The sequence below is a fragment of the Mastacembelus armatus genome, chromosome 12 (assembly GCF_900324485.2).
Source record: "Mastacembelus armatus chromosome 12, fMasArm1.2, whole genome shotgun sequence".
NCBI classification, from domain to species: Eukaryota; Metazoa; Chordata; class Actinopteri; order Synbranchiformes; family Mastacembelidae; genus Mastacembelus; species Mastacembelus armatus.
The window spans coordinates 2,888,269-2,996,817 of NC_046644.1; the positions used below are offsets into that span (position 1 = coordinate 2,888,269).

A 108,549-nucleotide genomic window follows, 5' to 3' on the forward strand; every position below is an offset into this window, starting at 1 on the left:
ACGGAGATCTGCTGGAGCCTATCCTAGCTCTCTTTGGGTGAAAGGCAGGGGTACACCCTGGACAGGTCACCAGTCCATCACAGGGCCCCTCGAGGCAGCCCCGGGGTCCGAGGCAGCCCCGGGGTCCGACGCGCCCGCGTGCCCGGTCCGGTGCCGTCTGGGTACGTTGCGCAGCTGTAGATTGGTCCAGTTTTGTAATTTATTACTTAATTACGTATCTGCATGTCAGTGTTCATAGTGACACAACACACTGACATTTAGAGTCGCAGTATTGTTGGAGTGTGACTCATTCCACAGATGAAAGAACTGGATCTGCTGCAGTTTTCATCATTTATTTTAATGACTTTTTTGAGTCTGATTCTCTATGGGAGTACATTACATCATTTTTTTTACCATATTTTCAATTTTCTTTTATTTGACCACCATTAAAACACTCAGTCATGGTTGTAAGTACAGTAGTATCAACATACAGTAATGTGCAAAGTTTGGGGCACATTAAATGTTTTAGAATATTATCACACAACACCATCATCGGGTGTCTGATTGATCCCAGGTTCATTGTGCAGCCCATTGTGCAGACTAAAGTGCTGCAAAATATCAGGACAAACTGTGTGCAGGTCAAACCAGAGAACTGCTGCTGGATTAAGGACAAAGGGAAGTGCTGCAAGTACTGATTAGATATAGTTTTGGTTCCCTTTACTGCACTTAACAGTTAACATGAAAAAATATTTATGTAATTTATATTCAAAGAATCCTCTGTGTTTTACTGCTTAAACCTTTTGCACAGTATTGTACATTCTTAAAAGCCTTGTTTTTGAAATGTAAATTTGTCTCTAGAGCACCCTGACAACTGTTCTGCCAGAGAAAAAGAAAAATCAGATATTTTCTGATCATGTTTGACTTGGCTGCAGGTTAGCTATGACTGAGCATCAAGAATGAAGGTAAATATGGTTAGATAATTTGTTTAGTCAGATGAAAGCACAAAGCACTGTTAACATCCTGGTGTCACATTAGTGTTTTTCAGTGATGGAAAAAACAGCCAACATCACCACATTTAAAGACGTATATTTTGTAGATAATAAAACAAACAGTAACTGGAAAATTAATTTAAATTTTGAACTTCAATTTGTATAATGGAGTTATAGGAGCATGTGTCACAAAATAATTAGCTTTTGGAAAGACATCATTATTTACTTTACATAAAAACTAAGGAAATCAATGAGAAAAAAGATGCTGTGCAACAAAACAAAATGTTTCTCCTTTCAGTGCATTCACAATGTGTGGCCACATGCTAAAAAGCTCAAAAATGAGGGGGACCCTGGAGCTCATCTGGAAAATATCCCAGAGAGACACAAAACAAGCAAAATGAGACACTACACACCTGTAAGGAGAGGCAAAATAAGCAAAAAGAGATGCATAATGTCTACAATCAACTGAAAAATGTCCTCAAAGAGACACAATTGTTGGTAAAGAGACAACAAATTACAATTACATACTTTGACATATCCTCACCTTTAAAGCTGAAAATGTTTTGTAATTATGGAGCAACATCAGCATTCATTATTTGCATGTAAGTCTATTATCTTGAGGAAGTTTGCACATCATCATCTTGAGCAAGGTCCTAATCTCCATGCCTTGCATCAGCAGGGAGGGATAACAGGAGGCAGAATCCTAAATTGCAGAACTGTATGCTATGGGCATGACTCACATGCATTCATCCCTGCCCCATTGGTGTTTAGCTGAATGGCAATGGAGATGGAACTTTTTGCTAAGTTTGATCCTGTAATGCTGCAACATATTGCAAGAGTACAATGTGCTGCTGGAAACCAGCCACATTACCTGGGGAAGACTAATTCAGAATGAGCTAATTGCAGTAATGAGTGGCAAAGTAATAGAAATAGTGACAGAAATTAAAGCTGCCAAATACTATTCAGTCATTCTGGATTGCACCCCTGATGTAAGCCACCAAGAGCAAATGTCTGTTGTCATAAGAACAGTCACTTTCAATGACATGTCTGAAATCAAAGAACATTTCATCAGATTCCTTGTAGCTGAAGCAACCACTGGTGAAAGATTGTCAGCGCTAATACTTGAAAAGCTGGAAGAACACAATCTTTCATTTGATGATTGCAGAGGTCAAGGTTATGACAACGGTGCAAATATGAGAGGCTCAAAGGTGTCCAGGCTAGGCTGCTGGATAAGAATCCATGTGCCATTTTTGTGCCATGTGGTGCACATACACTAAATTTAGTTCTGGCTGATTCAGCCAAAGCCTCTTTGGATACAAGTAATTATTTTGGATACCTCCAAAAAGTCTACTGCCTTTTTTCAGCAGCATCTCAAAGAAAACTTAAAAAACATGGAGATCCGTGTAAAGGGCTGGACAGAAACAAGGTGGTAGAGCAGGATTAAAAGTGTAGAGGCTCTACGTTATCAGGTTGCAGAATTAAGAGAGGCTCTCCTGGAAGTGAGGGACAAGACCAGTGATGGAAACATCAGATTTGAAGTTCAGTCTTTGACAGAGAAATTGGGCTTGTTTCACTTCTTCATTTGCTCTGTGGTGTGGTCTGACATTCTTTTGTCCAGTATATAAGCAAGCTTATGCAGTCCCCTGATATGCAGTTAGACGTAGCTGTTGATCTGCTCAACAAGAGACAATTGATCAAAACCTACCTGCAATCCCCCATGGCCCAGGAGCGCTTAACTGGACTCAGCATAAACTATGGAACATGTGAGGAGCTAAAATATGATGATGTCATCAATGACTTAAAAAAAAAGTCACGCAAAGTGAAAATTTAAGGTTGTGCTGCATTTTTGTTTAAATTTAATTTTTTTTATTTTTTGCATTCAGTTTTGTTATTCATTATATTTTATTTATATTTTAAATTTTATCTTTTTGCCTTTTGTTTAAATCTGTTTACATAGATATTTTAGTTCTGTTATGGTTGTTGCACTATATCAAAATTATGTTGGATATGTTGCACTTAAACATTTCTACACTTAAATATGTCTCAAATAAATATCTCTCAAAAAAAAAAAAAAAAAAACCGATCAAAAAGAAAGAACATAACTGCGTGCCTGAAGTTTGCACCTTAACTCTTCACAGTGTTCCTGGGAAAGTGTTTACTATTTCATAAATGAAAGTATAGTTGGCTGTTAATGGAAAAAACATACAGCACTGGGGTATGAATGTGATGTGCAGCAATCGCAGCTGCAAGTCTGTGGGTATCTCTCTATGAGCTTAACACATCTAGCCACCGGGATTTTTGCCCATTCCTCCAGGCTAAACTGCTCCAGCTCCTTCAAGTTGGATGGGTTCTGCTGGTGTACAGCAGTCTTTTAGTGTCTATTGGGTTGAGGACGGGGCTTTGACTGGGCCACTCCAACACTTTTTAATGTCCCTAAACCAACTGAGTGTTGCTTTACCACTGTGTTTAGGGTCATTGTACTGCTGGAAGGTGAACCTCTTTCCCACGCTCAACTATCGGGCAGACTGAAACAGGTTTTCTTTAAGAATTGCCCTATATTTAGCACCATCCATCACTCTTTCAATTCTGACCAGTTTCCCAGTACCTGCTGATGAAAGACATCCTCATAGCATGATACTGCCACCACCATGCGTCACTGTGGGGATGGTGTCCTGGGCATGATGAGAGGTGTTGGATTTGCGATAGACCAGGGGTGTCCTACTCTGGTCCTCGAGCGCTCCTGCCATGCAGGTTTTCCAACTATACCTGCCCTCTTTCTGATTGGCTGATCACACCTGATCCAGTTAATCAGCAGTGGGTATGGCAGGGATATCAGGAAAACAAGCAGGACAGTAGCACTCAAGGACCAGGGTTGGAGACCCCTGCGCTAGACATAGTGTTTTCATTGATGGCTAAAAAGTTAAATTTTAGTTTCATCTGACCACAGACTTCCAGACGTTTGGGGAGTCTCCCACGTGCCTTTTGGCAAATTCAAGATGTTCTTTCCTGTTTTTTTCTTTAAGCAAGGCTAAGCTTTCTTCTTCTGGCCACTCTTCCATAAAGCCCAGCTCTGTGGAGTGTACAGCTAATAGGGGACCTATGGATAGACACTCCAATCTTTGCTGTGAAGCTTTCAAACTCCTTCAGGTTTATTGCTGGTCTTTGAGGATGTTTCTCCAATTAATGACCTCCATGTCTGGTTTGTGAGTTTTAATGGGTGGCCCCCTCTTGGCTCTCTCTCTTAGTGTACTGTGGTGCCCTGTTCCTTCCAGTTTGCAATGATGGATTTTATGGTGGAATACAGATTCAAAGTTTTAGATATTTTTTGTAACACAACAATGATTTACATTTGCCTAAAATGTTGTCCCTTACCTGTTTGGAGAGCTCCTTGGTCTTCACCGTGATGCTTGCTAGATGCTGACTTTTTCTCAGTGGTGTTGCAGACTCTGGGGCTTTTCAGAGAATGTATATATGTTTGCTGAGATGATGTGACACTTAGACTGCAGACTGGTGTACTTAATTTAACTAATTATGTAAATTCTTAAGGGAATTGGTAGCACCAGAATTTATTTAGAAGCTAAATTGCAAAGGGGGTGAATGCACACGTCAATTTTAAGTTTTTTCATTTTGTATAGATCCACCACAGAAAGGTCAAATAAAATCTATTTAAATTCCAGGTTAAATGCAAAGTAACTTTACTGACAATAAATTCTACAACGTGCATAACGCATTATTTTGAAGAGTAAATAGCACAGACACATTGTGGCACAGTAAAAAGTATGTATTGGTACAGTATTTTCTATAACCAGAAGATGGTGTTGTTGCATTAGGCAGCATTGTCTTTTTTTAAGTCAGGGCAATAGAGCAAAAATAATATCCAGTTATTTTATACATGACAGTAGATACATTATCAGGAAACATGGAGACAGAGTGGAGGCATGAGAGAGAGGAATAACATGAAACAAATGCTCCCATGCTCCCAGAATCAAACCATCACTACTAGTTTTTTGGTCATCATTATGGTTCACATACATCTATGAATCAATTGCTCCCTGTTAAAGTTGTATCCTCCATATTGTTTTCTAGTAACTTATCATTGTCTCCTATATTAAGAATGTTTACCCTCCTGTGACCTGATCCACCTTACTTTAGTATAACTGAAACACTTCTGAATAGGGCCTATTGTGTATTGTGGAAATATAATTGTTGCTCTCAGTGAGAACAGTTAGCTCTAACCTTGACTATTTGATAAGGGCCCACATGTCTTTCTGTGAGAAATCACCTGCCTTTTGTGTTACCACGAAAGTTGATGTGTTGGGCTGCAAGCAGCCAGTGACTCTCATGCTGTACCAAGGTGCTGTGTGACTGTTACTCCTTGCAAGTAAAACTTCTATATCTTACCGAAGTTTGTTCTCTGAGTCTATTTGGTAAAAGAATTTACCTAACAAACTTGGGGGCTCGTTCGGGACAACATGTCCTCATCCTTCCAGGTTTGGACTTACGTGCACAGGGCAGTCTAAAACTCCTGACTGAAAGCCCTCCGCCACGGTCCTATAATTGAACGGTATGGCGCACTGAGAGGGTAGGATCTGCTGTGAGGGGAGAGGGGTGATGCGATTGAATTTTGAAAAAAGAGACCAGAGACGGACTCCTGTAAGGTAAGAGGAATTTTATGAGTAAACTGAGTAGAGATTTAAAGCAAAACTGTTAATTAGGTAAAACTGAGTGAGTCTCAGTGGGTCTAATTCGAACAAAACCGTCACCTGAGCAGAGTCTCAGGGAATTAGGGCCCAAATAAAGCCATGAGTGGTCTATGGGAGACCCAAAGTAAAATAACCCCGCGGTTTGTGGGAGACTCGAAACAAAAAGAACTCCGGTGAAAGTGCTTTTGAGCATAAGGCCAAGTGAGAGTAAGACTAAGGGAAATCAGAAGGTTCAGAGAAAAGAAGGGCTGTTTGCAGCACAAGAATGGTTAAAGGAGGCAGAGAGTAGATAGAGAGGGGAAGAGAGAAAGGAAGGAGAAGAGAGACAGAAGCAAATAGAAAACCAGTTAAAAGCCTCTTCACCAACATTGTATTTAGGGCAAACTGTTGAATTTACAGATGAACAAACAATGTCATGCTGTAGACCACCTCCTCGTCCTAACAATCCACGACCGGCTCGGCCTCCTCCGTACGCCCAGGGAGAAGAGGGTGCTGTTGGTGGAGCAATATTACCTCCCACAGCTCCTTCTGATCCTGTGAGCCTCAATCTCCTTATGCAGAAGATAGTGAGGGAGTGCTGGCTCATTTTAACAGACTGAAAGAGGTGTTCAACACTCATAGTGGAATACCAGTACCTGAAGGTGCTGCACAGAATGGGGATGAGCTTTATGCACAGCAGTTAAAAAATGCCTTCTTAAATGGCATCAAACCTGAAATTTCAGGATTTATTTGAAAGCATCAAATTGGCTGGCGAACTTGTGTCCTGACAAAGACTAAAAATTATGCTGTGCATGCGTCCACTGTTCTCCAACAAAGAGCAAAAGCACAAAAGAAAATTAGAAAAACAGTTGAAGTGTTTTTCACTGACTGTGATAATGAAATGGTTTCTGAGTGTTATTTTCAGGGGGACAAGCTATGGCTTGATGGCCGGGGCAGGGGGCGGGGACGAGGTCATGGCCGAAGACCTGGCACACAGCAGATAGTTGATCATGACTACTGCTACGTCTGTGGAAAAGCAGGACACTGGGCTAAGAGCTGCCCACAGAGAAAGACACGCCCTGAGCAGCAGGAGGGAGGAGCAGGCTACTCTGCATGACTAGACAGAAAAAAAAGGTCAGATGCAAAATACACACACTGAACAGAATAAAGAGATACGAGACACACATCTGACTGAAGCTAACATTTTGAGCCATGAAGGACTAACTTAAATTATGCTTTATGAAGAAAAGCTATAGTAACATTGCTGGTGCAAGTCTCGAAGATAAGATTCCTTTTTGGTACAAAAGCTTGTAAATCAATTCTTAGCTAAGTTTTCTCCTCCTACAGGAAGTCTAATACCTTTGTATGTAGATGATATTTTGATATGCTCTGAAACACAAGAACAATGTAAAACAGACCCCATAGCTCTGCTTAAGTTTCTAGCAGAATAGGGACACAGAGTGAGTAAGAACAAACTACAGTTATGGAAAAAGGTTAGTTAAATACCTAGGTACCTGAGTTAAATACCTAGGTCACAACCTCTCACAGCAATGGAGATCACAAGACTCACACAGAAAGGAAGCTATCTTAAAGTGCTAAGACCACAAATTAAAAGACAGGTGATGTCTTTTTTAGGTATGGCAAACTTCTGCAGGGCATTATGGCAAGCCGTTTGAGCATAAATTAGATAACTATTCAGAGTTGTCTAGTCCATTGTTGAAATTGATTTATGACACAACTATGGCAACTTATGATAAAATAAAATGACTAAAATTGTAGAAAAAGCCTTTAATGATCTTAAAAAGACCCTGACCAGCAATCATCTCAAGGCACTTTACAAAAACAAAAAACCCAACAATTCCCTTATGATCAAGCACTTAGCGACAGTGGAGAGGAAAAACTCCCTTTAACGGAAGAAAAAACCTCCAGCAGAACCGGGCTCAGTTTGGGCGGCCATCTGCCTCGACCGGTTGGGGTGAGTGGATAGAGCAGAGAGAAAAGAACAGCAACAATAAACAACAAATAGACACTGCAGGTTGGTGGGACCAGTAACTGCACATCAGCGATAAACAGCTCCAGGACCAGGGACACCTGCAGAAGGTACAGAGAGAGAGAGAGAGAGAGAGAGAGGGAGGGAGAGAGCACAAACTAGGGGAGAGAGAGAGCACAAGGTTAGTGACATTCAATGGTGGAATATACATGTGAGGTGGGAGGAGAGGAAGAGAGGGGAGGGGAAGGGGAAGGGGGGGGGGTTAGGGTAGGGGAGCTCAGTGCACCGATGGTCCTCGGGCAGTCTAGGCCTATAGCAGCATAACTAAGGGATGGTTCAGGGTTACCTGAAGCCAGCCCTAACTATATGCTTTGTCAAAGAGGAAGGTTTTAAGTCTAGCCTTAAAAGTACAGAGAGTGTCTGCCTCCTGAACCCAGGCTGAGAGCTGGTTCCACAGGAGAGGAGCTTGATAGCTAAAGGCTCTGCCTCCCAGTCTGCTTCTGGAAACTCTGGGAACCACAAGTAGACCTGCACTCTGAGAGCGAAGTGGTCTATTGGGATAATATGGTACTATGAGGTCTTTAAGGTATGAAGGAGCTTGATTATGAAGGGATTTGTATGTGAGAAGAAGGATTTTAAATTCTATTCTATATTTTACAGGGAGCCAATGAAGAGAAGCCAATATAGGAGAAATATGATCTCTCTTGCTAGTTCCTGTCAGGACTCTGGCTGCAGCATTCTGGATTAATTGGAGGCTTTTTATGGAGATATTAGGACATCCAGATAGTAATGAGTTACAGTAATCTAGCCTTGAGGAAACAAATGCATGGACTAGTTTTTCTGCATCATTTTGAGACAGGATGTTCCTAATTTTGGAAATGTTGCGCAGGTGAAAGAATGCAGTTCTAGAGATTTGTTTTATGTGTGAGTTAAAGGACATGTCCTGGTCAAAAATAACTCCAAGGTTTTTCACAGTAGTGCTGGAGGCCAGGGTTATGTCATCTAAAGTAGTAGTAGTAGTATAATTTTAGAAAAGGTATTTCTGAGGTTTTTAGACCCAAATTCAATAACATCTGTTTTCTCTGAATTTAAAAGTAGTGATCCAGGCCTTTATGTCAGTTAGATATCATGGACATGAACAAACTGGAATCTGTTCTATAAATAGGATTGGAACCACTTTAACGCTGTTCCTCTGATACCAATCACATGCTCCAGTCTCTGTAATAAGATGCTGTGGTCAGTGGTGTCGAATGCTGCACTAAGGTCTAGGAGGACAAGTATCGAAACAAGTCCATTATCTGAGGCTAAGAGAAGATCGTTGGTAACTTTCAACAGTGCTGTTTCTGTACTATGATGTGCTCTAAATCCTGATTGGAAATCTTCAAATAGTTCATTCCTGTGTAAGTGGTCTGATAGCTGCTTAGCAACAGCTTTTTCTAGGATTTTAGAAATAAATGGCAGGTTGGATATTGGTCTATAATTAGCCAAGACTCCTGGATCAAGACTAGGCTTTTTGAGTAAAGGTTTGATTACTGCAGTCTTAAAGGCCTGTGGTACGTAGCCTGATACTAGAGATAAATTTACTAAGTCCAATAAAGATGAGTTCATTAATGGCAGGGTGCCTTTAAGCAGTCTAGTCGGGATGGGGTCTAAGAGACACGTTGATGATTTCGATGAATTTTTATTTTAATAATAAGTCCATACTAACTAAATAAATTGCTAAAAAGTGCAATAAACCACAAAAAAAGAAAATTGTTTTTTAACACATATTTTTCTAAATACAGAAATGTCATAGATATAGCTTTCAAAATTGTAAATATAAAAAAGTCATTTTGCACCACAGAAATTTTTTGTGTGTCCATAACTTAGTTTTTGAGATACACAAATTTTTCTAAACTATAATAAAAATGAAAATAAAATGCACATTGTGTACAATGTGCAAAAAGACATGTACATCAAAGTACAGCACAAGAATAACTAAATACAGAAAGGCAGAATTTGCAAAAAAAAACAACTAAAAAACATGTACATGTCTGGTGTGTGTGGACCATGTGTGTCTAAGTGTTTTTGTGAAATAGCTAAATACAAAGCGACCGCGAGAGTACCAGGCGAGTGCATGCGAGAGACATCTTTACCGCAGAAAAACTACATTTCCTGGGGAAAGATGATACTTCCTGTTGTTGTGGGTGGTGACCACATGATCTACCGTTCTGGTGTCCACATGATAGTTCATGCGTCATGCAACATGGTCACGTGTATTCCAACGTAAGAAGTGTTGTGACAAGACCCGTGGTCTGAATTATAATGATTTAAGATACAGTGTGCTTTCTTTTTTCAAGGAGTTTAGGAATCATTTGTCCGTCTCTTGCATGTTCCAAGTCAGTGTCCTCTGAACGTAGGACTAAGTCTGTTAAGCACCAGCCTGCTCCATTCATTTTCCCCTCTCAATAAAAGTTCTAACAGTCTGCCAGTCCTGCAGCAATCTTAAGGACTCCCTTTTTTATTCATTGGAGTAGAGACCCATCTTCACAGCACAAACCAGCTTGACAGCTACAGCCCACATCCCAGCCTTTCCAGCTTCTCAGCCACAGTCCACTTCAGTGCCAGCACAACCCTCTTGAGCTCCAGCACCACAGTATGCTGTAACCAGTATGCGATTTAGCCAAGCCTCTTTGCCAGAACCACAAGTCTCACTAATGTCAATCTCAATCAATGCCTTCCCCAGAGTCTCAATCCCAGTTTTCTCCATTGCACAAACCACAACCCAGTCTTTGAGCCCAAGACCATTAAAATCTCAAGCCATGAAGAATCATGTTAACCTGGCCCTCACCCCTAAAATGCCCATACTGTGTGTCTTACCACATCTAATAATACTGATAAATGAGAGTGACTAATAATTAATGGACTGCTAACACTTGAATTGGTTGCTTAGAGTGTGATTTTCTCTGACAAGAAGAAGAACTGGCCCTGAATGGAACCCTGATCTCAACATCAGAGTCAGTCTGGTTTAACATGAAGAGACAACTGAAATGCACGTACCTGTGGCAGGTTCTCCTGGCACAACCTACCTGCCAAGTACCTTAAAAAACTGAGTACTGAAAATAACTGGTGCTATTGTAAAGGTTATGCAAAAATTTTATTGGCTTTGTTTTTTTATTTTTAATACAACTTTTAGTTGTATTATTTTTTAAAAAAAAGCATTCTCATCCTCACAACATTCTTCCACAAGTAAACCTTTGCACACTACTGTGCAGGTGTTACATTATTATTAATATTAGATAGCTGTTGATAGCACAGTGAGGAGTGCTGTGTGCATGATTTGTCACCTGGGAAATGTTTGCTGTAACACTGAGGCCAACTGTTGTTGGGCTGCAGGTTTCATTGTGCAGGAAGACATTGACATCTGTCTCACTCTTCATCTTCCACCTGACTGAACTCTAACCATGAGCTGTCTTTGTGAGCTGCTGTGTGTATGCACCTCTTTTTTCTGATCCGTTGTTTAGCAAAGCGGCAGCTGTTTGTCTTTCAGCCAGCAGCTTGATGGAGCAGAACAAATATCGTTATTCCACTCATGTTCATTCACAGCTCACATAGGGAAGATGAAGGGGTTTGTTGCATGGTGGGTAAATATTGCGGCTGTCAGTCAGGAACCCAAGTTGAGAGGTAGGTGAACTACATGTACTCTTTAGTGACCCAGATACAACATGTGCATCTGTCAAATTTAAGCTTAATAGTCTAAAGGACACTGCAGGGAATTTGGACTCAAAGTGAAGTGTGAGTGCTTGCTGGTCTTTCTTAGCTATGTGTATTTTTGTTGTTTAAGAGTCAGAGTGCAGGAGACTAAGGATTTATATGATTTAACTTTGGTTCAATTAGATTTGTGCAGCTAAAATAGTGATGTTACACCTGCACATACACACTAAAATTACACGTAAAATGAATATGCATATATGTGTAACTTAAAAATCTCTCACCATTTATTTATTTTTTATCAAATCATTCTCAAACTTCTACAAGTCTTTTTTTATACATTTGCATAGTTGCAAAGTTGAATCAGTTTTTCAGTGGTTTATATAAATAACACTATAGGAGCAAAAGTAAAATTTTGCAGAAAACAGGTGTAATTCCTCATGTAGATATTTTGGTTGTAGTAATTCATATGTAGATCCATTCAATATCACCACCTCTTTATGCTCTTTAAGTGTTTGGTTGAATGGCACAGAATGACAATACTGAGTCTAAATAACCTGTTTCTTACAACAGATGACTACAAATAATTTCTATATATGACACTTTCATGTTCCATGATGTTTGTTCTACTGGGTGTCATAGCCCTTGTCTGGTGTCTCTTATTTTGAAGTGTTTCTTGCACCTAGTGTGTTTTTGTTTCATGTCTGCTTTACCTATGTAATCAGTGTCCAATTGTTTGCAGTTGTGTCTTGTTAGCATCTCTCGATTTTGGTATTTAAGTCCTGGTCCTTGTGCTCTTTGTTGCTGGTTTGCCTTGTCTTCTGGGCATCTTGTTGCTTTGTTGTTGATCATGTCCTGGTTGTGCTATGTGTCTTAGATTATCACTGCATTCGTGGTTTTCTGAATTTTTCCTGTTGTCAGGTGCTTTTTACCTGGTGTGTTTTCCCTGTCTGTATTCACCCTGATTATTTAAAATAAACTTAGTTTGAACTGACCTGCTCTCAGTGTCTCTCTGCAGATGGGTCCTTGTCTTGCTCCGTTCCAGACACTGGACCTGACGTTGTCTGGAGGTTTTACCTGTGCTGTGACTTCAATGTACAGGATTTCTTTGAATTCTCACATGCTACACTGATGTCACAGGGAAAAAAGCTTCCATCCAAATTCCTCTGGGCAGAATATTTATTTCAGTTTTATTATAAATTCTGTCTACTGTCCGTATGGGTTCAGGTTTTGGCCCTGATTTTCCTGATCTATACATGGATTTTTCTGGAACAAAACACTGTTCTACACAGTTGTTATTGTACAGCAAATACTGGTTTGTATTGGTTTTGTATTGTTGGTTTTTCTTGTGGAAAGCTTCACCTGATGCTGTTGTTGGGTTCATATGATATTTGTACATCATCAGGTTTAATGTTACATAGTAACATAGCACAGCTGGATTCAGTGTCATCCTGCAACACCTATATCACAGCAACACCTCCAGAAAGGCTGGAGGCTCCTTCCAGTGGAACCAGTTATCAGGAAGAGATAAATAATCTCTTACACTGGTTATCTAGTCAATGAGCTATTAAACATGGAGCACACCACCATGAGTTAGTAAAATAGTAAACACTATCTACAGTTTGCTAGAATTAAAATATCTTTTTGAACACTTATTTTTGATATATCACAACTGTTGTCACAACCAAATGTTGTCTTTAATTTTATGAGGATAAATATTGTCAACTGGGCTTCATTAAAACACATTATAGCTGACCACAGGGGTTTAACAGTGTACCACTGCACACACTAATCTATCATGAATTACTATTTTATAGCCAACTTTTTCAGTCACATGTGATTACTGTTACTTTTCCTTTTCACACATTATGTGTCAGCCTCCTCTCTGTAATGGAGAATGTCTGCCTTGGAAAAACCACTGCATAAACTGAGAAAATGTGGAGGCAGATAAATACTCATAATGAAGTTATGCCATGTGCACTGCTGCCATTTCTCACTCTACGGGACTGTTTCTGTTCTGTTGTCTGTAAAAATAATGAAGTTAGAGAACTTAAAATCTGAAACATAGACCCCAGCCTTACTGCCAGAGCAGAGCTCAAGCTGGAATCAAACTTCCCTTGTTGATGTGACAGTGCTGCACTTTGTACCGTTGTCATCCTTCCTGACAAGCTGCTGTTTCTTAGGAATCAGAATATACACAATACAAATAAAATAAAAAATATATTATAGTCAGTGTATAGATGCTGAAAAATAAATGGAAACATTGTATCCAAATTGCGCATAGAAATTTTGTTACATTGCACATTCACATATGAAACATAATGAATTTATATTGGTCATTTCCATTCGGTGAGCTCAACATTTTAGACAGTTTAGTTATCAGTTTTACAGTCAGTTGATGTGTGTGTGTGCAAAAGGGATGTGAGGTTTAATAAAATCTTTACACTATACAGAAAATGATCATTTACATATTTTTTTGAAGTCTGCAGGTGGAGGTCCTATTGAATGACTGAATAAATAGGCTACAGAATAAACAAGCCAGATAAGAATATACAGTATATATAACATTATAACAATTACTGGTCAATAAAAAATTAGCTGCTCTCTCAGTTGCAGAACCTTTCTTGCATCACTGGAGGGAGGATGAGTAATCTGATGCCGTACATGAAGACGCACAAGGTATTTCCATGGTAGCAGATGTGGGTACACAGGCAGAAAAAGTTCCAGAGGACATATGTAAATTATCCCACTCCTACAATATATTTGTATTTATATGTTTTCACTGTTCACATATAGGCCTAAACACATTTTAGTGTTGATTTAACAGTGGTAATTTTGCTGTGTGTACATGTAGAAACTGCAAATATATCTGATCCTGTCGCAAAAAAGTCAGTTTTCTGACTATAACTTAAAATAACTTTAAATTTTATATACTTAAAGTTTTATTATGTTAGGAGTCTATCTTCCTTAAAGTGGAGAATCTATCTTCCTTAAAGTACAGCTTGAAATGGGACTGAACTCCGGTCTCCTGCATGAAAGTTCAGCATTCTTCACCTCTGCCAAACCTTCCCTATCATACCAGAGTCACTGTAGTAAAAGGCAGGTGTCATTCATTCAAAAAATACGTATATAATCAAATAAAATCAACCAATCTGCGTATCTGCATTTGCAGTTTAGTTGTACAAGGAAAGAGAGTCGGTTGATTGTCCTCATGAATTTATGCTACTACAGCAGGCAAATAGAAAAGGTGTTATTCCCAGGGTATCATTTATTAATGCTTTGTCAAGTATCTTGCATCAGATATCAGGTGACTTTGTCTTCAGTATAACCAGAGAGATTTCAAGGGAAAACAGTGTCTGTGCCTAAATTTAATCATGTAGCTGGTGTGTCTAAACCTACCCATGTAGTTTGCATTCCTAAGCCTAAGTATATATCTGTTGTTCCTAAACCTAACCACTAAAGGATTCCCAGGAGAAAACCCATGCAAGCACAGGGAGAACATGCAAATTCCACACAGAAAGGCCCCTACCAGATTATGAACCCAGGACCTTCTTGCTGCGAGGCAACAGTGCTAACCACTAAGCCACCATGCTGCCCCCTTACTAACCATTGTCATGGAAATTTTGAGAAACTTCAATATTCTATGAAGAATCTGAATTGAAAAGGAATGAGACTTAAATGTAGGATATTGTCATTAGTTGAAAGGAGAGAATGGTTCACCATCTGATATCAAGTAGATTTGTTAATGACAAGTTCCCTCACACACTGAATGATATAGTGAATGATACAGCAAGACTTAACACTATCATAGTAATGATGAACGGCTCTTAGCTCTCTAAATGCCACTAACATTCTATATGTAAGTGCTTTATTTGTTACATTATAATAACTGCCTTACCTGCCTAGTCTTTCTGCTAATAATGGGGTGTTTTTATATATGTGTATATATATATATATATAGCAACAGGTGTAATATGTTTTACCTGTGTCTTTAGTCTTCCCAAACATTTATTTATTTATTACTTTTAAAGTGGCAATATGAATTTCATTGTATTTAATATGTTGTACTTCTTGTGATGAAAGTGAAGCTGGATTGATTGATTGATGTTTGATGGATGGATTGACTGATTGATTAATGCTTGATGGATGGATTGACTGATTGATTGATGCTTGATGGCTGGTGGCTTATGATGGTGCACACTGACAAGTTCAAACCTTCTCACCACAAAACCAAATGCCCTAAAGTTGGTCAACTGCTGGAGGTCATAGTATGGGTATGCTCAATCAGATCTTGTTCCTCACAGTTAAGATACTTAGCTTGGGTGAGATGTTTGCGCTTTAACTGCTGATCGTTGGGGCAGAGAGCTTTACTTCACCTTCTGCTCTTGTTGGTCAGCAGGGGGTGCTGAATCTCATCTATAGTGGCTAGTGTGTACCCAGGTGACTTTCTCAGTGACCTTTACTGTGATGTGACAAGAATTGGATTGTTCCACTATCTGGACACCATGTGGTCACCTGGTCTGAGGTCATACAGCTGATGGTTTGTTGGTGTGGGTAGAGTGTCCATGACTTACTTTTGAGACAAAAGACAAGGTTTCACTATATGTTAGCATTGAATCCTTCATTGATGTGGTAGGGGTAACTGCCTGTTTATAGGTCCAGTTTCCATTTCAGGTCTTCCGAACAAGATCTGTACTTGATTTGAGTTAGATTGTGTGTATATTCTCATACAGATGTACAACATTGCCAAGACTTTCATTCGTCACAACATTTGGCCAATTTAGGTTTTACTGTGACCTTTTTCTCTCTTTCCACTGCAGTGTTTCATGTTGTGTGTAACAACTGCAAACTAGTGTGATTTCTACCAGTGGCTGGACTGCGAGATCCTGATCTGTCTACAGAAAGACTGAGATCAGGGTTAGTTAAGAAATTATGTATGTATTATGATTAAGTATGTGAAACCAAAAGAGTTAAATATAATAACCAATAAGAAAACCAACAGCGTGTAAAAATCAATGGTGCTATATTAGCTCTTCATGAATAGAATACGGGCATACCACAAGGATCTATCTTGGGTCCACTGCTTTTGTCTTTATATTACTGAACTCCCAAACATCTGTACAGAGGCTGAGTGCTAGCTTTATGCTGATAATGTGGCCATCTATGTCTCAGCAAAAACTCCAGATCAGGCTGCATAGCTGTTGAACAGGCAACCTGTCAGTCTCTCTCAGTGGCTTCAGGATAACTGTTTAATAGTAATTGCTCAAAAATGGTCTTGATGTGTTTTTCATTATGACATTTATCCCCAAGCAATTTTCTGATAGAAATCAACAAAAAACAAATTCATAAAGTTGATGGATTAAAGTATGAGGGCCATTTTAGCAAAATAAAAACTGTTGGGACTAATTTGAATTGTTTCCATTTCCATCTGCTTAGTGCTGCAAAAGTTTATTTATTATGCAATGATTCTGTCTCATATTTCCTACTGTATCACTCTCTAGGGCCAGGCCAACCAGTAAGCCAGCAATAAAAAATGCACTTTACACATCTTTCACCTGCCAAACTGAAACAAATCAGATATCTGAACATCTTTATATTATAAAACAACTGTGATCACATGACCCAAAAACATTACATACTGTTGAACAAATAATTTAGACAGACTGCCTTTTTGTCTTTCTGCAGCAAGATATGTTAATAGTGTGACTGTGTCTATTTCACATTGTTATTTTTGTTAGATTTCTGGGATTTTGGACTTCCTCTGGTGGCTTTTATATTTGGACACTTACTTCCTGCCAACTCTTAGATTCTTCCAGTAACTTGACCTAATTATTTGATTAATTTCACCTGCGACCCTCACCATTTAAGAAGGACCACGACCATTCATTCCTTGCCTAATTGTGGTTAACACTCCAGTTGACACTCCAGCCATTCGCTCAGACGTTCTGCCTGAATCGTCTTGAAACCTTGCCTTGTGAAAATAGCATGCTGTTTGTTTTTCTGTGTTCTTACCAGATACCCTGAGACCTCAAGGAAGCCGACTCAACCTGAATTACTGGATTTGACCAACAGCAGATGAACCCATCTGTACTTTGTTAATGGACTGACAGTTTTTTCTTTGGATACGGCTTAAGTACATAGAGAGAGAGAAGTAAAACCTTTCTGTTGTTTTTTGGAAAAGACTCATCAGTTTTGGAGTTATATGACTCCCAAGTTAAGGACCATTAAGAAGCAAGTTGGCATTTATGTTTTCACTTTAGACACAACATATCAAAAGGAGAAAACTCAAACAACAGGGATTTGTCCCCTCCTTGAACCGCCACTTTATCGTGGTTTGAGTGCCCGTATGATCCTAGGAGCTATGTTGTCCGGGGCTATATGCCCCTGGCAGGGTCTCCCAAGGCAAACAGGTCCTAGGTGACGGACCAGACTAAGAGCGGTTCAGTGACCCCTTATGGAGCGACAATTGAGGACCGTGACGTCGCCCGGCATGGTGAAGCCGGGGCCCCACCCTGGAGCCAGGCCTGGGGTTCGGGCTCGTAGGCGAGCACCTGGTGGCTGGGTCTCCCCCCATGGGGCCCAGCCGGGCAAAGCCCGAAAGAGTGACGTGGTGCCGCCCTTCTGTGGACCCACCACCCGCAGGAGGATCCATAAGGGGCCGGTGCATAGTGGATCGGGCAGTGGTCGAGGACGGGGACCTCGGCAACCCGATCCCTGGATGCTGAAACTGGCTCTAGGGACATGGAATGTCACCTCACTGGGGGGGAAGGAGCCTGAGCTTGTGCTCCATAATTGACTCCATAATTCTGTTGGGGGACTTCAACGCTCACGTGGGCAGCGACAGTGAAACCTGGAGGGGCGTGATTGGGAGGAACGGTCTCCCCGATACGAACCCGAGCGGTGTTCTGTTGCTGGACTTCTGTGCTAGTCACAGTTTGTCCATAACAAACACCATGTTCAAACATAAGGGTGTCCATCAGTGCACATGGCACCAGGACACCCTATGCCGGAGGTCAATGATCGACTTTGTAGTCGTGTCATCTGACCTTCGGCCATATGTCTTGGACACTCGGGTGAAGAGAGGGGCAGAGCTGTCAACTGATCACCACCTGGTGGTGAGTTGGATCCGCTGGCGGAGGAGGAAGCGGGACAGACTTGGCAGGCCCAAACGTATTGTGAGGGTCTGTTGGGAATGTTTGGCCGAACCCACTGTCAGGGAGGTCTTTAACTCACACCTCCGAGAGAGCTTCTACCAGATCCCGCGGGAGGCTGGGGACATTGAGTCCGAATGGACCATGTTTTCCACCTCCATTGTCGACGCGGCGGCTAGGAGCTGTGGCCGTAAGGTTTCGGGGGCCTGTCGTGGCGGCAATCCCCAGTGGTGGACACCGGAGGTAAGGGATGCCGTCAAGCTGAAGAAGGAGTCCTACCGCGCTTGGCTGGCTTGTGGGACTTCCGAAGCAGCTGACAGGTACCGCAGGGCCAAGCGTGTTGCAGCCCAGGCGGTGACGGCGGCAAAAACTCGGGTATGGGAGGACTTCGGTGAGGCCATGGAGAAGGACTACCTGTCGGCCCCGAAGAAATTCTGGCAAACCGTCCGGCGCCTCAGGAGGGGGAAACAGTGCTCTACCAACACTGTTTATAGTGGAAGTGGGGAGCTGCTGACCTTGACTGGGAATATTGTCGGACGGTGGAAGTAATACTTCGAGGATCTCCTCAATCCCGTCAACACGTCTTCCATAAGGGAAGCAGGGGCTGGGGATTCGGGGGCTGATCCATCCATCACCCAAGCCGAAGTCACTGAGGTAGTTCGGCAGCTCCTCGGTGGCAAAGCACCGGGGGTGGATGAGGTCCGTCCCGAGTACCTCAAGTCTCTGGATGTTGTTGGGCTGGGGACAGTACCCCTGGATTGGCAGACCGGGGTGGTGGTTCCTCTTTTTAAGAAGGGGGACCGGAGGGTGTGTTCCAACTACAGAGGGATCACACTCCTCAGCCTCCCTGGGAAGGTCTATGCCAGGGTGCTGGAGAGGAGGATCCGGCCGGTGGTCGAACCTCGGATTCAGGAGGAACAATGCGGTTTCCGTCCTGGGCGTGGAACACTGGACCAGCTCTACACACTCTCGAGGGTGCTCGAGGGTTCATGGGAGTTTGCCCAACCAGTCCACATGTGCTTTGTGGACTTGGAGAAGGCATTCGACCGGGTCCCTCGTGACATCCTGTGGGAGGTGCTCCAGGAGTATGGAGTCCGGGACCCTTTGCTGAGGGCTATCCGGTCTCTGTACAAACGGAGCAGGAGCTTGTTTCGCATTGCCGGTAGTAAGTCAGACCTGTTCCCAGTGCACGTTGGACTCCGGCAGGGCTGCCCTTTGTCACCGGTTCTGTTCATTACTTTTATGGACAGAATTTCTAGGCGCAGCCAGGGGCCGGAGGAAGTCCAGTTCGGGGACCACAGGATTTCATCTCTGCTTTTTGCGGATGATGTTGTCCTGTTGGCTCCATCGAGCCAGGATCTCCAGCGTGCGCTGGGGCAGTTTGCAACCGAGTGTGAAGCGGCTGGGATGAGAATCAGCACCTCCAAGTCCGAGGCCATGGTACTCAACCGGAAAAAGGTGGCTTGCCATCTCCAGGCCAGGGGAGAGATCCTGCCTCAAGTGGAGGAGTTTAAGTATCTCGGGGTCTTGTTCACGAGTGAGGGAAGGACGGAACGCGAGATTGACAGACGGATCGGGGCATCGGCAGCAGTAATGCGGTCGGTGTACCGGTCCGTTGTGGTGAAGAAGGAGCTAAGCCGGAAGGCGAAGCTCTCGATTTACTGGTCAATCTACGTTCCTACTCTGACCTATGGTCATGAGCTCTGGGTCATGACCGAAAGAACAAGATCGCGGATACAAGCGGCTGAAATGAGCTTCCTCCGCAGGGTGGCCGGGCGCTCCCTTAGAGATAGGGTGAGGAGCTCGGTCACCCGGGAGGAGCTCGGAGTAGAGCCGCTGCTCCTCCACATCGAGAGGAGTCAGTTGAGGTTGCTCGGGCATCTGTTTCGGATGCCTCCTGGGCGCCTTCCTGGGGAGGTTTTCCGGGCATGTCCCACCGGGAGGAGGCCCTGGGGAAGACCCAGGACACGCTGGAGGGACTATGTCTCCCGGCTGGCCTGGGAATGCCTCGGTGTCCCCCCGGAAGAGCTGGAGGAAGTGTCCAGGGAGAAGGAAGTCTGGGTATCCCTGATTCGGCTACTGCCCCCGCGACCCGGCTCCGGATAAGCGGAAGAAGATGGATGGTTGAACTGGGATTTGTTTATTGAAGGACTCGTTACCTGCTTTGGAGTTTTCACAGGATTAATAGGAAATTCCTGTATTGCTGCAACAAAGGACCTAAAACATTAGGAATCATCAGTACCGAGAAGGAATTAAGTATCTACATTCACTCACCTACCTGCAGATCCGGAATAAGACATCCCAAGTAACACATCCTCTGAAGTATTCATCCTTTGTTACCAGCTGGAATTACTTCTCCACCCAAAACTTAGTTCCCCACTCTCGGGTGATGAGTAACGTTGTTTCCCAAATCCAGTTGATCTCGACACTCAGGACCTTCCACCAAATCCATCCAGATTGCTAATAAAATTTGTTAACCTCATTACCTCTGTGTGTCAGTCTTTTTTTTTAGCTCACATCAAAATTCCTGCTAAATCCTAACAATTTTGTTGGATTGCAAATCATTAAATCAGCACACTTTTAAAGTGCTGTCCTCTGTGTGAGCTGAAGTGGTTCTAAGACTTTTCTAAATGCATCATTATAGAATGTAGAAAAGTCAGAGCAGCCTGGAGTGTCACTGAAAATAAATGCAAATCAAATTGCCTAGATAGAGCCAAAAACTAAAGAATGCATTTGAAAGACGAACTTCTGAAAATTATTTAGCCCCTGGAGGAAGAAAATAATGAAACAACTGTATTTCAACAGGTCCCTGCTTGCAGATCTCAAACAAAACATTATTCAGTAGATTATTTATCATCTTATCAGGATTTTCTTGATGGTTTGCATACTGGAGGCTCATAACATGGGACAATAACTCTTGTTTTTTTAAATAATTTAAACGCTGCAGTGATTCTGTCAATAGCTTCCTGTTTTAATGGATATTGGTGTTGACAAGGCCTGTAATTAAATTTTGTGGTGATCACAACTGGTTTTGCTTTTATAGTTATTACACTAACTTAGGCAACCAGCATTTATCTTATGCCCTCAGAGTCTCAGAAATTTTCTGTAGTTCTTTTGTTTGTGCACAGTTACAGATAAAAGTTTCTTATAAGCATCAAACTGAGGGCAACACAATAGAGACATGTCTGGTATGTTGCCAATCAGTATTATCTTTGCATGCATTTTAAAAAGGGCCCAAATCCTCCCATCTGTCACTGTCATTTTTAAGAATGACATATGAGAAGTAGATGTAAAAACACTGATTCTGTGTTAGTTAAACTAATTGTGTTTAGATATAAACAAATGTGATAACATGACATTCATTTTTAAAATCGTCTTTCTACCATTGTTTTTCATAAAACTCCTCATCACCCATAGAATGCCTTTAGAGGTTGAAATTTAGGCCACTAGCTAAACACGTTGGATCATGCCCCAATAAATTTATTGGGCAACAATTAGACAACAGGAATGCATGTTTAAAGCATTTTCCTGGTTCCTTAATACCTTTAATGCAATAGTAAAGTGTTCTTGTTCAATTTTCCCATATGCCCTGACAGGGTTGACATAATTGACACTAATTTTTGGAGGGGTTAATAATTCCCCACTTTTAACAATTGTGTGTACCACCTGAATCTACAAAGAAAGAAATACTGAGGCTTTTTCTGACAAGCATCTGCACTATATTTAACATATGTGCCAACAGAGATGCCTTTTTACCCCAATATACAGTATGAAATAGCTCTTGTTATCAATGTGTGTGCATCTTGTGTCTTACAATCAGTGTATGTGAGTGTGTGGTCATTAGTGTGCCTGTAGTGTAAGCTGTTGTACACTGCCAGGTTGTGTAATCTCTAATTCAGAGCATTGTACCTGTGTGAGTGATGCATGTGTGGTACCTGTAACTCCAGGTGACAGTGAGTCAGTGTAGCAACCAGTCTGTCTGGCCCCACTCAGTTTCCTCAGTCAGCATTAATCTCTGTGTAGTTCTCAACATTTTTTCACAGTCCCCAGCCCAATGTCCTCTCTGATTGTACTTAAAACACACAACAGGACCATAGGTTCTGGAAATAAATCCTCTGCTTCCACTAACTCTAAATACAGGGCTGTTACAGCCTCCCTGTATTCCCAATTTTAAATAGGGTTCCAGTGCGTGTCCTGCAGTTATTGTCCTGTAGAAACCTGCTGGGTTTCCGATGGTCCTCGGGCAGTCTAGGCCTATAGCAGCATAACTAAGGGATGGTTCAGGGTTGCCTGAAGCCAGCCTTAACCATATGCTTTGTCAAAGAGGAAGGTTTTAAGTCTAGCCTTAAAAGTACAGAGTGTCTGCCTCTTGAACCCAGACTGGGAGCTGGTTCCACAGGAGAGGAGCTTGATAACTAAAGGCTCTGCCTCCCAGTCTGCTTTTGGAAACTCTGGGAACCACAAGTAGACCTGCACTCTGAGAGCGAAGTGGTCTATTGGGATAATATGGTACTATGAGGTCTTTAAGGTATGAAGGAGCTTGATTATGAAGGGATTTGTATGTGAGAAGAATGATTTTAAATTCTATTCTGTATTTTACAGGGAGCCAATGAAGAGAAGCCAATATAGGAGAAATATGATCTCTCTTGCTAGTTCCTGTCAGGACTCTGGCTGCGGCATTCTGGATTAACTGGAGGCTTTTTATGGAGATATTGGGACATCCAGATAGTAATGAGTTACAGTAATCTAGCCTTGAGGTAACAAATGCATGGACTAGTTTTTCTGCATCATTTTGAGACAGGATGTTCCTAATTTTGGAAATGTTGCGCAGGTGAAAGAATGCAGTTCTAGAGATTTGTTTTATGTGTGAGTTAAAGGACATGTCCTGGTCAAAAATAACTCCAAGGTTTTTTACAGTAGTGCTGGAGGCCAGGGTTATGCCATCTAGAGTAGCTATAATTTGAGAAAAGTTATTTCTGAGATTTTTTGGCCCAAATATAATGACTTCTGTTTTCTCTGAGTTTAAAAGTAAAAAGTTACTGGTCATCCAGGCCTTTATGTCAGTTAGACAGGCTTGAAGTCTGGTTAACTGGTTTGTGTTAACAGGTTTAATAGATAGATATAACTGAGTGTCATCTGCATAGCAGTGGTAATTAATAGAGTGCTTCCTAATGACATATCCTAAAGGAAGCATGTACAGGGTGAACAGAATCGGTCCTAGCACCTTGTGGAACTCCATAACTAACTTTTGTTCGTGTGGAAGGTTCATCATGGACATGAACAAACTGGAATCTGTCCGATAAATAGGATTGGAACCATTTTAACGCTGTTCCTCTGATACCAGTCACATGCTCCAGTCTCTGTAATAAGATGTTGTGGTCAATGGTGTCAAATGCAGCACTAAGGTCTAGGAGGACAAGTATAGAAACAAGTCTATTATCTAAGGCTAAGAGAAGATCGTTGGTAACTTTTAACAGTGCTGTTTCTGTACTATGATGTGCTCTAAATCCTGATTGAAAATCTTCAAATAGTTACTCAAATACTCACCCAGTATTGGCCGCTATTGTTCGGAATTTACCACCCTCCTGGTCCCCTGCTGGAGAGCCAGGAGGTGTATGGTCTGGTATGGTCTGGGTGGTCAAACACATGGTGAAACAGGTTCAGGAAACTTCCCAGCATGAGGCTGGCTAGTGGTCTGGAGGACTATTCTGCCTCCACCCATATGACAGCCCTTGCCCTGTAACAATATCACAATGAATAAAATTTTCAACTTATCTGTCGGGTACATCTGGGGGTGTAACTCGAAGATGTTTGTGCACTGATGCAGGAATCCCCGGCATCCTCCTGGGTCTCTACAGTTCTGGGTCTGATATGTGGGAATCAGAAGGCGCAGGGATGGATGACAGGACTGCCAGACTGGAGGCTTGGGGTAGGGGCACAGACATGGGGGAGGGAGCCTGTAGAAAGAAGCTGTTTAGCAAGGATTCGCACCTGTTCCATCAATTGTGTCATCTGAATCACCAGCTCATGATTCATTTTGATGAGTGAGTGGAGCTCCCCGAGTAAAATCCCTTGTCGGGAAGAGCCTCCTACAGGGATGGGGTACTGGGGTTGGTCTCCAATTTCGAATCCACTGGGTCCATGGCTGGCCAGGGAGTTCCGAGGATTCAAAAACACAGTGTATCATTTTTTCGTCATCTTTATGGTACTCCATAGCCAGAGACATACTGTATATATTTCATAAAAACGTGTGAGTTGGACTTTACATGCAAAACTGAGCTATTAAACATTTTCCTCTAAAATATCTGCTACAAGAAGGGACAGAGGACCCAAATGCAGTTCAGAGGATTCAAAAACACAGTTCGGTTTTTATTAGATTTTAGCAAACACATAGCATCTCGATCTGAGATATAATCCAGAAACTATACCAGGAACTTCCAGGGAGTCAGAACAGCAGGTGACCACAGGGCTGGGCTACCTACAGGGCAAGACAGAAGAAAGTTAGTTCTCTTTAATAGGGCGAAACAAGCGAGTTAGTCTAATCATGCATCTCCACTACCGCAGAGGATTAGCAGACGAACTGGCAAAGGTACAGAGAGAGAGAGACTGCGGGGAGAGTGAGGACACAAAGTTAGTGACATTCAATGCTGGCATATACATGTGTGAGGGGAGATGAGAGGAGAGGGAAGAGAAGAGGAGAGGAAAGGAGGAAAGGAAAAGAGAGAAGATAACAGAAAGAAGACCAAAGAGGGAGGGAGGGAAGAGGAGAGAGGAGCTTGCTGCATGATGGGAAGTCCTCAGGTAGTCTAGGCCTATAGCAGCATAACTAAGGGGTGGTTCAGGGTCACCCCCACCACAATCACAACTAGTGTTATATACTTAATGATTTTAGTATTAGTAGTACTACTAGGTGTGGTTGTATAAAATTAAATAAAATTCTAAAAATAAAACAAAAATTTGGGAAAATGCAGTTTTTATTTGGAGTAACAATGTTTTGGCAATTAACAAATTTAAACTTCACTCCAGATGATCTTTGTGGAAAAATAAATAGTCAAGCAATAGCAATTTAAACAATGATTAAAACAACACAGAACACAATATGATAAATATCAGAATCAAATTATTACTGAATTTGGATATTTGTTTTTCATACTGTGCAATGTCATATTGTCTCTGTACATAGATTTTTTTTTTTATGTATAGAGCATATTGTGACAAATAAATTGCCATTCTTACATGCAAAACTGGATGTTTCTCAAGAACAGTATTTACATATAGAACAGTATATACACACACACAACAAAAGATATTCAGTAGGCTCACTGACCAGAATCTTGGTTATAGTTATATCACAAAAACTATATTTGCTTAGTTGGCACATTGAAAACAACTTGTAACATTAATAAGATCTAAACCAACAATAGCCACTGTCCTGCTTGTTTTCCAACTATCTCTACCCTACCCACTACTGATTACCTGAATCAGGTATGTATCTCACAATCAGAAGCTGGAAGTTACCATTTCACTTCGTCTTCTCCGACTCCACCTTCTGAGGTGGTTCCTTCCAGCTTCTGATTGACTAAACACAACTGATCCAGGTAACCAGCAGTGGGGTTAGTTGGAAAATAAGCAGGGCAGTGGCCCTTGAGAAACATGGGCACTGTGTTAACTACTGAGAAACATGTAGCCCAGTGTTTTTGCAACGTTTGATTTAGACTTTATCCCTAACAAATTTTAAAATTTTACTTCTTTCCCACTTTTCATACAGCTAATAAACACTTCCACTACGATATCTGTATAATACCAGATATTGACAGCCACCTGACAATTACAAAAAGAAAAGCCAAATCTACTGCATCAAACCCCATACAGATAAGAGCAGGCTATAAAAATGTCAGTTTCAATTCTTCCTTTTCCTTTGCGTGGTGGAGGTCTCCCAGTTATATTCAGTCCTGCAGTCATATTTCCGCGCATACAAATTCATGTCTTGAAGGATAACCCTGTGGCTGCTGTATCTTGTGTCTGCACTGCTGTGTGCTCACTGTTCATGAGCTGTAAAGTGGTATGGTGAGTAGGGTGGGACTGGTGAGTAACAGCGGGGTCTCAGGAAGCAAAGTAGGAGCTCTGCATTGAGTACCGGTGGTCAATGGGATTCCCTGCCAGAGCGTGCAAAGAGCCTACATCTGGAGTGGACATTAAGCAGTCACTTAGGTCTGTCAAAGAAGCATCACTGTCAGTGTCATGTAAAAAGGAGTCAGTACCTGGTAAGAGTAGAGAGGACATATACTGTAAACTGTAAACAGTAGTGTGAGGAATGAGATAAGACCCGTTGCGATAGTCCAGAGGGCTGTCCCCAATTCACAGAATGTTGGTTTACAATACATAACTAATGTTTTTGGAATGTCTCACATTTTTTAAATCCACAACCAACCTAAAGACCTCCATAAAAATGTTTTTAAAAAGTCAGTACCAAGTATTGACAAGTAAATAGCAACCATAGGCAGGGCCACTGTGTGTTGCTCATGCCCAGGACAAGATGCCCTCCAAAAGACCTCCCCCCACCTTCCCCAGATGGTGCAAAACTCACTGACTGGCCATAACACACACACAGCACATTTGCACAAGTCAAAAAAGCTCTCGTCTTACAGACACTAAAACAACAACAAAATTTAATCATAGAGATATAGAAAATTCATAAATCATTGAATGGAACATGCTTTACATCAAATTACAAAGACAAAATAGACCCCCACACATAGCTGTCACAAACACATTATGAAGAAATATATTTAATACTGTCAGTAACCCACAGTTGTTTTTCATCAGTCTATTAAGTTTAAATGTATAAAACAGCTACTGGTTGTATTACATATGTCCATACCCTTCCCACACAGTCTTATTGTTGTATGCATGTGTTGAATTAATGAATGACTCACTGTAGTAACTTCTTCTTTACTGCACCAAAAAAACATGTCCAAATAATTTCATTAGTTCCAGTATCTTAAGCTACTGTGCTGTGCAGCTTATTTAGTCAAGAGCTGAACTTTCCTTGTAGCAAAACATCCTGAGATACATGTTAATAACTGGACGTTAAAGCTAAAGGTGAGTGGTATCTAGGCTATTAGAAACTATGTCGGCCAGATGTTTAATCTAACATTAGCTATATGGATGCTCACCTTGCTCTTGATTAATACTATTGAGTTGTGTCACTTCCATCTCTGCTGTGTATATTTTTAGTTTTTTGGGTACTGGCCATTTTTAAAGTTTACTGGTGCTGGCTAGAGGTAAAGTTGTGACTTTATAGTAGTATGACAGACCAAACCATGTTTTGCATTATAGGGAGGGAAAGGAAAATAGTTTGCAACACTCTCTCAAGGAAAATCAGAAAGCTTTTATGTAACTCACAACTAGTAACAACAATATAAAAATATAGTCACAACTATATAACATTTTAAACAATATTTTTTGATGGATTATTAAATCAGATTATTTAAAATTTAGTGAGCACTGTTGGGCTTTCTGTTGACCCATAGCCCAGGGCAACTAACTTGGTGTTCCAGTGTTATTTGTCTGACTTGTTTTTTACATAATTTCTACTCCATACATAAAATGAATCAAATAGTGCCCAATTCTATTTAAATCTACAATTTTAGTTGGTAATGCAAGATTTTTGTTGGACATGCATAGCCTTTAACCCTAGGCTGAGATAACTCATGAAATTGTCAGGATGAGTAAATCATTCTGATGTGTAAAATCAGCTAAATGCCCTTTTAACAGTCAACTGTGAGGCTACTGTGATATCTAGGGAGCACTTTTGGATATTAGATAATATTTGGAGTGACCATCACCTTTTATATGTTTTAATATGCTTACTACAAATGACAATTTTCATTTCCAAATCAAAGCATTTTAGATTTTTGTATTCATATTTATGTTGGATTATTGCGTAATATTTGGGGCTTAATGTGTAATAAATAGCAGGTCCTGTATCTTGATTTGATTCTGCTTTGTTTCCCCACAACTGAGAATTTTGAATTTTTCGTCACAGAGGGCCAAAGACGTTTGCGGATTTTTCCTTAGAACCTAACTAACTTTTTCGCAGAAACCCCCGCAATTTCGCGGAAACCACAAATATCCTCCGCAATTTTTTATGTCTTTTTTCGTGGCAATATAAAATTTTCCATGCATTTTAATGCTAAATTATTAAGAACAATATCATTTACTAACTTATTTAGTAATGTATTAAACTGAGCTTGAAATGAAATTAAAGTGTTTTGTGGGCACATTTGGGGGCATATTTAGGGTTTAAACTATAAAAAAAATAGGCATTTGGCGGGTGCTCTAGGAACGTGAACCCCCGTGAATTTCAGGCCTTTCCTGTAAACAGAGAAGTATAAACTGCGAGAGGCCTGCAACAAATATCAGTGACCTGACTCAAACTGCAGACATTAGGCACACTCTACTATTAGGTGCCCCAAAAATCTGTACATTGAAAAATGTTTGCATGAATTTCTGCTGCAAAATGGCACGAATATTATGATGGGTATTAAAGGGTTGGTTTATTGGGTGCACTGTGCTTCTTTGCAATTGTCATCAACAACAGTTTTTATGTGACTATGGCCAATACAAATTTGTTTCAGGTGAGACTGGACTCCAGAATATTTAGATAAATTTCTCATCAGTTGCTAGAGGCGCTAGTGCGACTCATCCTGTTATCTCGCAACAATGTGAACGAAGGATGCCTGGTTGCAAACAGGAGCAGGGGTGGAAAGTAACTCACATTACTGTAATTGAGTAGGTTTTTGTGTACTTGTACTTTTTAAAATCTGTAATTTTGCTTAAGTATATATATTTTTAAGTATTGTACTTCGGTACATTTCAAATCACATCCTTTACTGAGTATAAAAGAAATAAACAAAATGCAGAATGCAGATGTCTTACTCCTGAATAAGTGTTATCAGTATATATCAGTCCTCCTAATAGGAGCCTACTACACCTACTGGAGACAATGCAAGCCAGTGTTATTAGCATTGGCATCCATAACCTAACTAACATGTTTTAATGAATAAATATAATTGAGTAGTTGTTGTGTTTAAACATAAGGATGTAACTTACGTAATGTACGTAATGATGACAATGAAGATCTGTAGGAAAAAAATGACCTTCTGACCCTACCAATAGGTTCCAGTAGGTGATTAGGGACCTGCTGACCTATAGGACTGAAGTACGCTGATAACTCCTATTAAATAGTAAGACAATGGTCAAACCGGGTGAGTCGATCAACACTGACCCACCTCCTGATGCACTGTTTAAAGAGGAGATTGAGCCTAATGCAGATGAAAAGATTAATGAGCACCCCTGGCCATATTGAACCTTTTTTGGTTATTTGACAGGTAGAGCAGTCTGATACCTGATGCACTTAGATATATAAGAATTTTGGTTTTATTTGACAATTGCAGTATTAGTGTTGATGAAAAGAAAGGTGTTTGTTGCACAAAAATATATGACATGCATTCCCAATATATTTTAAATGTCATGTTATTTTTATGGCACTTTAATTGCGATTATTGTTAAACAGAGCAGTAAAATAAATTAGTTTCCTAAACGTCACGTGTCGACATGCCTTATTTTATATGTACTGCAAAGTAACTAAGTAACTTTTATTTTGAGTAAATTTTAAAAGGGCTACTTTTAACTTTTACATGAGAAAATTTACAATGATAATTTTACTTGTACTTTGTAAATTTTAACAAAGTAACAGTACTTTTACTTGACTAGAATACTTTTTGTACTCTTTCCACATCTGAACAGGAGCCTCAAGTCCAAAGCTAGCATTAGCTGACTCAAGTCCTGGCCTTCAGCAGCTTTTCAGTGGCACAGTGTCAAATGACCAGGCAGTTAGTGATTTATGACAAATGGTTTATAAATCTGGCTACTGTTGTTAGTAGAGGATGTATTTACTTAGCCATGCAAGTTTTGATGATGAGACAGCTAAACTAATTCAGATTTTAGGTCACATCAGAGCTGCTGTGAGCTCCTCCATGGCTAGCTGTTTTAAATGAATACTTTGAAAAACACTACATCGTCCTGGCTCGGTAGCAGGGCTAATTTACAGACCATACTTTGAAAACACTGGGTACAGAAGCTAGACTGACAAAAGAAGAGAGTCATGAAAGGGGTTAGCATAGACAATGTGTACATTTTTAATGAATGCACCCTAAAGTAACTTATTTAGCAATTCATTATTCATGCCTGGCTCAAAATTTTAATAAAACTATTATTTTTAAAAAATAATAAATGATTTCAAAATTTCAGTGGAAAAAGGGGATACTGTTAGTCTGTCAGATAAAAACAAAAACAGCAACAGAGAAACCAATACTTGCATATTAAGATACAAAATGCCTTAAGTATGGAGTATGATGCTCACCATAAGGGTTCATATGGTCTCCAGGCATCTGTGGTGGAGTCATGCCCTGCTGGAAGGCGTCAGTGTTGTAGCTGTTGTGTTCTAGGGTCACCAGCTGCTGCTGCTGGTTTGAAGGCCCTGAGTAAAAGCTGAGCAGGTCCTCCATACAAACTTCTGTAATAGTCAGTGCCACTGAGAGAGTGGGGTTACAATTCTCAGATGCAGTACGCATAATGTGTAGTTATTTTCATTTTAACCTCTTGACCAACAGTGTTTGGCAGTAAGAGATTACTTAGTAGCAAGTTACAATAATGTGACGTTCAGAAACAAGTAATGTCAGGGATTGCCATTCAAATTTCAGACTTAATTAGTGTATTTATTGTTTCAAGTATTTGATTTATTTCTTCCCTTCTATTTTTTTGTTTAAAGATATAGTATGCTGATCTATATCCCTGTACAGCAAAATCACCAGTGTTAAATCAACATTAAAATATTCATGTGTGAACATTAGAAACATATAAACATTCAATTCAACACTTTGTTAAATTAATGCGCTCAGAGTTCATTTACAGTACAAGTCAAAAGTTTCTCATTCGATTCAGTGGTAAGGTGTGTCCAATTTTTGACTGGTAGTGTATTTAGCTTTGTGTGATTGTATAAATATACATGTATGGAATTACTGAAAAAGCAATAAATCACCATATATATATATATATATATATATATATATATATATATATATATATATATATGTATATATTCTCATGCTCTTGGGCATTAAATACCACCCAACCCAACCCAACATGTGAACACAGACCAGCCATCATTTTGTTATAAAAGCACTCATATATTGTAAATGTATTGTCTAAACTGACTGGCTGATCTTGAAGATGTTGCACCAGTCATCCAAGAGGCTTCATTCCACCCAGACATCAACTTCAAACAGTACCCATTTGTTGGCTTTTTTAGCTCATTTTCTTAACAGCAGCAGCTTCCTCTATAATAAACCCTGCTGCTATGCCAATATTGACATGTTGGAAGTCCTTAATCAGATAGAGGCAGCGCTTGCCAAAGCTCTTAAACACTTATATAAACTGTCTCCTCATATCTACCGTGAGCCATGGCAGTAAGCCTACTAGCCATGAGGAGCAGTGCATATGAGTATAAATATAATTTTTTACCAGCAAAGATATCACTCTGGCTGCAGAGTAGGATTGATTCTTAAGCTAACAATATTTGGTGAGTGATGCTGCTCTGTTCATTGTTTCCGTAATAAAATTAATATATCAAGCTGTTTATTAAAATTCATAATGTCAGTGATGTCAGTAATCACTGTCATCATTTACAGAAAACAAATTACATTTGCAAATGGAGATCAACTGAACTTTTCTTTTTGTAACATTAGATAAAGCAGCTAACCACACAACAGTTACAGCTAAACAGATGATAGTCCTTACCTTGGCCTAGCCTTTGGCTGCTGTGTTGCTCCTGCTGTTGCCTGCGTGCTAACTTCTTCATCTGTAAAAAAAAAAAAAACAAAAACAAAAACAAAACCCAATAAACACCTTGTGTGACTGAAAGGCACCGCAAAATACACAAATGGATCATCAGCAGGAACCATCCAGTCCTCAATACAGCATTCACATCTGCTCCTAGATACATTCCAACTCCTTATTTCAGGTTTTTGTTTTAATAGCCCTCTGCCCAGGACAAGTACATTTCAAAAATCATTAATATGACATATTAATAGGGTAGATACGCTTTAAAGCAATTGTTCCCATCCCTGAACCTCAAGGAACACTGCCCGGCTTGTTTTCGAACTATCCCTGCCCCCAAATCTGTTACGGTGTGGGAGAGAAGGAGGAGGAGTATGACAGTTCTTTATTTAAATAAAATGGGAGAAAACTGCACAAAAAGCCTCTCAAAAAACAGCTGGTTAGCCAAGAAGTAGTGTTCCCAGTGCGAGCTGGGAAGGTGAGATGATCCACCAGGTGATGATCAACAATGCCGGCTGCTGGGGTGGTGATCCCCGGTGTGGCGTTCCTCTTCAGGGAAGGAGCTGGGCTGGCGGTGGCCGAGGAGGCTGGTGGCAGTGACGTGGCAGTCACTGGGAAAAAGGGGAAAGGTGGTGACGGCCGGAGTGGCGACCATTGCAAGCCGGAGTGTGATGTCTTCTCGAAGTGTGGGCGGCCGAGGTACCGCACCGGGAAGTTGGGTGGCGGTGTATCGCAGCGGAGCAGGTTCCCGGCGTGGAGGCAGTCAGGGCCAGAGCCTGATGTCTTCACGGAGTGTAGACAATAAAAGGTTCCCAGCAGGAAGTCCTAGGCCGGAGTCATAAAAAGGTCCCCCCCTTCAAGGGCCGGATTCCAGACGGCCTAATGAAAACCCCTGGTTGCAGGGACGACCCATGATTAGGTGCCGGAGGGGTGGTCTTCTTCCCCCCTGGGAAGGAAGCAGTCCATCGTTCGGGAGTCTGCCCCGAAAATGCCCTCGCCAACAGGGTGGACAACCCCTCGGGCCGATTGCAGTCTGGGGCTCCTCTGGAGGTCATCCCCTGAGGGGCACAGAAATCCACAGCCTCTACGAAGGTCGACCCTTTAGGTGATGTGGAATCCTAGGCCATTCCGGTCCAGGAGAGGCGGCAATCTCAGCAGGTCCACCTGACCTACTGGGGTGAGGACCAGGGTCTGGGACAGCGGCAGCGCTGGTCCCTGGCTGGCCTGAGGGCCAGGGCAACGGAGACTCTGGCTGGCCTGAGTGCCAAGATGCTGAAGAGGAACCTCGGCAGGGACGCTGTCGTTGGCGCACTGAGGTTCTGGATGCAGGACTAAGGCCTCAGTGGGGACGCTGTCGTTGGTGCACCGGGGTTCTGGATGCAGGACTAAGGCCTCAGTGGGGACGCTGTCGTCGGCGCACCAAGGTTCTGGAGTCCTGAGATGTTGCTATCCTAACCTGACGGCAAAGGGGCTCAGGCTGAGGGAGTGAGAGCTCAGGGTCAGGAGCCTACTTTGGCTCACTGGCTGTAGATGGAGTTGCCCGTCTCCAGTGTCGCTGTCGTCGTTGGGTCGGAGGCAAGTAGTCAGTGGGAACCAGGGGCTGAGTCTTCAGTTCCTGCCAGATGGTGCACACCTCTGCCAGCGTAGACGCCTTGGGAGCAGGTGGTAAAGCCTGGAGAGCGGGGGTGGGGGGGGGGGGGTGGGGGGGGGTGAGAGCTAGTTTCGAGGGATGGAGCTGGGCTAGTCGCTGAAAGGAAGTTGCAGGGTCAGGCATGTCTCCAGCAGCATGTGGGAGATGGCAAAGAGGGAGACCAACTCGTCTGCCCGCTTCTTGCCCACGTAGCAAGGGGGATGCCGCATCCAGGTAAGCAAACTCCGCGTAGTAGTTGAAGGCGTGGAGGAGGACGTCGTAAACACGGAGGAACACCGAGATATATTCGTCCTTGGGGGTCCTCCTAATGATGTCCGCTGGGTCCATGACTGGCCGGAGAATTTTGTTACGGTGTGGGTGTGGGAGAGAAGGAGAAGGAGTATGATCCAAATGCTGGACAGTTCTTTATTTAAATAATAAGATATTAGGAGAAAACTGGACAAAAAGCCTCTCAAAAAACAGCTGGTTAGCTGAGGAGTAGTATTCCCAGCGCGAGCTGGGAAGGTGAGGTGATCCACCACTAAATGATTGACGATGCTGGCCCCAGGGTGGTGATTCCTAGTGTAGCGTTCCTCTTCAGGGAAGGAGCCGGGCCGGCGGTGGCCGAGGAGTCTGGTGGCAGTGACGTGGCAGTCACTGGGAAAAAGGGGGAAAGACCGGCGTTGACGGCCGGAGCTTGAAGTCTCTTGCTAGCCAGAGCGTGATGTCTTCACGAAGTGTGGGCGGCGTATCGCAGCGGAGCAGGTTCGGAACCTGAGCGGGTGAAAGCAGGTGCGCCAGTGAGAGGCGACGGTCCGCAGCGTGGAGACTCCCGTGTGGCGCGGTGGCCAATCAGCAGGAGATCGATCTGTTGACGGCGGTCAAAGAGTCCCCGGAAGGTGCAGCCAGGATAAGTAAGCGGGGGGGACCTTCTCATGAAACCACCATGTGACATAGTGAATTCTCCCGTAGCGAACCAGGGCTAGCCGGAGGTCTAAATACATAAAGCCACCTGGCTGAATAGGGAACAGGTGAGCCCTATCATGGCTAATTACGTGAACTGCCGGGGACCTTTGCGGGGTAAACAGGAACTCCACACAATAAAAGGTCCCCAGCACGAAGTTCCAGGCAGGAGTCATGTCAAAATCTCTGTGTAAATACATGCATCATTGTCTTTTTTAAGTTAACATTGAAGCATTCAAATCATTTTGAGTTAGAGTTTCCCTTGTTAAAAATGTATATTTATTCTAAGATTCTATAGTTTGACCTATACTGTGATCTGCAACCAGGTTGTGTATAAATATAGAGTATGCTATAAGGGTGGATCTGACACTTGCAACAGACCTAGCGAAGTTCCCTGTATGCTTTCTGGCTCCTTTACTCTGTGCTTAATAGCAAGAAAACAACTGCATTTTCCCATGTGATTTGGATAATAAATAAATAATTCTGCGTGCATTATGGTCATTTTGTTACATACCTTGTATTTTGTGGACATATATGTCAGGCCAAGAGAAGTGATGTCAAAGACACTCAAGGGACCACTACAACTACAGAAAAAAGATCTACTATGACTTTTAATTGACAACTTGACATAGAACGAAGAGGTTGAATTGATTTAGGAATGTAGCCAAACTGTACATATTGCATTTACAGAGTTCTGAACAGAACCTCTGTTTAGCTGAAAATCAATAGTCATCTTTCATTTTAGTTTGTAGGCCTGTCTTCATATGGATCTGTTTTTGGGAATCAAAAAAACAGATCTGCTGAAAATATAACAGTAAGACAATATAACCACTGGATTCTCAAATAATGTGAGGCACAGTATAACTGACAGCTTGCAAGTCATAAACATGGGCATACTTCAGTCCCGTACAGTGTCAGCACAGTGTTAACTGCTCATTTGTGGTGTACTGCTTTACTGACCTTTGCTCTCTGGTTCTGGAACCAGACTTGGACTACACGAACATTGAGTCCTGTCTCTGCAGCCAGAGTCTCTCTCACCTGAAAGTCAGAGTACACTCGTCAGCCATCAGCCACTAACATCATCTCTGTGTTAGTGTGGTGCACATTTTCCAAATGTCAGACAGGAATTATGTAAGCACAACTATTGCTGTTAATCTGAGATTGTCATACACAGTGCATGAATTTAACATCTTGCGTTTCCTTTAATTCTAAGAAATCATTTCACTCATACTCAATCCTTTGTGCTCACCTTTCTGCAGGGTTTGGAGGAAACCTCAAAGGATGCCTTGAAGGCTCTCCTCTGCTGGGTGGTAAGGATGGTGCGTGGCCGTTTAGGCTGACCACTGTTTTTACTGCCATTGCTCCCTTTCGCTTTTCCAGACAACTTTTCTGTCTTTACATCCAGATCCTCATCATCACTTTTATCTGTTACTAGATGCAAAGAAAAAAAGAACTTAACTACAAATTTAACTTGAGTGCACACGAATTCTTGTTTTCTGCATTTTATTTGTGGGTAAATTAAACTGGAATGATTCTAATGAGAACCTGTCTTCAATTTAGAGATTAGCACATAAAGTATTTATTTAACATAACACATTCACTGGATCTAGTGTGCACTAGTGATCCCTATTGTTACCTGAATCAGAGTTTTCTGGACTGACTGTGTTAAGCAGGTCCCTTTCCTTCTGATAGTCTGTCTTGCACAGCAGCTGACCTTCTTTTAGCACAAACTCATCTCCTTTGCACAGCTGGCGTTCACAGATACAGCAGCAAAAGCAGCTGAGGTGGTAAACATTCTCCAGAGCCTGCATTACAAACTCTTTAGGTGAAATTTTCTCCAGACAGCCGCTACACTTGGTGACAAACAACCTGAGAAAACACAGGAGTGAGAGGAGTGTTAACATTGCCAAAGGTACTGCATGAGGAAAACATGTTCAATAGCCGCATCAATTTCTCTCACTGGACTTTGAAGTGCTCTACTCGTGTTGATTGTCAAATTCGTCTCTATTCATGAGTCAATTGCTCAGATCTGATTCTGTTTGCAGTCACAAATTTTACACAGTGGACAAAATTGTTGCTACCCTTGTTGGTAAATAGCTTAATTGCTTCAGAAGGTTGTGCAACAAAATATTAAGTTAAGGGTACCATCATTTTTGTCCAGGCCAGTTTTATTAGTTTGTTTTTTTAATGCTTCTTTTGTTTAATGCTTCCACTCACCCCAACCGGTCGAGGCAGATGGCCGCCCAAACTGAGCCTGGTTCTGCTGGAGGCTTTTTCTTCCGTTAAAGTAAGTTTTTCCTCTCCACTGTCACCAAGTGCTGCTCATAAGGGATTTGTTGGGTTTTTTGTTTTTATGAAGTGCCTTGAGATGATTTGTATTGTGATTTGGCGCTATACAAATAAAATTGAATTGAATTGGCGAACTGGCATTTGGTGACAGTGGAGAGGAAAAACTCCCTTTAACGGAAGAAAAATCCTCCAGCAGAACCAGGCTCAGTTTGGGCGGCCTCGACCGATTCATTCAGACTGACATATTCATCCTGCTGTAACCAGGTTTCAGTAAGACAGAGAAAGTCAATTTGGTGATCAGTTATCAGATCATTTACTAACAGAGATTTAGATGAAAGAGACCTGATATTTAATAATCCACATCTGACAGTTCTGTTTTTCTGTTCAATAAGAGGAGTGGTCTTAATATTTATTAGGTTTTTATGAATAACTCCTCTTCTGTTAACTTCTGATTTATTTGATTTATATGTTCGAGGGGCAGACACAGTCTCTATGTGGTATGAAGGGGGCGGCGGCTCTAAGGAAACTGCAGAGAGGCGTTTTAGACTGAGTCTCTGCATCCCGGTCCCCACCCTGGATTGTCAAACTTTAGGTTGGCTGATAAACTCGGCCAGATGAGAGCTGCACCATTCAAAGTCTATGAAGCCCACATCGTTTGCTGGACACCACCTAGACAGCCAGCGACGGAACGACGACATGCGGTTAAACATGTCATCGCTGGTCAGATTGGGGAGGGGTCCAGAGAAAACTACGGAGTCCGACATTAATTTAGCAAAGTTACACACAGACTCAACATTAATTTTAGTGACCTCCGATTGGCGTAATCGGGTGTCATTGCTGCCGACGTGAATAATAATTTCCCCATATTTCCGATTAGCCTTAGCCAGCAGCTTCAGGTTTGACTCGATGTCGCCCGCTCTGGCCCCAGGAAACATTTGACTATGGTCGCTGGTGTCTCTATTTTCACGTTTCTGACTATGGAATCGCCAGTTATCAGAGTCACTACATTACATTCAGTGCCATTGTTTTAGGAGTGATTTCTTCTGCAATAACACCACATGGATGGTACTATATGGTTAACGCATACACCAAGTATTACAATATTATAAGACTCAGTCAATAACCACACCACACAAAGAATAGAAATAACTGGACAGAGCTAGAAATTCTGCATGTGCTGTGTTCTCAAATTCAGAAAACAGGAGGGTTGTCTAAATGTATCCATTTTGTCATCTACAGTCACCTTTTGTTATCTTTGCTCACAGGGAGTACTGTGTGTGAACTAGGTCAATGGTGTTAGTAGATAATGAGTAGAGCCAAGTTTGGGATTCAAGAAGCCACAGTCACAGCCAGGTATAGATTTCTAGAGCCTGATTTTTTTTCTCCTGACACACCTGACAAGTGGAAGAAAACTTCCTGTAGTGTGGGCACAGGGAGTGACCATTAAATCCCAGAGAGAGAAAAACTAGACACTGAGTGTGTGTGCGTGGACAGTTCTGCTGTCAGATGTCTTTCATTACACAAAGCTTGCTCCAAGGACTGGTCCAAATGGAAAGAACAGGAACAATTTTCAAATGTGTGTGTGTGTGTGTGTGTGTGTGTGTGTGTGTGTGTGTGTGTGTGTGTGTGTGTGTGTGTGTGTGTGTGTGTGAGCCAAGTGTAAAAACATTTTTGCAATGTCTCAGACCTCCTTTTAAGATTTCTAGTATTTCCACTCTATTTTTTCTGGATGCAAACTGAAAATAATAAAAAGCTAAGAATCTATTCAAGCAGAGGGATGGAATCACATTTACTGGAACCAAAATTTATGGCAATTTATTACATCACATTATGACATGGCTCCCATCTTAGCTGAGAAGCTTTATCATTGACTTACAGCTAGTTTGCTCATTTTTAGCCTTCAGCTTTACCATATGATTCACCATTTTCAACATTAGCAGGCAACTGTGTTCACTGTAAAAACTCTGGTGGTGGGGTATAATCAGAAAGTGGCAGCAGCTGTTGGATCTGGGAAGAGGGCTAAAGGAGGGCGTTGTAACTGTAGGGCAGGTAGAGAGGGGGTCTGTGTTTGGACAGCTGGACTCCTTCTCTCTGAGTGTGACTACCCTCCTCCATTCAATAGATTTTTTCTCTCTGCTGTCCACCTGCCTGCATCCTCTCTTCCATCCTGTCTCTCTGCTTGTCTGACATTTACACATTGACACACAGGCCAGTGGAGAGTAATAAAGTATAATTTATTCAACTTTGTGAAGTCTAAATTGTTTTCTGAGTTTGTGTAACATAAACTTTGCAGGAACCTTTTTAGAAATGTAACAGTAATTTATATTTCTAAAAAGGTTCCTTCAAAGTTTATGTAATCATCTGTATAAGACACATGCAGCAGCATAGTGGTGCAGTGGTTAGATATTTATGATATTTATGACACTGAATACAGAACTATACAGACACAATACTATACACAATACAAAACAAAAACAATCACAAATGTGTGTGAAACCTAAAGACACAACTGTCATAATATAACCCTGTCACATTCACTTGTATATATGTGATTAATAACTCTGTGTGAGTGTGTGCATGTATATATATATATGTGCACGAGTGAGTGCATGTGCTCGTGTGTGTGTGCCTGCAAGGTTCATGCCCGCGTGCTTTGTGTGTGCACCCAATGTACAATGCATCTACAGGGAAAGTATAACAAGTAAAATCAAGGCACCAGAGCTATACTAAGCCCACCTGAAGTGGAACACCAGACCCATTTGTGTCACTATAATCTGGTCAGCAAGCATGCCAACTAAAGCCCTGATGGAGAACAGTTCCCTTCGCCCACACTGGAGGGGATCAGCTACACCCCAGGCAGCTTACGAAGGGGTGAGGCAGACCCACCAACATCAAATGCAAAAGAGCCATACCAACAACAAGCACACCCCCAACCGCTGGAGTCTAGGCAAACACCCCACCTGGACTGGGCCAGGACTCCCACTATGGTTCCCCCACCCACCCCATATGACTCCCTTATCACATACAAACACACACATACACACGCACACACACACAGCATGACACCTACCATGGCCCCCAATAAATGCAAAATTATTTGTAATTTCTCAGTATAATATCCTGTGAGTGCCCGATCTCAGAAGACAGGTTTCGTATTTATTTATGCCCCCATATTATTGACTTATGACCTGTGTAGCTCTACTTCTGCTAAGGCTTTAAAAATAACAAAATCTGGATTCTGCTGTTGGTCCCATTTAATAAATGTGGGGTCTACTGAAGACTGCAGATTCAGGGAGCAGCTTGTGAGACTATAGAATTAATAAACCACTTCTTGGGAGGCTCTAGACTTTTAGTCATGTTTCTTTTAAAATCCTGTTTGGCGCACCTTACAATGTGAGTGAACTTTTGTTCCAACAGTGGATCCATGAAAAGTCCCCAGCAGTTTATTTCAGAGAGGACCTGGACCACCACTGCTAGTGGGCCGTCTATTTGGAGGAGCCTCCTTGACCCTCTGACCCTGCATCCTATACTTCAACACTGCCTGAGAGGCTTAACAAGCATAAAGAGGTATGGGATTAAAGTGGATAAGAGGAATGGAGAAAGGATGAAGCAATAAAAACAGACTGTGTGTGTTCCTTCACTGTTCTCTTGTTTGTTCTTCCTCCTCATGAGCTGGGTGACTTAAAGAAGAAAAACAGGAGGGGGGGTGTTGGCTTCGAGTGGCAGGTTGTTGGAGATTTAATTAGTAGGCATAATCAAAAAGATGATTGTGAAGGAGGCAGGGGGAAATAGAAGCATGGTTCAAAAGAGTGGGGGTGTGATGTTTGCTCAGCCAAAGCTCAAGAAGTCAAAATAAGGCCTCAGGATTCTCTAGGGACTGACTTCAACATGTTTGTTGTTGGGGGGGAATGATCACAGCAGTCAGATGCACTCATTTTTTCACTTCTGGATTTTGACTTTACCTGAAGGTGAAATACAAACGTATTTGAAAATGTTAAATCCTTAGCTCTCAACCATACCATATCTGTTTGCTGAATATGTGATTCTTACAATATGAATATTAATCTACTTGAATAAAGTTTCAGGCCTTTCGTCAGACATTGGAAACTTGGCTGCAGGGATTTGCTCCTTTTCAAGAGCGCAAGAACATTATGAGGTCCACTGATGTCAAGTGTTAAGGTCTGACTCAAAGACTAACTCATAATCAATGTTCTAGATCATCCAAAAATTTCCTGGATAGAGTTGAGGTTAGAGTCCTGTCCAGGATATTTAAGGTTTTCCATATTATATTGTGTATGGGTCCACTGCTGCACTTTAACAGAAGCCAAAGTTAAACTGTTAATCATAGTGAAGGAGCTTTTATTTGGCATTTCAGCCAAAAAAGATGCATGGGTCTGCAGACTTTTATGGCTCCTTATTTGGTGTTAGGTGAATTGTGCTGTTTACACAATTGGGGCCAGTGTGTAGGAGCCAGTATTACTCTTTTGGTGTGGTTTATTTGGTTTGGTTTAAGTTTATTTTGGTGACTGTTTGTTTACATTTTGAGTGGCACGGTGACCTATATTTTATTCAAATGGTTTTTACCACTTCACGCTCCACCATACCTCCACACTCACTGTCATTCATCCTCCAACCCAATGCCATAGACTCTTGTCTCAGAACATCAAGCCATATTTGCATTACTTTGCAATAAAGTGGAGCACATACCAGACTTATTTTTATGTCTGGACATTTGTGTTGATGCATGTCATAGCCTTTTGGGTGTTTTGGGTCACCTGCACCCAAAAGCGACTAATGGTAGGACTGGTTAGTCGCTACACAAAATAAAAACGACAACCTTTTTGGAAAAGGAGAAGCAGCCATCTGGAGAGACAATTCACCAGGAAAAGTTTGGCACGCACTACACCTGGGCCTGCCGAGCTTTTACCTGCATGATAGAGCAAGGAACTACCACTCATCCATCTATCGCTGTTTTCTCAAGTACAAAACATCTAGAAGGTATGAGGCATGAAATCCGAACAAGAAGTCTTTGGTGAGTGCAGTCATCCTTGTTAAACATTATAAGACACGTGGCGCAGCACAGTGGTGTGCGACGGCCGTGGGCCTCTTTGAAGAGTCTGATGCTAGCCTAAAGCAAATACGGAGTTTGAGATTGTGGTGGCTTTTGTTCATTCATGTTTAAGATGTGTAATGGATTGAAAACAAGTGAAACTGAGCTCATGGTCACACAAGGTGAAAAACGAAAGAGAAAGTCTTCTTTCGGCCATTGCATTTGACATCGAAAACTTCAAAAGGAAAGGAGTGAAGCATTTAAGAAAGCAAGCAAAATAAACGCAAAAATAACAGAGATGAAAATGCATCCTTAATCCATAACACCTTGTTAACGAAATTCTCTTTACCTGATGATGAACAACAAAAGCAAAAGGTATAATTAAAAGTGCTGCAAATTACATTTTTGTGAATGAAGTGCACACTTGGGTGATTGAAAATGGAATTTTGAACAAAATTGAATGTAATGATGTTGATGTTCATGTTGAAAGGAAAGGAATATGGTGTGATCACTGACTGTGTAAACCCAGAGGATATTGTATCACATGCATCCAGTAAGCAGTCTTGCAAATGAAGGCCATGTGTCTAGGTCTAGCACTTCCTCAGCTGGAAAACTAGCCATGGCAGAGAAAGCAGCTCTGATGGAGAAAGCTGCTGGTCTGAAAAGGGGACACGAGCTAGAGGAACAACAGGGGAGACATAGACTGGAGGCCGAAAAACTGAGAAAACAAAAGGAATAAATGGAACTGGATGCACAAATAGCTGCTGCAGCAAGGCTGTCAGTGTTGCAAAGCAGTGATGTGGGAGAAAAAACAAGCTCAAATGGGACAAGGATTCAAGGAGCAAAAACTGACTGAATTTAACTTACAGGCAAAAGAATTTGTGCCTAAATACATCAATGCTGCTGAGCCAAGCTCAACAGCATCCCCAACATCTGCACTAGATGTTCGAGCTAAAACCTGTCACAATATAAAATCACACACACAGGACCAACTGCCACATAATAAATAACTAAAAAAGGATGCCTCTCCTCTCAATCCTGGTTCACAATTAAAGGATGGGTTGGTTACTTTAAAGGACCACTCTGCAAATGTCCCTCCCCAGCCAAATTCTGACTCTGTCCAGCTTGCACCTTCACAACAACACAATTCACAAATCTCACAACTCTCCATCCCACAAGCTCTACCTGTCATGGACAACAATGCAATTTGTACCATCATGCAAAGGCAAAATTAAATTACATCATTACATTGTGCAGCAACAATTACCAGCCACTCTGCCCCAGAGAGAAGTCCCAGTTTTTGAAGAAATAAAAGACCAGTTAAAAGTACATATGCAAAAATTAAAATAAAAAACAGAAAATAGTATAGAAAATTAACTTGAAATTACAAGGGAGCATGTACAGATAAAACACTTTCAATTGTGATATGCAGAGCTAAAAAGAAAAGTTTTTAGCTTAGTCAGATTTCTCTGATTGAACAGTCTAACTGCCATTCTCTTATCCGCTCTACGACTTTTGACTGGAGTTATAGTACTAGGGGAGAGTGCTTTCTCTCTGGGCTTCTGGTCGATAAGTGGGTTTATTATGATTAAGCCCAGCCGACCCACCGGGGCGAAGTACAGAGTCTGGAGAGGTGGAGTCAGCGGACCCAGCTGACCCACTCGAACAAGGATCTGAACTTGAAGTTGGAGTGGAGTCGACCAGACTGGCCGAACCACTGGGACGAAGCTCCAGTCCAGGAACCAGGAGTGGGACCCCGCTGTGGACGACCTCGTCAGAACACCGGGGCTCTTGAATCATTGGACCTCAGCTTGGGCACCTTCGCCAGAACGCTGGAGCTCTGTGTGTGTTGGCTCTGGACTTGGGCTGGGCAGTGCTGAGGGAGTACTGAGACTAGGGAATCCGGCAGTGAGACTGGGACTCAGGCGAGAAGGCAGCTCTGGGCTCCGGCAAGGCAGCTCTGGGCTCCAGCGAAACAGCTCCAGTGAAACAGCTCTGGGCTTGGGCTGGAGATCTGGAGAAGCACCACCACTGACGCTGTGGTATTGAGGCTGCGGAACTGGGAGCTCAGGCTGGGGAACTGGGAGCTCGAGTTGAGGGAATGGTAACTCAAGCTGAGGATATGAGAGCTCAGGAGAGCTAGCTGGACTGGAGAAGGACCATCTGTGGTCACAGACGAAAGGCTACCTACGAGCTTCGGTAAACTAGCTAGGGACTCTAGCAGGCTAGTTAGCAGGCTAGCCGGGGATGCAGGCACTCTAGCCGGGGAAGCGGGCTCTCTAGCTGGGGTCTGTCACTGGGAAGCCGGCATGAGTGATGGAGAAGCCTGATGGTGAGGCTTGAAAAGTCGGCAGTGAAGACTGGAAACCCGGCAGTGAGAACTGGAGAGCCAGCTTCGGCGAACGGAACTGGTGAGCCAGTGGCTGAAACTGGAGAGCCGCCGTCGCTGATGCACACACTAAACTCTCTGAACAATTCATTAACCACTACATATTCCTGTACTAGTCAAGTACCTTTCTATTTTGTCTGGTATTTCTTGCTATTTCCAGACTTAGCGCTCGTTAGCCTACCAGTTAGCTTAGCTAGCTAGTAGCATGGTTTCTCCCTCTCCCTCTTTCTCCAGCTCAGTGTGCTACGTGTTTAGTTATTCCTCTGCCTCCCTAAGTGAAAATGATACTTGTAATAAGTGCAAGGTTCTAGTACCTTTGGAGGTGAGGATCACTGATTTGGAAGTGCAGCTCCGCACCTTTGAACAAAAGCCAGCTAGCCTAGCCCCGTTAGCAAGTGTGGAGCCACCGAGCTCAGGGACTGTTAACGGTCCAATGGCAGCTCCAGAGCAGCCCGGAGAATTAGCCTGGGTGACGGTCCGATGGAGACATACTCCTAAGCAGAAGCCCACGGCTCATCACCTGCCTGTTCAGGTTTTTAATAGAATTTCCCCGCTCAGCGACCCACCTGCTGAGAAACCGACTCTGATAATTGGCGATTCCATAGTCAGAAACGTGAAGCTAGAGACACCAGCGACCATAGTCAAATGTTTCCTGGGGCCAGAGCGGGCGACATCGAGTCAAATCTGAAGCTGCTGGCTAAGACTAATTGTAAATATGGAAAAACTGGTATTCACGTCGGCAGCAATGACACCCGATTACACCAATCAGAGGTCACTAAAACTAATGTTGAGTGAGTGTGTAACTTTGCCAAAACAATGTCAGACTTAGGTTCATCATTAATATGAACAAACTGGAATCTGTCCGATAAATAAGATTGGAACCATTTTAACGCTGTTCCTCTGATACCAGTCACATGCTCCAGTCTCTGTAATAAGATGCTGTGGTCAATAGTGTCAAATGCAGCACTAAGGTCTAGGAGAACAAGGATAGAAATGAGTCCATTACCTGAGGCTGAGAGAAGATCGTTGGTAACTTTTAACAGTGCTGTTTCTGTACTATGATGTGCTCTAAATCCTGATTGAAAATCTTCAAATAGTTCATTCCTGTGTAAGTGGTCTGATAGCTGCTTAGCAACAGCTTTTTCTAGGATTTTAGAAATAAATGGTAGGTTGGATATTGGTCTATAATTAGCCAAAACTCCTGGATCAAGACTAGGCTTTTTGAGTAAGGGTTTGATGACTGCGGTCTTAAAGGCCTGTGGTACGTAGCCTGATACTAGAGATAAATTTACTAAGTCTAATAAAGATGAGTTCATTAATGGCAGGGTGCCTTTAAGCAGTCTAGTTGGGATGGGGTCTAAGAGACACGTTGATGATTTAGATGAAGCTACTACTGATGTAAATTCAGAGAGATCTATGGGAGCGAAGCAGTCTAAACATAACTGAGGTCCTACAGATGATTCAAGAGCTACTGTAGTAGAAGATTCATTTATTGCAGGTATAGGAAGCATCTGCTGAATTTTATCGCCAATAGTTGTGATTTTATTTGTAAAGAAACTCATAAATTCATCACTGCTGAGAGCTAAGGGAACACTGGGCTCAACAGAGCTGTGACTTTTTGTCAGCCTGGCTACAGTGCTGAAAAGAAACCTGGGATTGTTCTTATTTTCCTCGATTAGTGATGAATAGTATGCAGTTCTGGCTTTACGGAGAGCTTTTTTATATGTTAGTAGACTGTTTTTCCAGGCTAGATAAAATTCCTCTAAATTTGTGGAACACCACTTCCTTTCCAGCCTTCGTGATGCCTGATTCTAGGTACGAATATGTAAATTATACCATGGGGCTAATCTCCTCTGATTCACTAACTTCTTTTTCAGAGGGGCTACAGAATCAAGCGTTTCACGCAGTGAGGTTACAGCGCTGTCAACAACATGATCAATTTGGTAGGGAGTAGGATTAAGGCAGCTGCCCTCCACTATGTTTATACTTGGCATAGACGTAAATAAAGATGGAATCATTTTCTTAAATTTATTAACAGCATAGTCAGATAAACATCTGCTGTAGTGGAATTTTCTTCCAAATGCTGCATGATCCATCCATCCATACATCCATCCATCCATCTTCTATACCCGCTTTTTCCTGAAAGCCAGGGTCACGGGGATCTGCTGGAGTCTATCCCAGTTCTCTCTCGGGTGAAAGGCAGGGCTGCATGATCCATTATCTTCAATTTAAAAGTTATTAAAGAATGATATGACAAAACAGGATTTGGGGAAAAAACTATTAAATGTTCAATTTCGATGCCATAGGTCAGAACAAGTTCAAGGGTGTGATTGAAACAGTGGGTGGGTTTATTAACATTTTGAATGAAACCAATTGAATCTAATATAGAATTAAATGCAATGCTGAGACTATTATTTTCAACATCTATATCAATGTTAAAATCTCCCACTATAATGACTTTATCTGATCTAAGCACTAAATCAGACAGGAAGGCTGGAAATTCAGTTAAAAACTCTGAGTAAGGGACAGGTGGACGGTACAAAATGACAAGTAGAACTGGTTTTTGTGTTTTCCAGTTTGGATGCGAGAGACTAAGAGTGAGGCTCTCAAATGAGTTATAACTGTTCTGAGGATGAAAGTTTAATAATAAGTTTGACTGGAAGATTGCAGCTACTCCTCCACCTCGACCTGTGCTTCGAGGAACATGATAATTTTTATGACTGAGGGGGGTTGATTCATTCAGACTGACATATTTATCCTGCTGCAGCCAGGTTTCAGTAAGACATGCTGTTTCTGCACAAACACTGTCAGTGAGTGATCTCTCCAGAGCAGAAATTTCCATCATCTGGTACAGTCAACGCACAAGATTCAGAAAAGGAATCAGTACCTTGCAGAGTGGAGCATCTGTTGTGAAGCACAAGATTGACATCTACAGGCTAGATGCAGTACTGAAAGATGGTTTACTGAGTGTAGGTGGAAGGCTCAGCCACTCAGCTTTCTTTGAAGAGCAGAAACATCCTGCTATTTTCTCCAAAGACCAGCATGTCACCAAGCCTATTTTGCGGCATATACACCAGCAGCTTGGACATGCAGGACGGAACCATATGCTCTCAGCTCTCCGTAAATATAATGGATCACCAGTGCCAGCTCAGCCTGCAAAAAGATCATCTCTGAGTGTGTTGTTTGTAGACATCACAAAGGACAACCATCTGAGCAGAAAATGGCTGACATGCTAGAGCAGGGGTATTCAACTAAAATTTAAAGAGGTCCAGTTAGAGAAAATTTCTTGAAGCAAAGGTCCAGAAGATCATAATGTCTAACTAGTTAGTGAGATATATATTTAAGTAGCCTAGTAGTTTTATCAACATCTGCATGTAATCAATACCTGACTGTCAAATCAAATGAATTCAGTACAATTCAAAAACTTTCTGACAATATTTATTGTCATGTAACACACAACTGAACATATATGTATGGCTGTAGATATGTATAATGTTCTCTCATTAACTAAGTTTTCGCTCTTTCTCCGTCTCACTTTACAGTTTCTCTCCCTTTGTTTTCTACATGTATCGCTCTCTTTCTTTTTCTTTGTACTGTCTTTTCATGCAGTGTTGCCAACTCGTCAGTAAGGAAAGTAGCTATTGGCTGTCCTAAAAGTCGCTAGAAGTCGCTGAATGACGTCATCGTGTGATTTGCATAATGTCCATGGCACATGCTGTAATTGTGATGGACGCTTTTGCCAACTTCAGAAATGGAAAGTAAGAGACAATTGTGATTCTTTATAAGAAATAAGGGACAGAATAAGGGACACTCAAAATATTTGTACTGTGCCATATAATGTAGCATGACGGCCTGCAGTTAATAAGTTCTCAGAACTAAATACATTTGCCTTGCTGTAAATGACTGAGGCTGTTTGAGTCAAATGCAGTGATTTATTTTAGACAAAGAACATTTAACTTTTTATTTTATTTTATTTTTTTATTACGCTATGTATAGTACAGATCACGCACATACATGATCGCACGCGCGATTCATTTGCAGTCGGGACGCGGAGGCGTGAACACTTCCTGCTGTGACTGCAGCTGGGGGGAGGGACTGCTGCGAGAGGACTGGGCCGCCTGTGAAGGCTTTGGGACGGGGGAGGGGCTCGCGGCTGATTTGCAGTCTTACTGCGGCAAATTGAGAAGTGTAAGAATGGTGCAGTACAGACACATCAGAGTCTACAAATGTCTCCAGTAACACCAGAAAAAGTCGCCAGATTTGTCGCTAGTCGCTTTAAAAAAAAAAAAGTGTCGCTAGAGGGGTCTGAATACTCGCTAAATATAGCGACAAAGTCGCTAAGTTGGCAACTCTGTTTTCATGTGTAACTTGCCTCTAGCGCTGTTTACACTGTAGAGTCGTAATGTTTACCGCCTGGGATGCACAGACTTGATTGGCTGAGTGGTATCACGTGGGATGGCTCAACTCGCATGCAATTGGTCTGTGCGTTTCCACTACTGTAAAGTCTAAAAAAGCTGCTCCGGTGGAAATAGAAGCGCCCCGTTAGGTTTTAAATCACAATCTTCTGTTTTGGCTGTACGTCCGGGTCCGTATGGGACGGCTTCTGGGTCCGCACCCGGACCGCGGTCCGCCTGTTAGTGACCACTGTGCTAGAGGAAGAGGAATGCATTTGTCCAGATTTGCCACCTTTCACCAATGTAGATGTGGACTATTTTGGGCCTATTGAGGTAAAGAGAGAATGTACAATGGTCAAGAGATATGGAGTTATCTTTAACTGCATAGCCAGCCGAGCTGTACATCTAGAGGTGGCATGTTCACTAACAAATGACCTCGGTATGAATGCCATAAGATTTTATATGCCACAGAGGCCCAGTGCGTCAGATGAGATCATACAATGGCACAAATTTTATTGGTGCAGAGCGAGAAATGAGGGAGGCTTTGTAGACCACATTAAAATCCATCAAGCTCTACTGCCAAAAGAAATCGACTTTTGCTCGCACGTCCCGAAAAGTGTTGTATTCTGTCCTACAGAATACAGTCACTGGATGATGTCACTGGATGATGCAGTCTGCACTGATGATACAGTCACTGGATGATGAAAGCCTACAAACCATCTTATGTGAAGTGGAAGTTATTCTCAGTGACTGCCCCATTACCAGAATCTCAGATGATGTGAATGACTTGGAAGCTGTAAATGACCTTTACATCAAATCTCTTGCTGACCTGTTCTGGAAAACATGTACAAGAGAATACATAGTCTGCTTCAGCAAAGACAGATGTGGTGAAAGCCCCAGAGACGCTTTGCAGTTGGAGACATCATTGTGGTGAAGGATCATACTGCTCCTCATGGTTCCTGAATCTTGGGAAAAATAACCATTACTTACCCTCATAAAGTTAAAGAAGCGTTACCATTACTTACCCTCACGTTTAGGCTGTACAGCTGAAGATGAAGACAGGACAGCTAGAAAGACCCAAATCCAAATTCTTCTTCAAGAAGCCATTTAAGCAGACTGCAGACTTTTATGGCTCCTTATTTGGTGTTGGATAAATTGTACTTTTTACACAATTGAGGCCAGTGTGTAGCAGCCAATGTTCCTCTTTTGGTGTGGTTTTATTTGATTTGGTTTAGGTTTATTTAGGTGGTGGCGTTTGTTTACATTTTGAGTGGCATAGTGACCTATATTTTATTCAACCGCTGGTGGCAGTGTTGAGGTGTGTATAAGTGTAAGGGTGACACTTACACTGACTTGGGTGTTTGGGTTTTTACCACTTCACACTCCACCATACCTCCACACTCACTGCCTTGTCATTCATCCACCAAGCCAATGCCATAGATTGCCACCCTGGACTCTAGACTCAGAACATCAAGCCATATTCACATTAGTTTTCAATAAACGAGAGCACATCCCTAACAGAACTGGATAGTCGCTACACATATGAAATACACATTTCTAAGTTAGCAGACTGGTAATTAACTAAGAGCTCTGGATAATTAACTAGGGCTAAAAAAAGCTACATAAAGTGAAGAGAGTGTACAACAAATGAGAACTTTAATTAACACAGAAGAATTAATTTCGTAATGCACTTCTGCTTGTTGTTATGCCTAGCCTACCTTCTTCATTGGCTAATTTAGACTATAATTAGTATAATTAGAAATATGTTTGTTTTTTTTGTTCAACAAAGCAAAAACGTTTTTTGCCAAATGTGATTCCCCTGCTGCTTAAAATATGGAAAATATGGTTATATAAACTTGGACAGCAATTATTAGCATGACTGTTTTGCTGTTTTTTTTGTTCTTCTGAATCAGTTTGTTGGATTGCATCCTTTTCTGTAGTTTATCATTGTTCTTAAATAAGATATGTTACTATCAACTCTCATCTGAATTCCACCACCTGTCATCCCTTGAACTGATATTTATGCGTGACAGTGTAAAGTAATAATAATCATAGTCTATTCTGTGTCTTTTTAGGGAAAATTAGAACATAATACACATGGGACCTGTCTGTGCAGCTGTGGCTTATTGGTCAGTGGATAGTGCATGCTTCATGCCCCTTGGCATGTGTCGTCATTCTGAAGTATTCTTCCAAATCTTTCAAACTTCTAGGACTAACTCTAATTACACAAACCTGGCTTAGATAATCACCTGTCAGGTGGGTGGCCTGACATGGCATTTGCCACACTTTTTCACTGTGTACACCAGTATCTGCATTCATATTTTGTATTTACTTTCAAACTGAAAATACTGTTTATTGCAACCTCAAATATACTGATACATCATTTCTTACATGTGCTGTACCATCAGACCTAGTTTAACATGTTGCTGCTTATTACTATTACACCTTTAAATCTATTTTTTTCCAACCACAGCAGTCTATATAAAGCAAGTTACTCGAACTGACATTATTGACTCTTTGAAAACATCTAATGTTCGAATTCAGCTAATAAATTTCAGTGGCTTCACTTCAAAATTGAGACTTTGTAAATGGGTTAATGAGTGAAACATTTTTATTTTTGCAGAATCTTTGCTCAGTGTTTAGCCCATGACACACAAATCCAGTGCTCAATTGTTGGTCAAATTGGGGCCATTTGTGAGCATCTGTCTCCCTAGTTTTTGCACGGTGTACTGCACTGTTGGCACCCTGATCAGTGGCTTTTAAACTCATCTTGCATGTTTCTTGGTGTTTGGTTTCAAATTCTTTTTCTTAGAGTGTTATATTTTAAAATGCTAACTATTTAATGTAGGTTTTACACAATATACAAATTAAAGAGTTGCTAACATTGTTACAGTTGGTGCAGCTTAATTTTTGCAGCAATTCTCTTGAATTTTACTTAATTCATTATAATAAAGTTTGAACTAATTTTCTATGCATTATGCAGATTTGACTTAATTTTCATTGTTAAAGTTTCTTTATGTTATTCATTTTTCCCCAGTGTAAAACATGAGTGCTGTTGAATTGTGGTTCAACAGAAGCATTTAAAAAAAATTAAAAAAACAGATTTTAATGTGCTTTCAACAGTGGAGTCTAATGCCCAAAAATTAAAAGGCAGTGTCTGATTTTCAATAGTTAATTTTCAGTAAATTTTTATTCATTATTGCTTTTGTCATCTTCAAGTTATTTCAGTCAACACTGTGGGTTTTTCATTCTTTAATGGAAGGGTACCAACAATTTTGTTGACGTGTGTATATATGTTTATTGTAAATTTGCATGTATATAGAATTTCGAGGGGCGATTTGTGCCTCCTTGCATATTATATATGTGTATGTCTGTGCATATTTATTCATAGTTTATGTGGTTATATTGAAAGAGTTTTTCCTTCTTTAAAACTGTAGAACAAGAATTGGCAGTGTTTTTTGAACTACACCTAGCACATTAAACTCATTAAACTAGAATCACCTGTGTCCATATTTAAAACAGGTCTTCTGTGTTATAATGAGGACAAGAAGGAGTTGCTGTTGGAATTGTCTTCTCTTGGCAATAAGGTGGAACAAAATTTGATGCCATGTACCACAGAGAGAGAAAGTGATTGAAAGAGAAGTGAGTCAATAGCCAAGAGATCATCAGGAGCTCTTCAGGTATATTTTCGGTGAAAGAAAAAACACAAAATGGATCAGGCAAATGTACCATTGTCAAATCTTTTTAGTTTTTTTTTTTTTTTTTACCTGTCCTGTTTGGCACCGCAATAAATGCTCCTCAGTCTCCCTGAGTGGGTTTATGACAATATGTGTTGTTCCTGCAAGAATCTAGCACCTGGTGCAACAGAAGGCCCCAGTAAAAAAAAAAAACACAGCTACACCCATCTTAAAGAACTGGCAGTCGAAGCACCAAAAATGCCCCAACGGAGGCAACCAAGAGATTACGCAGAGGACCCCAAGGCCCACCCCGAGGCCGCCCAACACACCAAGCGAAGCCCCATGACGTGAAGTCCAGCACACCCAGGACTGCCCAGACCCCAACCGTCTCCCACACAGGGTCGCAGGGCGCATCCACCACCACCAAATGTCCACCAAGATCCGTCAAGAACCAGACCTCAACAGCCAAACAACCCTAGCCTAGACCAAGACTGGGCCAGGACCAGTTTTTCCAGTATTTTTTCAATTTTTAATAACATTCAGGAGCCAGTAGGACAATCAAATAGAGATGAGAAGATTTTATTATTTTATTTTGATATTTATTTTTTTCTCAACTGTTTAACAGGAGTTAGTTCAAAATGCACTTTTTTTAACACAATTGTTAGGTTCTGGATTCAGGTCTGTGTCGAGTTTAGGTGTGAATGTGAGTGTGAATGGCTGACTGTCTTATTGTGTTAGACCTGTGATAGACTGGCAAACTGTATAGACTGGCAGCTGGGGTGTATACTGCCTAAGTCAGTCTTTAGTATAGTGTAGTGTATGACCACCGAGCTTAATCTGCCCACAAACATCCCAAGAGTTGGGGTCAAGAATTCCAGAGCACAGACCTTCACCATAAAGAAGGACTGAGATATGTTTTATTGCCAAACAAGAAAACTGCCTTAAAACAAACATGGACAATCTTATCAGCAAAGTCAAGCTAACCCTAAACAGAACACTCTATTCCTCTATTCAAACTGTGACCAGTGAGCAAACACACGCACACACACACACACACACGGGTTTCAGGAAAACCCTATGGACTAGTCATGCTGACCTTTGCACACCAAAGACCCCAGAACCAGGCCAGACATGATGTGCAACCTGAAGGACTGTTGGTGCCACTACAACCCCTACTGGAGAGTTTAAAGCTAGCTTTGTGAAAGCCACACACAAACAGTTAGATGTATAATTTGCTTGTATTAATCAATGTAATTCAATATGCTGTAATCATATTAGCCTATCTGGATTATGAGTATTTGCACCATTCAAGTCTCTAAATATATGTCGCTAAATAATCAACTGTGTCACCAGTCATTAAGTTTGTAATTAATGAAAGTGTAAAAGATAAAACCAAATTATCACTCATAGCAACTTGAGGATGCTATCCAACATTAAACTCCGAAGAAGAAGAGGGGACCATTTGAGTGTATCAACACTGTGCTTTATCTTATGGTAACGTTAATGATTCATTAGTCAAACAGTATTTCTTCTAAAAGTGTGTATGATATGGCTAATGACGGTGTTATCACTCCCTCGGTCCTTTGATTAGCTAAAACAACAGTGCTAGCTAACGTTAGCTCAGTCATTTAACGGGAGGGGGAGATGGAGCTCCTCTGCCTTTAGCTGTGATGGTTAAGGTGAAAATAATCTGACTGAAATGTTTATTCAGAGCAGTCAGCAGCATGAATGATATTACTGAGTCAACACACCAAGAAACAAGTTCAGGAAGCAGCCTAAGGCCTGATACATACTTCGCAACAACAGAGAAATTTGTTCATTTTCTCGATGTGGCAAGAACAACAACAAAGTTAGTTACCTTTTTCCACGAATTATTAGCATCTCATTTGTGTGTCTTCATATGCCTTACAAGATGTGTTATAAAGATTTTCATACTTCCTCGCCGCTTCTAGCTGCTGTTCCTCAAAACTATCCATTGCTATAACAACCGCCAGAAGAAAAAGCAGGAATGACTTTCTGCATTAACCACGCCCACTTCAAAATTCTGACCAATCAGACAACAGTTGTCGGACACCACAAGAAGAAAGTTCTGCCCCGATGATGTGTCAAGAACAAACTGTGAGAACTCCAAAACCAGGGCTGCAAGAAAAAAATGTCATTCAACATAGAACATGACTTTCACCAGCTCTTTCTGTCTGTCTCTGAGGTTTTGCTTAGACAGTGATATCTTGACCAGCAGACATGATGCTTTGCAGATGGCTTACAATGACAGTAGACCTAATTCTTGCAGCTTTATCCCAATCTGCATGGAACTGTAGAAGGGTTGATGTTTCTACATTGGGCAGTGAGGTAGCAGAGAAGGTGGCTTGGTCCTGGGCGACAGCTTTGTCTGCTTTCACAGCTCTCTAAGTTGACTGGTTAACAGCTGACCACCTAAAGACTTCTTGAACGTCACCTCCAGACAGACACTTGGATTCTTCAAGCAGATGGTTGTACAGCTTAGTGATCAGACATTCACCAATCTGCTCTCAAAAGGCTCTCTACTAAGGGCATCTGCAACAACATTCTTAGGCCCTGGTACATACTTGATGTCAAAGTCATACACAGCCAACTTTGCAACCCAACTCTGCTCACACGCATCAAGTTTGGGCTTGGTGAGTATGTGGGAGAGCGGATTGTTGTCTGTCCAGGCAGTAAAAGCATGGCCCTTTAACCAATGGCTGAACTTGTCACATATTTCCCACTTTAAAGCCAGGAACTCCGACTGGTGAGCTGGATATTTACTCTGAGCCTTATTCAGGGTCTTACTGGCAAATACCATAGGGCGTGCTCTCTCGTTACCAGGAGCAATCTGGGATAAGACGACGCCCAAGCCATCAGTAAATGCATCCATGGACAGAATAAATGGCTGGTTGAAGTCAGGAAGTGCTAGGACAGAATTGTTAAGCACAGCATCTTTCAGTCTCTGTAAGGTGACTGGCTCTGAGGTCCAGTCTGCAGCTGTTAGCTTCCTGTAGGCGTTCACTCTTTTTATCCTCCCCTTTATATTCACTGTTCTTTCTAGTCACGGATGTCAGTTGGAACACAGGCTTTGCCACTGTAGAGCAGTTAGGAATAAAACGCTGATACCACATGACCAAACCTAGGAATGACTTGATCTTCTTTGGGCATGGTGTCAGGCCATCGGGAGACATCAAATCAGACTTTGACACTTTTGTTATGGCTTCTACCTTAGGTGGGTCAGTGGAAACTGCAGTGCTGTCTATAACATGGCCCAGAAAGTGGACTGAATGGCGCAGGAGGTGGCATTTCTTTGGCACCAGCTTAAGGTTGTATGTTCTCAACTGCACAAACACCATCTCCAGCCTCTTCAAAGCCTCTTCCTCACTTGGTGCAAATACCATCTAATCGTCAAGATAACACAAAAGGCTAAGGAAATTTTGGTCTCCAAAGATCATCATCATATGCATGAAACTTCCAGGGCTGAACCCTGAGTATAACAGACCCTGTGGGAGTCTGTTATACTCATGAAGACCAACTGGCGATGCAAAAGCAGTGACTATCTTGTGGTCCTCATGTAGGGGCATTGTAGAACCCAGATATGAGGTCCATTGTACTGAACAGTACATTTCCTTCCAGAGCAGCAAGGCAATCAGCCTGATGTGGTAAGGGATAAGCATCCTTTACTGTTCGGGCGTTAAGCCATCTGAAATTTGTGCAGATGCACAGATCACCGTTCCTCTTCCAGACTAACACTAGTGGTGAAGCAAACTCACTCATGGACTTGCAGGTGATGCCTTTCTCCTCCATTTCATTCAGTGTCTCTCTGACCTTTTGATATTGGTGGAACACATCTGTAAGGGAGCTTAAAAGGTCTCTCATCCACCAGATGGATTTTGTGAACAAAGTCCTTCATCCTTTATGACTTTAAACACTCATTGCCTATAGGTTGGAGTTCCTCCATGGCCAAACACGGGAACACATCTGCCAACTTAGCATTTCTCTTGATGGTTATGGGCTTATCAGTGGGATTTATAATCTTCATAGGGACCCAACCATTACCCCAGAGAGGAGTCACAACTCTGCCAATAAGAATATTCCTTGGGATGGCACAAGACTTTGTTGGTTCAACCACCACAATGCAGCCAGGGGGACCTCGTGACTTGTCTGGCTGCCTACCCCAAACAAAGTGTTTGTGTCCCGGTGACAGACTCACGGCGTAATTAAGCGTCACCATCCCCACTATGTCAGGGACATCTTCACCCCTCCACCTGTGTACACCAGCAAGCATGGCCAGGAAGTCATCACGCCTCTTCTCATTAATCTACACTTGTTACCACATAAAGACGAAGTGAAAACAGAATTTTAGGAATATTTGTAAATTTATAAAAAATAAAAATATGAAATATCACATTTGTATAAAGTATTTAGTTGAAGCACCTTTAACATCAATTACAGCCTCAAGTCTTTTTAGACATGGCACAACAAGCTGTCAGGATTGCTGGTAGCGGCCTGTCCAACACTGCCCCCTGCTGATCTTGGCCTGACCTGGACCTCGAGCTAATCAGTTGATTCACTGCACCCGTTCAGCACTGGTCTTAAACACGCCAGGACAACAGGCTCGCTGCCAGATTGTGGTTAATCCTCGCCTGACTCTTTCACAGCACGGCAAGAATCGAGCTTTTGGACAATTTGGTTTGGCTTTTTGGAATACGCGGTCACAACCACTGGAAGACGTGATCGGTCCTTTGTTTTGTTATAAGACTGCTTTGGGTTTTGGGAATACACGAACCCAGCCATTAAAGACTTGATTTGCCTTTTGTTCTGATGCAGGACTAATGTGTCGGAGAGACTTGTTTTGACGTTTTGTTCGTTTTGGGAATAATTGACTCTCCTGCTTTAAGCTGAAAGCCTCACGTCACTATAATGCTCAAGAGGAAGTTTACATAAGTTGTTTTACAAGTAACTGGCATTTCAAACAAGCTACTTTACTTTGTTTGACTCATATGGGGCCAAGTGGCGCTTCCAGGGCTTTCACCCGAATCATCTTCTCTACTGGGAAAAAATAAAACTCTTGTTGTAACTGTTCCTCGTGACTGTCAGAATTATTGAGCTCCAAACCAGAGCGCTAGTAGACTCTAACACAAGCTTTGCACACCTTTGTGGGTTTTTCTGCCATTCTCTTTGAAAATCCTCTCAATCTCAGTCAGGTTGGATGGGGACTGTCGGTTTTCATTGAGCATATCTCTGTATTTTGCTCTATTCAGCTTTCCCTCAAGCCTGACCAGTCTCCCAGTCGCTGCTGCTGAAAAACACCCCACAGCATGACCATGCTTCACTGTTGTACTTCACTGTTGGCAGAGGTGGGAAGTAACGAAGTACAAATACTTTGTTACTGTATTTAAGTAGATTTTTCAGGTATCTCTACTTTACTTGAGTATTTATTTTTCTGATGACTTTTTACTTTTACACCCTACATTTAAACAAAAGTACTTTCTGTACTTTCTACTCCTTACATTATCAAGACAGGCTTGTTACTTTTTCAACCTACATGAATCACGACACGATTTAAAAGACATAACTAGCTAGAGAGTGAAATCGAGTGAGTGCACAGGTTATGATAGAGAAAACCTGCAGTGCGACATGGAGGTAGAAAGGGATCCAGGGAGTATTGCCAAGTCAGATGACAATGCAGATTCGGAAAAGCAAAACATTCCCCATCCATGGCTGTATTTAAAAGAACTATTTGACGTTGTCGGCTCCAAGAGTGATTCATGGTGAATGTCTTGTGTTTTGTTCCCTGTACCAGCACTGTGCAAGCTGTTAATAAAAGAAGAATTTCTTTTTTGTGTTGAACTTTTTTTAGTTTTGCCGCGCTATCAAAAGATGTACTGTGCATCATTGATGGCAAAAAACCTTTTTACTTAAGTACATTTCACACCCTGTACTTTATTTCTTTTACTTGAGTAAAGGATAGAGTTGGTACTTCTACTTTTAACAGTCTTTTTTCACACAAGTACCTGTATTTCTACTTAAGTATAGAATGTGAGTACTTTTGCCACCTCTGACTGTTGGGATGGTATTGATCAGCTGATGAGAGGTGCCTGGTTTCCTCCAGACATAACATTTAGAATTGAGGCCAAACAATCCTGGTGTCATCAGACCAGAGAATCTTGTTTCTCACAGTGTGAGAGTCCTTCAGGTACTGTTTTGCAATCTCTAAGCAGACATTCATATGTATTGCACTAAGGAGAGGCTTCTGCCTAGCCACTCTGCCATAAAGCCCAGATTGATGGAGGGCTGCAGTGATGGTTGTTCCTCTGGAACCTTGTCCCATCTCCACACAGGATTTCTGGAGCTCAGTCAGAGTGACCATTAGGTTCTTGGTCACACCTCTTGCTAAGGCCCTTCTCCCACGATTGCTCAGTTTGGCTGAACTACCAGCTCTTGGAAGAGTCCTGGTTGAGCCTCTCTTTCTTTCTCTAAAATCTTAAAATCTGGTTAGAAATCTAAGGGTAATCATGGACTCAGACTTAAATTTTAACAGCCACAGTAAATTAATTACATCGTCAGCATTTCACCATCTCAAAAACATTGCCAGAATCAAAGGGATCACGTCTAAACCAGACTTGGAGAGACTCATTCATGCATGTATCTCTAGCGGGTTAGATTACTGTAACGGCCTGCTCACAGGGCTCTCAAAACGAGCTGTAAGGCATCTACAGTACATCCAGAACGCTGCTGCTCGGGTCCTGACTAAAACCAGGAAGTACAACCACATTACTCCTGTTCTCAGATCTCTGCACTGGCTTCCTGTCGCTCAGAGAATAGACTTTAAAACAGGCCTGCTTGTGTATAGGTCTCTTCATGGCTCAGCACCACAGTACATCTCTGATATGTTGGTGCCATATGAACCATATCGGACTCTGAGAACATCAAGCACAGGCCTTCAGTTTTATGCAGCTAAAACCTGGAATAGTCTTCCTGATGATGTTAGACAAGTCTCATCTCTGACAATGTTTAAGTCCAGGCTAAAAACTTTTCTTTTTAGTGCAGCATATGACAACTGAAAGTGTTTTACCTGAAAGTATTTTATCTGAACTCATTCTCATTTAATTTTATTTCAAGGTCATTTTTTACTATTTGCTGTTTCCTGTTTTGATTTTGCATATGTACTTTTAAACTTGTCTTTTATTTCTGTAAAACACTTTGAATTACTCTGTCTATGAATTGTGCTATATATATAGTGGGCACAGTGGGTACACTCATATTTAACTCACATGCTGTCCATTTCTTCTGATCCTCCTTGAGATGGTTCTGCTCCTTCATTGGAGTCCAGCTGTGTTTAAACTGATTGGACGTGATTAGGAAAGGCACACACCTGTCTATATAAGACCTTACAGCTCACAGTGCATGTCAGAGTAAATGAGAATCATGAGGTTGAAGGAACTGCCCAAGGAGCTCAGAGACAGAATTGTGGCAAGGCACAGATCTGGCCAAGGTTACAAAAGAATTTCTGCAGCACTCAAGGTTCCTAAGAGCACAGTGGCCTCCATAATCCTCAAATGGAAAAAGTTTGGGACGACCAGAACTCTTCCTAGACCTGGCCGTCCAGCCAAACTGAGCAATCGTGGGAGAAGAGCCTTGGTGAGAGAGGTAAAGAAGAACCCAAAGATCACTGTGGCTGAGCTCCAGAGATGCAGTAGGGAGATGGGAGAAAGTTCCACAAAGTCAACTATCACTGCAGCCCTCCTCCAGTCGGGGCTTTATGGCAGAGTGGCCCGACGGAAACCTCTCCTCAGTGCAAGACACATGAAAGCCTGCATAGAGTTTGCCAAAAAACACACGAAGGACTCCCAGACTATGAGAAATAAGATTCTCTGGTCTGATGAGACCAAGATTGAACTTTTTGGCGTTAATTCTAAGCGGTATGTGTGGAGAAAACCAGGCACTGCTCATCACCTGCCCAATACAATCCCTACAGTGAAACATGGTGGTGGGAGCATCATGTTGTGGGGGTGTTTTTCAGCTGCAGGGACAGGACGACTGGTTGCAATTGAAGGAAAGATGAATGTGGCCAAGTACAGAGATATTGTGGAAGAAAACCTCTTCCAGAGTGCTCAGGACCTCAGACTGGGCCGAAGGTTCACCTTTCAACAGGACAATGACCCTAAGCACACAGCTAAAATAACAAAGGAGCGGCTTCGGAACAACTCTGTGACCGTTCTTGACTGGCCCAGCCAGAGCCCTGACCTAAACCCAATTGAGCATCTCTGGAGAGACCTGAAAATGTCTGTCCACCAACGTTCACCATCCAACCTGACAGAACTGGAGAGGATCTGCAAGGAAGAATGGCAGAGGATCCCCAAATCCAGGTGTGAAAAACTTGTTGCATCATTCCCAAGAAGACTCATGGCTGTACTAGCTCAAAAGGGTGCTTCTACTCAATACTGAGCACAGGGTCTGAATACTTATGACCATGTGATATTTCAGTTTTTCTTTTTTAATAAATTTGCAAAAATTTCTACATTTCTGTTTTTTTCTGTCTAGATGGGGTGCTGAGTGTACATTAATGAGAAATAAAATGAACTTTTTTGATTTTTGGCAAATGGCTGCAATGACACAAAGAGTGAAAAATTTAAAGGGGTCTGAATACTTTCCATACCCACTGTAAATAAGCTTGCCTTGCCTTGTGCCAAACTTCTTCCATTTGATTATTATGGAGGTCACTGTCCTGGGAAACTTCACTGGAAGTTTGCAGAAATGCAGAAATGGATTGTAGTCTTCCCCTTCTCTGAGCTCTGCAGGCAGTTCGTTTGACCTCATAGCTTGGTTTTTGCTCTCATATGTATTGACACCTGTGAGGCAAGTGAGACACAATTTCCATTTAGCAAATGAGTTAACCAGGACCTGATAATAATAATCCTCCTGGAGGTACTGGGACTTAACACATACCAGCACATACCGTCATAAAAAAGGCAGGGCTTTAAGAAGATAAAGAACATTAAAGTGGGGTGGAGGGGTAGTAGCAGACTTTATTTCCCAGGGCATCCCTCCCCCATCCCCAGCCCTGACATTAGTATGAAGAAGAATATACAGTGGGGCAAAAAAGTATTTAGTCAGCCACCAATTGTGCAAGTTCTCCCATTTAAAAACATGAGAGAGGCCTGTAATTTTCATCATAGGTATACCTCAACTATGAGAAACAAAATGAGAAAAAAAATCCAGAAAATTACATTGTCTGATTTTTAAAGAATTGATTTGCAAATTATTGGTGGAAAATAAGTATTTGGGTCAATAACAAAAGTTTATTGCCTAAACTTAACTGGGCAAGGAATATCAATGAAGTAATTACTGTTACACTGGTAGTGGAGGCACTCCCTGACAACACACGTTCTTTCTCCTTGTCCGCTGGGAATGAAAAGCAGAACACAGAAGAAAGTGAAGAGAAAACATGGTATAAAAAGAAGCACAGAGTTGGAAAGGAAACAACAGAGAAAGACAAAGGATCATAAAACAGTGAAGCAGTGTGTGTTTGTATTGATGTGTGTGCCTTGTGTGTGAATGGTCTCCTGAGAGCAGGAAGCTAATAATGTGGACAGCTTGGAGCAGGCAGGTTTTGGATGAGCCCATGGGGGCTTATGTTGTCTCAGGCTGCTAAATGCCAGGCAGATTCCCCAGAGAGGCCTGCAGCACTGATGAAACGATTAAATGGGAAAAAAGAGGAGAAAAGGGGAGGGGGGACAGGGGCAGAGGACTGGAGAACGTGTATCTGTCAGATTGGAGAGCTGCTGTCTAAAAACTGTGGTAGCATTACGGTACTAAGCATTTCAGTAACAACAAAAAGAGAAAACACAACAGCATTTCTGATTACAGAATAGGTTTTGACAGAACCAAAGTCAATCAGGATCCACCAACATACAATGAAGTAACCCTCACTGATGCTCTCTGTGGATGTTCTCACTGCTGAGTCAATTTAAACTGAGTTTGAAAGGAGATAGATAGATAGGCCTGCTGAAATCATAAGGTGTATCTCAATGAAAGCCATTAACATCATGTTATGGTAAAACAGTGTTTCTCAAACTGTGGGGTGCAGACGACTGCCAGGGAGGCGCAACATCGCACCTGGATGTTTTTTTTCCCTTTCATGTCAGAGCATGTTGCAGGCGAACTATTGTTTTGGTGTGTGAGCACCCCAAACTCATTTTAGGGACGTACATCAAATCCGCTGCCAACCCAGCCACTGAGGCTGCACAAGCCAGTGCTGCCTTTGTGCCGGTCCCAAACCCGGAAAAATTGGCGAGGGTTGTGTCATGAAGGGCATCCGCCATAAAACCTGTGCCAAATCAGATATGCGGATCACAAACAAGTTTCCCGGTCAAGGCCCGGGTTACCAATGACCGCCAGTGGTACTGTTGACCAACGGGGTACCATTGGAAATTGGGCTACTATAGGTCAAAGGAGGAGAAAGAGGAGGAAGGCACATCCAAAGGAAGCAGGAGAGGAGAAAGGGTAGGAGTGTGGAGGTGAAAGCAGGAACCCTGAATGTAGGCACTATGACAGGTAAAGGGAGAGAGCTTGCTGATATGATGGAGCGGAGAAAGGTAGACATATTGTGTGTAGAAGAGACCAAGTGGACAGGCAGTAAAGCCAGGAACATTGGAGGTGGATTCACACTGTTCTACCATGGTGTGGATAGGAAAATTAATGATGTAGGGATAATCCTGAAGGAAGAGTATAGCAAGAGTGTATTGGAAGTGAAGAGAGTATCGGATAGGATGATGAGTATGAAACCTGAAATCGAAGGGGCAATAATAAATGTCATTAATGCATATGCCCCACAAAAGGGATGTGAGATGGAAGAGAAAGAAAAGTTCTGGAGTGAGTTAGATGAAATGGCTGAGGGTGTACCAAAGGAAGAAAGAGTGGTGATTGGAGCAGACTTCAATGGACAAGTTGGTGAAGGGAATAGAGGTGTTGAGGAGGTGATGGGTAGGTACAGTGTCAAGGAGAGGAATGTGGAAGGGAAGGGAGATGCAAAGAGCTGTAGGAACTACAGAGGCATAAAGTTGAGTAAAAAAGTAGTCGAAGCTAGGCTGAGAGGAGAGATGATGGTCAGTGAGCAACAATATGGTTTCATTCCAAGAAAAGTACCACAGATGCGATGTTTGCTTTGAGGATGTTGATGGAGAAGTACAGAGAAGAGAGTGGCAGAGAAGTATGAGGACAGTGTTACAGCGGTGAGGTGTGCAGTAGGAGTGACAGACTGGTTCAAGGTGAAGGTAAGTCTGCACCAAGGATCAGCTCTCAGCCCCTTCTTATTTGCAATGGTGATGGATAGGTTGACGGATGACATCAGACAGGAGTCTCCATGGACTATGATGTTTGTGGATGACATTGTCATTTGTAGGGAAAGTAGGGAGCAGGCAGAAATGAACCTGGAGAGATGGCAGTACGCATTGGAGAGTGAAAGGGAAGGTTTACAAGACAGTAGTGAGATACAACAGTGAGATGTTATATGGACTGGAGACAGTGGCACTGATAAAAAGAGGAGGCAGAGCTGGAGGTGGCAGAGCTGAAGATGCTGAGATTTTCATTGGGAGTGATGTGGATGGATAGGATTAGGAATGAACAGATTAGAGGGATAGTGCAGGTAGGACAGTTTGGAGACAAAGTGAGAGAGGCAAAACTTAGATGGTTTGGGCATGTGCTGAGAAGGGATGCAGAGTACATTGGGAGAAAAATGCTTAGGATGGAGCTGCCAGCCAAGAGGAGAAGAGGAAGGCCAAAGAGGAGGTTCATGGATGTGGTGAAGGAGGACATGCGCGAGGTTGGTGTAACAGAGGAAGATACAAGACACAGAGAAAGATGGAGAGGGATGATCCGCTGTGGCGACCCCGAAAGGGAGCAGCCGAAAGTAGAAGAAAAAGAACAAATCCGCTGCCGTTGTGATTTCTCACTGGCCTCTGTTTCTCACTGACAAGACACATGTAGGTTTGGACAATGGACATGTATCGCACTGGGTGAAAAGAAAAACGTGACATTTCCAAAACTAAAAGACAAAGACTGCCAATGTGAATTATGATTTACCACCAAAATCCAAGATGAGAAAATATGACGTTGCATATATTGTACTCATGGCAAATGCAGTAGGAGATGAAGAAAGACCACTCTGTGTTTTGTGTCTCAAAACTCTGGCAGTGGACAATATGAAAGCTAAGAAATTAAAGAAACACTTAGAGACCTTACACTCCTGTCATGTCTGTAGCCGCTCAGGTTTTTCAGGTGGCTCACTACAGCCACTAATACCCAGATACAGTGACTTGACCCTTCATTTTCATATTTTTATATTTGGACTTGTTTTTGTAGTTTGAGTGCACTGAGCTCCCCTAACCCTTCCCTCCCTTCCCTTCCCCCTCACATGTATATTCAATTCAATTCAATTTTATTTGTATAGTGCCAAATCACAATACAAATCATCTCAAGGCACTTTACAAAAACAAAAAACCCAACAAATCCCTTATGAGCAGCACTTGGTGACAGTGGAGAGGAAAAACTCCCTTTAACGGAAGAAAAAACCTCCAGCAGAACCAGGCTCAGTTTGGGCAGCCATCTGCCTCGACTGGTTGGGGTGAGTGGATAGAGGAGAGAGAAAAGAACAACAACAATAAACAACAAATAGACACTGCAGACTGGTGGGGCTTGGGATTGGGGTTCCACCATTGAATGTCACTAACCTTGTGCTCTCTCTCTCCCCTAGTTTGTGCTCTCTCCCTCTCTCTCTCCCTCTCTCTTTGTACCTTCTGCAGGTGTCCCTGGTCCTGGAGCTGTATATCGCTGATGTGCAGTTACTGGCCCCACCAACCTGCAGTGTCTATCTGTTGTTTATTGTTGCTGTTCTTTTCTCTCTCCTCTATCCACTCACCGCAACCAGTGAGTATCTCACAAACCACAAACCAAGATTGTTTTTGTTTTTTTGTTTGCTTTTTATTCTCTTTGCTATTCTGCGCATGCGTGATAGCCCTTCCTTAGAAGTGCAACGGCTTGTGCTGTATGTCAGGTGGAGGCCGGAGATGATGAAACATCTTGCGACGTGTAGGTGGTTATAGAAGGTATTTTCTATCATTTTTTTTATTGTTTAGTCTGTATTTGTGCATTCAATGTGTGCAGTGTCTATGGAAATTTGCCATCTCAAACTAGCTGTCCATACATACAGTGGGGCAAAAAAGTATTTAGTCTTTAAAGTGAGGAAAAGTTACGTTAATAAATTGTGAGAAGAACAAATTCTCCATAATAATCAACAGGGCTAAGCCCCCTAAGAATGAATCATTATACCTGCTAAACATCATACATTAGCACTGTCAGCATGAGCATGTTAGCATGCTGCCATTAGCATTTAGCTCTAAGCAGCACTACTAGCACTCCAAAGACAGCAGTGCACAGGTCATCTTATGTTTGTTTCCTACGTGTATGTGTGTGAAGGCTTCAGAAATATGTGTCCAGACTCTTTTTGCAACTAGTCCAAAGTGTATTTGAATCCATTTAAAGCAGAGGTTTTCCTCAAACAGTAGCTGCACTCCAACACACTCTATGAGCTGAAAATGATCCCTCCAAAGCTCTCTGGGCACTATGTCCACTGAAATGTTTCATGTTCCCTCTGTTTGAAGTCAATGTGGGGTCAGAGGACCAGTAATATAAATCATTGTAAGATGGTGATGGAGAGATGTGAAAGGAGTACAACCCAGTTCTATAAAAACAGAACAGGGCTAAATGCAGCTTCTACTGGTCCCTGTTTTGTTTTTGTTGGTTGACTGTTGTTGTTGGATGTTCACCCCATCCTCTTTTTTTCCATTCACTCCTGGGGGGCAAAGGGATGTTTAAAGTCCTGGAAAGCTTGCTATGTCACTCTCAAGTTTGACTAATGCTAAACATTCTTCTTCATAATAAAATAAACCTGCTCAACTGAGCAATGACATATTCCAATACCTCTTTTTATCAATTAACAATTAATGGTTTATGAATAAAAGCAATGAAAGAAGAGGAAACAATTCTTAAGCAAGAACAAGTGGTAAAAACATGTAGTTACATTGCTGTTGCACACAGAAGGCCATAGGCGAATGTATCAGGCTGTTTACAGTTAAAACACACAACCAAACAACAAACCTGAGTGTGAAACGAAATGCAGCTGTAATTAGGTATGCCTGTTCAAATGGCCTCTAGCAGTAACTCCTCCAAAGCACCAGAACAGATTTTCAAAACTCCTGAAAAATATACAATATTCTTCTACTGTACTGCTTTGAAACTGATTATTCACCCACAAAACCTTTGATTTAAAGGATGATTCTAATGTTATTCTATACTTTTCTCAACAAATCCTATGTGCAAAGCCAAGCCAACAAGTGTTAGGTGTGTATCATGTATATCCAAGGTCTGATACAAATTACTACTGTAGCTTTTACTCAAACCCACTAACAACCTCTGCTCCCAGAAATACTCATGAAAACACCAAATGTGAATGAATTACCTGCTGAAAATAGTCAGCAGGGTGCAAAAACAACCTTGGCATATCAGGGTGATGAAGAAGAAGCCATTCTCTGATTTCAGCAGTTATTTAGATATAGGAAAAATATAGGTTCAGAGGAAAAGATTTTGTGAATATATTTTAAAAATCAGATCTGAAGCCTCCCTTCAATAAATGTCAATATGTTTTATAAGAAGTGATTATAAGTGCTTTGAGACTATTGATAAAATATGTGGTTTTTCCAGGTTGCAAAAAGCTCAACATAAGTCTTCAACCTACAGCTACAGTGTTAAGCACATCAAAGATGAGATCTGTGAGGATTGAATGATATATCTTCTGACATCTCTTTTTTTTCAATATTTTTCAATATTTTTCTTTATGAATAGCTAAAGTAGATGAGGGGAACAAGTTAAGCAACTGTATAAAACACACAGTAATAGCACCGTGTTTGAGTATGACTGAACTGAAAGTGAGCTCTCTCCTGTGGAGCACTTGACTTAAGATGATGACCCAGTGGTCACTGGTGAGAAAGCCTACATCAGCACCACCAAGACCTAAATCAATTTTTAACACAGTGGTTTTTGTGTTGGAAAGTCCTAACAACACATGGTTTATTAGTACTTTAGAAAACTTTAGAAAAAAAATAAGAGCATTGTGTGATCTACACCTGAACAGCCAACACTGTCAGTGCCTTCCAAAATTGGCATTAATGTTTCTCGAGGTATCAGCACAAAAACACAAATTATACAGAGATTTGTAAGAGGCTTTTCATGGAAGAAATCATCCTGTGGCTGTTTGTTTGAGTGGAAGCTTCGAGTGTGCAATCAAAACTTGAAGTATATCACAATGAAGAGACTTGGCACAAGTAGTGAGAAATGTGATGTGTCAAAAACAAAATTTAAAGGTGCAGTGTGAAAAAATGTAAAAGATTTAGCAGCATCTAGTGGTGAAACTGCAGAATGCAATCTTCTGAGCACCCCTGACACCTGATCCCCTCTTTTCAAGTTCGAGGTAGAGTACAGTGACAGTCACCTTTAAAACAAAACAAGATTCCCTGTCTAGGGAATCTAGGGTGCCTGCCAGTGTTTGTTCATTCTGGGCTACTGTAGTTCCTATTGAGGTACAACATGGCTGCCTGTGTTAAAGGAGACACACTCCCTATGTAAATGTAAAAGGCTTATTCTAAGATTAAGAAAATGCAACAGCGAGTATTTTCCAGTGATTACACTAATGACAACATGTTTATAAATACTATATTCTCCTTCTGCTACTACATTCCTCTAAATATTACACAAACTTTTACGTTTTACAAACATCATTCACAAATAACATTACAAATGTGTCTTTATGTGAAAAAAACGCCAAGGCAAAAAAATACAGTGGCAACTCTTTGAAATTAACTGGTTTTCTTAGGAAAAGATAAACATTAGTCCCATGGTGTGAATGCTGTCAAACAATGTTAGCTGATTTAGCTGTGCACTTGCCAGTTAACGAGCTAATGTAACTTAGAGAAACACATTGCAATTATTCCTAAAACTCAGTTTCATGTTTCCAACATCAATATGACAACGTAACAAGTTATAACGCCACCCCCTGTCTTGACTTGACTGACTGAAGGGAACTGGAGTTCCACAGCAGAGCAGCTGAATGTTTTGTAAGGGTAAATAAATATCTTGTTTTTGAATAAGTACAGCGTTGTCTTTCCACAAGAAACACTAGTATGTCTATAAAGGCTCATATTTTATGCATTTGAGGTCTGAGAGAGAGGGCTAGCATTTGCCATCTAAGGTAGTCACAGCCAATAGTCTACACTTAAATATCCTGTGCATACAGTAGCATTTCATCTTTTATAAAATGAGATTTTGGCCAAATGTATTTTAGAACAGGAAAAACTGAGCGCCCATATTGCTACAACAAACTTTGTAACCCGTTGATGAAAAATGACAAATTGCACATTTGCACACATTGGCTGGTCAAAAACCCAGCTGTAACTGCATTTGAGTTTGATACAGTAATCCTCATCAGTAATCCTCATCAGCTAGTCTTTTGGTTTATGATGGCGATCTGCTGATGCACTTCATTTATTAACACTTATTCATATTATATGGTCAAACCATGGTTATGTCTACAATGTTAATATTCAATGTTACATACACACACACATCTCTCTGTGTGTGTATGTATATATATATAATATCTATGTGTGTGTGTGTGTGTACCCACATTACATTCTGCATGATAAAATGTAAAGATTTCACAGTGACCTGATTCTGTCTTTTGGTTTATGATGGCTATCTGCTGATACACTTAGTTTATTAACACTTGGGTTCAGTTTCAGCACATGCCCTTCAAAGGGTCTGTGCACGGCCCTTATAATATTATAAATCAGTATAAATCAACATTCTGCTTAGAAGCTGAACACCCCTAAATGTCTAATCCTAGAATCAGCTCTGCTGCTTCTAACCTCTCTCTGACACATCGAACCATTTTTACAACTAGTTTGCGGACTATGGAGGAAAGCAGAATAAAAACAGAATGAAATTAATTTTAAACTCTCATATGAACTTAATAATTTGTCACTCATTTATGTATTTAAAATATGACAAAGTTTTTTGCCACAGTACGATTTTAGTACAATATCCTCCTTGCTTTTGTTGTAACTCAGTCTGAATGAGATGTTTGCCAGTTATGGTAAATAAAAAGTAAATAAAAAGTCAAAGCTGAACACCGGGTGGAATAACCAAAAAACAACCACATAAGAATAATAATGAAATATAAAAAATAATAGATTGTTATTTTGATTTCTTTTTTGATTTGAGGTAAAACAGAGATCTAGATGACATGAACATAATATACAATTCCAAAAGGTATATTTAATATATTCCTTCTGGATAATAATAATTTTAGAATGTTTTCTCTTTCATAATGAGCCTACCTTGCATTGTGTTTTGTGCAAAATAAAATATACAGTATATATTTAATCTCTGTGCCGCTTTCTACAGTTCATACAGCCCATAATCTGACCAACACTTAATAATTAATACTGATTAGAGACAAACGTCCAGACAACAGTTCAGCATGAAAACGCCTGCACACTAAATGTTGCCAGTTAGCCATGTCACACATAGTCTATTAGCAGAGTAATAAATGATTCTTGCAATTAACTCTACACGTTTTCTTTGAATAAAATGTTTTAACGCTAACATTTTATAATAAGGGTCTAAATCATACAATATTTAATTAATGTCGGAATAATGTTGTATGCATGAAAGATGTATCATGAATTTCTGTTGCAGCAGCTTAGATGTTTCTATGTGATATATTTAAAAGATCACTGTTAAATTGAAAAGAATTAATTGCTTGCCATATTTCAAATGATTCATGCGTGCTTATTTTTCGTTTCAATATCTGTAGAAATAAAATGCAAATGCTGTTTTGATAATAAAGGTCAAAATAAATGATTGAAAATTGTCATAAATATTAAGAACAACAGATTAAAGAGAAATTTGATCCGTGGAAACAGCCTATGAATATAATTCCTGTCGCCATTACCCACCTCGCATAAACAAAAGAATGTACATCTGCCTTGCCAATGTCGACAATTTAGATCGCAGACCGCCTGATTGCTGTCCTAAAAATTGCGTGTATTGTAAATATTTTATAAGTATATTAAATTATTATTATAATATGTTGTAAATATTTTATAAACATTGGAATCGTAATGAAAATAAATTATTTTGTGGTGTATAATAAATGTTTTTCTCTATGATACCCTAATATCTTGACCTTACAAGTGTACAGAGGTTAAAATGCCTTCAGGTGATGTTTATGTGGATTGTTTCAGTATAAATAGACCGAATTAAATAAATATTTCTGTTCAATTTGACTTAACACACCTAAGTTTAACTAACTATAACTAACCATAGAAAGCAAAAGCTTAAACACACAGTTCCTTGAATCGGCTACTAAAAAAGTCCTTCCTCCGACCAGCACTGCACACATTTGGCCGTAAAGCCCCAATCACTGAGCCAGGACACTTGGGGTAGTGAAGAAATAAAAGTCCGTCTTACTGGTGGTAGTCTGTCTTGCAGTAGAGTTTGGTGTCTCTGAGGTAGCAGGTGGCGGAGAGCGGCTGTTGACATGCTGCACACTGCAGACACTTCTCATGCCAGGACGCGTTGTTAACCCGCATCAGGAAGCGGTCTGAGATGACCAGAGCGCAGCCCTCACACACAGCCTGCTGGGGACAGTCCCCACCTGACACAGAGAAGGCAAATAGCTATAAAATGCACTGCCTCCTTGGCTGTTGTAGTCAAGGTAATCCAAAACCAGAAGAAGAGGTGAGCCTGGGGACGCAAAGAGAGTGGCCCTTGCACATTACGGCCTAACCTCAGACCACGTAGGCCTGTGTAAAATCCTGTGGTCGCACTGAAACAGTGCCTGACGGGATTATTCACTGCAGGCATGTGAGTGCTGTGTACCTGCATTGGTTTACATGATTTCTGGAAAGACGCGTTACTATGGAACTTGGGGATGTCACTGAAGCGCCACTGACCACCATTCTTTGGAATGTGAAGAAATTATAAGGACACTGGAACAAATAAGCCCAAAGCCCTGGTTGTACCACGCGTTTTTAACTCCGGGCAGACTTCTGACATCTGATTGTACTGAATGTGACATTAACTCAAGTGCTCTGAGAATGAATTTTCCTAATATGATGTAGGAGGAAAGACAATACAGTCCCAGCAGCTATTTGTCATAGTCAGAACCTTGGTCTAGCCTACCTGCTGTTTCCACGGTGACATCCGATGTCGCTTCAGTTCAAATTGCATTAAAGCTGTTTCTATTTTGTACAGTAGGAAAAAGGCCATAGGCGAATGTATCAGGCTGTTTACAGTTAAAACACACAACCAAACAACAAACCTGAGTGTGAAACGAAATGCAGCTGTAATTAGGTATGCCTGTTCAAATGGCCTCTAGCAGTAACTCCTCCAGAACTGTGATATTATTCACTTCTGCCCGTGGAGTAGGCGATAGCTAGAGATCATTTCGCGCTGGAGGCTCAAAAGAAAGCAAAAACCACATGAACTGATCATACCGTCCAGAGAGCTTGCATCAGTTCCTAGACAATCTTCTATTTTAACGTCGTTCAGCATCTTTACGCGCCTCCAGACTCGTCGCAGTTATTCCCAACTGGGAGAGGCGGCAAAAATAAAGTGCAGATGGGGAGTTTGTAAAATCTGCAAGTCCTTCAGCAGTGTTCAGTCTACAAGAAAGAGCATCAGCTGGCGTTAATCCAGTAGTGTGTAGTGAAGTGTGTCCGGCAGATCTGAACTTGATGTCCCATCCTGAGCCCGAGTCTCACTCTTTCTCAAAGTGGCTAAACCTCCTCCCTGCAGCGGCATTGGTCTGGATGGGTCCGCCTCTCCCTAAAGCTTACTGAATGCTGGACTGTCTGAAAACCACATGAAATATCTTCATACGCAGGAAGGCTGTGAAATGCTGGGCGATCTAAACCAGACAACAGCCAGTTTCATGACAAAAGAGCGCGTATGTTGGCAATTCCCAACTGCGTGAATGTTGATTTCACCCTGCGCCCTAATGAACAGTTTTCCATTTCCACGTTTCTCTACAGTGGATTCCTGCCTCATTCAGGCCAAACTGTAAAGCTACAAGCATAATGATCTCAGAGAGCTACAAATAAGCAAACAGGGGTCACACGATCATTTAAGAAGGACATGAAACCAAATGATGATCTGGAATCGCTGGCTCATTCTCTCTACTTTGCCATTGACACATTAAAATGGAAACCTAATTAAATAGAGCTGACATGATCATTTCAAATAGGCCTATAGGCGACTGAGTGTGAGCCAATAGGCTGTATGTGACGACACATTCAGCATCAGTACATTTCGTGGTTAAATATAAATGCTCTGTCTTGACCGTCATTTTAAGCACATTTCCCACACACCCCAGACTGGAAATTCTATAATGGTCTTTCCTCTTCATTTTACAACTCAGTTTGAAAGCTGCGTTTGTTTAGAGAATTGCACCGACCGATGAAATGTGGCACATTCAGTCAAGAAATTCATGTGTATCCTGGTCATGAGTCACTAAGGCATCTTCTCTGCTTTCATAACAATAGATTCACATACACTGTCAATATTAAACATCACACTAAATCACGCTATAGCCTATAACACCACATACTGTAAACTAACAGATATATATCCGCAAGTTTCAAATAAACCGTCTCACTGCCATAAAAATCTATATTCATCAGCCTCATTCACAGCCAGCTCGCAAATACAAATCGTCATGATGTATAAAAATTGGAATATTAAATATTAAAAGCTAAGTGTGGCTCAGATTCATGATGTGCCACACGATGTCCTGTCGTCAGCAGAAACATGAGTCTGGAGGTTGCGGGGCGGGCTGCATCATCTAATTCAAACTTACCGACGACTTTCAGGCAGTGTAGCCGATACTGGACTTATTGGAGAAGTCTCAGAGTTACAGGCTAAATTAAGGCCTACAGGCCTACCTGACCATAGACATCTGACTCATTATTGGTAAACGATTCAGTAAGGAGTCTGCATGTTCCCCCTGTGCTTGTGTGGGTTTTCTCCAGGTACTCTGGTTTCCTCCCACAGTCCAAAAACATGTATGTCAGGTTGATTGGTGACTCTAAATTGTCCATAGGAGTGAGTGTGAGTGTGTGAGGTTGTGTGTCTCTATGTGGCCCTGTGATGGACTGGTGACCTGTCCAGGGTGGACCCCTGTCTTTCACCCAGAGAGAGCTGGGATAGGCTCCAGCAGATCCCTGGGACCCTGGTTAATGATGATGGATGGATGGATTTAGCATAAAATATTGTTTAAAAGAAAACACGTAGCCTACCTGTAAGTAGAAAATCTATAATATCTTATTCATTTAGCGAGCAGAAAAACACTGGGAAAATGTCTCCTTTTTTGAGTGAAAGTCGTTTTGTCACGTGATGTTTTATGCAATGCCGTTCTCATGATCGATAAAATGAGCCTATGTGGAACTTAACAAAATCGCACCTGACATGGACAGAAGAATTCCAGTGTCGTTGATGTTAGTAACTAATATTAGGTCAAATCGCAGACCTGTGAAAAGTAAGAGAGTATTTTGTAAGTTCATGCTGTGAAGTTAATAACGTATGCCCTGGATCCTTTTCATTGGAGCTAAAATCAAACCAACCTTTTTACAAACTAATTCCACGTCCATGCTGCAGCCAAGCCTGACGCCCTGTGGTCGAAAAGCTGTCCAAAGAGAATGCTGCAGGTCAGAATGCACTGCTTGTAAAAGAAGAAATCAGGCCAGGCCAGGCCAGAAATAGGCTATGATAAGATGGGGTTTTGTGAATGAATGTTATATATAGCTACCTATACATAAAAATAATAATTATAATATAATTATAATAATTTAATATAATTTATGTTGTTTATCATATAATTTTACCTCCAGTAGACTTACTGTTACATAAAGCAAAACCATCTGCTTCAATTTAAATTTGGCACATGTGTTTTATTGCCTTTGAAATGTATTTGGAACTCTTATTTAATGTGCATTTGAGAATTATATGTGTTGCGTGTGACCATTTAATTGTGAGCCACTTTGCTTTCTCCTGTATGCTGCTAATTATCCAATATACAAACGATGCATTAGGCAGCATCGCATCTTCAGCTTTCCTTGAGACCATTTGTGGTGCAAAGGTTGTCAAGTCCACGCAGAATGAAAGATAAACTGAGAACAAGATCCCAGTATGTGGGTACTTTTCTGTTTTGTAAATGAGGCTATGGTACCATGGTGTGATTCAGTGAAGCCTGCTTCATAACAACTCATTCTGCTTATTTGCCAGCAGCTGATGTGTAAAACACATACAAAGAACAGAGGGGTTTTGATCTTGTTAACCATTAGATACCACACATTGCCTGTAAATGTAATTCAACATGAGAGGAAAAAAGAGTCAAAGCAAAGTGAAGACTCTTTGATGAACTGTGGCCCACACACTGACTTCCATCATTTCTGTGATTTTAACAAGCAGCTGTTGTAAATAAGAATTGTAAAATGTGTGTGTTTTTTTTTCTTTTTTTGAGGAAATTATCAGCAGCCAAGGAACTTGTAAACACACTTTCATGTATCTGAGCAAGTGGGAACGGTTCTGGAAAATAAGGGGCAGTCATACAGCAGTTATGACAGTACCAACAGGATGTCAGTGTTCTTTGTGAAATGAACACAAGTCATATGTCGTTCTAACGATGTTGGTGGTCTGTGTAATTCATTAAAGTTTAAATGTAACCACCTATGACAGCCATGCGCTCATTTGTTATTAAGAGATTGTGTTGCTCCTTTTTTTAACTACAACTTTCTGCCTGTTACATTAACTGTGCTGTTATATTAAACAAAAATGATATCCATTATGTTTAGGCTAAATTAACAGTGTTTCTCTGCTCCTCAACCATCTAAATAAAAAAAATCAGAAGTTAACAGAAGAGGAGTTATTCATAAAAACTTAATAAAAATTAAGACCACTCCTCTTATTGAACAGAAAAACAGAACTGTCAAATGTGGACTATTAAATATTAGGTCTCTTTCATCTAAATTTCTGTTAGTAAATGATTTGATAACTGATCACCAAATTGACCTACTTTATCTAACTGAAACCTGGTTACAGCAGGATGAATATGTCAGTCTGAATGAATCAACCCCCCTCAGTCATAAAAATTATCATGTTCCTCGAAGCACAGGTCGAGGTGGAGGAGTAGCTGCAATCTTCCACTCAAACTTATTATTAAACTTTCATCCTCAGAACAGTTATAACTCATTTGAGAGCCTCACTCTTAGTCTCTCACATCCAAACTGGAAAACACAAAAACCAGTTCTACTTGTCATTTTGTACCGTCCACCTGTCCCTTACTCAGAGTTTTTAACTGAATTCCCTGACTTCCTGTCTGATCTAGTGCTTAGATCAGATACAGTTATTATAGTGGGAGATTTTAACATTCATGTAGATGTTGAAAATAACAGCCTCAGCACTGAATTTAATTCTACATTAGATTCAATTGGTTTCTCTCTGAGGGGACTGAGCAGGCAAACCAGGGGGCCACATGAAAATTATCAAAAATGGGTTTTTGTTTTATTTCTTCCTCAAAAGATGAAAATTGTTTAAAGTACACAAAACTGGGCCCATGAAACAGATCAGGCAAAACATTTAACAAAATGAACTAACTGTACAGACCAAATGACAAAGACAAACTGACCTGACACCTTAACACAAAGGGGAACATATATAATGGCCGACCAGACCATTTTCAACACACAGGGGTAACTTGAAGACTATTAATAAACTAAACACACCTAACAGTCTCTCTCAGATATAAAGAAACTCTACATATAAATCAAATAAATTAAGATATCCATTATGGTTAGGCTAAATTAACACTATTATTTGTAAATAAATTTCAAAATCACAAACTCTCCTTCCCCCCTTTGAAGTTGGAAAAGCTTGGTACTGTCCGATTGGCCACTTCCTGTATTTGAGATCTCTGCTCCCTGGAGTGAATCCTTTGCTTAAGCATCTAAAGATGGCTCCAGCAGCAGCGACACCAACCAGTGACCCCCTTCACCACTGGTAACTCAAAATAATTAGATTTACAAAACAATGTCACAATATACAATAGTAAGCTAAATGTGCATGCTACATATAGAACTAATGTCAATACCAAATAAAATAAATATGCTACAAATGTGTGATCTTTGTGTGCCAAAATGAAAGTATAATTTGTAACACTAAAAATCAATATAACTGAAGGAAACAAATTCAACTATAAACTAAAGAAACTAATGTGTTTAGTGCATGAGGGTTACAGACATTCCATTGATGGGTGTGGCTGCACATACGTTTAATACATTTAATAGTTTTTCTCCCAAATCTTTTTAAATAATGGTTCATGCAGTGTTTGGAAGAAAATTCCACTACAGTAGATGTTTATCTGACTACGATGTTAATAAATTTAAGAAAATGATTCCATCTTTATTTCCATCTATGCCAAGTATAAACATAGTGGAGGGCAGCTGCCTTAATCCCACTCCCTACCAAATTGATCATGTTGTTGACAGCGCTGTAACCTCACTGCGTGAAACGCTTGATTCTGTAGCCCCTCTGAAAAAGAAGTTAGTGATTCAGAGAAGACTAGCCCCATGGTATAATTTACATGTTCGTACCTTAAAGCAGGCATCACGAAGGCTGGAAAGGAAGTGGCGTTCCACAAACTTAGAGGAAATTTTTCTAGCCTGGAAAAACAGTCTACTAACATATAAAAAAGCTCTCCGTAAAGCCAGAACTGCATACTATTCATCACTAATAGAGGAAAATAAGAACAATCCCAGGTTTCTTTTCAGCACTGTAGCCAGGCTGACAAAAAGTCACAGCTCTGTTGAGCCCAGTGTTCCCTTAGCTCTCAGCAGTGATGAATTTATGAGTTTCTTTACAAATAAAATCACAACTATTAGAGATAAAATTCAGCAGATGCTTCCTGTACCTGCAATAAATGAATCTTCTACTATAGTAGCTCTTGAATCATCTACAGTGGGTACAGAAAGTATTCAGACCCCTTTAAATTTTTCACTCTTTGTGTCATTGCAGCCATTTGCCAAAATCAAAAAAGTTCATTCCGTTGTTATTTTAGCTGTGTGTTTAGGGGTTTTTTTTCTGTCAAGATGGGGTGCTGAGTGTACATTAATGAGAAATAAAATGAACTTTTTTGATTTTGGCAAATGGCTGAATATGTCTGAATACTTTCTGTACCCACTGTATATACAGCTGAGTGTCATCTGTACCTATCTATGAAACCTGATAACACAAACCAGTTAACCAGACTTCAAGCCTGTCTAACTGACATAAAGGCCTGGATGACCAGTAACTTTCTACTTTTAAATTCAGAGAAAACAGAAGTTATTTTATTTGGGCCTAAAAACCTCTGAAATAACTTTTCTAAAATTATAGCTACTCTAGATGGCATAGCCCTGGCCTCCAGCACTACTGTGAAAAACCTTGGAGTTATTTTTGACCAGGACATGTCCTTTAACTCACACATAAAACAAAAAACTCCATAAAAGGTCTCCAATTAATCCAGAATGCTGCAGCCAGAGTCCTGACAGGAACTAGCAAGAGAGATCATATTTCTCCTATATTGGCTTCTCTTCATTGGCTCCCTGTAAAATACAGAATAGAATTTAAAATCCTTCTTCTCACATACAAATCCCTTCATGATCAAGCTCCTTCATACCTTAAAGACCTCATAGTACCATATTATCCCAATAGACCACTTTGCTCTCAGAGTGCAGGTCTACTTGTGGTTCCCAGAGTTTCCAAAAGCAGAATGGGAGGCAGAGCCTTTAGCTATCAAGCTCCTCTCCTGTGGAACCAGCTCCCAGTCTGGGTTTCAGGAATCAAGTCGAGTTGTCTCCTCTCCTTGAGCTGTATTTTACTGATGTGCAGTTACAGGCCCCACCAACCTGCACAGTGTTAATTTGTTCTTGTTCTTTTCTCTCTCCTCTATCCACTCCTCCCAACCGGTCGAGACAGATGACTGCCGCGTTTTTCCTCTCCACTGTCATCAAGTGCAACTCATAAGGTATTTGTTAGGTTTCTATGTAAAGTGCCTTGAGATGACGGTATTGTGATTTTGCGCTATACAAATAAATTTATTTACACTGAATTGGTGGGTTTTCTCCAGGTACTCTGGTTTCCTCCCACAGTCCAAAAACATGTATGTCAGGTTGATTGGTGACTATAAATTGCCCATAGGAGTGAGTGTGAGTGTGTGAGGTTGTTTGTCTCTATGTGGCCCTGTGATGGACTGGGGACCTGTCCAGGGTGGACCCCTGCCTTACGCCCAAAGAGAGCTGGGATAGGCTCCAGCAGATCCCTGCCTCATTGTTCTGCAGCACTGAGTTATGGCTTCTCCAGACCAGTGGAGTACCACATTTACATGTTATTATATACTGACATTGAAGACTATTGGGAGATGCGTTAACAACAAAGTGGGGTTATAGCACTCCACATGAGATGTGTTTAGACTGCTGTTTTTTGCTGACCAACATTTGAACTTTACAGTGGCAAAAAGGGTTTGGTTGCTGGGACTAGGACAACATAGCATGTTGAAGAGAGACAATGCAGCAAATGCCAGTCTAATTTACATTCAATTTAATTTATGTTTAAGAGTTCTGAAAACAGTAGCCTATGAAATGCCCAAATGTAGTTTAAATACCTAGATTTGTGTTGTGGTGAACATTGAGTGAGAACAGCGAAAAAGTGCCAGTTTATAAATGCATTTGAAAGATGTGGTCACTGAATGTGTTGTGTGGCAATTGATTCAGTGATTCAACTTAGTCCATGTCGACTGTCCATATTGTGAGTTAAAACAAGCAAAAATGTTTTTGACAAAGTAAGGTAAAATGTAATTTTTCCTGTTCTACCTTGTGGTGAACTGATCCAGATGTCGATCAGTCACTGTTCTTAACTCTATCCTAAAACGGGCGTGACTCATTTTAGGAGAGAAGCCCTATGTTCTGGAGAACAAATTCAGTTTGTTAGTAAATCATACATAACACACACAAAAGCAAAACAAAAGTCTGAAGATTCTCAGTCGTCCAGGGGAAGCTATCTAATGGTTGAGTCATAGCAACTGGACTTGCAGTTTTAAGGCTGAAACATTTTGCCACCCATCCAGGTGGCTTCATTAGTATGAGAAAAAAGCTGGACTGTAACCTCCAATTTATCTCACAGGTTGGTTTCACTCCACCCCTAGTCCCATAGGCTCACTAGGTTAGCTAAGTAAATCAGGTAAGAGTTGTTAGACCCACACTCCTGAGGTGGTTTCACTTCACACCTGGCCTGAATAGGCTCATTAGGTGAACAAAAAAAGTGAGCTCAGGTGAAGGTCGTTAGGGTCTAATGGTGGACTCGTGATCCCTCTGATTCACCAACTAGGTGCAGAGTGTGTCCTTCCTGGGAAACATTTGACTTGTTCCTTAATTTCCTGAGAACAGATGAAAGGGCAGCCTGGTAGATTGAAGACAGATTATATCTGAGCCCTCCACCCCTGTTGAGGGAGGGTTTTTCCACTTGGACATAGATAGCTCCCCTGACCCCTAGTGAACTGATGGGTCTAGGGGTGGAGTGAAACCAACCTGTGAGATAAATTGGAGGTTCTAGTCCATCTTATTTCTTAAGACTGATGAAGCCACCTGGATGGGTGGCGAAACATTTTGGCCTTAAAACTGAAAGTCCAGTTGCCATGACCCAACCTTTAGACTGGAGAAGAAAGGAACCAATAGCACTTTGCTCTGAGAACCTTCAATGTGTGCAGTCAAAACAATAAAAGAGACCATGCTGATGATCTCCTCTTGGTATATATACTCTGAGGATGTAAATTGGGCTTTCTGAAAACTTACTCAAAGATCAACAAAGCTCTTAAAGGCTCCAACTTTCATAACACCAGAACCCTACCAGGACTTCCTGAATTTAATTTATGGCAGTATAACAGTCATCGAAAAAATCTCAAACAGTGAAACCTAGTCAATGAAAAGAGTGTCAGGGAGTGGTATGAACCGACTCCTATATTCCTGGAATCAAGGGTTGTAGAGGTGAGCTAAGAAAAACCCTCAGGGAAATTCAGGTAGTCTTTTAGTGAAAGTAGTAAGTAGTCAGTCATAAGAATAGTCAGTAACAGTCCACTTCATTCTGATTAGTCCTCTCCTGTTGGCTGACCTGTTGTACAGTACATTTATATCATTAGACAAGTTTGTGTTTAACCAGATTAAAATAAGGGTAGATCTGAAAATACAATAACAAATATTTTGAAAACAAGAAATCAGGCCCTGACCATTGTTTGACATTATCTGTACAATGTTACAAGCATAAACAGTATGTGTGCCCATAACAATTCAATTCAGTTTAGTTGTATAGCACCAAATCACAATACAGTCATCTCAAAAACTCCCTTTAACAGAAGAAACCTCCAGCAGAACCAGGCTCAGTTAAATTTCTGGTATTATTTTAAAGTTAAGAAAATGGTGTATCTGTTTTATTGTTTGTCCACCAGTGGGCAGTAACAAGTTGTTTTTTATTTTTACATTGTGTCTCCCTACCTAACAACAGAAACCATTTAAAAATATAAAACTGTGTTGTATTTTTATGCTGTGATTAAAAATTGAGATTACAGGATAACATTAAATTACAAATGCCCTGATATTAACCCCTCAAGGTAAGCTCTGATTTTATTCGTAACTGAATATTTGATGCTTTTCTACATGGCACCTTTTAGTTCATGACAAAGCTTTTCCAGTAGGTAGGTCCAGTGTTGGAGGTTGTTCCTGAACTGAACTCTAGCAGTTCTGAATGGACAGTGGCCCTCACATGTCAGAGCAGCACAACATAAAAACTGCTAAACCTTCTAAAAGTCATTTCACTCATTTTCTCAGATATAATCAGTCTACTCATAAAAACAGCACCTTTGCCTTACAACCACACCAATGTTCATACATGATAGAAAACTGACTATAATATCTTTCTGTTTGTTAAACTGTGATTATGAAGGTAAGTTAAGTTAGTTTAAATAGTTGTACAATGCACAGAAACCAGGGCTGTGTATCAAACAATCCCCATGACCCTAAAGAGGAATAAGCAGGTATAGATGATGGATTGATGGGTATCAAACACTGGCATGTACAGAACATAAGATAATGTCATGTGATACAACTGACATATCAAGATGACGAATGTAATGCAGCAAACAAAAAAATAAGCCAACATAGAAAAAAAAAAAAACACAAACATTGTTTATTTAACATTTGTTTTCATGAACACGCTTTCCCATGAGCTCAAGATCATTTAAATGGAAGCTGTGCTCTTTCGTATGCTGACAAATTAATAGTTCAACTTTGCATTGATAATGAAGGTCTCTACACCTAATATCAAGGTCTGTACTTGATACTCAAAACTGACAGTAAACACTAGGTACATATTTCACACTCAGGAAGGCTGATGACATAGTTTCAGAACAAAGTGTAACATAGTTACATATAGAACATAGGAGAATATAATCCGAAACAGTAGTTGGATCGGTTCCACTGCTGGCAGCTGTGCTGAGAAAATCTTTTTTTTTTTCAGCATGTTAAAAAGGAGTGTTAAATGTAAATTTCGGTGTTGCACTATCCATAAAAATTGTTTTAAAAATGTTTGTAATTATTCCAAGTAAAGTATTAAGAAAAAGGACTGTTTTCACATCTGTCAAGAAACATAGGTGTTGCATCATCATTAATAAGCAAAAATGAGACACAGTTCAACAACAGCAGATATTGCATTAGTTCTGATTGATGAAAATAAATCTTAAGAATAGCTGTACAAGCATGTGTTGTCCAGCAGAGTAACCTGTACCCAAGTAGTAACAGTTGTTTAATGTAACCCAAGCTGCTGGCTCATGTACTGGGACAGTGAAGGAGTGGTTAACAGATTATGTGCCAAACATGAAGCACAATGAAATGCCCAAACACAAAGTGCGCTCACATTCATACTAGTATATTACAGTAACACAAACGATCAGTACAAGCTTGAAAACTAAAATCCCATAAACTTTCCTATTGTATTTCCAACACATGAACTGGGATCACCTTCCCTCCTGATGCCTTAATTCAGAGCAGTGCAGTAGGTGTTTCATGGACAAGGAGAGCTAAGAAGACATCTTTTTTATCTTTTCTGTAAAAGTCCTTCCAATGGGGCATAATTACAAGGGGAGTACACATCGCAACTCTTTTCAGAAAAGAAATGTATTTTAAAATGATGAGATACCATTCCCCAACAATGGGCAATTCCATCTCATTTTAAAAGCAGGTTCATTAATGTTGTACATGGTGGTTTAGCCCCACACAATCCCACAGCTGTTTCTATCTTTCAGTGTTTTCAATTTCAGTTTCCTGCATATTTCAAAAGCACAGCTAACACAGAAAGACCATAACATCACCCAGAAGTTAGACAATTTGTACATTTGGGGGTTTTTTTCTTCTCAATACAGCTATTTTGGAGTGGTGGGAAATCAACAATAATTGTTGGCAGGTCAGTAGTTATGATACCTAGAGGGGAGAGTGTTGATGGACTGGGGTTTGGAGGAGTTCCTCTAGGCCTCAGAGCTCAGGGATGTCCGTGTAGGACTGGGAGGGAGGCGCGCTGCGGCACTGTGCTCCGTGCGGAAACTGTAATCATACTGAGAGCAAGAGTCAAACATTATTATTTTATAACATGGACCAAAAGAAATCATCAGTGCTACACTACACTGCCATAAAACATTAATGACACAGCAGATCATACTATGGACCTACCTGGCCTCTGGTAGGCAGAATGGTAATTACAGGATCAAATCTATTGATTAACGAGCAGGTAATGAGGGAAGTAGAATTTTCCTTAAAATATTAGCAGAACTGTAACTCCAAGTTGACTACATCTGTCTACTCACCTCTTTCTCAATCTCAGCCAGGGACTTGATTGTGATGCCCATCAGATCTACCTGCTGCAGCTGTACACGGAGAACACCGAAATACATAAATAGGCTCAAAGTGTAGTGTTTTCCTTTCAAACTTTTACTGAAATATTTCTTTCAAATCTGTTGCACTTATAGGACATATGTTTCTTTTGGAGTAGTAAAACCTTTTACCAACTATCAGCTCAACTGCCATCAAAAACAAACATAAAGAAAAAGCATTAACACTCAGATAAAGAAAGGCAAGCTTACATCAGAGGAGGCACAGGCAAACTTCTCAGAGATCATGAAAGGCACGCCATCCATTGCTGATTGAAAAACAATTCAAACAAACTCCATGAATGTTTCTTTTGCAGTTAAAAGAAATAACAGAAATGAAACATTAATTTAAAAGTGAATAAATCACACTGAAGAGTGATAAACAATGGTTCCACAAGTTACAGAATGGCACAATGCGAACACACAGACCCAAAATATCTGCAGTCAGGCCAGATGGTGTGTTACGGGTGACATAGTACAATGACAGAATAAAAGTAAAGCTGTTCATCATCATCTCAGTGTTCTACTAAACAATGCTTGTTACATGTTGTACAGACTGCAAAGCTCTACAAAACTAGCAACTAGCTAGCATTAAATAGCTGATGTTGAGCTAAAGTAAGTGTTGACTGACTGGGCTGTCTCACCTGGTATTTAGCTCTTTTGCTGTTTGTACAGCATGTTAAGATGTTGCAATTAATTCATTCATTTTGTTTCCCTGTTAAATTCCCCCTTTTGTTCTACCTACTGTGTAAATAGTTGTATAAAGCTTTAAAATACATATATGACTGGCATCATTTATGTTAATTTTACACAAACTTGTACAAACTGAATCGGAGACTGATATTCTTTATTGTTTTTAAACTGACTGGTTGATCCGTCATCAAAAGATCTGGTGCCCTGGAATTATGAAATTTGTTTATGATATTAATTCATAAATCAGACATTATAAACATTATAATGTCTGATTTAAAAGTTAACTTTGGTCTGACAGAAGTGGAGAAAAAACACAGAAATAAAGGGTGGTTGCGAGAAAACGACAAAAAAAAAAAAAAAACTGGTGAGCTTCTTAAAGCATCATTTTACTCAAACAAACCATGTCTAATGTGTTTGGCACATTTCAAAAACTTGGTTACTATTTTGCAGAGACAATGAAGACAGTAACTGACCTGAGATTGCATATAGGTTGGAGTTCTGGTGCTCATAGTCTGGTCTGGTAGTGTTCTTTCCTCTGAAACTGGCTGGAAGGGTCATGGAAATATGCCTTAAGAACCAAAACCAAGAAAAAAAAGAAAATTAAAAAAGAAGAAATTTTATGCATTCATCCCTACAGTAAGGACATTAAATGACGTGATCTAAAATTTTTTGAGAAGCAGCTTCAGTGACAGGTTGCTAGACCTGCAGTTTATAGAGGGGCACTATCACAGGTCCTTTGTCCCTGCTGCCACCACACTCCACAACTGTCACCAAATTTATCATTGTTACCCTCTATATTCACACTAACATCTGACTGACTTGCCTTACTATATTAGTCTCACATACTTGTATTGTTTTAATATCACAATCGTTATTAATATTATATACTAAATAAATTGGTTAAGAAATGTGATCTAATCTTCACCAAAAATGACAAATATCAACAAACACAATGTCTTAATGTCAACTAGGGCTCCAGCGACAGATCTACATAATTGATGTCGCTGTGCCTAGTCAGAGCATCAACTCCATCTATGAGCAAAATGAAGTGGGAAAAAAAAAAAACACCTCTCTCAAATCATCCAAAAATCCAGCAATAGGTAAGAAGAGAGATTTTCTTTTATTATTGCTACTTAAAAGTTATCTCTATTTCTGATGTTTTCTGATGCAGTTTTACTCACACACACACCTCACCTACTCACCTAGTCACACACACACCTACACACAAGCACTGGTGCAGCACACACAACTACAGAATTAACTAACTATAGTATGTGATGTTACACTTCACTAGGGTCTGTTGACAAGTTTTTTGCATGTAAGGGTGGAAACACAAGCAAACTGTGTATTCAGTATTCATCTGCCTAGCATTTTTGCTAATCAGGCATATTATGTGTGCTAGAATAGTGTTTTTCCATAATGGTAATAACTACACAATTGAGTGACAATTGTTACCACAGTTGTTGAAAAACTCAGTTTCAAAATGCTCAGAACAGGTGCATATTTAAGAACAGCAAAAATACTGACTTGTTGACAGTTGTTTTTATTTTTTCAAAAAATGCTCTGTTCTGTATGTTCTGAATGGCAGCAAGTCCGAGTATCTCCTGTGTTTTTTTTTCTTACAATGTGTACTGGCTGAAGTAGAGTAGGGTACACTAAAGAGGAACTGTTGGCCCTGTTGAAGATTGGACATGGAGAAACACACCCAATCCCGACTATGCTGAGGAGACAGTTTTGTGGATGTAGAACCGGGGCTAAGCTAAAGGCTAAGAGGAACAACAGAAGGTGGAGATACAAAAGCCCTTTCTGCCTTCTGTGCTCATGGGAAATGTTAACTCACTGCATAATAAGTGTGACGAGCTGTAGGCGCTAGTGAGGAACCAGAGGCTGTACAGTTTGATATGTCTCTCTGAGTCCTGGTTGAATGACAACATACCGGACTCGTGTGGATATACCTGGCTTCACAGCTGTACGAGCGGACAGAGACCCAAGGGCGAGCGGAAGGACAAAAGGTGGGGGAGTTATTCTACTTTTCAATCAGTAATGGGTTAACCCCTGAAAGGTGACTATGAAAGAGATGGTCTGCTGTCCGGACATTGAACTGGTCTCAGTTGGTTTCCGCCCATACTATTTCCCAAGGGAGTTTACATACATAGTCGCCATTGTTCTTTACATTCCACCGAAGGCAGCACCTACAACAGCGTGTGATGTCATACATGCTGCCGTTGCTAGGATACAGACCCAGCACCCTGATGCATTCATTGCAATTACAGGGGATTTCAATCACCTCTCTGTCCTTCTGTCTAACTGACTTTGTATAGTATGTGGACTGTCCAACACATGGAGAGGGGACATTAGATCTGTTCTATGCTAACGTCAAAGAAGCCTACAGGGCTGTACCTCTTCCACCACTGGGTAGATCTGCTCACAACATTGTCTATCTTCAGCCTACATATAGACCTTGTGTGCAGAAGCTTCCTGTTACCACCAGGTCTTTCAGGAAATGGTCACTAGAGGCAAAGGATTCAAGGGAGAGACTGCTTTGAGTGCACAAACGGATGTACTGATGTAGGAGCAGGAAATGGACAATGACTTGCACATGAGAGTCAACATCATCACTGACTACATTACTTTTTGTAGAGACACAGTACTCTCAGTTAGGACAGTACGGTGCTATCCTAACAATAAACCATGGATCACCAGTGACATTAAAGACCTCCTGAACCAGAAAAATAGGGCTTTCCAGGACAGGGATAAGGAGAAGCTGAGGAGTATACAATGGGAGCTCAAAAAGACACTTAGGCGAGCTAAGGTGGAGTACAAGAAAAAGTTGGAAAAACAGCTGGAGAACAATAATACCAGGGGGGTGTGGAGAGGGGTAAGGACCATCACTGGCTACAAACTGAAAAACTCTCAGTCTTTGGATGGTGATGTGGATAGAGCCAATACCATGAACCAGTATTACATCAGGTTTGACAATGTGACTACTTCCACCTACATCTCTACTATTCTACTCTACGCTACTCCCTCCACCACCACCACCACCCCAGCGGTTGCTCCCTCCACCTCTGAAGCTCCTCACTACACCTCATTTTCTGTGTGCTCCCTCCACCTCCACCTCTACTGCTGCTTCCTGTACCTCCATGTCTAAGGCTGTTCCCTCCACCATTACCTCTGAGGCTGCCCTCTCCACATATTCAGCTGTCTCCTCCACCTCTGTGGCTGCTACCTCCCTCTCCAACGTGGCAAATGCTCCCTCCACCCCACCTCTGCAGCTCCTTACTATACCTCATCCTCTATGACTGCTACCTCCATTTCCACCTGTATGGCTGCTCCCTCTTCCTTCACCATCCCTCTGTTACAATCTTCAGCTGCTTATGTCTATAACAATGGAAGAGGTTGGAGCTGAGCTCAGGAGACTTTGGCCAGGGAAGGCAGCTGGACCAGATGGAGTATGTCCAAGACTTCTGAAGGACTGTGCAGGACCAGCTCATGAATAATGGCTCCAGTGACTGCGTCAAGAGAATCATTTGCTAGTATGTAAAATTATTAGTAAGTTTGAAAGTTTGCATTTTTGTTTTGTTTTGATTTTAGCATTGTTTTGTGACTTGGGGCATTTTTCTCTTTCATTTTGACACTGCTCACCCTAAAAGTATCTACTGCAAAACAAAAACTGATAGTTTGAAATTCGAATTGAATTTGAAATATGATCTTATCTTTTCAGGCAGCAAAAAAGAGCAAGAGAACTGTTACTGTTATGTTCAGCACACAAAACATACTACCATGCGAAATAGGTAGTCAAATTGATTTGCTGACGTCAAGATGTCAGTGTACGTAAGAAATTAAAGTTAAACAGTATTCTTCTTTCCTTTTTATCGGTATGACAACAATTAAGAGACTGCCTTTTTCTACTTCAGTATGATCTAATAAAAATCTGTTTCCCTTCCCTTGCGATAACAGATTGACTGATGTGGGTTTTTCTATGGCTGGTGACAATGCCAATTTTTTACAAATCAGGGCAGTCAGTCGGTGATTTACGATGCTAATTATTTTTGGCCTATTTTTGGCTGCGACCCTGCCCCGGGTAAGCTGAAGAAGATGGGTGGATGGATGGTGGGTCGATTTTCTTTTACTGTCAAGAAGAGATTCTAGGATCAGACTTTTAGGGGTGCACAGTGCCTCATGCCCAGTGCTCTTTCTGCTAACTTCATCCTGTTCTCTTCCCTTCTCTCCCTCTGTATCCTCCTCCAAAATTTCAAATGTAACATCCAATCACAGAATCTATGATCTAATAAGAGGTATACATTTATCAATATTGATTTATAACATTATTCTTATTCAATATTAGGTTTCTATGGGCAATGCATTCAGGTAATGTCATCTTGACTGTCACCCAAACCATGTGCTCATGTTGACATATGCAAATTAGCCACGTGGAGCAAAGTTGTTGTTACCTTTAATGTAAACATAAAATGCAGCTTTCTTTTACTTGTTAAAGAAGAATAAGTATTGCAATACTTCATAATATATAATTACTTGGCAAGTATGTATTTGTCTGTTTGACAGTATACACAACTGTGAACTGTAACCAGGGGGGCTGAGAAGAACTGAATAAGTGTGCTTTGAACACCCATTAAAAAAGTCAAAAATCGCCCATGCTAAAGTACCATTTCATAAATTAACTAATTAAATATATATATGGCTTTGAAAAATAAGAATTTTAGCTGTGCTATTTTATCCTGTGACATTCTTCTTTTAAATTTGTTAGCCTCCCCTTTTCCACTTCCACTAAGTCTGGTAGAAAGGTAATTTGATTGACACAATGGACAGTGTCACTCAGGTCCTACAACAACAACAACACTGGGCTGCTTGCGGATGTGTCTGCCTGTTAATCGGCTGATTATGCTCAGCCATCGGTCAATGCTGATTATGGCAATAATCAGCCTTATTAATCAGGCGACTTCAAGAAAGGATGTTCAAAAAAGTAAACATCCTCTTTTCTTGACACAGGACCGCAAAGTCTCAGCCATATGTGTAATTGCAGGATACACTTGAGTTAATTGGATCAGGATGAAACAGACATGTAAGTACACACATACACTAACACATTATCAGAGTGGACATACTTGGGCATAGGAGGTGCAGGGACTGAAGCAGAGTTGGAGGAGGAGTTCACATTCTGGATGTTGTTAGTGGTTGGTGTGTGTGTGGATTCCTGGGCCCGAGGTACGTTCCCCATGCGATACCAGATTCCCATGTTGTTGAGCTCTCTGCCAAACAAGTTAATAAGCCATACAAATAAGAAAGAGCTGAAAACATATTATGGCTGGGTGATATGGAAAAAATGATCTAAAATATCAATAATGATATATATCACAATATAAACAAAAGCACTATTGCAGTCAAGGTAAAGATAATTTTGATTTAAATATTTATTAGTCGGAATGCTGTTGAATTAGCATTCAGACTAATATAATAAAGCAACATGTTTTCTTTTAAAAATTGGACATGGCAAACATAGTACATTATACAATGCTATTTCAAATAAATAAAAGTTATATATAATAAATAAATCTGTTTTCTAAACAGTCAAAAGCCTTAAGTTGTTACAGGAGAACACACAAATTGGCCAACCCCAGAAATATTAAAGGTTTCATATTGTACAAGAGAAGAGAAACTAAATTCTTTGGTCACTTCCAAATAAATGAACTAGATCTGTTGTGCAGCAAGTGTCCCTCTTGTTTTAAAGGACCACCAACATCAGCTTGGGTCTGGGACTATAAAGTCTTGCATTTTATGTGTTTCAGGATGGATCAGCAGGATGGCACACACATACACTGCTTTAGGTGGTAAAAAAGGTTAGTGGTATTGCCTGTTTTTAGTGGAGCATTCATATATTCTTGTCAAATATATGTGTACATTTTGCAGTGTATCCTCGTCTGCTTGAATTACTTCCACACTACTAAAGTCCTTAGGTTCTACACTCAGCAATGCTATCGTCTTTTGAGCCCTGTGCTGTGTCTGTCTGGGTGTTTTCATCATTAACGCTGACACTCGTCGTCAACAGTTTCTATTCTGTTCATCTTTTCTTTAATCTGGTCGACAGTAGCCTAAACATTAGCATGTGTGCTGCTGTTGGCTGCTACTCCTACTACTACTACTTGAAGCTGTGTGCGTCAACCTAACTGATGTGCTCTACAGATGTAGAGATTTCAAAGTGTCACACTTTTTTACCGCAGTATGTTTGCAGAGTCTTGGCGGTGGCTTTGCATCAGGAATGCAGTAGTTTTAATCCTTCTACCAGACTAAAAAAAAAAAAAAAAAAAAAAAAAAAAAAATCAAACGTGCAGTACCTCTTTCTGCCACCAGGTGTTGCAAAACATAATAGTCTATTGGTGGATGCACAAAAATACGGGCACTGCCACAGATAAATAATTATCTGGTTCACTGGGTTTCATGGGTCTCTTCAAAGACCTAATAAACATGGAGCACAACATAAGTTACTAAAATATTTAACACCAGTTTGCTAGAATTAAAACATTGAACTGTCATTTCAAATCCATCAAAGCTGCTGTCACAACCAAATGTTGTCCTTGTCTAATCATTTGCCCAACTCAACTTAAACTTGTGCAAATTATCTGTTGTAAGAAAATAGTAAATTCATAAAATGATCAGTCATGGGGTGAGTTTTTGGTTTCCAGGTTTGAACTTTTATTTTGCATCCAGTGAGTTCCTAGTTAGCTTTATGTTTCTTTTAGTGGAACTGGATTCACTTGTGTTTAATGTTTAATTACACCTGTGTTTAATTAGTCTTGTGCTCCTATTGTATATATACCTCCCCTGTTCTTTTGTCTGTATCGGAGCATTGATGTGCGTTCACGTATGTTCGCCACGTCCGAAGGAGGAAGCTTATTTTTGTACGCTGAGTAGAGGAGTTTGACTTTATGTTTCGATGCCGAGTGGTGGAGAATTGTGTGTGTGCCTGCCTGTCCATGCCGAGTGGCGGTTTGTTTTGGGACAGAGGTAATTTTATATGTTTTTATATGTTTTTATATGAGCCGAAGCCCTGGTGTGTCAAAAAAAAACTGTGTGTCCTGCATTTGGGTCCTATGCCTCTCTTCACCATCACCGCACCACCACATCGTAACAGACCGCATAAGGACCCAGCAGACAGAAGAGGGAAGACACTGGAGGAGGAATATGTGTCAGGGTTCGTCCAAGCCCTCCTTTTAACCTCCTCTGGGTACACAGAGGATCCTGAGTTGTCCTCCCAGCTGGAGGAGATCGTGAGGCAGCCTCCCCACGACTCCTCCAAGGCAGTGGTGCTCTCTCTTTTCACCGCCTCCCGCATGTAGCTGGAGACGTGTCGGACCCAGCGTTTCCCCTTCCCTGAGGCTATGCAGAGGTGCCTAACCCAGCTCTAGCTGCCGGCTCGCCAGTCACCCACACCGGTGTCCCCTCCTGTGTTGCCAGCTAACCTGCTGAAGTCCAAACAGCTATTATACTATCTTTCTACTGTACTCTGACCAGCGATGTGCTAAGGAGGTGCAATCCAGTTGGTTCATGACAATCACTGATCTGACATTTAAATCCATGCAAAATAATTAGTCCACAAAATAACACATGAATGCAGCTCAAGAACAATTACCCTGTATGTCCCAAAGATGTTTGAGGTACTACTTCACTGACAGGTGAAGTCAGTGTGGCTCAGAACAAGATGTGCAGGGATCATGATATGGGAAATGAAGCATATGATCTACTTTGAGAGTGTGTGATATTACATTATATTACATACATGCAGTGCTATGCATCTGAAACTGTATTTCTATATGCATGTTCTACATGGGGCTTAGTGGTTAGCACTGTTGCCTCACAGCAAGAAGGTCCCGGGTTCGTAACTCAGAAGGGGCCTTTCTAATGTGGAGTTTGCATGTTCTCCCAGAATTTTAACCCTTTAAATGCCAATTTCATAAGCGATGTCACAGATTTGGGGGGGGAACCACACACAAAATGACTTATTTTCAATATAAAAAGATTTTGGACTGGATATTTTTTACCCCCCATCATAATCTTGGATATGTCAAAGATTAGTAACAACACTGATTTTGATGCATTGTTAGTTTTTGTGCAGAATCAGATTTAAATTTTTTCTGACTAATTTACTGTTCGTGGATGTTTTTGCCCCATTGACTGCCATTATAACAACATTTTTTTGACTGCACAGCCATGACACTATATAATCATGCATTCTTGATGGTTGGTGGTTTTTCCTGTTGGGAAGAGGTAGAATTTGTGATTTTTACTGTTAACAACCAAGTGACCTCATTGACCCCTACACAGGCCTGTGCATAGAAAGCTTAGTTTCTGGCTTTTATATGGAGTTTTATATAGACTATATCAGCATATTATAGTGTGTGTGTGTGTGTGTGTGTGTGAGAGATCTTTGTGTGTTGACCCTGAGGTGTCTGAGAAAAATCAGAATATGTACCTCAGATCTCTCACTGAGTAAAGCAAGCCTTTATGTTATTGGTCCGAGTGTCATGGCTATGATAAATTGTTGCTTGGCCTCAGGCTCTGTTCCTGTCCACTTCAAACATGCAATAGTGCAGCCTGTTACTAAAAAATCTAAATTGGATCCAACAGTTTTTTCTAATTTCAAACCGATTTCAAAACTGCCCTATTTTTCAAAAGTCTTGGAGAAAGCAGTCTTCATCCAATTATACAATGGGTACGGAAAGTATTCAGACCCCTTTAAATTTTTCACTCTTTGTGTCATTGCAGCCATTTGCCAAAATCAAAAAAGTTCATTTTATTTCTCATTAATGTACACTCAGCACCCCATCTTGACAGACAAAAAACAGAAATGCAGAAATTTTTGCAAATTTATTAAAAAAGAAAAACTGAAATATCACATGGTCATAAGTATTCAGACCCTTTGCAGTGACTCATATTTAACTCACATGCTGTCCATTTCTTCTGATCCTCCTTGAGATGGTTCTGCTCCTTCATTGGAGTCCAGCTGTGTTTAATTAAACTGATTGGACTTGATTAGGAAAGGCACACATCTGTCTATATAAGACCTTACAGCTCACAGTGCATGTCAGAGCAAATGAGAATCATGAGGTCAAAGGAACTGCCCAAGGAGCTCAGAGACAGAATTGTGGCAAGGCACAGATCTGGCCAAGGTTACAAAAGAATTTCTGCAGCACTCAAGGTTCCTAAGAGCACAGTGGCCTCCATAATCCTCAAATGGAAAAAGTTTGGGACGACCAGAACTCTTCCTAGACCTGGCCGTCCAGCCAAACTGAGCAATCGTGGGCGAAGAGCCTTGGTGAGAGAGGTAAAGAAGAACCCAAAGATCACTGTGGCTGAGCTCCAGAGATGCAGTAGGGAGATGGGAGAAAGTTCCACAAAGTCAACTATCACTGCAGCCCTCCACCAGTCGGGGCTTTATGGCAGAGTGGCCCGACGGAAGCCTCTCCTCAGTGCAAGACACATGAAAGCCCGCATAGAGTTTGCCAAAAAACACATGAAGGACTCCCAGACTATGAGAAATAAGATTCTCTGGTCTGATGAGACCAAGATTGAACTTTTTGGCGTTAATTCTAAGCGGTATGTGTGGAGAAAACCAGGCACTGCTCATCCCCTGGCCAATACAATCCCTACAGTGAAACATGGTGGTGGGAGCATCATGTTGTGGGGGTGTTTTTCAGCTGCAGGGACAGGACAACTGGTTGCAATTGAAGGAAAGATGAATGTCGCCAAGTACAGAGATATCCTGGAAGAAAACCTCTTCCAGAGTGCTCAGGACCACAGACTGGGCCGAAGGTTCACCTTTCAACAGGACAATGACCCTAAGCACACAGCTAAAATAACAAAGGAGTGGCTTCGGAACAACTCTGTGACCGTTCTTGACTGGCCCAGCCAGATCCCTGACCTAAACCCAATTGAGCATCTCTGGAGAGACCTGAAAATGGCTGTCCACCAACATTCACATCCAACCTGACAGAACTGGAGAGGATCTGCAAGGAAGAATGGCAGAGGATCCCCAAATCCAGGTGTGAAAAACTTGTTGCATCATTCCCAAGAAGACTCATGGCTGTACTAGCTCAAAAGGGTGCTTCTACTCAATACTGAGCACAGGGTCTGAATACTTATGACCATGTGATATTTCAGTTTTTCTTTTTTAATAACTTTGCAAAAATTTCTACATTTCTGTTTTTTTCTGTCTAGATGGGGTGCTGAGTGTACATTAATGAGAAATAAAATGAACTTTTTTGATTTTGGCAAATGGCTGCAATGACACAAAGAGTGAAAAATTTAAAGGGGTCTGAATACTTTCCGTACCCACTGTATATAGTAGGTTTATAGGTTTTCACCGTTCACATATAAACGCATTTTAGTGTGGTTTTAACACTAGTGATTTTTCTGTCTACAAACTGCCAAAATATTCGATCCTCCAGCACAAAATTCAGTTTTCTGACTTCCTTTCTTTAAGTGCAACCTTCAAATGGGATTCCTCATACAGGAAAGCGAAGCGCTGATCAGCTCTTCCAAACATTCCCCTACTTAGACTTTCTTCTATTGCCAAGTATTTGACAAGGTTACAACCAAAACTAAAATGTTATCCTAAGCTGCTTACCCTATAAATGTGTACTGAGGGGGTGCCTGCTTGGAGCGCCCCAGTATGCGGATGTCACAGATGGCTGCTTCTGTGGAGTCCCGTGGAATAAATTTGATGCAGAGTCGTCTCTTCCGGAAAGCCTGCTCCTCTGTGGGACACAGAACAGACAGACACACGGAAAAAATTCCACTGTAAACGATTAGCTTTCTAAATGTATATTAAAGCCAAAGATGTCAATATCTTTGGGAAATGGAATTCTAAAAATATAAGTGGCTTTCTTGTTGCCAACTCACGTGTGTCAACGGTCTCCTGGATTGGGATGAAACCCACAGGCAGTGTGTCCTTTATATCAATCAGCTTCATATCCACAAGAACATTGCCTAAATGGCTCTGTAGAGGACAAGGGAGAGGGCGACACATGATAAGAAGGAGAGATTATGAGGTAAACATAATCTAAAACAAACCAAAAAAAAAGACAGCAAAGAGAAATGGGAATAGAGTGGGGAGTGTGTGTGAGTTAACTTACATTTTCCTTAGAGAAGACCCTGGTGAAACAGAGATAGCGGGTCACCTTGGATTTGAAAAGGCCATCTTTCCAAAGGTCAGCATCAAGGCCATCTGTTGTGGTAGAGATCTGAAGACACATAAGACGAGTGAGGTCATCAAGGGGTTGTGCACACTGTGTTTCACCTGCACTTTGAAGTCTGCAGTATAACTGTTTCTTTTGGGTGTCATTTTTACTTGTGTTACACTAGGAGTTGTAGTTTAAGGTGAACATAAACATTTTTACTTTTCTTGGCAGTACAATGTTATCTTCAATTGACTCAAGAGTGCCTGATCTAATGCTAGTGACTATTCGACAGATAGAGCAAATTAATACATATAAGTCGCTTCACAGGACAAGCCAGAGCACTGAAAAAAGCGCAATTTATAGTCCTGAAAATACAGAACTTTGTAATAGTTGTGTGTAGGTTCGTTTTGCGTTCAGTGGAACAAAAAGTGACACTTACATGCAGTTTCATGTTTACAGCATATACAGATGTAAGAACACTTACATGCACTTTACTTTCATGCTCATACTATATAGGAATTATGCGCTCTTCAATAGATGGAAAATCAATGAAAATATATTGAGATGTGCCTGCCTATTATGAGATGACCTAAGTGGCACACAGCAAGTTATATTTTCAGCACTATTTTTAAAATAATATTGAGTATTGCAATAAATGGCATTATATATTGGTGTCATATCGTATCGTATCAAATCAAATCAAATCGTATCATATTGTAACGTACCACATTGTATCAAGGTACGTATCATATCATTGCCCAAGACAGAAATATACTCAGAATCCTTTAAACATGACAATGACTTAAAGCAAACAGCAAACACTGGGGTTTCCTCAGGACAGGTCTCTGTCTTTGAGGGGGCCCAACCATTAAAGTTTAGATTAAAGTCCAGACTTTAATCTCACACGGCAATTAAAATGGGATAAAACTGCCCAGATTGAAGGGGCCAGTTCAGTAGTACCGTATTTCCTGGACTATAAGTCGCAATGGAATATTAGTTGCTTTTAGCAAAAACAGCCTTATTGATCAGAAAGATATATCTAAGTAGCATTTCTAAATATACAAATTTTAGCATAAATTAGCCTATGAAGAATGCAGGCTAGGCATAACAACAAGCAGAGGTGCATTACAAAATTCATTCATCCGTGTCAAGTAATGTTAACCCTCTGGGGTCTAAGGGTGTTTTGTGTCCCTGGACAAGTTGAAATGCCCTGACATTTGTCTGCTTTTTTCAGCTGCTTTTAAACATATTACTGGATAAAGTAATTAGCACAAACTGGGCTACAATATTTGAGCGGCATGTATATACATGATTGTGTTTTTGTGAAAACAGCGCTTACGCATGGTTATTAAAAAACTACAATTTTTAACTCACTGAAATAGGGCCATAAAACATATACAGAACATTGGTTCACAAAACCTTGCATCTTGTAGCCTGGAGTGTTTGCTTCAAAATGATGTGAAAATCATCTTGTTCACTCATTCACAGAAAACAATACACTTAAATTTTAAAAATTTTAAATTTTTAAAGACACTTTTTGTTTAGAAAGGGCAAACAAAGAAGGCGTGCCTGATCATGAAAAAAGTATGTGATTCACCTAAGAAGACAAAGACCCGCATAATGAGCTGCACAGTGAGCCTTTCAGTCAGGAATGTGGCTGAGAGGGAATTACTAGTAAGGAATTATATCCTCCGCTGGGACTCAGATGTATACGTTCGTCATCTGAGTCGCGTTCTTCCTCTGAGGACACAGTGAATTTTTCATAGTTGTCCAGAATGAGCCGAAGTGTTTCTTCACCTGAGTAGTGTGCCATGATCCAAACGCACAGAAAAAGTAAGTAAATTCTATGATGAAGCCTGACATTTTATGTCATTTCTTGGGGGCATGCACATAATTACCTGGCTCACCTCAGATTATTTCCATATGAACAGTGTGCTCAGTGCGAGGTGGGATCACATTAGCTATAATGAGGTGAGACAGGAGAAATCGTACCACTCCTTACTTTCATATGGATTACATAAAAAGAGATTTGTTTTCGACTTGAATTGTTTAATTTAAAAGAAGACATTTCAAGCTTTCTATGCATATATTTCTTTGAGGCAAGTAGTCGCTGAGATTCAGGTTGTTTTATTTATGTGTCTGTGAAGAAAGGTGACACAAAGAGAAGACAGAGAGCGCACCGTGTTTGCTTTCTTTATTTTACAAAAACACAGCGTTTTGTTGTTATGGTTGTATACAAATGAACGTAGACCCTTTACAGATTCTAATGATATATTGCTCTTAACTGTACAATCAAAACTGACAGAGTAATTTAAGCTCTTTTCGGTGTTATCAGGAGCAGATGCCACAAAACGCACCACAAAAATGTAACTATGTAACAATATAACTATTTATCTCCAGATATTTAATCCATACTGACTCCAACCTGCATCAGTTATCAGAACATTGGTGTGTGTGTGTGTGTGCCATTTTCACCATCAGCTTCACAGACACAGCAGCTAAAATAAATAAATAAATAAATGAACCATGGGAAATACAGACATGAAACCTAAAAACACAGTGGTTAAGGGTGACATAGGTCTCATTCCCATATCTTAGACTCACTGTGGATTAAAACAGAAGTCTGTCTGCTCACTGAGATGCACAAATTACTGCGACAATTGCTGTGAGAACCATAAACATTTTACTGGATAACTTATTATCTGACCACATAACGGAAAAACTAGAACAAGAAGGCTCCACCACTATCCACATAAGTGTAAAACTTGTTTAATTATACAAAACATGATTCAGTCTTTTTTGCTTCTGCATTTTCCTCTCTGCAGCTGCTCATATCACCACGTCACTAGATACAACAAATCAATAAATACATTCATTGCCAATTATTTTAATAATCGATTTTTATCGATAATATTGATTAGTTGTTGCAGCCCAAAGGTAATTTGTATGATAATTTGGCATTCATTTGTCCATCTCTTCTACACTGGGGTTAGTGACTTACCACATCATATCCAGTTGGTGCCCTGTTTCTGGAGGCTACTACTCCAACTCCAGTAATTGGGTCCATGGGCATTTCTGGTAACGCTTCAGAAAGGTCCCGTATCTCAGGCATCTTTGTAGAATTCTGCAACAAAAAGCACTGTTATTAAGTTCTTGCAAACTGGCCTTAAATGGTGAAATATGCACAATTATTCTGATCAAAGTCACTTTGCCTAGCTGGCTGTGACTTGAGCTAGCTACAGCAAATAGTGACTTCTATTAGTTAAGGTGTTACTGATAACGTTGTGCCTTTGACATAGTCACTGTGGTAATATTCATTGCATACAATATTTGAGAAAACAAATGGTGTAATTTGCAAAATAATTGACAACACCATCCACTGCATCGTTTCACATTTGTTTTGCCAGGATTTTGTTCATGTTATAGTCAATACTTCTGAACCTAATGTTAATTATACTGTAATTAATAAGGCAAATTCTTCATTTGAATTCATAAGGTTATATTTAATTTAAAATTTTATCCTACATAAATTATAGTTTGTGTAATGGTTCTGAACTGTCATTTAATTTTGAACCAATGATCTACTCTGTAGTCAACCTGGTCTAACATTTATGTTTTTTTATAGGGTCACTGTAAGACACTGCAGGGGATCTAGACTACATGTTAGTAGTGGTGACAAAGAAATTAAAGCTGTTTCAACTTTTCTCTGAGTTCTGTATAAAGCTGAGACAGTGCTGCTTTTAAAAAATGTTTCTAACCTGGGACAACGCAAAGGGGTGAAAATGGTGCTAGGGTTTGAACTACCGTTTCCACAAGAACACTGTTGCAAGTTGTGCGATAAAACGGCAGTCTGGGGTCACAGACCTTTGGCCATTTGCGAGATGGTAACCTTTTCAAATTGTGGCAAAGTTTATTGTTTTATCCTGTCTTGAACAACATTGGTCACATGTCCAAATTGTAATGTACTGTAATTTTACTGATTCATATAAGGACTGAACAGAGAAGCATTTCAGGTGAGCTTTTAATATCAGCTAATTACAGAAACACATTTTTTAAAAATTACATGCATTAAAAAAAAAAAATCTGCTTTTGGGAGACACTAAGGCTGTGCAAAATATATATATATATATATTTTTAAATCGATATATTTGATTCGTGATTATTTGTGATATTTTTGGTGACAAACCTTAATTTGAAATAAATTTTGGAAATATGATTTAGAAATCTTCCATACTGTGGGCAAATTCACTACCCTTTCGGTACATTAGGGATGAAAACATCCACTAAAATTAACTGCTATATTTTTTAAAACTATTTTGCATAACTCTGCTAATCAACTTCAGTCCTGATCAAAACTACTAAATGTAGGATTTTAACCCTTTAAATGCCAATTTTATAAAAAAACACACACACACACACAAAATGACTTATTTTCAATATAAAAAGTGATTGTGGACTGGATATTTTTTTTACCCCCTATCACAGTCTTGGATATGTCAAAGGTTAGTAACAACACTGATTTTGATGCATTGTTAGTTTTTGTGCAGCATCAGATTTAAAATTTTTCTGACTAATTTACTGTTCGTGGATGTTTTTGCCCCATTGACTGCCATTATAACAACATTTTTTTGACTGCACAGCCATGACACTATGTAATCATGCATTCTTGATGGTTGGTGGTTTTTCCTGTTGGGAAGAGGTAGAATTTGTGATTTTTACTGTTAACAACCAAGTGACCTCATTGACCCCTACACAGGCCTGTGCATAGAAAGCTTAGTTTCTGGCTTTTATATGGAGTTTTATATCCCACACAGCAGGAAAAATTGGATAAACGTCCCAGATTTATGGGCCAGTTCAGTAGTACTGTATTTTCTGGACTATGAGTCGCAACAGAATATTAGCAAAAACAGCCTTGTTGAACAGAAAAAGACATATTTAGTATAAATTAGCCTATGAAGAATGTAGGCTTGGCATAACAAGCAGAAGTGCATTACGAAATTCATTCATCCATGTCAAGTAATGTTAACCCTCTGGGGTCCAAGGGTGTTTTGGGGCCCTGGACAAGTTTTGACATGCCCTGACATTTGTGCTTTTTTCAATTGCTTTTAAACATATTAATGGATAAAGTCTGATAACACTGTAATCAGCACAAACTGGGTTACAATATGCGAGTGGCATGTTTATTCATGATTGTGTCCTTGAGAAAACAGCGTTTACGCATGGTTATTGAAAAACTACAATTTTTAAGTCACTGAAATAAGACCATAAAAAAAAAAACAGAACATTGGTTCACAAGACTTTTGAGAACGTTGGTTACGTATTGTAACCCAAGATCCTGTGAATTGGGCACAGCCCTCTGGGCTATCGCTATGGGTCATATCCCCTCTTCGCACCTGCGCACTGAAGAGAAATTCATTTACGGGGTGGGCCCCCCTCACCCAAACCGCGTGACCACACGTCCGCAGGTCCCATATATAAGGCGGCGGTTCAGGCAGGCTCTTCCCTTAGAAAACAAACCGGCCTTTTTCTTCAGCTGGCTCAAGGGACCAGTGGGGCCCACAGCCCAGAGGACTGCGCCCAATTCACAGAATCTTGGGTTACAATACGTACCCAACGTTCTGTCTCATTCGGTCGCAGCCCTCTGGGCTATCGCTATGGGTCAAAGCGATAGCCAGAAATACTCTACGCCTCACTGGGCCCAGCCACCCAGGAGAAGAGTCTGAAAACAAAGATAATGCGAGTAACTGCCTGACCCGAAGCGAAGCAAGCACCAGGTGGGATACGTAAGCACTGGTTTCATATAAAGCGGAAAACAGACGGATGCCTGTCCCGCATCCGTATAATAAAGCACGCTTTCCGGGCTTGCCAGCCTAATTACTACTGGGAGGTTATCAGGATAGCGTGAGAGAGGGATGAGCCCGCAACATCCCGCAATTAGAAACGCACGACGGCACACGGGGAGGCCCATGAGGCCGCCGCGCAAATGTCAAATGCCCCAGACTTTCTTTTGTGACCTCTTTTGTGACCTCTTGGATGAGTCGTCGCTGTGCTCTTGGGGTAATTTTGGTTGGCCATTCCTGGGAAGGTTCTCCACTGTTCCATGTTTTCGCCATTTGTAGATAATGGCTCTCACAGTGGTTCACTGCAGTCCCAAAGCTTTAGAAATGGCTTTATAACCGTTTCCAGACTGATAAATCTCAATTACTTTCTTTCTAATTTGTTTTTGAATTCCTTTGGATCTCGGCATAATGTCTAGCTTTTGAGGATCTTTTGGTCTACTTCACTTTGTCAGGCAGGTCCTATTTAAGTGATTTCTTGATTGCGAACAGGCGTGGCAGTAATCAGGCCTGGGTGTGGCTAGAGGAATTGAACTCAGGTGTGATAAACCAGTTATGTTGTATTTTAACCCTCAGGGGGCGACAAACATGCCGGTGCATTTTGTGGCATCTTCTCCTGATAATGCCAAAACAAACTTAAATTACTCTGTTGGTTTTGATCATACAGATAAGAGCAATATATCATTCAAATCTGTAAAGGGTCTAGTTTTAGTTGTATACACTCATAACTTCGCTCTCAGAGTGCAGGGAGAGCCTTTAGCTATCAAGCTCCTCTCCTGTGGAACCAGCTCCCAGTCTGAGTTCAAGAGGCAGACACTGTACTTTTAAGGCTAGACAAAACCTTCCTTTTTGACAAAGATTATAGTTGGGGCTGGCTTCAGGTAACCCTGTACAATCCTTAGTTATGCTGCTATAGGCCTAGGCTGCCTAAGGACTCTTCATCGGTGCACCGAGCTCCCCTACCCTACCCTATCCTAAACCTCCCTGCCTTCAAATGATTGAATTGTGATTTGGCACTATACAAATAAAACTGAATTGAACTGAATTGAACATAATACATTATATAACTCCATTTCAAATCAAAATTTGTAAATCTACAACTAAAATATTAAAGGTTTTATTGGTTTGTAGGAGAACAGAAACAAAATTCTTTGGTCATTTACAAATAAATGAACGAGGTTTGCTTTTGTGCGTGTTGTAAGGGACCACCAACATCAGCTTGGGTCTGGGACTGTAAAGTCTTGCATTTTATGTGCTCCAGAGGATGGCACTGGTTTAGGTAGTAAAAAAGGTTAATGATATTACCGGTTTTTAGTGGAACATTCGTACATTCTTGTCAAATATACATTTATGTTTTGCAGTGCATGCTACTCTGCTTCTCCTCGGAATTTAAATATACAAAATATCTCCACACTATTGAAGTCCTCAAACCCTTACGCTTAACAATGCTCTCGTCTTTTAAGCACTGGGCTGTCTATTTGGGTGTCTTCAGCGTTAACACTTACACTCCAGTTGTCGTAAATATTTTCTGTTCATCTTCTCTTTAAGCAGGCTCCCATTCCTGACGCTGGCTTAAACAGTGACAGCGGTTCAAACATAAGCATCTAAACTGCTGCTGGCTGCTCCTCCACAGCCTGTGCTGTGTGCATCAACGTAACTGACGTGCTCTAGCTTTCTTCCAGCCACATGATTGGTTCAGCATGGTACTATTTTCATTATCATTGATTGCTCATGCTTTCTGTCAAAACAATGACAGAATGAGTTGTTAAAGCAAAGTTATATTGCAAGTGGGTGGTAACCGTAAACATGTGCTAAAGTTGTGCCTTGCTGCTTAGTCTTATATTTCAGCTGCATGATTGGCAGGAAGCCCTGTCCATATCAAATAAAAAATGGCCTAGTCTTATCATCGAGATCGACCTTAATCTTATCGCAATGCAACATAAAATTCACATCCCCACTTCTCTATATTCTTTTAAAAAAACAAATGCATCAATCATTAATCAAAACATAATCAACCCAAATATCAATATCAACAATCAATGGATTATTAAAATAGTTTGTTGCAGCCCAAATAATCACCGTCAGTTAGGCAAACACAGCACCTAAACTAAACTAAGCAAAAAACCAAAAAGACAGGGAAAATAGATAGAAAGCCTAAAAAATTACCAACTTGTATCAGATCAAACAGAAGTCTGTCTTCTTAGTTGTACCTATATACCTAGCAAGCAATCTGGATATTCAGACATGTAATCTAGATAAATGTCCTTTTCAATAATGGAATGTCCAACCTTGCTCGCTGTTAAAGGAATAGCTTTTTGCAGTTTAAACACAGGTCTCTGTGTATTATAAAGGCTCTGTTCTGATAGGAATGTAAAATTCTGTCTTACTACAACTTAAGAATAGAACAACCGCATACAAAAAGTGACAAAGAGACATGTATATGGGCTAGGTTAACTCACTTCAGAGCAAGGTCATTTCTGCTGCTGCTGACTGGTAACCAAGTACTCACAGCTCCTATTATAGCTGCCAAAAACTCTTTCAAGAAACTTTATGTTGTTCTGTTAATACACATCATAAAAATATGAAATAGTCATGCAAATCTTGGCATGTCAAAGGATATTTAAGAAATGTTTCTGTGGCCTTGTTTACCATCTGAAATATTCAGTTTGGTCTGGATGTTTCTTAATTGTGATGTTTACATGTTATCTAGAATTAATATTGATGACTGCCAAAGCATATTGGCCCCACCTTCTTTAAAATCTGTCAGAGAAGGATGAGATCTGATCTATTAGCTACTGAGAGACAGTTCCCTCTCTCTGCTATTTCTGTACTTGTTAATTTTGCTATCACGAGAGAGGTGCACTGAAAGGCAGTAAATATAACAGATGCCAGCTGCTGTAAAAAGAAGAAAAAGGGCATACAGAGGATCTCTGTTCTCTGCAGAAAAACACAAACTTTCCCATGGTGAAAAGGTTGAATGACTGCGTGAAAGAGGCTACAGAAAGGGACAGAGAATGAGAGAAACTCTTTAGATAGACCTTGCATAATGGATATTACAACACAGGTCAGGTACAGTCACTCCTTTCTCAGTCTCTGTGTGGTACTGTCAGGTGCAGGTGACCAAGCAGCACAGTTCCAAGCATCTCGGTCACTGAGAGAGAGTGTGACAGAGCAGGGAAAACTATAAATTACTTTAAATACTGTAATATCAATGCATTATTGTCAAATATCAAACACTGAAGCTCAGGATGGAGCCCAGACTTCAAGCACTGGCTCTACCTTACCAAGCATGGTTGATTTCTGTCTTGGCACTTAGAATTCTGTTTTGACATCTGTGAATGTCTCAGTGTATTGTATGCTCTTTTCTGCCTTGGCTAGTCTCTGAAGGACAAGACACAAGCTCAGATCATGCAGCCCCTTGTCAGTGAAAATTATGAATGGGCAAAAATATAACCAAACCTCTGCATTCTATCTGCAGCAGTACGCTTAATTTAAGTTCACGTTATTGTATAAACTCGTTGTTTTGTATATTAACTAGCTGCATATTGACTCACCACAATCCAGGCAAGTGGCATAACTAACGTTTTGTATCAAGAAAGCTTCTCCGAGCACCAAACTGTGGCCATACCAGAGTTTGGCATGTCCTCTGCACTCTGGGTAAATTAACTTATTGGCTTAACAGAAATAGCTAGGAATGCAAGTTAGTTAACTGATCCAACCACGTCAAAATAACATGACATTAAACGATAACCAACTTGCGCCTGCCAGTCCTGTCATCTTAATACTGACCGTGGTTTGTCAGCTGTAGCTAGCAGTAGCAGAGATAACAGTGCTATGCGACACAACTAGCTAACAAGCTAGTCAGCTAGCAGTATAACAACACCAGCTGCGACCAACGAGCAAAGCTGTCAAAGGCTAATGTTGGCTAGTGTGGTGATTGCCAAGAAAGTGAGCAAACGTTATCCAACAGGCAATGTAACTTACATACATGGCATGATAGTATTTAACTATCAAAGACAAAACCAGCTTTAACTACCTCGTTCGAAGACACCGAATGTGTGCAGTAGCTTAATGTTAGCTCAGTTGCTAACTAGCACTTACTCCACTTATCTAGGGAGATAAACGATTGGATCCGACCAGTCTCGTGTGTTTTCTTCTCACTCCTCTTCACAACTTTGAGCAGAGTCGCATCTTTACGAAACAGACATAAGCTGCTTTATATTCATAGTGGTTCTCCAGCTAGCGGTTCTGAACGGCGCTGATTGGAACTACTGTGGGGGAATGAGAATGGGGGAATGATCAGAAAACCCACGGGAGAAGCCTTTACTTCACCCCCGCCCGGTGCCTACGCATTCAGCATGTCAACACAATATTTGACCAATTCCATTGTAACACAACATTGATGCAGATTCCTAATAAACGTTGGCGGTTTGTTGAGGACAGCCTAAAGATTTCATGAGATGCGATGACACGCTGGTTTAATGTTTAACACGCTGATTTATGTTTAACACGTGTATCAGTGACCAACATGCCCCAAATTCATGACACTAACTTTATTTATAAATTAAAGTTAGTGTCATGAATTTTAAAAAAAATATCTAAGGTTAAACAACCCTTGAAATGCCTTAGAGAAAACGCAACATTGATTTGAAACTGTTTTGGCATTACAAATAATAGTTTGTGGAGGGGGCAGTATGGTTCCAATCCAAGCATCTGAACACCTGAGGTCTGTATTTATTAACTGAACATCTAATATCCAGAAGTCCAGCATTGTATTTATTTAATCTCACACTTGTTTTACAAAGAGAGAAGACACTGGACATGTGGTTATTAGATATAATCTGTTATACTGTTGCTCATGTGGCAAGGGAATGTTATTTTAATGAAGAAACAAACATAGTGAATTACTATAACAGTTATTACCACATAGTAATAACATAACAACACTTGTTATGGTGGATAACATAGCTGCTGGAAATGTGTGTTTATTTCAGGTCAAGATGAAATTTGAACAAGGTATCCTCTTGTCTGTTGTTTCATTGGTGGTTTGATTATGTATCATTTTTGGAGTTTTGTGTTTATTTTTATTTTTATCTTTAGACTTTACATTCTGACCTGGTTGTGACAAAGTATTCAATGTACATAACTATAAATCAAATATGTATACTACAGTTATGTTAAGATTTGAACTCTTCAGACTATACAGAGACATCTCGTATGTGCCTGTGGTATATCTATCTACAGTACTTTCTGATGGGAAGCCCTTAGTACTTTGCTTTGCCATCATGTTGTTTATGAACATTTGACAATTCCCACAAACACTGTACTGGGCTCAAAAAACACTCTTGAGTGCCAAACAGGGCACAGCAGTGTTGAAGATATTTAGGAAATGTCCCAGAGACAGTCTATGTGAGAAATGAATATGCTTTATCTCACAGTTTTCTCATAATTACAGAATCATTCCTGTATTTTATTTATTTTATTTGTATTCTTGGTCTAACTTGTATTCACAGTTTTTACCTACAGGTTGGTTCACAGAAGAGATGCTGTGTTTTATGCTCATATCTTGTGTTTTATGTTCTTCACAACCGCACCTTTTCTAGTATGTGCAAAACAGGACATTGTTTACTCAAAGGGGCATTGTATTCTCAAAGTTGTAATGTGAGGAGCATCTGTGAGAAAGGTTCTTCATAGATGCAGTAGTAGAATAGGGAAGTAAGGGAAAATTATCTGAATATGTGAGAGATTATTTGCATTTGTGTGTAAGTAGCAGCTAGCAGATGGGAATGTAACTGAGTGAATGTAATTGCTTTGTTCTGCTCCTTTCTTGCAAGAAAATGAATCTCAAAAAGACAGTTTGGTCTGCCATTCTCTTTATTGCTTACCTCAGGGTTTTTGCCACAAGTCCACAAGTCGGCGGACAAGCGTCTTCATCAGCTGACAGATCGGGAGGGAGAAGCTCTTTCTTCAACGCTCAGCACCATGTGCTACTGGAGTCGCTGCCTGTCATCCTCACTTTCCACCACCTGAACACTGTTTTGATGAGTCCAAAATTTGTTCTGTCTGATTTCAGGTTACATTTATTAAAATTGCCAGGGATGAATTAGGGGAAACACAAGGAGGTTCCTAAACTTTTGAATGATCCTCTTCATGAAACTTCTACCACAGTAGCTCTTGAATCATCTGTAGGACCTGTTATGTTTAGACTGCTTCTCTCTGATAGATCTATCTCAATTATCTCCTTTATTCAAGTAAAAGTAAGAAAGTACGGGGTCTGAAATGTACTTAAGTAAAAAAGTAAAAATGTTTTTTTTTGTTTTGTTTTGAAAATAATATTAATACCAAAGATGACTAAAATATTACTTTCACCAATATTATCTACCTGGATACTCTGCCAAACTGAAAGGGCTCTGCCAATGACCTCTGCCTGAGGATCAGGTTTCTGGGTCTGTCGGGACCAGGGGGTGGGGGATTTCTCTCCCCCTTTCTCCGTTTCTGTAACTCACTGTTTTCTTTGGCATGATTTTTCATATGATTGTATAAGTCTGTCACATTGCCACTGTGTCCTACAGCCTTTCTTACAAATTGTACAGCTTGCTGTTGTTTCATTATCTGCCATAAACTATAGCCACATGGAGCTCCTCTTCCTCTTATCCATGTTTCTGCTGTCTCTGTGCTGCTGGCCGCCTGCTTGCTTGTTTGCCTGGTGCCGCTGAGTCACGTGACGGTACAACATCAAAACACAAGAGTGTGGAGGATGAACAAGGTTTTTGCTCTGCGCTGTGACAGGACCAGCACTTACACACCTGCACAGACATGTCTGCTCTTTGATGAAACAGAAGCAACACAATGAATGTAAAACGTAAGTAACGATCCCATCACTCCAGTATCGATCAATGCCAATACCAACATTGGTTTCGATACTA

At 40.8% G+C, this 108,549-nt stretch overlaps 2 protein-coding genes across 7 annotated transcripts; both read right to left on the bottom strand.

Annotated features, from left to right (window-relative positions):
* Nucleotides 1-26,584: 26,584 nt before the first annotated feature.
* Nucleotides 26,585-72,455, bottom strand: LOC113124733 (LIM/homeobox protein LMX-1.2-like). Its single transcript, XM_026297813.1, has 8 exons — nucleotides 72,386-72,455; nucleotides 71,367-71,553; nucleotides 36,613-36,845; nucleotides 36,226-36,401; nucleotides 35,937-36,014; nucleotides 32,345-32,405; nucleotides 30,909-31,061; nucleotides 26,585-26,742 (listed from the first exon to the last, which is right to left on the bottom strand). The coding sequence occupies exons 1-8, from the start codon at nucleotides 72,450-72,452 to the stop codon at nucleotides 26,585-26,587; spliced, it is 1,113 nt and encodes a 370-aa protein (XP_026153598.1). The 5' UTR covers nucleotides 72,453-72,455.
* Nucleotides 72,456-82,145: 9,690 nt separating this feature from the next.
* Nucleotides 82,146-106,068, bottom strand: mvb12ba (multivesicular body subunit 12Ba). 6 transcript variants are annotated; one of them, XM_026298145.2, is made up of 10 exons: nucleotides 105,725-106,067; nucleotides 98,788-98,910; nucleotides 95,742-95,849; nucleotides 95,509-95,605; nucleotides 95,234-95,363; nucleotides 89,718-89,861; nucleotides 85,065-85,168; nucleotides 84,112-84,167; nucleotides 83,836-83,895; nucleotides 82,146-83,586 (listed from the first exon to the last, which is right to left on the bottom strand). In XM_026298145.2, the coding sequence occupies exons 2-10, from the start codon at nucleotides 98,896-98,898 to the stop codon at nucleotides 83,500-83,502; spliced, it is 897 nt and encodes a 298-aa protein (XP_026153930.1). In that variant the 5' UTR covers nucleotides 98,899-98,910; nucleotides 105,725-106,067; the 3' UTR covers nucleotides 82,146-83,499. The 6 variants fall into 6 exon arrangements, with proteins under 6 accessions (XP_026153930.1, XP_026153931.1, XP_026153933.1 ...); XM_026298146.2 differs by having other exon boundaries at nucleotides 105,660-106,067; XM_026298148.2 differs by having other exon boundaries at nucleotides 85,065-85,159; nucleotides 105,725-106,065.
* Between the last annotated feature and the right edge of the window lie 2,481 nt (nucleotides 106,069-108,549).

Bases quoted from the DNA above. Each gene is read 5' to 3' on its own strand.
- LOC113124733 (XM_026297813.1), bottom strand. From the start codon at position 72,452: ATGCTGAACGACGTTAAAATAGAAGATTGTCTAGGAACTGATGCAAGC. The intron at 32,406-35,936 runs GTCAGTAAAGCA...TTTTTTTTACAG, and splicing joins TCCAGAACCAGAGAGCAAAG to ATGAAGAAGTTAGCACGCAG. The intron at 26,743-30,908 runs GTGAGCATCATA...TACTCTTACCAG, and splicing joins AGACCATATGAACCCTTATG to GTACTGACTCCTTTTTACAT.
- mvb12ba (XM_026298145.2), bottom strand. From the start codon at position 98,898: ATGCCTGAGATACGGGACCTTTCTGAAGCGTTACCAGAAATGCCCATG. The intron at 95,606-95,741 runs GTAAGTTAACTC...TGTCCTCTACAG, and splicing joins GGGTCTTCTCTAAGGAAAAT to AGCCATTTAGGCAATGTTCT. The intron at 85,169-89,717 runs GTATGTCCACTC...TTCTTGGTTTTG, and splicing joins CCTGCACCTCCTATGCCCAA to GTTCTTAAGGCATATTTCCA.